This window comes from Oncorhynchus mykiss, chromosome 17 (assembly GCF_057628025.1).
Source record: "Oncorhynchus mykiss isolate SJ-2025 chromosome 17, ASM5762802v1, whole genome shotgun sequence".
Taxonomy (NCBI): domain Eukaryota; kingdom Metazoa; phylum Chordata; class Actinopteri; order Salmoniformes; family Salmonidae; genus Oncorhynchus; species Oncorhynchus mykiss.
Genome location: NC_143038.1, coordinates 48,197,621 through 48,341,799, shown reverse-complemented (window position 1 = coordinate 48,341,799; position 144,179 = coordinate 48,197,621). Strand labels below are relative to the sequence as shown.

The 144,179-nt window shown below is 42.6% G+C and overlaps 3 protein-coding genes and 1 pseudogene across 20 annotated transcripts; 2 read left to right on the top strand and 2 right to left on the bottom strand.

Moving 5' to 3' along the window:
- Positions 1 to 1,678, bottom strand: part of LOC149976066 (GTPase IMAP family member 8-like) — a 5,305-nt pseudogene extending 3,627 nt beyond the window's left edge.
- A 34,970-nt stretch (positions 1,679 to 36,648) lies between these two features.
- LOC110494387 (cyclin-dependent kinase 18) lies at positions 36,649 to 99,003 on the top strand. The gene is made up of 16 exons (XM_036950442.2): positions 36,649 to 37,004; positions 66,865 to 67,000; positions 78,519 to 78,667; positions 80,093 to 80,239; positions 81,975 to 82,031; positions 85,185 to 85,299; positions 85,985 to 86,079; positions 86,194 to 86,256; positions 88,850 to 88,973; positions 89,440 to 89,560; positions 95,421 to 95,518; positions 95,634 to 95,739; positions 95,827 to 95,869; positions 95,963 to 96,053; positions 96,181 to 96,258; positions 96,381 to 99,003. Exons 2-16 carry the CDS (start codon positions 66,892 to 66,894, stop codon positions 96,413 to 96,415), a joined length of 1,431 nt encoding a protein of 476 aa, XP_036806337.1. The 5' UTR covers positions 36,649 to 37,004; positions 66,865 to 66,891; the 3' UTR covers positions 96,416 to 99,003.
- LOC110494388 (solute carrier family 60 member 1) lies at positions 98,309 to 107,639 on the top strand. Of its 11 annotated transcripts, none has more exons than XM_090205758.1 (11): positions 98,309 to 98,571; positions 99,763 to 99,912; positions 103,989 to 104,187; positions 104,370 to 104,624; positions 104,860 to 104,989; positions 105,252 to 105,367; positions 105,472 to 105,645; positions 106,121 to 106,268; positions 106,340 to 106,410; positions 106,491 to 106,611; positions 106,697 to 107,117. In XM_090205758.1, exons 1-11 carry the CDS (start codon positions 98,480 to 98,482, stop codon positions 106,741 to 106,743), a joined length of 1,503 nt encoding a protein of 500 aa, XP_090061884.1. In that variant the 5' UTR covers positions 98,309 to 98,479; the 3' UTR covers positions 106,744 to 107,117. The 11 variants fall into 11 exon arrangements, with proteins under 11 accessions (XP_090061884.1, XP_090061888.1, XP_090061887.1 ...); XM_090205757.1 differs by having other exon boundaries at positions 98,431 to 98,571; positions 99,719 to 99,912; positions 105,454 to 105,645; positions 106,697 to 106,879; XM_021569397.3 differs by lacking the exon at positions 98,309 to 98,571 and adding an exon at positions 107,168 to 107,639 and having other exon boundaries at positions 99,298 to 99,912; positions 106,697 to 106,735.
- A 5,242-nt stretch (positions 107,640 to 112,881) lies between these two features.
- Positions 112,882 to 131,673, bottom strand: elk4 (ETS transcription factor ELK4). Of its 8 annotated transcripts, none has more exons than XR_016487993.1 (7): positions 131,089 to 131,673; positions 116,588 to 116,802; positions 114,795 to 115,529; positions 114,381 to 114,629; positions 113,933 to 114,041; positions 113,590 to 113,715; positions 112,882 to 113,375 (listed from the first exon to the last, which is right to left on the bottom strand). XR_016487993.1 is itself a non-coding variant. In XM_021569391.3 (6 exons), exons 2-6 carry the CDS (start codon positions 116,792 to 116,794, stop codon positions 113,277 to 113,279), a joined length of 1,416 nt encoding a protein of 471 aa, XP_021425066.3. In that variant the 5' UTR covers positions 116,795 to 116,802; positions 131,089 to 131,673; the 3' UTR covers positions 112,882 to 113,276. The 8 variants fall into 8 exon arrangements, 4 of the variants coding, with proteins under 4 accessions (XP_021425066.3, XP_090061891.1, XP_021425065.3 ...); XR_016487995.1 differs by having other exon boundaries at positions 114,381 to 114,623; XR_002469268.3 differs by having other exon boundaries at positions 116,588 to 116,805; positions 131,089 to 131,623.
- Between the last annotated feature and the right edge of the window lie 12,506 nt (positions 131,674 to 144,179).

Genomic DNA, 144,179 nt, shown 5'->3' with positions numbered 1-144,179 from the left:
GTTTAATGTTCACAAGAACTTAATAAAAAGATCTAACACAATATTAGGTGATAATATATGTATTATTATGGATTTATAATCAGCTATAAGGGGGCGCTCATTTTGGACCGGGAACACAGAATTAATTAACATGAAGCGAACACAACAGGAGGGTTAAGTACCTATCTAACTTTGCAAATTTTGCCCTTGGTGCCGTAATTGCAAAGTGTAAAGCCATGGGTGGCCTACATTTTCCCTGTTTTACTAAACTGTTTGATTCATTGGTGCTACGTATCATTACTTATGCTGCAGCAGTATGGGGGAACAGAATTGATTATTGTGTTAATTCTGTTTTTAACCGTGCCTGCAGATTTTATCATGGATTTGATACATTTATGCCAAAGCGATGTGGGCTGGAAAACTCTTTTGGCATAACCCATGGCTATGTATTTTATATAATTGACAGAGATTATGCGGCATGCCAAATGAACATTTATGTAAGCTCGTATTTTTATGGGCTAGTGATGTTGCAATTGCAACAATAACAAAAAATATACCATGTCAAGTCTTTTATTTTTGCTCCATTTATATTACTCACCTCACTGACAGTGTTTTCAAGAAATGACCGAAATGTTTTCGAATCAGCACTTTCAATGAGTGAAGAACTTAAATGGCAACTGATAAACAAACACGAAAGTAACAAACTACACACACACGGCCCCTCTTGTTATTGAGATTGGTCGATACACAAACACTCCCCTAGATAAACGTTTCTGTTATTTTTTATGCCTACCACAGTGCATTGATTTTAATTTGAGACTTTAACTCGAGACCTTTCAATGACCTGAGGATTTTTCTCTCTTCCTTCACCTTTTTCAGTCTCTGTTTTGCAGCCTGTTTTGCAGCCTTTTCCATTCTGTCTTCTTTACAACTGCTCTACCCATTTCAAAATGTTTACCATCTTTGTCTGCCACCATGTTGTCAATTTTCCACAGAAGCTCTGGGACCCGTTGAAAGTTGAAGACGTGATACCTGTTCCCACATTTCTCAACCAGTCACTGGAGGGCCTCCCCTTCACTCAGAAGTACTCCTCGATGCCTGCCTTTCCCAGACATTCTCCATTGATGAACAGCACTATAGTGTGACTCCAGACGTTATCACTGAGAAGCTCAATGTGATCCTCCACTGCTCTTCTACGTTCCTCTGTAAATGAGTGGAATGCCTTTATGACCAGGAGGATTGCATGGGGTCCTGGAGGACACAAAGATGCACTCGCTTTTATCTGCTTTTTAACCAGCACAGAAGTTTTTTCTTCAGGACAGGAATTCCACCAGCCTGGCGTATCAACCACAGTGACCTTCCACCCTTCTACTTTCCCTTGTTTCTTCACACACAGTATAGCTCTCTTTAGTAAGGAATAGCTCAATTTTAATCTGGCCAGGATGGTGTTCCCTACTGCATTCTTTCCACTAAACCTGCACCCCAGCAGCACAATCCTTATGTGACGGTGAAGAGGACGATCTAAAATGGAGAGGGAAGGAGAGTCAAAAAGAAAATGACATGGATTAGCTGTCTTGTGTCAGGCCTAGTAAATGGATTGATCGACTCCACATCAAAATCAACTTAGCTTTTATTAAAGTAGACTCTGGGATCTGGGTCATTTCAATTCTTGATATTTACCCATTAGGCACTTACCCATTGTCATGCTGGATCAGGCCAACACATGCTAGTGTCAGAGAAGTTTGTAAAGTCAAAAGATGCAATAAGCAATTCCATTACTTACCATAACGCCTGCAAGTGCGAGGAATATTCAGACAGAAGGCAATGGCATGTTCTTATAGAAGTAATGGCTATTTGAGTCCATTGTGATTCTGTGTGTCTGGCTGGACTAGCATGAGAGAGTTAAACAGATTATAAAGGCTGGCTGGACTAGCATGAGAGAGTTAAACAGATTCAGCTGCTGACAGTGTGTAAGTGTTGTGCTTTTTCTCCAAGTTGCAAAGCAAGCAGAGCAGCAACTGGCTATTCTTTAGTTGAGCAGCCTGGTCTCATGGACTAAACTTAACATATTAAACATAAATCCGGGAAACTCATTTGGTATGGTTTCATAAGACACATGGTCACTTCATGCAAAAACAAAATCTTTTTAGCAACTTTTCAACTATTTACAACTTCAATTTGTGCATTGCAAATTCTAAAATATTACATTCAAAATGACAGATTCTAATAGAAATGAAAAATTATGAAATGCAAATACAATTTCTGATGAAACCACCAGATGGTGACAGGTGTCCCAGCAGGGTTAGAAAGCCAGGGAAGACCAGTCTACAGAGCTCAGGTGATATTAACAATATCAGTGAATGATACAAAGTTCCATCTTGAGTTGATCTTAAAGCTGCATTCTGGGGTCTGGGAATAATGGTCCATTCAATTATTGAACCTTTGATTCTATTATTGGATAATATATTGTATAAATGTACACCAAGATAATTCTTTGTCATACCTCATCTTAGGAGGATCAGATGGGGACAGGGGTCTCAGCAGGTTCAGGCAGCCAGTCTGTGACAGAGCTGAGGTGAATTTTTGCAGATAAAACACTTTATTCTCTCTGTGCAGCAAACACTGGACAAGCCAGAGGCTTCACAGATTGAAACTATTTTAAGGCAGTCTGATAAACCTCCAAAGTTGATTTCCAAACTGTATCGAGGGTTGATGGAGGCTTTTCCAGATAGAAGCTATAGATGATGATGAATGGATACAGATATGTTTGAATGTCCAGTCATGTTCATATCATCTCAGACATCAATAGAAGGTTCTATATGCCAGTGAAACTGAATAACATGCACTCCGAAATGTAATTTCTCTGCTGGAGGTGTAAAACACAAAAAGGGACATCTTTTTATGTTATGGCCTTGTGAAGAAGGTTGGCTGAATTCTGGCAAAAAGTCTGTTGCTTTATATAAACATGTCTACAGATTCTCCCTTCTCACTGTTTTTGTTTGCTTGGAAATGTTGATACTGGAAAATGTGTAACCAAGCATTTATAGCGTCTAAGAAATGCATTGCCATTAATTAGAAGGTTGGTTATCCTCCCACAATGTCACAATGGACGGTAGAAATGTCAAGTTATGTATCACTAGATTTGATCTATTACAAGATTAAGGGTATACTGGGCAACTTTCATAAGGTCTGGATGATTTATATGAAATACAGTACGATTAGTCTGTACTGAAAACATGCCCATGTCAGAGGAGATATCTATTTAGACAATTGCTAGCGCCCTGGGTGTCTGCTGTCCTGTGGGTTGTCACTCTGGCCTTGGCCTAACACACCCGCAACCAATAATGAATGTTTCACTAAGATCCTAAAGCTGAGTGGGGTGTTTTGGGTTGGGGCGCTACATGGTGGTGGACCCCTAAGGACAGAACGGGGTGACCCAGCTATATTGTGTGAAGTAAAAAGAGCTCTACAGTACTATTAGGCCTATGAGATGAATTATGTGGACGATGTGCTGTTTCTGTGTGTTAAGTGCAAAACTTTAAAATTGCAACTTCAATGGAAATGTCTATTCTATTATCTATACTTTTATGATTGTACTAGGTTTCCTATGGAAGATACTGTATACACTCCAATAAGTGCTCACATCATCTATAAATGCTTTACCAACATGTATAACTGTTAAAGTGGCAGACATATGAACACTTATAAATACATTATCATCATTTAAAACTGCTAAAAAGGATACATTATTTTAAAGGAGCAGACCTATTAACATGTATTAATACGTTATCATCATTTAAAACTGCTAAAAAGGATACATTATTTTAAAGGAGCAGACCTATTAACATGTATTAATACGTTATCATCATTTAAAACTGCTAAAAAGGATACATTATTTTAAAGGAGCAGACCTATTAACATTTATTAATACGTTACCAATATTTATAACTGACAAAAAGTGCTTAAATTCAACTCTAAATACACAGACCATTATCAAATGAGTTAACATTTATAACTTCTGAAAAGACACCTTAAAATGCATTTACATTTTTACATTTTAGTTCGACGCTCTTATCCAGAGCGACTTACAGGAGCAATTACACTTAAGTGCCTTGCTCAAAGGCACACTGGCAGGTTTTTCACTAGTTGGCTCTGGGATTCAAACCTCAATTTGCAAAAATAAGTCCTCCATCCATATTGGAAATTTAAATGCATCTGTCCAGGGGTGCAAATTTGGTTTTGGAAGTGGGGGGGACATAACGGTGAATGTACACTAGATAGCGATAAATTGCCGCGTGCCACTTAGCCCGCCCATTGCGACTCACTTGTGGGCGTGCTGGCAGCATATAGCAGCATGTTCGATTGTGCATCAAGAATTCAGCATATCAAGTTTCAAGTGGTGTTTACAGTATGTATTAATTTGTGATGCTATCCTTGATATGATCCTGTTATTGTCACATCTGCACATGCACATATGTGTGCCCATGCATCTATCAATCCAATGTTACCTTGATTTGTTATCAGGGATATTATACTTTAGTAATCCACAATGACCTGGTGATGTAAAAGTCTAATAATTACATTGTTCTCCATATTCCTACAGATACCTTGTAACTGGAGATTCCTTCAAAACGATTGCCTACAGTTAACGTGTAGGGCACAGCAAGGTTGGGTGACCAGGGCCATCTGGGACTGCCTCCTGGAGGAATTCAGGTGTGTGAATAACTTCATGAGGATGGACACAAGAGGATCTGTAGCTCACCACCATGTGCCAGAGGAGAAGTCTGCTGTTCTGCAGGATGTTTCAAGGGTGGGGTCTAACCACGCAGCAAGAGAGGCAATCCGTGTGCGGGAGCTCTTCACCTCCTACTTCTTCGAAGAGGGTGCTGTTCCCTGGCAACACCATAGACTATACTATGCACAACCAAAGTATCTTTTTAGAGCCATTCACATTGCAATAAGAGTATTCTTCCATTTACTTATCTATGTCAACTGCAGTTATTCAATTCCCAGTTTCTCTCCCTTTGATTCCTACTTCTCAGGTGAGGATGCTGTTTAGGTAAGGGTGTGATGTCTGTATAAAAACAAAACAGGCTATTTTAACCTGTTGAGTGTAGGGGGCAGTATTTTGATGTTTGGATGAAAAACGTACCCAAATGAAACTGCCTATTTCTCAGGCCCAGAATCTAGAATATGCATATAATTGTCAGAATAGAAAACACTCTGAAGCTTCCAAAACTGTCAAAATATTGTCTGTGAGTATAACAGAACTGATATTCTGTTATACTTCCAACCCGGAAGTGCTGTTTTTCCTGAAAGCTCTCTGTTCCATTGCCTGCCTTCGCTCCATTTAAAGGGATATAAACCAGATTCCTTTTCCTATGGCTTCCACATGTTGTGAACAGTCTTTAGACATAGTTTCAGGCTTTTATTTTGAAAAATGAGCGAGAAAGATCACATCGCGTCATTGGATGGCTGGGTTCCAGCAGCGTTTTGCACGCGCAACAGCTTGGAGCAGACATTTTCTCTCTCCTATTGAAGAAGCTACAGTCAGGTTGAAATGTTATCGATTATATATTGTAAAAGCAACCTGAGGATTGATTATAAGAAACGTTTGACATGTTTCTACGAACTTTACGGATACGATTTGGAATTTTCGCCTGCCCGGTCGTGACCGCTCAAGCCTGTGGATTTCTGAACATAACATGCCAACCAAATGGAGGTATTTTGGAAATAACAATAATCTTTATGGAACAAAAGGAACATTTATTGTCTAACTGGGAGTCTCGTGAGTGCAAACATCCGAAGATCATCAAAGGTAAGCGATTCATTTTATTGCTTTTCTGACTTCCGTGACCAATCTACTTGGCAGCTAGCTGTTTGTAATGTTTTGTCTGCTGAGAGAGATGTCCTTACATAAACGCTTGGTATGCTTTCGCCGAAAAGCTTTTTTGAAATCTGACATGCCAGGTGGATTAACAACAAGCTAAGCTGTGTTTTCCTATATTGCACTTGTGATTTCATGAAAATTAAATATTTTTAGTAATTTAATTTGAATTTGGCACGCTGCAAATCAGCGGATGTTGACGAAAATGATCCCGCTAACGGGATGGGTGCATCAAAAAGTTAAATCACCCACATTGAAAAAATGTAGAACAATTAGACACCCAATAACCCACACCTACACACTCATATATCAATATGATTGATGGATTGTGTTGTGCAGGCTCAGGTGTATAACTGTGGCTCTTTCCACCTTCAAAGAATCGGCAAGAGGGCCAACCATGGAGAATAGTAAGACACTTCATTATTTCTATAACTACACTAAATTGTTTGTCTTTGTGTGTCCTTTCATGTTTTTCAGCATAAAGTACTCTGCAGCCACTTAGTGTGGTGTGGACACCAGATGAGGCCACACACACAGATTCCTGTTGAACAGTGTCTTTAACTACCTTATTTTCTCCATAACAGTCTCTCTCCTTCACTTCTACCCTCTCTCCTCTTCTCCCTAAATCCTCTAGGTTATTTCAGTTGTGTTGGGGAACCCCTCCCGCATCTGAACTGGCTACATAGAGGGCACAGCATGATCAGAGGTGAGAGGTCACTTGGTCAGATCAACAGGAAGTATTATTAAGGAGATGCTTTGCATTGAAATACAGATAAAAATGCAGTAGTCCCAGAGTTAATGATCCCAGGTCAGTTTTGCATGTCACCTCCTGATGATTCTGATGACCAACAATGTTAGAATAAAAAATCCATCTGTCTCTCGTCTGTAGATATGTTTTGATGAGTGGGAGGATGCCAACCCCCAGTCCCATTATCACAACCTCACCCGCTCTTAAGATAACCTTCGGGCCTACTAGAGACACTTGTGTAATTGTGATGAACTGAGAGAATATTTGGCTAGCACTGATTCATTAATCAATGAATTAATTCATTAATAATTAATTAATGCTGCCTTCCCTGCTCCTAAGTTCTTACCTCTTTCCGTTTGTCTTTCACACCTCTCGCTTCCTCTTTCTTCCTCTGTTTTTATAATCCACAACAGATGTGCATTGAAGTACAGTTTGAACTTGTATTTATAATATTACAAGTATATTTATAATGCATGTATTTATAATACTTGGATAATTAACTTATTTCAATAAAGCATTTCACATTATCTACTGGGTGAAATTAAGTCCCTCATTTAATGAAATACTACACCTATCCTGTGTTTATCAGATCAATGTAGATGAAGGGCATTAGATATTGAGATGAGCTGGTTTTAGAGTACTTACATGATGCATAGGAAGTGGAGTGTACTGTTTAAAAAAAAAATATTTCTGTATATATTAGTTACAAATCAGCCTTTAACTAGCGAAATCCTGTTTCTAGTCGATTAGTTATAATGTGTAACCATTGATGTCCCAGGACGAAGATAGGTAAACACTGTTTTAGTGTATAATTGTAAATGTACAGGCTACAATGTGGGGATCTCATGAATGGTAATGGTAATTACATGTACAGTGGGGCAAAAAAGTATTTAGTCAGCCACCAATTGTGCAAGTTCTCCCACTTAAAAAGATGAGAGAGGCCTATAATTTTCATCATAGGTACACTTCAACTATGACAGACAAAATGAGAGAAAAAAATCCAGAAAATCACATTGTAGGATTTTTAATGAATTTATTTGCAATTTATGGTAGAAAATAAGTATTTGGTCAATAACAAAAGTTTATCTCAATACTTTGTTATATACCCTTTGTTGGCAATGACAGAGGTCAAACGTTTTCTGTAAGTCTTCACAAGGTTTTCACACACTGTTGCTGGTATTTTGGCACATTCCTCCATGCAGATCTCCTCTAGAGCAGTGATGTTTTGGGGCTGTTGCTGGGGAACACGGACTTTCAGCTCCCTCCAAAGATTTTCTATTAGGTTGAGATCTGGAGACTGGCTAGGCCACTCCAGGACCTTGAAATCCAGTGTGCAAAAACAGTGCAATTACCACATTCGGACACTTTGGAGAGGTTGAAAGGGCACTTGAATGTACCCTGGATACCCCACTAAGCTGAAGCATTGGCATTTACCCAATGCAACTCTTCAGGTTTCAGGGAAGGTTAGGCCTACTCATTATGCATTACTGGTTACTGAACTCCCTCAGTTACAATTCCCCATCCTTTGACCTCCTCTTCCTCCTCCTCACAGAGACCAATCTGAGCCACGGCACAAATATGACTGACAGGATTTGAAAAAAGGGTATTTTTCATGTCAGAAGAGCACATTAGCCCGCTAAGCCAAAGCCTGTAGCCAATGCAACTCTTCAGGCAAGGAGACTGTATGTTGTGCTCTGTGGAACCAACGCGTAATAGATGTTGAATTGAGGTCTGTGCCCAGTGAGAATTTTCTATTTTAATTTTATCTTTGCAATTTCATTGTGGCATGATATGAAAATATAAATGGATTCATCATTTTACATTCTTATTTAACATTTAAGCATTTCATTTTCAAAGGGGCATGTAATCCACCTAATCCCTGACAAATAGGCAAGTTCAAACCAGCTACATCTGCCTGTCTCTTGTGGCACTGGGCAAAGTTTCATCAAATTTGAATTTTTGTGACACTGAATGCAGTAGTTGTTAGAGAAACAGCTTCTTAAAGACTAACTGAAATCAAAATCAGGAATGGGCAATGATTTAAATAGCTTCAGTAGGTTGTTGTTATAACTCATTGCTATTTAAGTTGTTGTTTCAAATTTAAAGGGGGGGGGGGGGGGGGCTGAACATCCTGATTTGCCCTAATTTTTCTGCCTGGTCATGACTGAAGCCAAACGAGAGTAGTCTTGGAGGGGGGTTAATGTGTGTGTCCCTTGTGTGTTTGCACATGGCAAGAGTTTGTACATTCACTCTGACAAAACAGTACACAGTTACAGTCACTCAACCTTCTACGTGACCTGAAACAGTCTAACCAGGTCTTGTGTCTTGAAGTCAATAAATTACACAATGTAAATGGGACAATATTTTCATGTTGCACATCTTTTAGTTGTCTCATTAAATGCTTTCAATATTGTATATGAATTTCTACAATTTATAATTGGTTAGAGGTTTTTAAGTCAATGTAATTTGGAGCTATTGACATTTAAAAATATTGTCCCATGTATATTGTGTAATTTACTGATGATTCCTAACTATCCCCATAGGGATATAAAATGTCAAACCAAATTGACCGTACATTTTTGACACAAGCATCTATATTCCTCACTCATATCGATGTCATATAGGCTGTTCTCAAAAAGATACGTTGCTTATTAGTGGTAGTTGCTCTTTAAAGTACAATTTGAGATATTACCATAAAAACATATGATGATAGACATGCACCCTCTGTTTTTGTGTTTGTTAATGCAATTTTCCAAATATTATTAATGAGCATAAGCAATAACACTCAATGTAGCTGCATGCCGCAATGCAGGTTCCTAGGCATAGACAGGCAGACATACAGGTAGCTAGTCAGACAAAGGTCATTAGTATTAAGATATTTTCACAGAACAACCTTTATAATCATGATTTTCTTGCTGCTGATAGACACATAGACAAAGACACACACAAATTACCAGTTTCAATTACCAGTTTAAAATTCATAGAGCAAGGTGAGGTGGGTCCAAGATAGGCATAAAGACTGACAGACAGACAATTTTAGCATGATGAGCAATGAGAAATACATTTGCAAAAGCCTCACCATGTAGTTTTATTTATTTTGATTTATTTTCACCTTTATTTAACCAGGTGGGCTAGTTGAGAACAAATTCTCATTTACAACTGCGACCTGGCCAAGATAAAGCAAAGCAGTGCGACACAAACAACAACACAGAGTTACACATGGAATAAACAAACATACAGTCAATAACACAATAGAGAACAAAGTCTATATACAGTGTGTGCAAATGAGGTAAGATAAGGGAGGTAAGGCAATAAATAGGCCATAGGGTGAAATAATTACAATTTAGCAATTAAACACTGGAGTGATAGATGTGCAGAAGATGAATGTGCAAGTAGAGACACACTGGGGTGCAAAGGAGCAAAAAAATAATAATAACAGTATGGGGATGAGGTAGTTGGATGGGCTATTTACAGATGGACTATGTACAGGTGCAGTGATCTGTGAGCTGCTCTGACAGCTGGAGTTTAAAGTTAGTGAGGGAGATATGGGTATCCAGCTTCAGTGATTTTTGCAATTCGATCCAGTCATCGGCAGCAGAGAACTGGAAGGAAAGGCGGCCAAAGGAGGAATTGGCTTTGGGGGTGACCAGTGAAATACACCTGCTGGAGCGCGTGCTAGTTGTGGGTGCTGCTGAGATAAGGCGGGGCTTTACCTAGCAGAGACTTATAGATGACTTGGAGCCAGTGGGTTTGGCGACAAATATGAAGCGTGGGCCAGCCAACGAGAGCATACAGGTCGCAGTGCTGGGTAATATATGGGGCTTTGGTGACAAAACAGATGGCACTGTGATAGACTGCATCCAATTTGCTGAGTAGAGTTTTGGAGGATATTTTGTAAATGACATCGCCAAAGTCAAGAATCAGGCAGGATAGTCAGTTTTATGAGGGTATGTTTTGCAGCATGAGTGAAGGATGCTTTGTTGCGAAACAGGGATTGATACTAAATTTGGAGATGCTTAATGTGAGTCTGGAAGGAGAGTTTACAGTCTAATCAGACACCCAGGTATTTGTTGTTGTCCACATATTCTAAGTCAGAACCGTCCAGAGTAGTGATGCTGGACGGGCGGGCAGGTGCGGGCAGCCATCGGTTGAAGAGCATGTATTTAGTTTTACTTGCATTTAAGAGCAGTTGCAGGCCACAGAAGGAGAGTTGTATGGCATTGAAGCTCGTCTGGAGGTTAGTTTACACAGTGTCCAAAGAAGGGCCAGAAGTATACAGAATGGTGTAGTTTGCGTGGGGGTGGATCAGAGAATCACCAGCAGCAAGAGGGACATCATTGATGTATACAGAGAAGAGAGTCGGCCCGAGAATTAAACCCTGTGGCACCCCCATAGAGACTTCGAAAAAGAGGCAAACGAAGCGGTCTTCTGGTCAGGCTCCGGAGACGGGCACATCGCGCGCCAATCCCTAGATACTACTCGCCAATGTCCAGTCTCTTGACAACAAGGCTGATGAAATCCGAGCAAGGGTAGCATTCCAGAGGGACATCAGGGACTGTAACGTTCTTTGCTTCATGGAAACATGGCTCACTCGAGAGACGCTATCGGAGTCGGTGCAGCCAGCTGGTTTCTCCACGCATCGCGCCGACAGAAACAAACATCTTTCTGGTAAGAAGAGGGGCGGTGGCGTATGTTTTATGGTTAACGAGACGTGGTGTGGTCACAACAACATACAGGAACTCAAGTCCTTCTGTTCACCTGATTTAGAATTCCTCACAATCAAATATCGACCGCATTATCTACCAAGGGAATTATCTTCGATTATAATCACAGCCGTATATATTCCACCCCAAGCAGACACATCGATGGCTCTGAACTAATTTTATTTGACTCTTTGCAAACTGGAATCCACATATCCTGAGGCTGCATTCATTGTAGCTGGGGTTTTTAACAAGGCTAATCTGAAAACAAGACTCCCTAACTTGAATCAGCATATCGATTGCGCAACCAGGGCTGGTAAAACCTTGGATCATTGCTATTCTAACTTCCGCGATGCATATAAGGCCATCCCCCGCCCTCCTTTCGGAAAAGCTGACCACGACTCCATTTTGTTGCTCCCTGCCTACAGACAGAAGCTAAAACAAGAAGCTCCCACGCTGAGGTCTGTTCAACGCTGGTCCGACCAATCTGATTCCACGCTCCAAGACTGCTTCCATCACGTGGACTGGGATATGTTTCGTATTGCGTCAAACAACAACATTAACGAATACGCTGATTCGGTGAGCGAGTTCATTAGAACGTGCGTTGAAGATGTCGTTCCCATAGCAACGATTAAAACATTCCCAAACCAGAAACCGTGGATTGATGGCAGCATTCGCGTGAAACTGAAAGCGCGAACCACTGCTTTTAATCAGGGCAAGGTGACCGGAAACATGACCGAATACAAAAAGTGTAGCTATTCCCTCCGCAAGGCAATCAAACAAGCTAAGCGTCAGTATAGAGCCAAAGTAGAATCGCAATTCAACGGCTCAGACACAAGAGGTATGTGGCAAGGTCTACAGTCAATCACGGATTACAAAAAGAAAACCAGCCCAGTCACGGACCAGGATGCCTTGCTCCCAGGCAGACTAAATAACTTTTTTGCCCGCTTTGAGGACAATACAGTGCCACTGACACGGCCCGCAACCAAAACATGCGGACTCGCCTTCACTGCAGCCGAGGTGCGTAAAACATTTAAACGTGTTAACCCTCGCAAGGCTGCAGGCCCAGACGGCATCCCCAGCCGCGCCCTCAGAGCATGCGCAGACCAGCTGGCTGGTGTGTTTACGGACATATTCAATCAATCCCTATCCCAGTCTGCTGTTCCCACATGCTTCAAGAGGGCCACCATTGTTCCTGTTCCCAAGAAAGCTAAGGTAACTGAGCTAAACGACTACCGCCCCGTAGCACTCACTTCCGTCATCATGAAGTGCTTTGAGAGACTAGTCAAGGACCATATCACCTCCACCCTACCCGACACCCTAGACCCACTCCAATTTGCTTACCGCCCAAATAGGTCCACAGACGATGCAATCGCAACCACACTGCACACTGCCCTAACCCATCTGGACAAGAGGAATACCTATGTGAGAATGCTGTTCATCGACTACAGCTCGGCATTCAACACCATAGTACCCTCCAAGCTCGTCATCAAGCTCGAGACCCTGGGTCTCGACGCCGCCGTGTGCAACTGGGTACTGGACTTCCTGACGGGCCGCCCCCAGGTGGTGAGGGTAGGCAACAACATCTCCACCCCGCTGATCCTCAACACTGGGGCCCCACAAGGGTGCGTTCTGAGCCCTCTCAGGTACTCCCTGTTCACCCACGACTGCATGGCCACGCACAACAGTGGTAGGCTTGATTACCAACAACGACGAGACGGCCTACAGGGAGGAGGTGAGGGCCCTCGGAGTGTGGTGTCAGGAAAATAACCTCACACTCAACGTCAACAAAACTAAGGAGATGATTGTGGACTTCAGGAAACAGCAGAGGGAACACCCCCCTATCCACATTGATGGAACAGTAGTGGAGAGGGTAGTAAGTTTTAAGTTCCTCGGCGTACACATCACAGACAAACTGAATTGGTCCACCCACACAGACAGCATCGTGAAGAAGGCACAGCAGCGCCTCTTCAACCTCAGGAGGCTGAAGAAATTCGGCTTGTCACCAAAAGCACTCACAAACTTCTACAGATGCACAATCGAGAGCATCCTGTCGGGCTGTATCACCGCCTGGTACGGCAACTGCTCCGCCCACAACCGTAAGGCTCTCCAGAGGGTAGTGAGGTCAGCACAACGCATCACCGGGGGCAAACTACCTGCCCTCCAGGACACCTACACCACCCGATGTCACAGGAAGGCCATAAAGATAATCAAGGACAACAACCACCCGAGCCACTGCCTGTTCACCCCGCTATCATCCAGAAGGCGAGGTCAGTACAGGTGCATCAAAGCTGGGACCGAGAGACTGAAAAACAGCTTATATCTCAAGGCCATCAGACTGTTAAACAGCCACCACTAACATTGAGTGGCTGCTGCCAACACACTGACTCAACTCCAGCCACTTTAATAATGGGAATTGATGGGAATTGATGTAAAATATATTACTAGCCACTTTAAACAATGCTACTTAATATAATGTTTACATACCCTACATTATTTATCTCATATGTATACGTATATACTGTACTCTATATCATCTACTGCATCTTTATGTAATACATGTATCACTAGCCACTTTAAACTATGCCACTTTGTTTACATACTCATCTCATATGTATATACTGTACTCGATACCATCTACTGCATCTTGCCTATGCCGCTCTGTACCATCACTCATTCATATATCTTTATGTACATATTCTTTATCCCTTTACACTTGTGTGTATAAGGTAGTCGTTTTGGAATTGTTAGCTAGATTACTCGTTGGTTATTACTGCATTGTCGGAACTAGAAGCACAAGCATTTCGCTACACTCGCATTAACATCTGCTAACCATGTGTATGTGACAAATAAGATTTGATTTGATTTGATTTTGATTTGGTAAACCAGGCGAGGCAGTCATTTGAGAAACCAAGGCTGTTGAGTCTGCCGATAAGAATGTGGTGATTGACAGAGTTGAAAGCCTTGGCCAGGTCGATGAATACAGCTGCACAGTGTTGAATGAACTGTTTCGCTGCCAGACAAGGCTCCGCTGATAGCCAGGTGTAGCAGTGGTAAGATGTTGGGACTGTTGTTGGGACGGCTTTATGTAGGCCCTAACAGTTTGTGGTGTGCATTCCACTTGTTTAAATTTTTTTGCTCCACCAAGATTTACATGCTAAAATCTCCACTGGGTGTTGTCTGTAGATTGATACGGTAAAACATTTATTTAACCCATTTTAGCATAAGGCTGTAACATAACCACACGTGGAAAAAAGGAAGGGGTCTGAATACTTTCCAAATGCACTGTATGTTAATGTGGGCAATTTGTAGAAGTTTTCTGGGAGACTTGATTGTTTTTATTGCTTTACTAGGAAGCTTATTAGAAGTAGACATGCCAATGTTATTTATGTTTGAGCTGATAGTGTAGGGTGAGCTGCACAGAGTGGACTTCCTACTAGGGCACAATGCCTCAGTGCTAACAGTATAACTGGTTCATAGGCACATGATAGTTGTAGGATCGACAGAGGCATTCAGGGGAGTTTAAGGGGCATAAATGAGGTTACTTACATTGTGACTGCCAACGCCCCTGGGATAATGTACATTTGTTGCAGCATTACGACAACTCAGCGACACAATGGTAGGGATTACCTGAGCTGGGCTTGGGTCATTGATAAGAAATTGTCTCAACGCAGCCTTGAAATGCGTGGACAGAGTCCAGGAGCCAAGATGATTTGGATGGACTCTGTCATTTCCAGAAAGTGTCAAAGTTAACTATAAAAGGTATTCCAACAAAGCTACAGTAATCTTTTAGCCAGATGTTTAATGCCAGTAGCATCTTTCAGCCAGGTGTGTAATGCCAGTAGCATCTTTTAGCCAGGTGTGTAATGCCAGTAGCATCTTTTAGCCAGGTGTGTAATGCCAGTAGCATCTTTTAGCCAGGTGTGTAATGCCAGTAGCATCTTTTAGCCAGGTGTGTAATGCCAGTAGCATTTAGCTACTGCCAGTAGCATCTTTTAGCCAGATGTGTAATGCCAATCTTTCATACCTGCGGCACAATGATGGTACCGGACATAAAATAATTGGCAGCTTTTTGGAATCTTTCAGAGATAGAATCAGGTCTTTAACTGGCTGCAATTTATAGAAAATGGAGATAACAATAAATGGTTAAGTTTTCTCTAAATGGTAAACTGTGACAAATCCAGAACCAGCCATAGCCTTATTTCCGAAATTGCTTGAAATTGGTTGGCACGTGACGGTAACATCTTCAGAGATATCTAAAACTCCAGGAAAAGTTCTAAAATCAGGGAGTGGAGCATTGGAATAAAGCAACAATATAGCATCAACCATTTATTTTACAGATTCAGTTACACCATGAACAATTATGTTTCCATCTTCAGCTCAAGGTACATGTTCCAGAGAAGCTCTGGTATACAGTCCCTATAACCAGACATACATTCAAATTATATAAATATACTGAACAAAAATATAAATGCAACATGCAACAATTTCAACGATTTTACTGAGTTACAGCTCATATAAGGAAAGTCAATTGAAATACACATATGCACAAAAGGCTTATTTCTCTCAAATGTAAAAATGTGTTTACATCCCTGTTAGTGAGCATTTCTCCTTTGCTAATATAATCCATCCACCTGACAGGTGTGGCATATCAAGAAGCTGATTAAACAGCATGATCATTACAGAGGTGCACCTCGTGCTGGAGACAATAGAAGGCCACTCTAAAATGTGCAATTTTGTCACAGATGTCTCAGATTTTGAGGGGGTGTGCAATTGGCATGCTGACTGCAGGAATGTCCACAAGAGCTGTTGCCAGAGGATGTAGTGTTACTTTCTCTACCACAAGCCGCCTCCAACGTTGTTTTAGATAATTTTGCAGTACGTCCAACCGGCCTCAAAACCGTAGAGCACGTGTATGGCTTTGTGTGGGGGCAAGCGGTTCACTGATGCCAACGTTGTGAACAGAGTGCCCCATGGTGGTGGTGGGGTCATGGTATGGGCAGGCATAAGCTACAGACAACAAACATAATTGCATTTTATCGATGGCAATTTGAAAGCACAGAGATACTGTGACGAGATCTTGTCGTGCCATTCATCCACCTCTATCACCTCATGCTTCAGCATGATAACGCACGGCCCCATGTCGCAAGAATCTGTACACAATTCCTGGAAGCGGAAAATGTCCCAGTTTTTCCATGGCCTGCATACTCTCCAGACATGTCACCCATTGAGCATGTTTGGGATGCACTGGTTCGATGTGTACGACAGTGTGTTCCAGTTCCCACCAATATCCAGAAACTTTTCATCGCCATTGAAGGGGAGTGGGACAACATTCCACATGCCACAATCAACGGCCTGATCAACTCTATGCGAAGGAGATGTGTCGCACTGCATGAGGCAAATGGTGACTGGTACTGACTGGTTTTTGGATCCATGCCTCTACCATTTTTTAAGTATCTGTGACCAACAGACCAACAGATCTGTGAAATCCATAGATTAGGGCCTAATGAATTTATTTCAATTGACTGAGTCCCTTATATGAACAGTAACGCAGTAAAATCTTTGAAATTGTTACATGTTGCATTGTACATTTTTGTTCAGTGTATATATATATTAATAATACTGTCCATTGACTTCTATAATCAATTTAAACAAATGAATCAACAACATGGGTTTTGGTACTGTTTAGATCTCTTTTGACTTTGCTGAAACACCCTTTCTTTTGGAGTTTCAGAATAGGAATAATGTTGTGTGGCAAAGGAGTTCCTATCCTGAGTTGTCTCTTCTGTACTTCTCTGACAGAGAAGATGCCTCTGATCTGACATCTAGGGTTACAAACACAGCAAAACCACTAACTGGAAAAAAAGAAAGTGTTATTCTATCTACCTCTCTCTTTGACTAAATACAAAGAAAAAAGATGTGACTGACAATTTTAGGATGTCTCTGAAATCTTAACTGGTCAATTGAGCTGTTCCTTCGTAAAAACAAGATTATTTAGCTCCAAACTGAAATAGGCTTTCCTTGGCTGTAGGATGTTAATGATGAACATTACCATCTTCTGGTACAGCATGTGAAGTCTCCCTGCTGAACTACTAACACCGAGACTCTGTGTTAGTACATTTGGCTAATTTCCTAAATAATTATGTAGTACAGTAAGCAGACCCCATCATTTATTTCAATGCTGATAAGCTTATTATTTTCTGAATTTTGTATTTTTTACACTTTTGAGCTATATTCTTATTAGTATATCTACTTGTTTTTAGGTGTATTGTGTGTTCAATTTGTGCTCACCTCTCACTCCTTCCCTCCCTTAATCTCTGTCCATCTCTCTCTGTAAAGTCAGTCTTATCTGCTGGGCTTGTGGCCAGCGGTGTTGTTCAGCAGGTTTTCATCAAGGATCTCTCTGTACTTTGCTCCGTTCATCTTTGCCTCGATCCTGACTAGTCTCCCAGTCCCTGCAGCTGAAAAACATCCCCACAGCATGATGCTGCCACCACCATGCTTCATCATAGGGATAGTGGCAGGTTTCCTCCAGACGTGACACTTGGCATTCAAGCCAAATAGTTCAATCTTGGTTTCATCAGACCAGAGAATCTTGTTTCTTGAGCTCTGTCAGAGTGACCATCAGGTTCTTGGTCATCTCCCGAACGTTCCAATCTTCTTCCATTTAAGAATGATGGAGGCCACTGTGTTCTTGGGGACCTTCAATGCTGCAGACATTTTTTTGTAACCTTCCCCAGATCTGTGCTTCGAAACAATCCTGTCTCGGAGCTCTACGGACAATTCCTTTGACCTCCTGGCTTGGTTTTTGCTCTGACATGCACTGTCAACTGTGGGACATTATATATACGGGTGTGTGCCTTTCCAAGTCATGTCCAATCAATTGAATTTACCACAGGTGGACTCCAATCATGTTGTAGAAACACCTCAAGGATGATCAATGGAAACAGGATGCACCTGAGCTCAATTTCGAGTCTCATAGCAAAGGGTCTGAATTTACTTATGTAAATAAGTTATTTATGTTTAAACATTTTTATACATTTGCTAAAATTAAATAAAACTGTTTTTGCTTTGTCATTATGGAGTATTGTGTGTAGATTGCTGAGGATTATTTATTTTTCAATCCATTTTAGAACAAGGCTGTAATGTAACAAAATGTGGACAAAGTCAAGGGGTCTGAATACTTTCCGAAGACACAGTAAACACAAACACAGTGCATCAACAAGTTCATTTGCTCCTCCTCATGAAATATAATCGCTTTCTTCCCAGTTTCTCCATGTCATAGCCTGGGTGAGGGGCTTGGGTGGGCAAGCCCATTGCACACACCAGCACATACAGTACACACACACACAATGTGGGCATAGAGGATTGTATCACCCCATGTCCCTGCTCGGTTTCCCCTTCCACTCTTACTCTGTTCACCCTTTATTTTTCTATCTTCTCTTCTAGTTTTCTAAACAGGTACCTTCTTCTTCATCTGGCTACATTCACCTAATTTCTCTATGTTCAAAAAGAAAGATATGCAGGCGTCTCCTGATAGGTGCACAACAGATCTCCTCCCATTTGTTTTTCCTACACCTGCATGGATTTGTCTCTATTGTTGTTCCATACAAACCAGACCTGACTACACCATTCATACATATATAAGGCAAGATACCTGCACCCACATTTCTCAACAAGCCCCTGGAGGGCCTCCCCTTCACTCTCAATGTACTGCTTAATAGTTTTGTCTCCCAGCCACTTAGAAAAAGTGAACAGCACTATGGTGTGACTCACAGTAAGACGGCACCGAAGAGGATGGCTCCTAACCAACTGTGCTATTTTGTTAGTTTTTTGTGTTGTTTGTAACTTTCCCAAAAACAGGCCCAGGCTGACTTCTGAGAATCCAGAGGCGAGCAAGTAATTTCCCACTGCCATCCGTAGTGCATTGACGACGTCGTCCTCAGAGTGACAATACGTACATATCCCAACCAGAAGCCATGGATAACAGGCAACATCCGCATCAAACTAAAGGCTAGAGCTGCCGCTTTTAAGGAGTGGGACACTAATCCGGACGCTTATAAGAAGCTGTGCCCTCAGATGAACCATCAAACAAGCAAAGTGTCAATACAGGATTAAGATTTAATTTTACTCCACCGGCTCTGATGCTGATCAGGTGTGACAGGGCATGAAAACTATTACGGACTACAAAGGGAAACTCAGACGCAAGCTGCCCAGTGACGCGAGCCTACCAGACGAGCTAAATGCCTTTTATGCTCACTTCGAGGCAACCAACACTGAAGCATGCACGAGAGCACCAGCTGTTCTGGATGACTGTGTGATAACCCTCTCGGTAGCCGATGTGAGCAAGACCTTTAAACAGGTCAAAATTCACAAAGCCATGGGGACAGACAGATTACCAGGGCATGCGAGGACGAACTGGCAAGTGTCTTCACTGACATTTTCAACCTCTCCCTGACCGAGTCTGTAATACCTACATGTTTCAAGCAGACCACCATATCCCATGTGCCCAAGGAAGTGAAGGTAACCTGCCTAAATAATTACCGCCCCGTAGCACTCACGTCAGTAGCCATGAAGTTCTTTGAAAGGCTGGTCATGGCTCACATCAACAGCATCCTTCTGGATACCAGAGCCCTTGTGTTGTCTTAAGGGTTAAAAATGACCCGCCACTATGTTAAACAGCAGAGAAAACCCCCTAAATGATATTTAATTCAACTTGAAATTTGTTGACTTTTCCTAGAGTGACCCCAACATTAGAAAAAGTGAAACATTGCCTTTGTTCATATTTCCATGAAAGCTGTATACCACCAGGGTACAAAGATTGTCTTAGGGTCATTTTTGACCTGGCAGTTATACAATCATTTACACACCACAAAAAACACAAAGACACACACACACACATACAATGAAAAATTGAGATTATGGGTGCTACTGATTGAACTCAGCCAGCAGCTCCTGAAGAGGAAGATCACCATAGTTGTCACAGTTAGAAACAACATGCCTGAGCTCCCTCCTGAACTCCTCGCAACAAGGGGGAGAGAGGCCTTCTCATCAAAGCCTTCACCCCCACCACCACTCTAGTTTCTTACCTCCCAAAGAAGAACAAGAATGTGGTCCTCCTGAGCACTGCACAAAGTGGCTGAGTTCAGTGATCGTGAGGTCAGGAAGCCAGCCATCATCCTCGACCACATCCTCAACAAAGGGGGCATAGACAACCTGTAGAAGGTGATTGGAACTTACAGCTGCAGGAGGATGATTGCCCGCTGGCCCCTGGCCCTGGTCATCTTCCATAACATCATTGATGTGTCCTCATACAATTCCTTTGTGATATGGAACAAGATCAACCCTACCTGGATGCCTGATAAGCAGAACAAGAGGAGGGTGTTCCTGGAGCAGCTGGGAAAGGCACTTGTAATCCCACACATTCAAAGAAGGGAGCGCCTCCCCCACACAGCAGCCTCTGCAGCGCTTGTGAAAGCTGTTCAGGGGGCTGAATCTTGTCCTGATTCACCAGAGGCTGCAGCTGGGGCAGGCAAGAGGAGGAGATGCCAATTCTGCCCCCCAAAGAAGAACTGTAAAACAAATACTATGTGCTGCACATATGAGAAATACATCTGCAAAGTTCATGCACATACACTTGCATACTGTCCTACATGTGCTAATTAGAGTTGATTGATTTATGTTCTTCATGTTTTTGTTTTGTATCTATTATCTTATTTTATTCTTATTTATTGTTGTTATTTATAAGACTAGTATTTTGTAGTTGAATTCCTCATTGTACAGTATTTAAGAATATATCACTATGTTGCCAAAAAAGTTCAAGACTGTTATTGTTTCCCTTCAACAAAATGTCTTCAAAACTACTTTCTGCACATTTCTGCTACTTACTAAGGCTATACAAGTGATAACTCTTACTAAAAAAAAATTGTTTACACCTATGCAGTACCTTTAGTAATAATAATAAACCTCTACTTTAGTAAAGCAAACAATTATGACAGGTGTATTGTAATAAAAAGAGTGGTGTCCACTGATTAAATGCAGTCTTTCTGCATGGTGAACAGGGAAAACCCAAATATTTACAAAGTTTGTGATGAATGACATGTTCTTTCTTCATGCAAAATAGATGTGGTGGTTAAAATCCATTTAAGCTGCTTTATTTTAGGGTTTTAGTGAAGGCGGGTTATTTTTTAACCTTAGGACAAGGGGAGTATACAAAATGTTAAGACTACACAAGGGCTAGACTCACTCCAATTCGCATACCGCCCCAACAGATCCACAGATGACGCAATCTCAATCGCACTCCACACTGCCCTTTCCCACCTGGGCAAAAGGAACACCTATGTGAGAATGCTATTCATTGACTACAGGTCAGCGTTCAACACCATAGTGCCTATGAAGCTCATCACTAAGCTAAGGACCCTGGGACTAAACACCTCCCTCTGCAACTGGATCCTGGACTTCCTGACGGGCCACCCCCAGGTGGTAAGGGTAGGCAACAACACATCTGTCATTTGAATCCTCAACACTGGGGCCCCTCAGAGGTGTGTGCTTAGTCCCCTCTTGTACTCCCTGTTCACCCACGACTGCATTGCCAAACACGACTCCAACACCATCATTAAGTTTGCTGACGACAACAATGAGACAGCCTATAGGGAGGAGGCCAGAGAACTCTCAGTGCCGTGCCAGGACAACAACCTCTCCCTCAATGCGAGCAAGACAAAAGAGCTGATCGTGGACTACAGGAAAAGGCGGGCCGAACATGCCCCCATTAAGATTGATGGGGCTGTAGTGGAGCAGGTTGAGAGTTTCAAGTTCCTTGGTGTCCACATCATCAATGAACTATCATGGTCCAAACACACCAGGACAGTCATGAAGAGGACACGACAAAACCTTTCCCCCCCCAGGAGACCGAAAAGATTTGGCATGGGTCCCCAGATCCTCAAAAAGTTCTACAGCTACACCATCGAGAGCATCCTGACCGGTTGCATCACCACCTGGTATGGCAACTGCTCAGCATCTGACCGTAAGGCACTAGGTGCTCCTCTACTGGTCTTCTGCTTACCTCTTTAAATTAAGTATCTGTATCTATGACAAAGAGGAGTGCATGGGGTCCCAGAGGACACAGTGACACACTGTGCACAATCTCCTTTTGAACCAGCTCGATGGTGTTTTCTATAGGGCTGTATCGCCACTAGCCTGGTGCATCAACCACAGTGACCTGCCCCCTAACACATTCTCTTGTCCCTTAACAAACTGGGCAGTTCTCTACAGTATTGAGTAGTGAAATTGAATGCTTCACGGGATGCTGTTTCCTACAGCACTCTTCCTACAATACCTGGAGCCTAGAACCACAATACTCTCTGAGAGATGAGGAATATCACCTAAACAAGGGAGGGAGTTGACCAAAATGAACATTAGTTTTAGATTGTTGGACTTCAAATCAACTTCAATCAATTTGTCATATGCGCCGAATGAAACAAGTGTAGACTTTAAACTTGAAATGCTTACCAAAATATTTACCAAGTAGACTAAAATAAAAAGTAATAATAAAAAGTAAGACAATAAGAATAACAAGGCTATATACAGGTGGCACCGGTACCGAGTCAAATTGTCCGGTGGCGATTTTCTTAATTGTTCAGCAGTCTTATGGCTTGGGAGTAGAAGCTGTTGAGGAGCCTTTTGGTCCTAGACTTGGTGCTCCGCTACTGCTTGTGCGGGAGCAGAGAAACCAGTCTATAACTTGCAAACCAGTATCAGTCAGATAAATATCTGATTCAATAAAATAAAACATATTTTCTCACCGTCTGATCTGATTTGCATCCTCTTCCACCACTCATTTGATCTTTTGTTTTCTTCCTACTTTTTCTCTTCAACTTCCTGTAAAATTGTTCTGTCGATTTCATAATGTTGGCCTCTGTTTCTTTCCACCATCTTCTTTATCTTCTTGAGCAGCTTTGTGACTTGAGTGCCATTACCGCTTTTCTGATTGTTGAAGACCTGACACCTTTTCCCATTTTTCTTTTAGAGCCACTAAAGAGCCTCCCCTTTACTGTCAACGTACTGCTCAATGGATGTCAGCTCGTCTCCTTTAGTGTACAGCCCTATTGTGTGACACCAGACTCGCTCACTGAGAAGCTCCAAGTGCTCCTCTGCTACTCTTCAGAATTTCTCATAGAAGTTCTCTAAATTCACATCAAATGAATAGAAGGAAAGTATGGAGTCCTGGAGTACACCGAGACACACTGCACGCAATGTCTATTTTCACAGTGACCTGCCTCCCTGCTACTCTTCCCTTTCTCTTCACACACATAAGCGTTGCCCCTGAGTTAAGGTTGCGCCTGTGTTAAAAGCCTCTCTGCCGAGAATGGTCTCTTCCCAACTTGCCTCGTCCCCAGCAGCAGCTCAATCTTCAGTTCTGAAGGAAGGAGAGACAGAAATTATATACATAAATCTCACAAAATAAACTATAAGAATAGTTTCATAAATCAAGTAATCTCATTTACAAATGTTAAGATACTTTAGGACAAATTTTCTCACTACCTCTACAGGCCAGAATGCTGAATAAAATTACAGTTGACCAGTTGTCTGTTTGGTTGGTCCTTTTTGCAGGTAGAAATGTGCGACAAAATATCCACAAATTAGTGTAATCAACTCGACCTTAAGTCTGCTGGTCTGTATAGCGTTTGCATTTCCGTTTTTTATTTTAAATACAGTTGCAAATCAAACGTGATAAACACTTGTGTAATATGGCTGAGCCTAACTGAACTGCAAACAATTCCAGCTGATTGCAAGGAAATGTGCTTCAGTCGACTACATTCGGTTACATGTCATTATTGTTTACACATTGTGCATCGCGTGCAATGCGGCAACAGATTGAAAATGCAAGTGACAGAATTTACTGACGCCACAAACAACGCTTTCCTGTGGATACCCTACCTCCACCTCCTACCGTCAAAAGGACCAACAGCATGATTCAACCGGCAAAGTAAGTATAAATATACTTTTATTCAACATTCTGCCTTGTAGAGACTATTTCATCTTTTTTTTACAGCGACTTCTTTCAGACTGATATTCATGGTGTAACCATGGTAACAGTCTGATGTTTAAGCAACTCCATACTCTTTCACTGTTCTACAAAAAACAGTTTTTGTCTCGATCATTACTGAGATTGGGGGAATTCCATCCTCTGTCAGCCAATGATCTATCTACAGTGACTTCAGAATGTACTCACACCACTTGACCTTTTCCACATTTTGTTATGTTACAGTCTGAATTTAAACTGGATTCAATTTAGATTTGTTTTTGTCACTGTTCTACACACAATACCACAATGTCAAAGAAATTATATATTTTTTTCAGAAATGTTTACAAATTAATTTAAAAGGAAAAGCTGAAATGTCTTGAGTCAATAAGTATTCTAGGACTTTGTTATGGCAAGCCTAAATAAGTTGCTTAACAAGTCACATATTAAGTTGCATGGACTCACTCTGTGTGCAATAATAGTGTTTAACATGATTTTTGAATGACTACTTCATCTCTGTACATCACACGTACAATTATCTGTAAGGTCCCTCAGTCAATTAGTTAATTTCAAACACAGATTCAACCACAAAGACCAGGGAGGTTTTCCAATGTTTCGCAAAGAAGGTCACATGTTTGTAAAAATAAAAAAGCAGACGTTGAATTTCCCTTTGAGCATGGTGAAGTTTTTAATTACACTTTGGATGGTGTATCAATACACCCAGTCACCACAAAGACACAGACTCAGGGATTTCACCATGAGGCCAATGGTGACTTTAAAACAGTTACATAGTTCAATGGCTGGGATAGGAGAAAACTGAAGATGGACCAATAACATTGTAGTTATTCCACAATACTAACCTAATTGACAGAGTGAAAAGAAGAAAGACTGTAGAGAATAAAAATATTCTGTTTGCAACCAGGCACTAAAGTAATATTGCAAAAAATGTGGCAAAGCAATTCACTTTTTGTCATGAATACTAAATGTTATGTTTGGGGCAAATACAATACAATACATTACTGAGTACCAGTCTCCATATTTTCAAGCATAGTGGTGGCTGCATCGTGTCATGGGTATGCTTGAAATCGTTAAGGACTGGGGAGTTGTTCAGGATAAAAACTAAACAGAATGGAACTAAGCACCGGAGAAAATCCTAGAGGAAAACCTGGTTCCGTTTAATTCACCTTACAGCAGGACAATAACACATGGCCAAATATAACTGAAATTGCTTACCAAGACAACATTGAATGTTCCTGAGTGGCCTGGTTACAGTTTTGACTTGAAAATCTATGACAAGACTTGAAAATGGTTGTCTATATAATCAACAACCGATTTGACAGAGCTTGAAGAATTTAGAAATTAATAAATGGGTAAATGTTGCACAATCCATTTGTGAAACGGTCTTAGAGACTTACCAAGAAAGACTCACTATAACTGCTGCCTAAGGTGCTTCTACAAAGTCTTGACTCAGGGGTGTGAACATATGTAAATGATATATTTCTGTATTTCATTTTCAATACATTTTCAATAAAATCACCTGTATATAAGTTACCCTTGTTTATTGAGGTGACAAGACATGTGTGCCCATTAACTAATTGGAACGTTATCTCAGGCTGAATGATGCTGGGGATACTTAAGTAGTGGAATGTTATCCCAGCCTGAATGATGCTGGGGATACTTAAGTAGTGGAATGGTTAGTTGTCTGGTTGTGAAGGAGAGTCTGTGAACGGGCTGTCACAAACAGACCTGCCCTTACATCTTTCCAACGCCTAATTGACCTGTGTTTGGAGTTTTTTATGTTGAACGTGGCAAAAATCATACAGGTTCCTTCATATTCCTTTAGAAGTCGGGTAGGATGATAACGTGTCCGATAGTAACTGTGGGTGGTTGGCTGGTATTACGGTCTAGGGCAAGCCTAGAAGGAGATAAGGAGAGTGACGGAACCGGTGAGGGTGTTCTCAAGATAACTAGAGCTAACTTGGAGTGTAGGTCATAGACTACGACTAAGAAGCGCTAAAGTTTTTGCCAACTCTGTAAAACATCAACTCCGTCAAAGTGCTAAAAGATCTGATAGAATGGTTGTTTTTATTAATAATTTTCCATATTTTACTAATGTTTGTATTGAACTTTTGTTTTTAGAGGCAAAAACAAGTCTGTTTTGAGTATTTGTCAACTCTGTCATTGGCTTGTCAACTCCATCACCAATGGCTAACCTCCATTGAATGGTAATCACCATTCAGCAACATATACTATTTGCTGTGCTAGACCTAAGGGAAAATGTTTGCTTTATAAATGTTGTTTTATGTTCTAAATCTAAAAAAACATGACAAAATGCTAACACATTTAGCCCTCGAGCCTTTAATAGTGCTAAAATAAAAGAAAAATAAGTTTGGAGCTTTTTATTACATATTTCAGTAATCTAATGTTATAATTAAACAATAAATGCCTTTAAACACTTTTTGGACAATAATTGTACAAATGAAATACCTTTTCTGGTGGCTGACAGAGTCGACATAAATAGCCCCAATGTTTCTTTTAATGGTTGTTCCTTAACATGGTGTGATAGCGGATACTTCGGTCTATCAAAATATATATCTCTAATTTTGTTAAGACAAATATTTGAGATTGTACCGTCTTTCAAGAATCCCTAAGCTCTAAAACAGCAATATTTTCTCTCAGTCTCATTGCAAAATAGCATGAGATTGGCTACAAAACTGCACATTTTCCCCTTTGCCCCATGGCAACAGAAAATATGTATACAAAAATGAATACAAATAATAATTTTTCTTTTTTTGTGTTGGGGGGGCTTGCTCGAACCTCGCGAAACTGCGCTAAAGCACTGATGTTCATAATACAATCTGTATGAGGAACTAATTGATACATTTTTTTTAAAGATGATAGCTCTGCATTATAAGAAAATAAGTAAAGCACAGGTTAATATTCATTTGACAGGTTTGCAAAAATGATCTTCCTTTGTGTTGCTTCAAGTTAAGGAAGGTTTGAAAGATACAGCGCACAGTTAATTTCTCCCTCATAACAAGATATAGGTTTAACCAGTCAAATGAGAGGAGTCTCTCATGAAAAGATACTGTACCTATGTCTATGACATATAACTTGAAATATGAACGCACACCTGATAGACATAGACTAGTCAATAGAAAAAACTGTGAAACAAATGTTGTTGTTTTTTATCACAATGACTTTGCTGGAGTTCCTATCCTGAGTGGACTCTTCTGTACTACTCTGAGAGAGACATGCCTTTAGTCTGACATCTAGTGATACAAACACGTCAAAACAACTAACTGGGGAAAAAAGTGTTATTCTGTCTTCCTCTCTTTTTATCGATAGCTAAACACAAAGATAAAATGACCAGATTGACAATTTTAGGAAGTCTCTGAAATCTTAAGAAATAAATCACCACTGGTCAGTAAAAGCTTGTAAAGTAGATTCTTGAGTTGAGCTTCAAACTGAAATAGACTTTTCTCAGGCTGTAAGAAGGTTACATGGGTAAACATTGTCACCTTCTGGTGTGTTGGGGAAGTACACAGTATGAGGTCCCTCTTCTAAGTCCCCCTTCTATAATTACATTTGGCTCATTTGGCAAAAACTAATTGTGAGGTGTGGTAAGAAGATCACACACTTTATTGCAATGCTGATCTACTGATTATTTTCTGAATTTGAGTCTTTTTCACACTTTTGAGCTATATTCTTGTAAGTGTGCACTGAACATTTGAGGCTTAATGTGTGTTCTATTTGCTCCCTCCCTCCCTCCCTCCCTCCCTCCCTCCCTCCCTCCCTCCCTCCCTCCCTCCCTCCCTCCCTCCCTCCCTCCCTCCCTCCCTCCCTCCCTCCCTCCCTCCCTCCCTCCCTCCCTCCCTCCCTCCCTCTCTGTAAAGTCAGTCTTACCTGCTGGGCTTGTGGCAAGCGGTCTTGTTGGTAGAGCAGAAAAAAGAGAAGAAGACAGGTGGGAGGAAGGAAGAGGCAGAGCAGAGAGGGGGAGGAAGGAAGAGGCAGAGCAGAGAGGGGGGGAAGGGAGAGGCAGAGCAGAGAGGGGGAGGAAGGAAGAGGCAGAGCAGAGAGGGGGGAAGGGAGAGGCAGAGCAGAGAGGGGGAGGAAGGGAGAGGCCTAAGCCCATTGAGGCTAGAAGGAGAGAGCTGTCTTGATAAAAGACAATGTGTCACTTACATATGCAACACGCCATGCTCATGAGTTGTTTAAAACAACAGGATTACAGGGTGTAGGCCTATGTTCTATACAGCCACGCTGAACAGAACACGCTATAGCACGCATAACGAATTACACGCTTGTTAGGGCTAAGACTGTTAGCCCTCAGAGGTGTGAAATGACTGGGGGATATTAACACTTTCAGCTTTAAGCTAGAAAGGAGGGGAAAGAACAAGCACAAAAGGTAATAATTTCAATCAAAGTATTTTCTTATATATTTTGGGGTATATAACATATAATAATGATGGATTACATAACATTTAAATAGTGCTTTTCACATGGTTTTCCAAGTACCTAACCTGAGTGATGCACGGCAGCCATTTTGTGCTAGAATGGGCCATGTATCTACCTGCTCCTCTCTGAATATTGTGGATGGGTGGATGATGGATGAGAGTAAGCAGCAAGCTCCACGAGCTCCTTGACCCTTACCTTTAACATTCGGAATTAATGCTTAAACTTAACCTTCAAAATCTCTCTGCCTCTCCCTCTCTGCCTCTCCCTCCCTCTCTCTCTCTACATTGCTCTTTAAACCCGCATCTCTCTGGTTGAGGAACGGTCCATTCTCTCTCCTCTTCCTCCCTGTCTTCTATAGCGCATCTGGATTGCATAATTCAAAAAGCTATTTTATCACTGAGAATTGAATTTGTATGAATGGAGCAGACTGAATGACACACACACACACACACACACACACACACACACACACACACACACACACACACACACACACACACATCAATAAAGTGTTTGGACACTCTGATATATCTGAAAGGGAATGGTATTCACCATAATATTAAACATAGACTAGCCAATGCACAAAACTGTGGAACAAATGTATTTTGGTAATGTCTAGATTCTTTTTTTTACAACAATGACTTTGCTAAGCTCCCATTTATTGTGTAGTTTCAGAATAGGAAGGAATAGGCTAAATAGTTCCTATCCTGAGTGGCCTCTTCTGTACTTGTCTGAGAGTGGCACAGACACAGCAAAACCACGGAGAAAAAATGTTTTATTATGTCTTGTGCTCTCTTTATGTATAGCTAAACACAAATATAAAATGACCAGATTGACCATTTTAGAATGTCTCTGAAATTTTAGGAGATTAACTTAACTGGTCAGTAAAAGCTTGTAAAGTAGATTCTTGAGCTGAGCTTCAAACCAAAATAGACTTTTCTCAGGCTGTAAGAAGGTTACATGGGTAAACATTGTCACCTTCTGGTGTGTTGGGGAAGTACACAGTATGAGGTCCCTCTTCTAAGTCCCCCTTTGTAATTTTATTTGGCTATTTCGTTAAAAATAATTGTGGAATGCGGTAAGAAGATTACATCATTTATTGCAATACTGATCAACTGATTATCCCTCCCAGCTCTCCACCTCTCTGTCGCAGCTGGCAGGGACAGCCCCGGTCCAAACATAACCAGAAACCCAGAGAGAACACGTCTTATACAGTCAGTTATGATAATTCATGGTAATAACCCGAGTCTCCAGCATATCAAATTGTCAGTTCTCCCAATTAATGTCACCTCTCTGGGAGTACATTTAGCAGGCAGAGGAAAGAACAGTCACCTGTTTTGGCAACCTGAGCCTCACCACAGCAGACAGAGAGACAGATGTTTACCTACACCTGAAAACCTACCAAACAATGATTTACATGATTTTAACTTAAACCTATCCTATGCATTATATAATATTTGTGTACGATGATACGTTATGTAATAAAGCTTGTCAATAAGGAACCATAGAACAGGTTAACATTTAATCCATTGTAGAGGCTCTTGTAGGTACACACGGAAGCCATGTTAAAGTGAGGGAGTCGAGAAGAGTTGCAGAGTTTGAGGGGTATCTATAGATCAGATCTTTACTGGCCACATGTCCAAATACCTCCATGCCTCTACTCAGTTACCCAACTCTACCTAACTGGACTCAGGGGTAGACGTAACAGAGTAAACGTAAATCCGAGACACTCCAGTTGGTATGATATGTTCCCAAACCTTAAACCTTTAACATAACCATTCGGAATGAATGCCTGAACTTAACCTTTGAAATCTGATGTTTATGGACAAGCCTCAGATTCTGCAGTGAGACTGTGAGAGCTTGTTGCTCTCTCTCTGTCTGAGGAAGGGTCCATTCTCTCACATCTCTGTCTTCTAAAGCCTCTCTCTCTGGATAGCATAATTAAAAGAGCCATTTTATCACTGAGAATTGAATTTGTATGAATGTTGCAGACTGAATGACACACACACACACACACACATACACACACGCACACACACGCACACGCACACACACACACACACAGTCTTGTATAACTAACACAATTCAGTCCCATTCAAAATTCTATTTTCCCTAACCCCTAAACCTAACCCTAACCTGAACCCTAACCCCAAAACTTAACCCTGACCCTGACCCTAAACCTAACCCTAGCTCCTAACCCTAACTCCTAACCCTTCCATAACCATAAACCTAATACTAACCGTAACCCTAAACCCCTAGAAATAACATTTGACCTTGTGGGGACTACCAAAATGTCCCCAGTTTTGTTTGTTTACCATTCTTGTGAGAACTTCTGGTCCCAAAAAATATAGTTAAATGCATCCACACACACACACACACACACGCACGCACGCACACACACACACACACACACACACACAGACGCACACACACACACACACACACACACACACACACACACACACACACACACACACACACACACACACACACACACACACACACACACACACACAGGAATAATTGCCTCTCTGCGATCTTCCCTCCAGTCTTTGGTGTCACCATCACCAAATGGACAATAAAATAATAGTCTACAGTGTGGTTCTCCAGTATGTGGCTGTCAGAGAGTTACACTATTGTGTAAATAGACAATATTTTAAACAGACAGTGAATACATTATTACCTGTCAATACAGCATAATCATATTGAGAAACCACTACAAAAATGTACATTAATTATAATTCACATTTCCTTTTGGTGTAGGATTATTTTCCTGCTGTAGCAAACTGGTTCAAATTAAGATCCTACATCTGTAATTAGTCTAGGCTGGAGGGTTCCTTCCTCTGCCTCTGCCTCTTCATGTGATGCTAATCATCTGCCCCTGCTTACCAAAAGTGTGTGTGTGTGTGTGTGTGTGTGTGTGTGTGTGTGTGTGTGTGTGTGTGTGTGTGTGTGTGTGTGTGTGTGTGTGTGTGTGTGAAGCAGGAGACAGTTAACTCTACTGTCTATGGTGAAATATAGTCAGTTGATGGTGAGACTCTCCTCCCACACTCAGAAGTCCTCTGAGTAATCCATGTGCAAACCACAATATTGCAGGCTAGTTTGCATTCATGTGTGCATGGTTGTGCATGGATGTGTGTGAGAACACACAGGAACGTGTGTGCAACAACCCATTCTGGTCTTGAAACTGTATCCATCCTACTGGACATCCTACTGGCTCTTTACAGGCTATCCAACTGGTCCAGTTGACTTGGTTGATTCAAAGTGTTGGATTCAGCTCCTGCATTGGGCACACACAGTATATTGATTATACAAATTTCTGTCGCCAAAATATGAGGACACAAACACGCACAGATTGTTCCCTCTCCTCTGCATATACCTGAGCAGAGAGAGAGAGAGAGAGAGAGAGAGAGACAGAGAGAGAGACAGAGAGACTCAGCTCCATGTCCTGTTCTCTGTTTGTTTATTTTTAAAAAATGTACCCCTTTTTCGTGGTATCCAATTGGTAGTAGTTACAGTCTTGTCTCATCGCTGAAACTCCCGTACGGACTCAGGAGAGGCAAAGAGCCATGCGTCTTCCGAAACACAACCCAACCTAGCCGCACTGCTTCAATGCACATCCAACCCGGAAGCCAGCCGCACCAATGTGTTGGAGCAAACACCGTACACCTGGCGACCTGGTCAGCGTGCACTGCGCCCGGCCCACCACAGGAGTTGCTAGTGTGTGATGAGACAAGGATATCCTTGCCGGCCAAACCCTCCCTGACCAGGACGACGCTGGGCCAATTGTGCGTCGCCCCATGGACCTCCCGGTCACGGCCGGCTGCGACAGAGCCTGGGCGCGAACCCAGAATCTCTGGTGGCGCAGCTAGCACAGCGATGCAGTGCCTTAGACCGCTGCGCCACCCAGGAGGCCCATCTCTGTTTGTTTATTTAATAGTAAACCCCCACTTTGATGCCAGCAGCTCCCTGGAATAGATTTACATTTACTGTTAAGTTCTTCTCCTAACCCAGCAGTGTGTTTCTGTATGTGTGTACACTCTGTAATGAAGGACACAGCCAATCTAATCAGTCTGAAGAATGTTCCAGGCTGAGCTCCTGGCAGTTGTTCCATGCTGGAATAGATTTACATTTTCTGTTATGTTCATCTCCTCATCCAGCACTGGATGTGTGTGTGTGTGTGTGTGTGTGTGTGTGTGTGTGTGTGTGTGAGAGAGAGACTACATTTCATTCATGTGTTTATTTGTGTTTCAATGGATTGTGCTGTTGTAAATACAGTATAAGACCACATTACTGATCCTAATTCTATTTTGTTATGTATATGAACTAACAATGGTGATTCTAAATAGAGAATATAATGGACTATTCTGGGATAGAGAGCTGCTTTAAGAGCTGACCTTCCGGCCCTAATAATTATGTCATGAGCATAACCTTCTTTCTGCACTAATGACGACCTTAGCATACAAGATGGATGATTTTCTATAAGGTACATTATTATTTGTGTCAGTTCCATCAATATCAGGAAACTGAGACCATGAGATGACTTGGGTTTCCTAGGCTGTGCACACATCATATTTAATGCAAGATCATACCTGTGCTTTTAATTTGGCTGTGTCTCAAGTCAAATGACACCTTATTCCTAGGGGGAAGTAATGCACTATATGAGGTATGGCAGATTTTCCCTTTGTGACCCACTACCTGTGGTGGAAAGTTGTTTAAAAGGACACCTCCCCCAGAGAGGGTCAGATAGTCCCTGAATGAACAGAGAAGGTGTTGTGAGCTAAGGTTGCTGTGGAGGGTAAAATGAAATTAGGTCGTTGAGGAAGGTGAGGTAGCTGTGGAGGGTGAGGTGGCTGTGGAGGGTAAAATGAGATTAGGTCGTTGAGGAAGGTGAGGTAGCTGTGGAGGGTGAGGTGGCTGTGGAGGGTAAAATGAGATTAGGTCGTTGAGGAAGGTGAGGTAGCTGTGGAGGGTGAGGTGGCTGTGGAGGGTAAAATGAGATTAGGTCGTTGAGGAAGGTGAGGTAGCTGTGGAGGGTGAGGTGGCTGTGGAGGGTAAAATGAGATTAGGTCGTTGAGGAAGGTGAGGTAGCTATGGAGGGTGAGGTAGCTGTGGAGGGTAAAATTAGATTAGATCGGTGAGGTAGCTATGGAGCGAGAGGTGGAAGGTGAGGTAGCTATGGAGCGAGAGGTGGAAGGTGAGGTAGCTATGGAGCGAGAGGTGGAAGGTGAGGTAGCTATGGAGCGAGAGGTGGAAGGTGAGGTAGCTATGGAGCGAGGGGTGGAAGGTGAGGTAGCTATGGAGCGAGAGGTGGAAGGTGAGGAAGTTATGGAGCGAGAGGTGGAAGGTGAGGTAGCTATGGAGCGAGAGGTGGAAGGTGAGGTAGCTATGGAGCGAGAGGTGGAAGGTGAGGAAGCCATGGAGCGAGAGGTGGAAGGTGAGGTAGCTATGGAGCAAGAGGTGGAAGGTGAGGTAATTGAGAGATGGTTGTGTTGATAATTCACCAGCAGAGGCGACGTAACAATGCACCAATGCAGATCAGTTATGTAGAACATGAAAACATAACAAAAATAGCCACTGACATACTTACTTACTGTAGGTAGACAGGAGAGGAGAGGAAGAAAACATCACTTCTGTCCCCCCCCTCTCTCTCTCCCTTCCTTCCAGACAGTCTTGCCTATGGGGACTGTTGCTAGTTACATTTTGAGGGATTTGTGTTAATTCCACTGCAAGCCAATAATACAATTAATCCTATAAGCATCCAATCATCAGCGGGCCTTTGTTACCCTACTTCCTGTTTTCTGGCCTCATTCCGGTCAGGAACTCTGATCCTGACATCTGAACCCTCAGCACCATTGCCATCAGTTACAAAACAATCTTATGCACCGCAAAGACCACTGTTCACACCGGTACACCTCCATTGAGAGGTTCAACACGTCCCCGAGTTATTCAATACTTTCATGTCTGAATGTCTATTAAATGTTGTTGGTTGGTTGTCCAATAGACAGTACCAGGCGAATATAGACAGAGGCAGGCACAGAAGAGTAGTCCTGTGTTGGCATCAAACATCTGTGGCCATATGGGCATAACCATGCCAATGGAATGCAGACAAGCCTGAATCAGATGCTGGGAGTTTGTGTCTGTCTGAGGAATGTCCACTTCTATGTTAAAGCAACATGAGCTCTACAGATAACATTCAGAATTGTATTTTTCCTAGCTCTCCGTTCAAGGTCAGGTTTGGTGACCAAACGTTCAAGGTCAGGTTTGGTTCGGTTCTACAGAATGATTGTATGTCTCCTTTCAGTGGCCTTAAAAGTCATGACCACAATACAGTCTTACTGTCCTACCTAACAGCTCTCATGTATGACCATTCACATTAGCCAGCTGAGCTGAAGCCTAGATGTTAGGTTTTAAGGGTTAACCTGAGTATTCAGGTGTCAGGGAAGGTTACTCATAAGGTGAGGATTGCTCAGGGAACTACCCCTGCTACATTCACACGTCACTGAGTTCCCCACTCAATACTCATAGATGCTGACTCACACACAGTCACACACACACTGCTGAAATGGGCTGTAGTGGAGCCGGTCGAGAGTTTCAACTTCCTTGGTGTCCTCATCACCAGCGAACTATCATGGTCCAAACACACCAAGACCGTTGTGAAGAAGGCAAGACAAAACCTTTTCCCCCTCAGGAGACTGGAAAGATTTGGCATGGGTCCCCAGATCCTCAAAAAGTTCTACAGCTGCACCATTGAGAGCTGGTTGCATCACTGCCTGGTATGGCAACTGCTCGGCATCTGACCATATGGCGCTATAGAGGGTAGTGCGTACGGCCCAGTACATCACTGGGGCCAAGCTTCCTGCCATCCAGGATCTATATAATAGGCGTTGTCAGAGGAAAGCCCATAGAATTGTCAGACTCCAGTCACCCAAGACATAGACTGTTCTCTCTGCTCCCGCATGCCAAGACTAGGATCAAAAGGCTCCTTAACAGCTTCTACCCCCAAGCCATAAGACTGCTGCTGTTTATCATCTATACATAGTCACTTCACCCCTACCTACATGAACATGTTCACCCCTACCTACATCTAACCTGAACCCCCGCACACTGACTCGGTACCGGTAGCGGTACCCCCTGTATATAACCTCGTTGTTGTTATGCTAATGTCTTACTTTTATAATTTTTTTATTACATGTTTTACTTTAGTTTATTTGGTAAATATTTTCTTAACTCTTCTTGAACTCCACTGTTGGTTAAGGGCTCGTAAGTAAGCATTTCATGGTAAGGTCTACACTTCTTCTTCTCTTCTAGATGCTATGTCATTACAACTATCCCCACTTCAAAAATGTGTATTTATTTTACCTTTATTTAAGGTAATTAAGAAGAAAGTCTTATTTTCAATGGCGGCCTAGGAACAGTGGGTTAACTGGCCTAGTAACTGTGGGTTAACTGGTCTAGGAACAGTGGGTTAACTGGCCTAGTAACTGTGGGTTAACTGGTCTAGGAACAGTGGGTTAAACAACAGATTTGTACCTTGGGGATTTGAACTTGCAACCTTTCGGTTACCAGTCCAACACTCTAACCACTAGGCTACCCTGTCGCCCCGCCAGTCAATTGTCACCATGTTCGAATAGTTCTCTCTCCTGTCACACACACACGCACGCACGCACGCACGCACGCACGCACGCACACACACACACACACACACACACACACACACACACACACACACACACTAGGAGGCATATTGAATTAGCTGATTAAAGTAAGAATCATGACAACACTGCAGGGCTGGCTGAGGAAGGCTTGTGCTATGCTGAGCTGTGATTGGCTGTTGCTATAACAATGAGGGAGGGGGAGAAAGAGGTAGGGGGGCGGAGAGAGAGGCTGATTATAAAACCCTCCATATAGCTCTCTCTTTTCCTCTGGGGATTTTCTCTTCAGGTTTTCTTTTTCTTTTTCCTTTTTTCAGGCAGCGGAGTGATTGCATGCAGGAGGACGGAGGGGTTGAGTCGTGCGCTGTCAGAGGGGAAGACTGGAGTTGTTGTCTCTCTCTACCATTCTCTCTCTGTTTCTCGCTCTGGTCTGCGTCTTCTGCCTGCTCCGTCAGAATAACATTAAGACACACAGACACACCTGGGAAGTCTTTGGACACCGTGAACAGAAGGAGAGCGGCTTCTGTTTCCTTTAGCAGACGACCTCTTCACTCCTGTAAGTACAACTGTTGCTGCTCTCTGTCTTTATCCCTCCCTCACTCTAGATCTTTCTCTGTATATCTCTCTCTATGTCTCTCTCTCTCGCTCTCTTTCTATCTATTTCTGTCTCCTTACTTTGTCTTTCTATTTATCCCCCCTCTCTCTCACCCCTTCCCCCCTCCTCTATGTCTCTGTGATTGTGCTGGTCTGGGACATGTCATCCTGACTATGATTGATCAGAACCAAAAAGGTGACATCAGGTTTAGACTGACCCTGGGACAGTTCTAAGGGCACCTTCTCTACTGTGCTATGGACCATGCTCTGTTTTTACATATCTGGAACTTTGTGTGTTTCAGTTAATCCTAGTCACTCTGTGTTTGACTCCCGCAGTATTTTATTGTCAGAAATATTATTGTGGGAAATGTGTGTGTGTGTGTGTGTGTGTGTGTATACAGTGAGTTCAAAAAGTTTTGGGACAGTGACACATTTTCTTTTTGGCTCTGTACTTGAGCACTTTGGAACGATACAATGACTATGAAGATAAAGTGCAGACTGTCAGCTTTAATTTGAGGGTATTTTCAGCAATATCGGGAGAACTGTTTAGAAATTATAGCACTTTTTGTACATAGTCCCTTCATTTTTGGGGACCAAAGGTATTGTGTTCACTTACACAGTAAAGTACCAGTCAGAGGTTTGGACACATCTACTGAAGGTTTTTTTTTTATTATTCTACATTGTAGAAGAATAATGGAGACATCAAAACTATGAAATAACACATATGGAATCATGTAGTAACCAAGTGTTAAACAAATCAAAATATATTTTAGATTTTAGATTCTTCAAGGTAGCCACCATTAGCCTTAATGACAGCTTTGCACACTCTTGCCATTCTCTCAACCAGCTTCATGAGGTAGTCACCTGGAATGCATTTCAACAGGTGTGCCTTGTTAAAAGTGAATTTGTGGAATTTCTTTCCTTCTTAATGTGAGACTTACTTGGAAAACGAGCAACGGACATTAGACCAGTGGAAAACTGTCCTTTGGTCTGATGATTCCAAATTTGAGATTTTTGGTTCCAACTGCCGTGTCTTTGTTAGACGCAGAGTTGTAGTTCCCACTGTGAAGCATGGAGGAGGAGGTGTGATGGTGTGGGGGTGCTTTGCTGCTGACACTGTAGGTGATTTATTTAGAATTAAAGACACACTTAACCATCATGGCTACCACAGCATTCTGCAGAGATACGCCATCCCATCTGGTTTGCACTTATGGGACTAACATTCGTTTTTCAACAGGACAATGACCCAAAACACTCCTCCAGGCTGTGTAAGGGCTATTTAACCAAGAAGGAGAGTGATGGAGTGCTGCATCACATGACCTGGCCTCCACAAATACCCGACCTCAACCCAATTGAGATGGTTTGGGATGAGTTGGACCGCAGAGTGAAGGAAAAGCAGCCAACAAGTGCTCAGCATATGTGGGAACTCCTTCAAGACTGTTGGAAAAGCATTCCTCATGAAGCTGGTTGAGAGAATGCCAAGAGTGTGCAAAGCTGTCATCTAAGCAAAGGGTGGCTACTTTGAAGACTCTCAAATATAAAATATATTTTGATTCGTTTAACTTTTTTGGTTACTACTTGATTCCATATGTTATTTCATAGTTGATGTTTTCACTATTATTCTACATGGTAGCAAATAGTAAAAATAATATATATTCATATAATATATATACTGAACAAAAATATAAACGAGACAATTTCAAAGATTTTACTGAGTTACAGTTCATGTAAGGAAATCAGTCAATTGAAATAAATTTAGTAGACCCTAATCTATGAATTTCACATGACTAAGCAGAGGCACAGCCATGGGTGTGCCTGGGAGGATATAGGCCTACCCACTGGGTGGGCCCCACAAAAGGGCTTTATTACAGACAGAAATACTCCTCAGTTTCATCAGCTGTCCGAGTGGCTGGTTTCAGACGATACCACAGGTGAAGAAGCCGGATGTGGAGGTCCTAGGCTGCATGGTTCCTGTGGTCTGCGGTTGTGAGGATGGATGGATGTACTGCCAAATTCTCTAAAACGACATTTGGTAGAGAAATTAACATTCATTCATATGGCAACAGCACTGGTGGACATTCCTGCAGTCAGCATTCCAATTGTACACTCCTTCAAAATGTGAGACATCTGTGGCATTGTGTTGTGTAACAAAACTGCACATTTTGGAGTGGCTTTTTATTGTCCCCAGCACACGGTGCACCTGTGTAATGATCATGCTGTTTAATCAGCTTCTTGATATGCCACACCTGTCAGGTGGATGGATTATCTTGGCAATGGAGAAATATTTACTAACAGGGATGTAAAACACATTTGTGACAGACCACCTCGATTAGGTCTTTTGTAGCAAAATTTGAAACTGTGTTTTTTACATTGGATAAAAGTAGAGACTACGCGCAAAAAAATGGTATATCTTACACTGCAGTTGAGGAACAATAGGAAAGTAATTCTGTTTTGAAAGTTCACGCGCCAAGTCATGGTCCAAGAAGCTTCTAAACAGCTTCTACCCCCAAGCCATAAGACTCCTGATCATCTAGTCAAATGGCTACCCAGACTATTCACATTGCGCCCCTTCCCCTCTCCACACCACTGCCATTCTCTGTTGTTATGTATACATAGTCACTTTAATTAACTCTACCTACATGTACATACTACATACTAACCGGTGCCCCCGCACATAGACTCTGTACCGGCACCCCCCTGTATATATTGACTCTGTACCCCCCTGTACATATTGTTATTTTTTTACTGCTCCTCTTTAATTACTTGTTACTTTTATCTCTTATTCTTATCCATATTCTTTTAAACTGCACTGTCGGCTAGGGGCTCGTAAGTAAGCATTTCACCTGTTGTATTCGGCGCATGTGACTAATAAAATATTTTTTGACGTGGTAAACACACACTATATCAAACAAAATCTATGTTTATTTGTCACATGCACAGGATACAGAAGGTGTAAACGGTGCACTGACATGGTTACTTGCATAGTAGCAATATCAAAACAGAAAGTGTCCAGATAAAACTATTTTATAATTATTAGATGACGGTTACCCGACACCCTTTCCTAAATTGATGGGTCATGTGATGGAAATGCGCTAACCACCCCCCAGCCACATCTAGCAGAGTGGATGGGTCACTATAGTCTAGACATGTACACATGTTCATGAAATACAATAGATGGACGTAATCACACCCAGACACACCTGGCTAATGTGATGGGTCATGTAATAATAGGGCCAAAGTGGAGTCTTTTGTTTAGATCAAAGAACCGGCATAATCAATGAACCAGCATAATCCAATCCCTGTAGTATGAATCTGCAGGTAGCTAAAGCTCCTGTTAAATTCAGGGCATCAATGTTGTTGAGAAAAGTAGCAAAACTTGTGTAGTTCTCGATGGCTAACGTTATATCTTTCAAAAACGGCACTGTAGAAAGTACTATCAACACGTACTGAACAGCTCATGTTACAGACAGAAGCGTGCTACAAGGCAGACCAACTCTCTAGGTTTATTCCTAGGTTCTGGCCTTTCTAGGGAGTTTTTCCTAGCCACTGTGCCTCTACACCTGCATTGCTTGCTGTTTGGGGTTTTAGGCTGGGTTTCTGTAAAGGACTTTGAGATATCAGTAGATGTAAGAAGGGCTTTAAAAATAAATTTGATTTGATTTGAATCCAAACTCATCTCCCGTCATGTCCAGCACATCCATTATCTCAGCCAATCATGGCTAGCAGGAAGGTTCCTGACATTTTCTGTGGCTAAACCAACTCATATTTTAGCAATTTATTTATATTTATGGATGGAATACAAGTTTGTTATTAAGGCTCGTGAAAGATCATCCAAAAGGCATTTCTGCCCCCCAAAAAGTAATTCTGCTTTGAAAGTTGACAAACTTGTAACCCCACTTTTGAGAAAATGGCCCTTGAATATTTTTGGTACACCTACTGGAGAGCTCTTCTTTGTCTACACACATTCAGCATTGTTCACACCCTCTTAAGCCAGCCCCACCTATCTCTTTAAAGGATTCACATGTGAGGTCAAATGCTAAACAGTGAGTAGTGTAGTAAAGATTACGACTAGTTGGTAAAAGTAGTAGCCAGCAATAAAGAAAAATTCAAGGTAAACAGAAAGTGTCCAGATAAAAATTTTTAAATATTAGATGACACACTTGTCTAAATTGACGGGTCAAGTGAAAGAAATGCTATAACCCCCAGCCACATCTTGCTAAGTGGATGGGTCTCTACAGGAGGTGTAAACGATACAGCCAAATGGTTACTTGCATAGTAGCAATATCAGAAACAGTGTCAATATAAAGAAAAAAAGAACAAGTGTCAATGCCAGCAGAGAAAGAACAACATAATATACAGTATGTACAAGAACAATATCAGTGATAGATGGGGTAGTTATATGCATACAATCAGAGGTAAAGTGGCTGAGCAGCAGGATAAAAAAATAAATAGTAGCAGCAACGTATGGCGTGTGTGTGTTAGGAGTGAGTCATGTGAATAGAGGCACTGCAGATAGTGCTGCTGACTGAGAACTCGCCCCCAGTGAACTGGTACGTCCGAACCACAAATGAACAAGGGAGTCTACATTTGGAGAGCCTGTTTCTGTCCTGCCCTTGACTTTGGTGCAGGGCATGTGATGTCCATAGCATCTTCATCGCAAAATTCCCTGATCTTCTCAAAAATATAAGTTTGTCTAGCTTTTGTCCTGTCCAGGTGGTGCTTGTACAGGCAGACCATCTATGGGAGGAAGGATGTCAGCGTTGCGCAGCAGCTGAAACCTGGTCCCTTCTAAGTCCTGACCCTCCTTGGAAACAATAACACCAGGCTCCAGAGCATCAAAGCTGTAAAACAGGAAATAACAAAGAAAATGTAAGACATTACAACCTTGCATAACATCAATTCCTCTCCAAAGTTTAGATACGAATAATAACCTCATACAATGCAATGAAAATTATATTCACCTGAAGTCCTGGTACTGCTTGATCTGTGTCAGCAGCCTGAAGTACGGAGTCAGGTGTTGTTGCCAGCCATAACTTTCCACCAGCACCGTACCATCCTCCAGTCCAACCAGCTGTGGGATGTTGACCCCTGTCACAGTGCTGTCCTTCCTCAATGATCATGAGGAAGGTGAGGGTTCAGCCCCGAACTACACGGCAGGACCTGGTCAATGACCTGAAGAGAGCTGGGACCACAGCCTCAAAGAAAACCATTAGTAACACACTACGCCGTCATGGATTAAAATCCTGCAGCGCACGCAAGGTCCCCTTGCTCAAACCAGCGCATGTCCAGGCCAGTCTGAAGTTGCCAATGACCATCTGGATGATCCAGAGGAGGAATGGGAGAAGGTCATGTGGTCTGATGAGACAAAAATAGAGCTTTTTGGTCTAAACTCCACTCGCCGTGTTTGGAGGAAGAAGAAGCATGAGTACAACCCCAAGAACACCATCCCAACCGTGAAGCATGGAGGTGGAAACAAAATCATACAATATTATTTTCTGGATATTTGTTTTAGATTCCGTCTCTCACAGTTGAAGTGTACCTATGATAAAAAAATACAGACCTCTACATGCTTTGTAAGTAGGAACCTGCAAAATTGGCAGTGTATCAAATAGTTGTTCTCCCCACTGTGTGTGTATATATATTGTGTGTGCATCTATCCATCTATGTCCTTAATCAGTATAAAGGAGGACATATTGCTTACTTGTTGAGCAAAATCAAAGCTGTAATACATCCTGATGTCTTTGCTTGTTGGTTCAGTAGGGACCCCCAGAGACAACTGCAGGTCTTGACAGGTGGTCTTGCAGTCAGCAACCATCTTCTGGTAGACAGACCGCTCACTCTGAACAAGTGCTTGCTTGGACCAGCTCTCTTTTTGATTGGAGGTGTTAGACCATTATCCTTGTATGACTGGTGGAGGAGAGTGAAGCATGTTCTACTGATGCTAAAAGACAAATTCCAGATACAAATATTTTAGCATTATTATACAATAGATAGCCGTAATCACCGTCAGACACACCTGGCTAACTTGATGGGCCATGACATCATCTGGCGAAGTGGAGTATTTTGTTTTAGACATGTAGCTAGCTAGCTAGCTAGCTAAACAATTAACCAAAATCCCAATCCATAGAGTACTAGCAATACAAACCGATTGTCATAGCTAGTTAAAGTTAACAAAATAGGTTCAATGGCAGCTAGTTAGCTAGCTAACATAAGGCTATAACTAGCAATGCAAATGGCTTTCTGAGATAATATTACTCCACAGATCATACACGTTATGTTAGCTAGCGAGCCAGCCACCTAACATCAGCTAGCTAGCTAACAGTAAGCTTTAACTTGCAATGAAACAACTTTCTGACAAAATTAGAAACGTGTAACATCTGAAACTGTAGCTAGACTCTTGCCCGTATACATGAATGAACTCTTCACGACAGACTGCAACCCCTTTCATTAAATAACACGTCCTGTGTCGTTTCCATTTTGTTTGTACAGCTTGCTTGGCTCATTGTGTCATGTCACTCTGGTTCACATTGTCTGATTCATTTTCAGAGTCAGAGAGAGCCTGCATGATTCGGTCGTCCTCCTGAAAGTAGTACATCACAACTTCTTCCCACTGATAGCGGGAAGCGCCTGATAAGCACCTAGACATATAGCGGCCTAGACATGTAGCGCTATCGACTAGCCTGATAGTTCAGGGCAGCAATGTTATTGAGAGCAGTAGCAACACATTTGCACTTCTCCATGGCTAACATTATATCTTTAGAAAAAACTGCAGTTGAAAGGATTATCTACTCATAACGAGCATCTCATTATATAGACAGAAGATGCTATACGGCAGACCAATCCGAAACTCATCTCCCGCCGTATCCAGCCCATTCATTATCTCAGCCAGTCATGGCTAGCGGAAAGGTTCTTGTCTTTTTCTGTGGCTAAACCAACTAGGCTTGTAATGTAACAACTTCACTCGTATTTACAGATGGCATACAGGTTTGGTATTAAGGCACATGAAAGTTCAAATGTTGAAGAAGGCATTTCTGCCAAAAAACACATTTTGATAAAAAAATAAATGTTTGAACGCCTCTCCTGTGAAGGTAGTGACTTGCGACATATGCCTAGTTTGCTGAAATGAGTCACATTTGTGCATAACATTTGAGAGACATTTTTTGGGGGTTTGTTTGAAAACTTTCTGGGATCTTTTACTTCATCTCATGAAACAGTATATATACATACAGTACATACTAAGTCGTGGAGGCCATGGGTGTTCAGTGGCATGTGTAGGATGTGCCACTCAAACCACCTCGCTGGCCGGATTGAATGGGCCTGCTGGCCGTATGTTTGACACCCCTGCTGTAGAGTGTGTGTGACGTGTGCATGCTGCCATGATTGGCTGCTCTGTGCCAGGAATGGAGTGTTCATTGGCTGTGTGTGTGTGCTTGTGTGTGTGTCATGTTGGGTTGTATGGGGCACATTACACTATTTACATAATTCACATCCTATTGTTGGCTCTGACTCATCGAACACCCCCAAACCCGTTTTTAATCATGTTAATATGAAGCAAGAGCCACAGCATAGAGAAACAATGGGCCTGGATTCATCAAAAAAATACCACGGATATAAATACACTCACTGGGAATACAATCAAGCCCAGATTTATACACACATGCTAAGCCACACACCAAGCTGGTATCATTGTGTGTGTGTTTCAGTCAAACTTCTCACCTCTCCCACTACAAGATGTCCAGGCTCGAAAGTGATTCTCTCTCTCTCTCTCTCACACACCAAGGGAGAGAGAGAGAGACTGATCTGTTTCCCAAAACCATCGTTATTAACACTCGTAATCTTTTATTTATTTATTTCACCTTTATTTAACCAGGTAGGCTAGTTGAGAACAAGTTCTCATTTGCAACTGCGACCTGGCCAAGATAAAGCGTAGCAATTCGACACATACAACAACACAGAGTTACATAATAAACAAAACATACAGTCAATAATAGAGTAGAATAATATAATTTATGCTATGAAATCCTAAGATTTTATTATGGCAATTCCCCCTCATATCAAATAGCTGGCAAAACAATCCAAGCAATGATGGCATGGCCTATGCCCCCATGGAGGCAGAGCTGCTGCTGCTAGCAGACACTAATGGGCAGAGACGTAAGTAACTGAACAGCTTGTTTTGAACTATATCTTTTTTCAACGGGAAAATGTACACATTTACCACACTTTTATGAGCATTTAAAACATAATGGTGGGGCGCCACCCTTAACACCCTAATTGGTGGGCTGCCGCTGATTTAAATACATACCATGTTTAATCAGTTGAGTTATATTTTGCTACTTGTAGGCTACTGTCTGTAATTTGTCTCAATATACTTCACGATGTGTAACAACATGTGCATAATAATGTGCCAAATCTTGATTTAGGGTAAGCATTAGAATAACCACCAATATTTGCAGCCATAGATGATATCTTTCCAGGAGATGATCCGTCATCAGTATTGTGGAATGATTCTAAAGTTAAGGTAAGCTTTCAATGGAGAAAGCTGACCCGAGCGCAGCTTGCCTTTCTTTTCATCCTATCAGCATCGACACATGCCTCAAAAACACATTTAGCGAACGTTCTCTCTCTGCGGTGTTTTGGGAAACGAATGTTACATTTTTGCCTGTTGTAGGAAAGATGCAGTGTTAAAACACTAGTAAGCCTAAGTTCAATCGCTATCGGGAAACCGGGCCCAGGTGTCTAAGCCAAGGTCAGTCTGACATTATCAACCAACTCAGTGGAACTGTGATCAAACACCATGCTAAATCCAGTGATCTCTCCCTCATTCTCCTGGGGGTGTGCTTGAGGTTAGAGGAGGAAGGGGAATACCTGCACACTGTTTAGATACAACAGAGACACTAATGCAGCTCAACAGGAACAGTCAGCACATATGAGCTTTCATGAAAGACACATAATAGCCTTAACCCTTACACCCCCTTAACCCCAGCTGCAGAACATCATGTGCTGCTCAGAGGCCCCGGCAGAGACAGCAGATCAGGTGTGCTGCTCATAACAACAGCCATGTAATTCACACAACCCTTGCAGTCTGCATGTGGTCAATTTTATTCCAGAACAATCAGTCATTTATACCTGAAAGCTACAGTGTTTTCACAGAAACCATCCGCCTGATGTCTTCTGCCTTGAGAAAAATATGTCTTAATCCGATAAGGTGTTTTTACATTTTCACATCCAGACACATAGTTGTTTATAGTAAGAGCTTCTAGTCTTCCAGCTTTATAGTCATGTTCAGTGACTTCTAATGAGATGCATACAGAAACTTATCTGAGGCAACAAATTATCCACAATGATCATTGCAGTGACTTCTTCATCTCTGGCACTCTTGCACAATCACACTTTTTGAAAATAATGTTTGTGCTAATTGTCTCTTTCTGTTTTTTTCCCCTCTGAGTGGTGAAGTGAACTGATGAGACCTCTGCCTGCTGGTCTGGTAGACTGTATTCTAATCTGGCTGGCTGTTCTGAGGCAGTCTGATGAGGTGATTTTAGATAATTGCCAGCTTGGTTCTCCAGAAGCTAACTCCAGCTGGGTAAGAGCTCATTAAAGACACTGGTTGTGTCCGAATACGCATACTACATACTTAAACCGCGTACTATTTACTCATCATCGCACACTATTTATCACGTACTGTTTAGTCAAAAGTATGCAGTATGCCATGGCGGTAACGAAGTATGGGCTCCTGATTGGCTGAATAGGTGGGATTTTTCCAAATTCAACAAACATTTAGGAATGGATCTATAGGCCTACTCAGGTTGGTTATAGGCAGACTATCACATTCAACATACAGTGCCTTCAGAAGATATTCATACCCCTTGACTTATGCCACATTCTGCTGTTATACTGCCTGAATTCAAAATGTATTAAATGGTTGTTTTTTCACCCATCTATAAACAGTACCCCATAATGACAAAGTGAAAACATGTTTATAGAAATGTTTGCATATTTATTGAAAATGAAATTCAGAAATATCTAATATATACTGAACAAAAATATAAATGCAATATGCAACAATTTCAAAGATTTTACTGAGTTACAGTTCATATATGGAAATCAGTAAATAAATTAATTAGGCCCTAATCTATGGATTTGACGTGACTGGGAATACAGATATGCATCTGTTGGTCACAGATAACTTTAAAAACAAAAGGTAGGGGTGTGGATCAGAAAACCAGTCAGTATTTGGTTTGACTGCCATTTGCTTCATGTAGCATGACACTCCTTCGCATAGAGTTGATCAGGCTGTTGATTGTGGCCTGTGGAATGTTGTCACTCCTCTTCAATGGCTGTGCAAAGTTGCTAGGTATTGGCTGGAACTGGAACATGCTGTCGTATATGAGTATTTACACCCCTGAGTCAATCAATACATGTTAGAATCACCTTTGGCAGCGATTACAGCTGTTTAGTCTTTCTGGGTAAGTCTCTAAGAGCTTTGCACACCTGGATTGTACTACATTTGCACATTATTATTTAAAAAATGCTTCAAGCTCTGTCAAGTTAGTTGTTGATTATTGCTAGACTGCCATTTTCAAGTCTTCCTATAGATTTTCCAGTTGATTTAAATCAAAACTGTAACCAGGCCACTCAGGAACATTCAATGCTGTCTTGGTAAGCAATTTCAGTTATATTTGGCCATGTGTTTTGGGTTAATGTCCTGCTGAAAGGTGAATTTGTCTCCTAATGTCTGTTGGAAAGCAGATTGAACCAGGTATACCTCTAGGATTTTGCCTGTGCTTAGCTCTATTCCATTTATTTTTATCCTAGAAAACTCTCTAGTACTTGCAAATGACAAGCTTACCCATAACATGATGCAGCCACCACCATGCTTAAAATTATGAGGTGGTACTCAGTCATGTGTTGTGTTTGCCCCTAAACATGCCTCAAACATAACACTTTTGTATTGCACCCTCCATATGGAGCCTCCGACGACATTTTCTAATCAAGCATAAACTGTCTTTTAGCCCTAGCGCTGAAACCTGTAGTGGCGGTCACTCCTCAACCATGATATGAGTAATGTTGATTTTTTTTGGTCTGAGGCACAGACGTATGGGCGAAAGGCCAGCAGTCAGCGCTAACCTTCTCCGGCCTCTATTTCACACACACACACACACACACACACACACACACACACACACACACACACACACACACACACACACACACACACACACACACAAACACAGTCTTGTATAACTAACACAATTCAGTCCCATTCAAAATTCTATTTTCCCTAAGTGTTAGGTTATTGATTGTGAGAGAGCTGGGGGACAGATCGTAATAGGCAATTTGAGAGTACTCTGACATAAGGGCCAGATAAAACCATCAACAGAGCCAATTCGTCACCACTCAGCTGTCCAGGATATGATTACTTCACTACAACTGATCACATTCAAATGGTCAGGCTGGTGACATCATCAATGACAATCAGTAGCGTTTAGATGGCCAGGCTGTGACATCATCAATGACAATCAGTACCGTTTAGATGGCCAGGCTGTGACATCATCAATGACAATCAGTAGCGTTTAGATGGCCAGGCTGTGACATCATCAATGACAATCAGTAGCGTTTAGATGGCCAGGCTGTGACATCATGAATACTTTATGAAAGAGAATTGTTCAGCTCACTTAAAGCATTCCCACTGCCAGCCATTGTTATATTTGGGTCATTCTTGATTTTTGTTTTTACCATTATGATAACATTATGCCACCAGTAGGAGTATTAACACAAATGATGGTAACACTAATGACACATTTTAGATAATTGAGGATTTTCTAAAATTGATGCCACATTCAGTATTCTCAAATCTAAGGCCATTTACCCTTTCAAAACCATTTCCTAAAGTGTTATGATTAATCCTTTTGCTCGTAATATACATTTAAATTGAGTAACACCAATGACACTTTATTTAGACACCAAATTATCAATGGAATCCTAAAATGTATGACATGCTAAAGTGTATAAAACTTTGGGACACAATATGTTATGTTACTTGTTATGTGTGACAAAACTGCACATTTTAGAGTGGCCTGTTATTGTCCCCAGCACTAGCTGCACCTGTATAATGATCCTGCTGTTTAATCAGCTTCTTGATATACCATACCGGAGGAGGGGGATGGATTAACTTGGCAAAGTAGAAATGCTCACTAATAGGGATGTGAACAAATGTGTGCACTTTAGAGAAATAAGCTTTTGGTGTGTATGGACATTTTCTGGGGATCTTTTATTTCAGCTCATGAAACATGGGACCAACACTTTACATGTTGTGATTGTATTTTTGTTCAGTGTAATAGTGATTTGTATTGTAAGGGGGGGCTTGCTGATGTGTAGTACCCAGTTTTGTGCTGTTTAGGAAAACTAAGAAAACTGATGCTGTACATGATGGAGACGGAATCAGACCTCGGAAGAAACTAACTTACAGTAATAACAGTGATCGCTGTAGGGGAGAGTGGGGAATGTTGAGCTATTTTATACATTCAGCATCACTACATCAAGGGAAATATTGTATTATTTCTAACAAAGATATCTACATATATTTTAAAATGTCTATCCCTGGAGGTAATCAGAATTCATGCTGTCCAAAAAAATTGTCCTCTTGGCACAACATACGCCGGATATGGGGTAAATTGAGCATAGGGACAGGACAAGTTGAGCCACCTTGGGGTAAGTGGGTGATGGTAGTTCAAAGTTGAATTCATAGAATGGGGGTGTGGTATATCTTAAATGTATGCCTACGTTCAGATATTTTATCTTTTGTCAATGTACCTATTCAGTGTCATTCAGTCCATTGTTTCATCCTTTGCTGCTGCTCCAATGGAGTTCTTCCCTTCTCTCACTTCCTTGGCTGCTCTCCCAAGAACCTCAAGGGGGCTAGACCTTTGCTTGTTTTACATTAAATGTACAGTTTAACACGGGGCATGATGATGGCTGCTCTGTAACAATACAATTGCACTTAACAAACAAAGTCTAACTTGAGTTCATGGCTCAACTTACCCCAAGGCAAACATTGACTATATTAGCCGACACAGCTACAATGATGCACTTTCATGCTAGGTTTAGGACCTCATATTGTAGCTTATAGAGACCAACTGATCTACTTTGATTGAGATACAAGCATCATGAAACCTATAATGCAATAAATTCCTTTGACATTGTGAAAATAATTTTTGAAACTAACTTGATTACCACTTTTTCTATGTGGTTTCTTCTTTCAGACTCCAAGAAATGATGACCTCTTCCTAAATCGTTGGTCACATTAATAATTGTGTGTATGATTTCCTAGAAACAAAGGGTGGCTCAAATAACCCTTTGGCTCAACTTATCCCACTCTCCCCTAGTTGGAATGCAAGCACACTGCTGAACATAACACGGACACAACATCATACCCAACTGTGTGTGTGTTGTGTGTGGGCTTCAGAGCCATACTACTCATGATGACATCCCTAACATGTTCTTATCTGCTCTCTCCTGTGTGTGGTGGGACAGACATATTGACAGATGTTGAATCTAAGGCCCTATTCCCACTATTGAATAATGCAAACAAACCATACTACACTCTTGAATAATGCAAGAATTCACAAGCATGTGCAGCCAATTAAAGGGGTTATCTCCTCGTCTGTAGGTTACACTCATTGCCTTTCAGCTTCAAGACAAAATTACAGTTGCTAATAGCCGTCTTCATCAAGTAACAATAGACTAGACTATTAACCCTCTCATACGAATATAAAAGTACAGTAAGCCTACCATACAACATTACAACAAACCCAAGCTTCCTTTTTATCAACATCATGCAAATCATTGTGGTAAAAGCAAAAATTGTGAGTATTAGTGAATTCATTGCCACAAGCTGTTTTATATGGAAGCTCATACCTGCCACACACAAAAAAATGTTTTACTCATGATTTGTCAACGTGCACAATTAGTCTGATCAACTGTAGCCTACTGTTAACCACAGCTGCAGGTAGTCTAGAGAAACCACCTGGACCTGGCCAGGGCAAACGTAACGTCACATTTTTATAGCCTAAGCTATGTATTTATAGCTTAAAATAAGCCCATTTATTTCTGTTCTGGAAAATGTGAACGTGATCAAATTTGGTTTATATTCAAACTTCGGCTGGCTAGGTTACATGGGCCTTTTAAATCCAAAATGATTGATTGACTGTATGAGTATATGTTTAAAGACAGATGCAAAGGCCTGAAACCCTGCAGACAGCGAGCTCAGCCCCGTTAGTTTTATTGTCCAATCGCAGTGGTTGTCTCTTTGTCTAAGTAAAGGGTTTGTTTTCGTCTTCACTAGGAGGAGCAGCAGGAGTTTTTCAAGACTCCTGAGCATAGTGAATGACACTCTGCAGTAATACCCTCTGCAGCCCACTGCGGTCAACACAGCCAAGGTTGACATCGGATGTTCCAGGTGCAATCACATCACATGCATCTGAACAGTACATGAACACACACACATACATACATATATACTTTTGCAGGCTCACAAACAGACATGCTCACACACATTTACAATATACACTTTTACAATATTTATACTTGCTAACATTGAGTGCACACAAAGCCCTTGTGATTACAAGCACAATATGACTATAAGCAAAAAGCAATTGACCAAACATGATAAGAAGTGTAACATAAATGACCTATAACATAAAGCTGTATGTTCAGGCCTGGAACACAATGTTGCACTCTGATGTTGACCCAGCAGTGAGATATTTGTTTTTCACTCAGGCACATGGTTTACAGTAGGCCTTCTATTCAGAAAGAGAGAGCAAGAGAGACAGATACACAACAGACCAGAGGGGGAGAGACAGCGAGGGAGGACAAGAGAGAGACCAAAGAAAGGAGCATTTGTTTTATTACGAAGCATCATAGCCGCTGGCGAGAAAAATACAAAAGGTCATCTTTATTATTGTCTCACCACGGTTTAGGAGAGAGGGATGGTTGGGGAGGAGGGAGAGAGCGGGGGAAAACTCCCACCATGCATGGTGCGTCTCTAGAGTGCATGAGACACGTGACACTGTGATGTTAGACACATGACAACAGTCCCCATGGAACATGACCAGAGGAGAAACAACACAGCTCTTCACCATTGTACTTGTTATCTACAGTCACACACAATTACCACAACAGCCCTTTAGAATTAGAACATTTCATTAAAAGCAAATCAGTGCTTCCAATTCTCTGTTTTCTTTGTGCATAATCATTGTTTTATGTTCTGAGAGTAGCCTGTCTTTTTTTCTCTTGCACCTGGAAATAACCAACTTTGTGCAGGACATCGCAGAGGCGGCATGTGTCTGTGTGAGCGCGTGTACATTGGTGCGTATGTGATCTGTACTCTGGTACATGGGGGACAGATGTTCAATGTTCCTGTGTGTGCCTTCTGTCTGCCGTCCATCTGCCGTCCTCTGGGGACATTCTCAGTTGGAGTGAGTTGTGCATGTTGCACATATGTGTAGAGACAGAGTGTCTTGTTTTCCTACCTTATCAGGACCCCAGTGTCCTAACAATTCAATTCAATTTTTGAAAAGTAAACTTTTATCATGTCCTGAATTTCCTGAATTTGTTCAAATGCTATTTTAAGCTTAACATTTTTAAGGTTAGGGTTAGAGTTAGGTTAAGGAAAATATGATTTATTAATTTTTTTTTACCCCTTTTTCTCCCCATTTTGTGGTATCCAATTGTTGTAGTAGCTACTATCTTGTCTCATCGGTACAACTCCCGTACGGGCCGGTTACGACAGAGCCTGGGCGCGAACCCAGGGACTCTGATGGCACAGCTGGCGCTGCAGTACAGCGCCCTTAACCACTGCACCACCCGGGAGGCCTGGAAAATATTATTTTTAATGGTCAAACATTTTTACTCTCCAAAAAGTCGTGAGATTTCATGAAAATAAAGGGAAATGTCTTCAGCATTTAACCCAATCCCTCTGAATCAGAGAGGTGCGGGGGGCTGTCTTAAATCAACATCCACGTCATCGTCGCCCGGGGAACAGTGAGTAAACTGCCTTGCTCAGGCATTAAACAACAGATTTTTAACTTGTCAGCTCGGGGATTCGATCCAGCAACCTTTTGGTTACTGGCACAACGCTCTAACCACTAGGCTCTCTGTGTGTGTGGCTATCGGCGGTTACACAGGCAGCACTTGAATGACCAGTCTTTCAGTGCGTGTGAACTGTTGGGGCGAGAGTTAATATGACCAAAGGCCCAGCGTGATCCTTACTACTGCGCAGCTAGGCACACACACACTGCAGAAGAACAGTCTGTCCGTAGTACAGTAGAAAGACACACACGCATTCATTATTCTTCCTGAATTTAATTTATAAAAATAAACACCAGTGCTCCATCTTTTCTCTTCTTCTCACACCCCCCTTGCATCACATGCCATTCCTGCTACATGTGCTTTCCATCTCTTTCTAAACTCCTCTCTCATTTTGCAGAATTCCTAGAATGGACAAAGTCCATCAAACCTTGTCAATGGAAACCCAATATGGCTGAGGTGGTATTTAGGATTGTGATGCATACTTGCCATGGGACATTGAACATCTATTTCAATTTTCTCATCCTCTCTTTTTCCAAGGAAATATCTGTCTGTGTGTGACTGTTGTCTCCTCTCTGGTGACCAGAGCTAATGTTATTATGTTGGAGTGGACAGAAGGTCTGCCAGGTTCATATGAAGTCATTTTAAAATCACACTCATCAGATTAGACTGCTGACACACTGGGTGGTAATGGCTTTTCCTACCACTCAGCCCAGAAACACATTTCAGCCTATTGCAGGCTAGTTCAGGTGTGTATGAGCCAGAGAAGGAAAGGCACAGAGAAAGGCACATAGAAAGGCACAGAGAAAGGGACAGAGAAAGGGACAGAGAAAGGGACAGAGAAAGGGACAGAGAAAGGGACAGAGAAAGGGACAGAGAAAGGGACAGAGATGAGAGAAAGCGATGAGAGATGAGTCAGAGAGATCAGGGTAGCACCATTAAGGCCGTCTGTGTCCAGGAATGATCAGAGGGAATGAACGGCTGGACTGAGCACCCCAATACGACCAGATGCTCTTTGATAGTGTGACACACACACACACACACAGGAGACTAATAGAGAGTAGGAGACCATAGAAACCAGCATTCACTGCTGCTCAGAAAAAGATGAGAGAATGATGAGGGAGCGAGAACGATTAGAGAGATGGCTAGAGAGAGATGTAATGAGTGTGAGGGGGGGGGGGGGGTATGGTTATATAAGGTATTGACACAGCAGTGTCTGGGTTGTGAACAAGAGGTGACTGTATTGATTAAATGCTATCCTGCTGTTTTTCTGCCTCATTATTCAATCCATCAGTGATCTGAGATTAGCATCAACAACAGCCAGGGAACACCACACACAGAGACTGCATCTTTGTCTCGCTGTTCCTGACCTCAACCAAAGACCACAAACCAATCACTGGCTGTTCTGTTTGGTGTGGAAGGGCATCCAGTGCACATTAGGTAAGGGTACATTGGCTCAGCAGAGGTCCACCTGTGCAATGCGCTGGCAGGATGATACCATCCCTCACTTATACAATTTATTAATTTAGCAGATGCTCTTATCCAGAGAGATTTACAGTTAGCGCATTCATCTTAACATAGCTAGATGGGCCAACCACATTTTTCCTTAATAAAGTAGCTTTCAGCAAAGTCAGAGCTAGTACGGGGGGAAAAAAAGTCAAGTGCAAGAGTTGGTTCACAAAAGGCATTTGGGGGGGATTATTTAAGATGCTCTTGGGAAGAGGTAGGGTTACAGATGGTTCAACCATTGGGGTGCCAGGACAGAAAAGAGCTTGGACTGGGCTGAGGGGGAGCTGTCCTCCCGTAGGGGTGGGAGGGCCAAGAGACCAGAGGTGGCAGAACTGAGTGCTCGGGTTAGTGTGTAGGGTTTTGAGCATAGCCTGAAGGTAGGGAGGGGCAGGTCCTCTTGCTGCTCCGTAGGCAAGTGCCATGGTCTTGTAGTGGATGTGAGCTTCAACTGGAAACCAGTGGAGTGTGTGGAGGAGTGGGGTGACATGGCAGAACTTGGGAAGGTTGAACACCAAGTGGGCTGCAGCATTCTGCATAAGTTGTAGGGGTTTGATGGCACAAGCAGGGAGCCCAGCCATCAGCGCGTTTAAGTAGTCTAGACGGGAGTTGACAAGAGCCTGGATTAGGACCTGTGCGAGGTAGGGTAGTACTCCATGGATATTGTAGAGCATTAACCTGCAGGAGTGAGTCACAACTTTGATGTTTTCAGAGAACAACAGGGTGTTGTGCAGGGTCACGCTAAGGTTCTTTGCACTCTGGGAGGGGGACACCGCAGAGTTGTCAGAGGTGATATAAATGTCTTGGCAGGTCATCCCTGGGAGGAAGAGCAGCTCTGTCTTGTCGAGGTTGAGCTTGAGTCATAGGATGAGGAAAGGGAGAAGAGTAGGGTCGAGGAGGCAGAATCAGGAGACAGAAGCATTTAACTGAAGGGAGAGATGATAGGATAGAAGAGGAAAGAGGGGGATTGAGAGAGAGAGAGAGATTGAGACAGTGCATTAACATCTGGGTAGGAGCTGAGTGGATGGGGTTGGAGAGGGAGACAAAAAGAAACAAAGTAGTGATCAAAGACCTGGAGGGCAAGTCAGTTAAGTACAAATTCTTATTTACAATGACGGCATAGGAACAGTGGGTTAACTGCCTTGTTCAGGGGCAGAACGACAGACCTTGTCAGCTCTGGATTCGATCTAGCAACTTTTCGGCTACTAGCCCAACACTCTGACCAATAGGCTACCTGCCGCCCCTAATATTAGTAGGCGAACAGCCTCTGGTAAAGATGAGGTCAAGCATATTGCCTGCCTTGTGAGTGGGAGGGGACTGTGAAAGGGAGAGATCAAAAGAGGCAAGGAAGGGAAAGAGAGTTGGAAATAAATGAATCGAAGGCAGACATCAGGAGGTTGAAGTAGCCAAGTACGGCGAGTGGTAAGCCATCGCCAAGAAATTAGCTTATCAAGGGGTCAAGCTCATTGAGGAAATCTCTAAGGGCACCTGGTGGACGATATATGATGTCAAGCTTGAGGGGACAAGTGACAGCACGGAATTCAAATGAGGAGATGGACAGGTGAGTGAGAAAGAAAACATGATTGAAAATGTAGTGAGATTAAGAGAGAGCAGCTGGAGTAGCAGTGTTATCTGGGGTGATCCCTGTCTCCGTCAGGGCCAAAAAGTCAAGGAACTGAAGGGCTGCATAGACTGAGATGAACTCTGCCTTCTTGACCTCAGATTGTCAGTTCCAAACACTGACAGAGACCAGGAATTCCACACAGGTTGTGCGCGCAGGGTACACTAAATTAGAAGGGTTGCAGCCAAGGGGTGTAGAGCAAATAACAAGAAAAGCGAGAGGGTGGTATGGAGCCTTCCTCAATTTTCCTTCCTCTAATAACTCCGCACAACAACGAGACCGCCGCTGACACAACCACCGGTACACAGCTCCTGCTGAGAAAACAAAAGAGACTGAAGTACATTTATACGAATTGCCTTGCAGAGGTGAAGCGCGCACATCCCGGTACTAATGACAAGTCATTTTTCCAACAACTGTTTACAAATCGATTATTTCACTTATAATTCACTTTATCACAATTCCGGTGGGTCAGAAGTTTACATATACTAAGTTGACTGTGCCTTGAAACAGCTTGGAAAATTCCAGAAAATTGTGACATGCCTTTAGAAGGTTCTGATAGGCTAATTTACATAATTTGAGTCAATTGGAGGTGTACCTGTGGATGAATTTCATGGCCTACCTACATCTTTGCTCGACATCATGGGAAAATCTAAAGAAATCAGCCAAGACCTCAGAAAAAAAATTGTTTCCAAACGTACGCAAGAATAAATACCATGGGACCACGCAGCCATCATACCGCTCAGGAATCAGACGCGTTCTGTCTCCAAGAGATTAACATTCTTTGGTGCTAAAAGTGCAAATCAATCCCAGAACAGTGTTCTCCTGCTTGCAAGCCTCCCCCTTTTTCCTCCAAACATAACGATGGTCATTATGGCCAAACAGTTCTATTTTTGTTTCATCAGACCAGAGTACATTCCTCCAAAAAGTACTATCTTTGTCCCCATGTGCAGTTCCAAACCGTAGTCTGGCTTTTTTATGACGGTTTTGGAGCAGTGGCTTCTTCCTTGCTGAGCGGCCTTTCAGGTTATGTCGATGTAGGACTTGTTTTGCTGTAGATATAGATAGTTTTCCCAACCGTGAAGCACAGGGTGGCAGCATCCTGTTGTGGGGGTGCTTTGCTGCAGGAAGGACTGGTGCACTTCACAAAATAGATGGCATTGTGAGGAAGGAAAAATATTTGGATATATTGAAGCAACATCAAGACCTCAGTCAGGAAGTTAAAGCTTGGTTGCAAATGGGTCTTCCAAATGGACAATGACCCCAAGCATACTTCCAAAGTTGTGGCAAAATGGCTTAAGGACAACAAAGTCAAGGTATTGGGTGGCCATCACAAAGCCCTGACCTCAATCCTATAGAAAATTTGTGGGCAGAACTGAAAAAGCATGTGTGAGCAAGGAGGCCTACAAACCTGACTCAGTTACACCAGCTCTGTAAGGAGGAATGGGCTAAAATTCACCCAACTTATTATGGGAAGCTTGTGGAAGGCTACCCGAAACGTTTGACCTAAGTTAAACAATTTAAAAGCAATGCTACCAAATACTAATCGAGTGTATGTAGACTTCTGACCCACTGGGAATGTGATGAAAGAAAGAAAAGCTGAAATAAATGATTCTCTCTACTATTATTCTGGCATTTCATATTCTTAAAATAAGTGGTGATCCTAACTGACCGAAGACTGGGAATTTTTACTTGGATTAAATGTCAGAAATTGTGAAAAACTGAGTTTAAATGTATTTGGCTAAGGTGTATTTAAACTTCCACCTGCAAATGTATGTCCACTTAAGGCTAGGCATCCCACTAGCGGGAGACCTGTCGGCATCCAGTGAAATTGGAGAGCACGCAATTCAAATAAATATATTTTTTTTAAAGCGTCGTCGGGTTAGGGAGGGCTTGGCCGGTAGGGATATCTTTGACTCATCGCGCACCAGCGACTCCTGTGGCGGGCCGGGCGCAGTGCACGCTAACCAAGGTTGCCAGGTGCACGGTGTTTCCTCCGACACATTGGTGCGGCTGGCTTCCGGGTTGGATGCGCGCTGTGTTAAAACAAGTCACACAGACTGATTTCCAATTGTGACTCCCAGTACCAAAACTCAAAAGAAGAAACAAGCCTGAAACCTTGAACAGAGACTGTTGACATCTAGTGGAAGCCATGGGAATTGCAATCTGGGAGCTTGAATTGCATAGGACCCATAGCTTTTCATTGTAAGAGCATGGGATCTCCCCAAAAAAATCTGGTTGGTTTTTCTTTGGATTTTCTCCTACCATATCAATTGTGTTATAGTCTCATACATTATTTTAACATTTCTACAAACGTCAACATCTTTTCTATCCAATGGTACCAATTATATGCATGTCCTTGCTTCTGAGTAACAGGCAGGAGGAAATTCTGAAAAAAGGAACTTAACATGAATAACTTCTTAGGGCTAACATATCATGTGTTATACAAATTTGGAGTAATAAGCGTTTCTGCATCTCAACGGGAGAAACGGGCCAGCTACATTTCCTTGTTGTAAGCAAATCACAATACCCACAATTCAGTGATTTCAGGTTGTGGAGGACTGCCCCGTGGAGGTTCAAAGAGGAAGGCATCCGATCAGCCAACATCAGCGCAGCAGAAAAGAGCTAGCTAGCTTTCAGAATATACTGACAAGACATTCCAAAGCATAGACATTTAATGAGCCAGCTTATATTTTGGCAATGTGATTTGTAACTTTGCAGGCTGACATTAGCTTCATTAGGTTACGTTAGCTAACCTTTAGCTAGCTAGCTAACCAACGACCACAGAGGTAAACCAAATGTTCTCTATTTAGAGTCCGATCCCATCTGCATCAACATCAAGCTCATCACCAGGAACAAGTGTAAGTCACATTCTAAAATCGACTAAATCTTTCCCTGACTCCTCCATGATGAGCAAATAAATCTAATGGAGCAAGGCATAAACATGGTCCGTGTATTGTTGTCATAGTTGGTGTGTTTACAAGTTGGCTACAATTTATACAGTAGTTTTCTGTATTATGGAGGCTTAGTCGATTGTTCATGCAGGGCTTAAAGTGTAAATTGAAGAAAGGTAGGTACTAGTAAGGAGGAGATGGTGTGGGTGGGTGACTGACTGATGTCTGTTGGGGGTGGGTATTGTGTGTGAAGGTTAGTATGCATGATTTATTGACATGAAAAAAAAATGCCTTTCACTTTTGTTGGCAGTGCTTGTCTACTTAACAGCACAACTACAAGCCAACACTTTTTACATGTTGCATTTATATATTTTTTTCAGTATATAAACACATGTCAAGTGTTGGTCCCATGTTTCATGAGCTGACATAAAAGATTCCAGAAATGTTCCATATAAAGCTTCGCTCAAAGTTTGTGCACAAATTTGTTTACATCCCTGTTAGTGAGCATTTCTCCATTGCCAAGATAATCCATCCACCTGACAGGTGTGGCATATCAAGAAGCTGATTAAACTGCATGATCATTGCACAGATGCACCTTGTGCTGGTGATAAAAGGCCACTCTAAAATGTGCAGTTGTGTCACACAAAAATGCCACATCTCAAGTTTTGGAGTGTGCAATTGACATGCTGACTGCAGGAATGTCCATCAGAGCTGTTGCCAGAGAATTTAATGTTAATTTCTCTACCAAAAGCCACCTCTGCTTTATCAAATTTGGCAGTTTGCCCAACAGGCCTGACAACCGCAGACCACGTGTATCCACGCCAGCTCAGGACCTCCACATCCATCTTCACCTGCTAGATCGTCTAAGACTGTTAGAAACTGTCTCGGGGAAGTTCATCTGTGTGCTCGATGAGCTTCCCCAACTTCAGAGGGCAGATGCTCACCTTCCATGGCCACTGGCACGGTGCAGAAGTGTGCTCCTCACAGATGAATCCCAGTTTCAACTATACTGGGCAGATGTCAGACAGTGTGTATGGTGTCACGTGGGCAAGCGGTTTGCTGAGATCAATGTTGTGTACAGAGTGCCCCATGATGGCGGTGGGGTTACGGTATGGGCAGGCATAAGCTAGGACAATGAACACAATTGCATTTTATTGATGCCAATTTAAATGCACAGAGATATCGTGACGAGATCCTGAGGCCCATTGTCGTGCCATTCATCAGCCGCCATCACCTCATTTTACAGCACAGCCCCATGTCGCAAGGATCTGTACACAATTTCTGGAACCTGAAAATGTCCCAGTTCTGCAATGGCCTTTATACTCACCAGACATGTCACCCTTAGAGTATGTTTGGGATGCTCTGGATCGACGTGTACGACAGCCTGTTCCAGTATCCCCGATTATATCCAGCAACTTCACACAACCATTGAAGAGGAGTGGGACAACATTTCACAGGCCACAATCAACAGCCTGATCAAACTCTATGGGAAAGAGATGTCACACTGCATGAGGGAAATGGTGGTCACTGACTGGTTTCTGATCCACACCTACCTTTAAGGTATCTGTGACTAACAGATGCATATCTGTATTCTCAATCATGTGAAATCCATAAATTAGTTCCTAATGACTTTATTTCAAGTGACTGATTTCATTATATGAACTATAACTAAAATAACTGAAATTGTTGCAGGCTGCGTTTATATTTTTGATCAGCGTAATAACCATCATATCGAAGTAAACTTAATCACGTGAAGATATGCTGTGGTCCTTCCACTACGACTCGGGAAATCATGCAATTTATTGGACTTTCCATATGAAATAAGTTATGATGAACTTCACAGGGTGGTGAAAGTGCAAGGTCATTAGCTTGATGCTCCTTTCCAATAAATATTGAGGGTCCTATTCTGGTGACGTGATGATCGATGCTTGGCTGCCATTTGTCAATAATAATCTCATCATGTAGGCTATACCTGCACTGTATCCGCAAGCTGTTTTTTTAGAGCGCACATGCCAATACAGGATAGTGCACATTCACTATACAAAACCATCAGTAGGGTTGCAAATGTGATGGAAACGCATTTACTTAATGGGAATTTAAATCGCAAACTTTTTTATGTGCACTACATCATCATGCACAGACTTTTATCTGCAACAAGTCAATTTGATGGAAACATCTCTGCTGGGAAAATGTTCATATTTTATTTATGCCGATTTTAGATGAATCGCATGAAAGTCTGTCGCAAATTAGATGGAAACCTGATTACTACAGCATAAGTAGACATGGCTTGTATTCAAGAAAGCATGTATTTGCTCTGGAGACCGAGGTGAGTTTACACATCAGTATGAAGGAACAGTTATGGCAATGTATGACATATACAAAAGACAAATATACTACTAACGCTTTAATAAATACTAGAGTTCTATAAAGGGAATACTTGAAAATGGTGTATTTGGGTGGTGCAGTGAGGTGTTCTGAGTCACTTTGATACAAGGGGAGATCGTTGTTATGGGACCTTTCACATCTTCTCGAGTCCTCAACCTCTTTGTATCCAAGCGGTATTGTCTGTGAGAAAGACAAACGCTATTACACATTCATGAGTAATCATTGTGTACTGTCTGTATTCCTACTGTAGCAACATGGTGTAGCATGAGACATCTCACAGACATGTTAGCTAGCTAGCTACTACACACAGGTTTAGTTACTCCAAGAATAATATTATTCCTCAAGCCAAAGTCATTATTTTACCCTCTGCCATTATCATCAAAACATTTCTACAGTTTTGCTCCTAATGAGAGAACCACTGAGGCTAGCTAGGCTAGTTAGCTAGCTAGCGATAACATTAGACTACAGTACATTTTAGGTATAGTAAACACAGCTAGCTAGCTAAATTTGGCCAGCTATGGTACTAGCAAGCCCTGTTATGGCCGAATTGATCACCAAATTGTATTGAACAACACGGCCTTGTGTAAAAAAAAGCTTATATTGCTAGCTAGCTACCAACAGCAAAACAACTTACTCGTTTGTCATTTACCATTCTGAGTCCTGGTCCAGCTGGTCTCGCAATTATTCTCACTGTCTCAACTCCTCTTCAGTGTATTCTGGCTCAACTAAATAATATGTTCCTATGTAAAAGAAAAAAAAATGTTTGGTTGTCCAGCTCTTCTTGGAAAGAGGAATCATCAGAAGCAGCCATTGTAGCTAATTATTTAGCATTCTTGGATAGACAGTGCACGGTAACATAGCTCCGTGAAACTCTAAACTAGTACTGCTCTCGTTTTGAAAAGCCTGCCTTCGAGAGTGGGAACAAGAAAGTATGGCTCCCGTCAGGCTTTAGTCTTTACAAAGCCAGGACAAATGAGTCAACCTAGACATCCTGCAAAGTCCTGGCAGATAGGAACCAATGGCTGTATTGAACAAGGAAAACCTTACCTACTCGCTGCTAGCGTGATCGTGCAATTGTTGAAACACAAAGGCCACAATAATTGCTACAAAACATGACACCATTCATTTTTAGATAAGACAGCAGGCTCAATCAACCAGTGACATCATTGGTTGAACTCTCCCGGCACAAAAATACAGCTATAGTGCATAATAGAGGTCGACCGATTAATTAGGGCGCATTCCAAGTTTTCATAACAATCAGAAATCGGTAAATTTGGACGCCGATTTTGCCAATTAATTTACACCTTTATTTAATCTTTATTTAACCTTTCTGATCTCCCCATCCCGGATCCGGGATCGTGAATACAGACTCAAGCTCATTACCATAACGCAACGTTAACTATTCATGAAAATCGCAAATGAAATGAAATAAATATGCTAGCTCTCAAGCTTAGCCTTTTGTTAACAACACTGTCATCTCAGATTTTCAAAATATGCTTCTCAACCAATGCAAAACAAGCATTTGTGTAACAGTATTGATGGCTAACGTAGCATTTAGCGTAGCATTTAGCATTAGCATTTAGCGTTAGCATTAGCATTAGCATCCAGCACGCAACATTTCAACAAAAACATAAAAGCCTTCAAATAAAATCATTTACCTTTGAAGAACTTCAGATGTTTTCAATGAGGAGACTCTCAGTTAGATAGCAGATGCTCAGTTTTTCCAAAAATATTATTTGTGTATTAGAAATAGCTCCGTTTTGTACATCACATTTGGCTACCAAAAAAAAACGAAAATTCAGTCCTCAAAACGCGAACTTTTTTCCAAATTAACTCCATAATATCGACTGAAAACATGGCAAACGTTGTTTAGAATCAATCCTCAAGGTGTTTTTCACATATCTCTTCGATGATATATCGTTCATGGAAGTGTGCTTTCTCTCCTGAATCCCAGGAGAAAATGCCCGCACCTGAAGATTACGCACAAATTTAGACAAAGGACACCGGGCGGACCCCTGGAAAATGTAGTCTCTTATGGCCAATCTTCCAATGATATGCCTACAAATACGTCACAATGCTGCCGACATCTTGGGGAAACGGCAGAAGGTCTAAGCTTATTCCTGTCGCATTCACAGCCATATAAGGAGACATTAGAAAACAGAGCTTCAGAAATTCTGCTAATTTCCTGTTTGACGTATCATCTTGGTTTCGCCTGTAGAATGAGTTCTGGGGCACAATATGCATAGTCGGGCATCTTTTCGTGACAAAATATCGCGCTTAAAGCGGGAACGTTTTTTATCCAAAAATGAAATAGCGCCCCTAGAGATGCAACTGGTTAACTAGGCAAGTCAGTTAAGAACACGTTCTTATTTTCAATGACGGCCTAGGAATGGTGGGTTAACTGCCTTGTTCAGGGGCAGAACGACAGATGTTTACCTTGTCAGCTCAGGGATTCAATCTTGCAACCTTACGGTTAACTAGTCCAACCAACGCTCTAACCACCTGCCTCACGAGGAGCCCGCCTGTTACGCAAATGCAGTAAAAAGGCAAGGTAAGTTGCTAGCTAGCATTAAACTTAATCAATTATAATCACTAGTTATAACTACACATGGTTGAAGATATTACTAGTTTATCTAGCGTGTCCTGCGTTGCATAAAATTGATGCAGTGCGCATTTGCGAAAAAGGACTGTCGTTGCTCCAACGATCCTAACCATAAACACCAAAGCCTTTCTTAAAATCAATACACAGAAGTATGTATATACACTGCTCAAAAAAATAAAGGGAACACTAATAACACATCCTAGATCTGAATGAATGAAATATTCTTATTAAATACTTTTTTCTTTACATAGTTGAATGTGCTGACATGCTCCAGACTGTCACATGTGCTCAGTGTGAACCTGCTTTCATCTGTGAAGCGCACAGGGCACCAGTGGCGAATTTGCCAATCTTGGTGTTCTCTGGCAAATGCCAAATGTCCTGCATGGTGTTGGGCTGTAAGCACAACCCCCACCTATGGACGTCGGGCCCTCATACCACCCTCATGGAGTCTGTTTCTGACCGTTTGAGCAGACACATGCACATTTGTGGCCTGCTAGAGGTCATTTTGCAGGGCTCTGGCAGTGCTCCTCATGCTCCTCCTTGCACAAAGGCGGAGGTAGCGGTCCTGCTGCTGGGTTGTTGCCCTCCTACGGCCTCCTCTACATCTCCTGATGTACTGGCCTGTCTCCTGGTAGCGCCTCCATGCTCTGGACACTACTCTGATAGACACAGCAAACCTTCTTGCCACAGCTCGCATTGATGTGCCATCCTGGATGAGCTGCACTACCTGAGCCACTTGTGTGGGTTGTAGACTCCGTCTCATGCTGCCACTAGAGTGAAAGCACCGCCAGCATTCAAAAGTGACCAAAACATCAGCCAGGAAGCATAGGAACTGAGAAGTGGTCTGTGGTCACCACCTGCAGAACCACTCCTTTATTGGGGGTGTCTTGCTAATTGCCTATAATTTCCACCTGTTGTCTATTCCATTTGCACAACAGCATGTGAAATGTATTGTCAATCAGTGTTGCTTCCTAAGTGGACAGTTTGATTTCACAGAAGTGTGATTGACTTGGAGTTACATTGTGTTGTTTAAGTGTTCCCTTTATTTTTTTGAGGAGTGTATTTTTAAATCTGCATATTTAGCTAAAAGAAATCCAGGTTAGCAGGCAATATTAAACTAGGGAAATTGTGTCACTTCTCTTGCGTTCATTGCACGCAGGGTCAGGGTATATGCAACAGTTTGGGCCGCCTGGCTCATTGCGAACTAATTTGCCAGAATTTTACATAATTATGATATAACATTGAAGGTTGTGCAATGTAACAGGAATATTTAGACTGATGGATGCCACCCATTAGATAAAATACGGAACGGTTCTGTATTTCACTGAAAGAATAAACGTCTTGTTTTCGACATGATAGTTTCCGGATTCGGCCATATTACCTAAGGCTCACATTTCTGTGTGTTATTATGTTATAATTAAGTCTATGATTTGATAAAGCAGTCGGACTGAGCGATGGTAGGCACCAGCAGGCTCATAAGCATTCATTCAAACAGCACTTTCGTGCGTTTTGCCAGCAGCTCTGCTATTTATGACTTCAAGCCTATCAACTCCCGAGATTAGGCTGGTGTAACGAAGTGATGTGAAAGGGCTAGCTAGTTAGTGGGGTGCGCACTAATAGCGTTTCAAACGTCACTCGCTCTGAGACTTGGAGTGGTTGTTCTCCTTGCTCTGCATGGGTAACGCTGCTTCGAGGGTGGCTGTTGTCGCTGTGTTCCTGGTTCGAGCCCAGGTAGGAGAGAGGAGAGGTACGGAAGCTATACTGTTACACTGGCAATACTAAAGTGCCTATAAGAACATCCAATAGTCAAAGGTATATGAAATACAAATGGTATAGAGAGAAATAGTCCTATAATTCCTACAACCTAAAACTTCTTACCTGGGAATATTGAAGACTCATGTTAAAAGGATTCACCAGCTTTCATATGTTCTCATGTTCTGATCAAGGAACTGAAACGTTAGCTTTCTTACATGGCACATATTGCACTTTTACTTTCTTCTCCAACACTTTGTTTTTGCATTATTAAAACCAAATTGAACGTGTTTCATTATTTATTTGTGGCTAAATTGATTTTATTGATGTATTATATTAAGTTAAAATAAGTGTTCATTCAGTATTGTTGTAATTGTCATTATTACAAATACATAAAAAAAAATGGTCCGATTAATCGGTATCTGCTTTTTTTGGCCTCCAATAATCGCTATCGGTGTTGAAAAATCATAATCGGTAGACCTCTAGTGCATATTTATGTCAAACACCCTCATTATGTAAGAAGACTGGAAAAAAAACACCCCAAATAGTGTCTAGTGGTGAAGTTCCCCTTTAATGTAGATGGCCCTAGCTAGCAAAAAGACAGTACTAGACAACAGATGAAGACAACAATTATACTTACCACTCCTGGAGATATCAGGAGTGATAACAAAGAAGTTACAAATTCACTTTCCTCTGTTCAGACAGTCTAATCGTTATTCTTTTTCACCCAAGGGGTTATGGTTAGTCGTGGTTGAAATTATATAAATGTGGTTGTAGAGTTGGACGCTTTTACTGTAAGAGAGTAAAGGACATGGTGTTGTTTGAGTAACTTTGCTTTGTTGTAGCTCCCTGGGCTAATGCTTTGGCTTTACCTCAGTGGGCTAACATGGCTTGGAGTAATACAGAAAAACAGGGTTCAATACCCAGTCATTTCCCTACACGTATGCCTTGTCTGACTGTCCCGCGCTCTCTTCATCAGGTACTGCTCCTCTGCAACATTAACAAGATGAAGAACTTTAAGCGACGTTTCTCTCTGTCCGTCCCTCGCACCGAAACCATAGAGGAGAACGAGTTCACCGAGCAAATCAACCAGCTCAACATCCAACACACTCAGGGTAAGACCTTTAACTCTACCCAACAATGCCCAATGACACAACAATCCTCTCCTCTGTCCTTGTCTCCAGTGGGTCTTGCTGCTATGAGCGTTGCTAAGGAATGACCAGTCCCTTTCACAGCGTATTGGGACTATATTTAGACACAGGAAGCTCAAAGTCCTGATCCCAGATCTTACATTACTCCCTCCATTCATGGATCAGGCCATTCTTGGATCCGTTTATAATCAAACCACCAGCCCAGTCATCTCTGTACCAGCCCCACTTAGTCTCCACGGCCTGATTAGTAGCACTGATTTCCGGCTGGGCTGAGGGAAGGCTGGGGGTTAGAAGAGGTTAAGACACATTTATACAAGCTCTTAGTGGAGATATGGAAGAGATGTGAAGGGGAAAGAGAGGTGTGAGAGTGTAATAGGGGATGCCAGGAGCTGAGGCTGATTAGCAGGGTTCAAGACACATTTATACAAGCAAATCTCCCTCGGTGTGGTCTATTGGGTCACACCCATCCCTGCAGCAGTGATATAAAACAATATTCACAATATTGATTATTATTATTTTAATTATATCAATATTGTAAATCTCCAAAGGGAGCTTTGGCAAAATGTACATTTTTACGTCATGCCAATAGAGCAAATTGAGAAGAAATTCAAAACCTTTTAAACAGTGTGTTCTTGGTGTTCATGCTGTTCACCATTTCTCATGCACACTTGACACAGCAACACTTGACCTCATAGTTACTTCTCTCACTATTGAGGCAGCTAACCTTGTACATAAGTTGAGTTTATTAGGATCCCCATTAGCTGGTACATATGCAGCAGCTACTACTCCTGGGTTCCACATAAAATACATGTACATGAAAGATTACAGAACAGTTATAGACAAGAACAACATGGAGCACACTGGGATTCAGAATAGAGGTCTGGATGGAAGGGAATGTAGCGTTGTGTGATGCCAGCCGTCATCAGCTGTCTGGGGGAAGCAGCTGTGTCTGATCTAACCCCAGAGAGTCCTGTATCCCCTGATGCAGAGAGAACTCAATGTCTGAGTGAGTGAGTGAGTGAGTGAGTGATAGAAGTGTTAATAGGCTCTCTGTCAATCCAGACATTCTGGCCTTCACAACCCCTTCTTCCATCACAGCCTATTTCAGACAATAACTGAACAAAAATGTCAAAGTAATCCTTGATTTGAATCAGGGCAAAGCTGTCCAACTGTCTGTCCATGTTTGGAGACGGACTTGGCTCACATTTTTCCCAGGATTAACCACATTCTCTGGATGTTCCTTCAACTCCTAATGAGGTTGGGAAACATCAGCAACAGACCTTCAAATAATGTTTTTTTTTTTCATGTTAAAATATAGTTCAATTAAATTCCCTGACACTTAAATACCATAACACACAATAAGTTGGTCACATCAGAGGAGCTGTCTTTACAGTGGTCACATTTATTGCAAAAAAAGAGAATAACACAATCAGCTCGCAGATCAGAATTACCATCTAGGTTCGTTAGGGAAGTTTTATCAACATAATATCCCCTTCAGTAGCCCTTCTCAGCTGGTAAGCAGCTACATCAAACTTAAAATGACAAAGAAAAGTCAGTCACACCTGAATTAGGCTGATTAATTCAGTATCATATCCCACAGGCTAACAATCTCAGACATGCACACACACCGCACATCTACAGTGTTACAGCTAACCTAATGAGACATCCCAAATCAGTTTGGATTAACACACAAGCCTAACACAATTACCACTCCACTACTGCAGGGCTAGCTGTGTGTGTGTGTATGTGTGTGTATGTTTGTGTACCAGGGAGGCCACCCGCCTGCCACTGCCAGCCTAATCTTTAAGTCAATCTAATACCTAGTTAATATCCAGTGCAGCTTCTCAATTAAATCATCATTTTTGATATTCTAACAAGTGTACTGATGGAAAGATAAATCAAATCAGTTCAGATGATTACATCAATCACTGTCATACTAACTTTTAACAGAGCCAGCCAGAGAAGAATGGATGTAGAAACATATTAGTAGCCTACAACGCTGTAGAAACATATTAGTAGCCTACAACGCTGTAGAAACATATTAGTAGCCTACAACTCTGTAGAAACATATTAGTAGCCTACAACTCTGTAGAAACATATTAGTAGCCTACAACGCTGTAGAAACATATTAGTAGCCTACAACGCTGTAGAAACATATTAGTAGCCTACAACTCTGTAGAAACATATTAGTAGCCTACAACTCTGTAGAAACATATTAGTAGCCTACAACTCTGTAGAAACATATTAGTAGCCTACAACGCTGTAGAAACATATTAGTAGCCTACAACCATAAGTTTCATTAGAAATCACATGTAGTGAGGAACCTAAAGTCAGCAGACAGTTCAGGCTCCATTTTAACAAACCTAATGCAGTAGTAAATCTAAGGGCTCCATTTTAACAAACCTAATGCAGTAGTAAATCTAAGGGCTCCATTTTAACAAACCTAATGCAGTAGTAAATCTAAGGGCTCCATTTTAACAAACCTAATGCAGTGGTAAATCTAAGGGCTCCATTTTAACAAACCTAATGCAGTAGTAAATCTAAGGGCTCCATTTTAACAAACCTAATGCAGTAGTAAATCTAAGGGCTCCATTTTAACAAACCTAATGCAGTGGTAAATCTAAGGGCTCCATTTTAACAAACCTAATGCAGTAGTAAATCTAAGGGCTCCATTTTAACAAACCTAATGCAGTAGTAAATCTAAGGGCTCCATTTTAACAAACCTAATGCAGTAGTAAATCTAAGGGCTCCATTTTAACAAACCTAATGCAGTGGTAAATCTAAGGGCTCCATTTTAACAAACCTAATGCAGTAGTAAATCTAAGGGCTCCATTTTAACAAACCTAATGCAGTAGTAAATCTAAGGGCTCCATTTTAACAAACCTAATGCAGTGGTAAATCTAAGGGCTCCATTTTAACAAACCTAATGCAGTAGTAAATCTAAGGGCTCCATTTTAACAAACCTAATGCAGTAGTAAATCTAAGGGCTCCATTTTAACAAACCTAATGCAGTAGTAAATCTAAGGGCTCCATTTTAACAAACCTAATGCAGTGGTAAATCTAAAGGCTCCATTTTAACAAACCTAATGCAGTAGTAAATCTAAGGGCTCCATTTGAACAAACCTAATGCAGTGGTAAATCTAAGGGCACCATTTTAACAAACCTAATGCAGTAGTAAATCTAAGGGCTCCATTTTAACAAACCTAATGCAGTAGTAAATCTAAGGGCTCCATTTTAACAAACCTAATGCAGTAGTAAATCTAAGCACAGGCGGTAGCACTATAGGTCCAGGGGTGAGTCAGAAATATTTGTAGCTATTTTCACTATTACATTTTTCAGTGCACTTGCTGGCGTTGGAGCATAATTCTATAATATTAATAATAAAACACAGCAGACTATGGAGGTTTTTACACACATCCACATTTTTCACAGTAGCTGGAAAAAGATCCAATATGCAGCACCAGTCAATAGTTTGGACACACCGACTCATTCCAGGGTTTTTATTTATTTTTACTATTTTCTATATTGTAGAATAATAGTGAAGACATAAAAACTATGAAATAACACATATGGAATCATGTAGTAACCAAAAAAAGTGTTAAATCAAAATATATTTGAGATTCTTCAAAGTAGCCACCCTTTGCCTTGATGACAGCTTTGCACACTCTTGGCATTCTTTCAACCAGCTTCCAGTTTTATTTTTTAATATATATTTTTTATTTATTTCACCTTTATTTAACCAGGTAGGCAAGTTGAGAACAAGTTCTCATTTACAATTCCGACCTGGCCAAGATAGAGCAAAGCAGTTCGACACATACAACGACACAGAGTTACACATGGAGTAAAACAAACATACAGTCAATAATACAGTATAAACAAGTCTATATACGATGTGAGCAAATGAGGTGAGATAAGGGAGGTAAAGGCAAAAAAGCCCATGGTGGCAAAGTAAATACAATATAGCAAGTAAAACACTGGAATGGTAGATTTGCAGTGGAAGAATGTGCAAAGTAGAAATAAAAATAATGGGGTGCAAAGGAGCAAAATAAAATAAATACAGTAGGGAAAGAGGTAGTTGTTTGGGCTAAATTATAGGTGGGCTATGTACAGGTGCAGTAATCTGTGAGCTGCTCTGACAGTTGGTGCTTAAAGCTAGTGAGGGAGATGTGTTTCCAGTTTCAGAGATTTTTGTAGTTTGTTCCAGTCATTGGCAGCAGAGAACTGTAAGGAGAGGTGGCCAAAGAAATAATTGGTTTGACCAGAGAGATATACCTGCTGGAGCGCGTGCTACAGGTGGGTGATGCTATGGTGATGCTATGGTGACCAGCGAGCTGAGATAAGTGGGGACTTTACCTAGCAGGGTCTTGTAGATGACATGGAGCCAGTGGGTTTGGCGACGAGTATGAAGCGAGGGCCAGCCAACGAGAGCGTACAGGTCACAATGGTGGGTAGTATATGGAGCTTTGGTGACAAAACGGATTGCACTGTGATAGACTGCATCCAATTTGTTGAGTAGGGTATTGGAGGCTATTTTGTAAATGACATCGCCGAAGTCGAGGATTGGTAGGATGGTCAGTTTTACAAGGATATGTTTGGCAGCATGAGTGAAGGATGCTTTGTTGCGAAATAGGAAGCCAATTCTAGATTTAACTTTGGATTGGAGATGTTTGATGTCGGTCTGGAAGGAGAGTTTACATTCTAACCAGACACCTAGGTATTTGTAGTTGTCCACGTATTCTAAGTCAGAGCCGTCCAGAGTAGTGATGTTGGACAGGCGGGCAGGTGCAGGCAGCGATTGGTCGAAGAGCATGCATTTAGTTTTACTTGTATTTAAGAGCAATAGGAGGCCACGGAAGGAGCGTTGTATGGCATTGAAGCGTGCCTGGAGGGTTGTTAACAGTGTCCAAAGAAGGGCCAGAAGTATACAGAATGGTGTCATCTGCGTAGAGGTGGATCAGAGACTCACCAGCAGCAAGAGCGACATCATTGATGTATACAGAGAAGAGAGTCGGTCCAAGAATTGAACCCTGTGGCACCACCATAGAGACTGCCAGAGGTCCGGACAGCAGACCCTCCGATTTGACACACTGAACTCTATCAGAGAAGTAGTTGGTGAACCAGGCGAGGCAATCATTTGAGAAACCAAGGCTGTCGAGTCTGCCGATGAGGATGTGGTGATTGACAGAGTCGAAAGCCTTGGCCAGATCAATGAATACGGCTGCACAGTAATGTTTCTTATCGATGGCGGTTAAGATATCGTTTAGGACCTTGAGCGTGGCTGAGGTGCACCCATGACCAGTTCTGAAACCAGATTGCATAGCAGAGAAGGTATGGTGAGATTCGAAATGGTCGGTAATCTGTTTGTTGACTTGGCTTTCGAAGACCTTAGAAAGGCAGGGTAGGATAGATATAGGTCTGTAGCAGTTTGGGTCAAGAGTGTCCCCCCCTTCAAAGAGGGGGATGACCGCAGCTGCTTTCCAATCTTTGGGAATCTCAGATGACACGAAAGAGAGGTTGATTTAGGCAGATAATTGTAGAAAGAAGGGGTCCAGATTGTCTAGCCCGGCTGATTTGTAGGGATCCAGATTTTGCAGCTCTTTCAGAACATCAGCTGACTGGATTTGGGAGAAGGAGAAATGGGGAAGGCTTGGGTGAGTTGCTGTGGGGGGGGGGGGGGGGGGGGGTGCAGTGCTGTTGACCGGGGTATGAGTAGCCAGGTGGAAAGCATGGCCAGCCGTAGAAAAATGCTTATTGCAATTCTCAATTTTAGTGGATTTATCAGTGGTGACAGTATTTCCTATCTTCAGTCCAGTGGGCAGCTGGGAGGAGGTGTTCTTATTCTCCATGGACTTTACAATGTCCCAGAACATTTTTTAGTTAGTTTTGCAGGAAGCAAATTTCTGCTTGAAAAAGCTAGCCTTGGCTTTTCTAACTGCATGTGTATAATGGTTTCTAGCTTCCATGAACAGCTGCATATCACGGGGGCTGTTCGATGCTAATGCAGAACGCCATAGGATGTTTTTGTGTTGGTTAAGGGCAGTCAGGTCTGGGGAGAACCAAGGGCTATATCTGTTCCTGGTTCTACATTTCTTGAAGATGTTTAAGATGGTTAGGAAGGCATTTAAAAAAAAATAACCAGGCCTCCTCTAGTGACGGGATGAGATCAATATCCTTCCAGGATACCCCGGCCATGTCGATTAGAAAGGCCTGCTCGCTGAAGTGTTTCAGGGAGCGTTTGACAGTGATGAGTGGAGGTCGTTTGACCGCTGACCCATTACGGATGCAGGCAATGAGGCAGTGATCGCTGATATCTTGGTTGAAGTCAGCAGAGGTGTATTTAGAGGGCAAGTTGGTTAGGATGATATCTATGAGGGTGCCCATGTTTAAGGCTTTGGGGAGATACCTGGTAGGTTCATTGATAATTTGTGTGAGATTGAGGGCATCAAGCTTAGATTGTAGGATGGCTGGGGTGTTAAGCATGTTCCAGTTTAGGTTGCCTAGCAGCACGAGCTCTGAAGATAGATGGGGAGCAATCAGTTCACATATGGTGTCCAGAGCACAGCTGGGGGCAGAGGGTGGTCTATAGCAGGCGGCAACGGTGAGAGACTTGTTTTTAGAGAGGTGGAATTTTAAAACGCCCAATTTTTCAGTTTTTGATTTGTTAAAAAAGTTTGAAATATCCAATAAATGTCGTTCCACTTCATGATTGTGTCCCACTTGTTGTTGATTCTTCACAAAAAAATACAGTTTTATATCTTTATGTTTGAAGCCTGAAATGTGGCAAAAGGTCGCAAAGTTCAAGGGGGCCGAATACTTTCGCAAGGCACTGTATATATTTAACTAGGCAAGTCAGTTAAGAACAAATTCTTATTTTCAATGACAGCCTAGGAACAGTGGGTTAACTGCCTTGTCCAGGGGCAGAATGACAGATGTTTACCTTGTCAGCTCAGGGATTCAATCTAGCAACCTTTCAGTTACTAGTCCAATGCTCTAACCACTAGGATACCTGCCGCCCCAATAAGATAGGTTGTAATAAAATTAAACTGAAAAACAAGCAAATACATGTAAAATGTAATGATTTAATCGACAGGATAAAAAGACACGCATTGCTGTTTGAAAAACAAGCCATTTTTTACAGGTTACAGTTTTCAGATAACTTCTAAATACGAGGTTCCCCGGTATTCAGAGGTCTCTCGTTTCATGATGGGCATGGACACGTAGCCTACATCATGGAGGGGGGTTTAATCACGTCCAAAACGGGACCTACATGGCTAAAATAATGTGGGCCTCCCATCTGAGCGCAAGCGAGCTGATATAAGACAGGTGAATTGCCGAACATGGCATTATGGCTGGAAAATGATATAAAACAGGTGAATTGCCGAACATTATGGATGGGAAATGATATAAGACAGGTGAATTGCCGAACATGGCATTATGGCTGGAAAATGATATAAGACAGGTGAATTGCCGAACATTATGGCTGGAAAATGATATAAGACAGGTGAATTGCCAAACCTTATGGCTGGAAAATGCCAGTGCACCCGTTTTTACATGACGAAATTGCAAACTAACATACGTTTGACACGAAAGCCGCCTTAACGCCAGCAAGAAATAGAGCCCTTCATGTCTGTCCACTCCTCCAATGATTGTGTTTCCTAACTTGCCATGTGAGAGCCTGCAGTCTGCCCTTTACTACATCATTCACTTCAATAGATATACATCTCCCATCTCAGACAGGACTAGAACATTGTGTGTGTGCATGTCTCACCTGACCTGGCTCCAATTAAGAGCAGACAGGATCGGACTAGAACAGTGTGTGTGTGCATGTCTCACCTGACCTGGCTCCAATTAAGAGCAGACAGGATCGGACTAGAACAGTGTGTGTGTGCGTGTCTCACCTGACCTGGCTCCAATTAAGAGCAGACAGGATCGGACTAGAACAGTGTGTGTGTGCATGTCTCACCTGACCTGGCTCCAATTAAGAGCAGACAGGATCGGACTAGAACATTGTGTGTGTGCATGTCTCACCTGACCTGGCTCTAATTAAGAGCAGACAGGATCGGACTAGAACATTGTGTGTGTGCATGTCTCACCTGACCTGGCTCCAATTAAGAGCAGACAGGATCGGACTAGAACATTGTGTGTGTGCATGTCTCACCTGACCTGGCTCCAATTAAGAGCAGACAGGATCGGACTAGAACATTGTGTGTGTGCGTGTCTCACCTGACCTGGCTCCAATTAAGAGCAGACAGGATCGGACTAGAACAGTGTGTGTGTGCATGTCTCACCTGACCTGGCTCCAATTAAGAGCAGACAGGATTGGACTAGAACATTGTGTGTGTGCATGTCTCACCTGACCTGGCTCCAATTAAGAGCAGACAGGATCGGACTAGAACAGTGTGTGTGTGCATGTCTCACCTGACCTGGCTCCAATTAAGAGCAGACAGGATCGGACTAGAACATTGTGTGTGTGCATGTCTCACCTGACCTGGCTCCAATTAAGAGCAGACAGGATCGGACTAGAACATTGTGTGTGTGCATGTCTCACCTGACCTGGCTCCAATTAAGAGCAGACAGGATCGGACTAGAACATTGTGTGTGTGCATGTCTCACCTGACCTGGCTCCAATTAAGAGCAGACAGGATCGGACTAGAACAGTGTGTGTGTGCGTGTCTCACCTGACCTGGCTCCAATTAAGAGCAGACAGGATCGGACTAGAACAGTGTGTGTGTGCATGTCTCACCTGACCTGGCTCCAATTAAGAGCAGACAGGATCGGACTAGAACATTGTGTGTGTGCATGTCTCACCTGACCTGGCTCCAATTAAGAGCAGACAGGATCGGACTAGAACAGTGTGTGTGTGCATGTCTCACCTGACCTGGCTCCAATTAAGAGCAGACAGGATCGGACTAGAACATTGTGTGTGTGCATGTCTCACCTGACCTGGCTCCAATTAAGAGCAGACAGGATCGGACTAGAACAGTGTGTGTGTGCGTGTCTCACCTGACCTGGCTCCAATTAAGAGCAGACAGGATCGGACTAGAACAGTGTGTGTGTGCATGTCTCACCTGACCTGGCTCCAATTAAGAGCAGACAGGATTGGACTAGAACATTGTGTGTGTGCATGTCTCACCTGACCTGGCTCCAATTAAGAGCAGACAGGATTGGACTAGAACATTGTGTGTGTGCATGTCTCACCTGACCTGGCTCCAATTAAGAGCAGACAGGATCGGACTAGAACAGTGTGTGTGTGCATGTCTCACCTGACCTGGCTCCAATTAAGAGCAGACAGGATCGGACTAGAACATTGTGTGTGTGCATGTCTCACCTGACCTGGCTCCAATTAAGAGCAGACAGGATCGGACTAGAACATTGTGTGTGTGCATGTCTCACCTGACCTGGCTCCAATTAAGAGCAGACAGGATCGGACTAGAACATTGTGTGTGTGCATGTCTCACCTGACCTGGCTCCAATTAAGAGCAGACAGGATTGGACTAGAACATTGTGTGTGTGCATGTCTCACCTGACCTGGCTCCAATTAAGAGCAGACAGGATCGGACTAGAACATTGTGTGTGTGCATGTCTCACCTGACCTGGCTCCAATTAAGAGCAGACAGGATCGGACTAGAACATTGTGTGTGTGCATGTCTCACCTGACCTGGCTCCAATTAAGAGCAGACAGGATCGGACTAGAACATTGTGTGTGTGCATGTCTCACCTGACCTGGCTCCAATTAAGAGCAGACAGGATCGGACTAGAACATTGTGTGTGTGCATGTCTCACCTGACCTGGCTCCAATTAAGAGCAGACAGGATCGGACTAGAACATTGTGTGTGTGCATGTCTCACCTGACCTGGCTCCAATTAAGAGCAGACAGGATCGGACTAGAACAGTGTGTGTGTGCATGTCTCACCTGACCTGGCTCCAATTAAGAGCAGACAGGATCGGACTAGAACATTGTGTGTGTGCATGTCTCACCTGACCTGGCTCCAATTAAGAGCAGACAGGATCGGACTAGAACAGTGTGTGTGTGCATGTCTCACCTGACCTGGCTCCAATTAAGAGCAGACAGGATCGGACTAGAACATTGTGTGTGTGCATGTCTCACCTGACCTGGCTCCAATTAAGAGCAGACAGGATCGGACTAGAACATTGTGTGTGTGCATGTCTCACCTGACCTGGCTCCAATTAAGAGCAGTCAGATCAAAGGGTTGCTGTAACTGTGATATTTAAATTATGAGCCAAACAGGCTCCCTTTCTCTCTCTCTGTCTGTGCCCACTCACAGCAGGAATATTAATCAAACTTAGAACCATTCATCTATTGCCACTTCATTCCATTTCATTTCATTCCCCCTCTCTCTCCTTCATTGATCTCTATCGCTCTTTTGTCACATCTGTTTTTGTCACCTTATTTTTCTAAACACAGAGCTACTTGCCTCCTAACTTTTAGCTCAACTCAAATCTAACATCTAAATCTCCATCACCACCTGCATGGATGTACACCCAAAAATGGTCTCTGTGTGAGTCTCTGTGTATGTAGGAGTAGCCAGGGCTTTTTAATTTCCACTAATAACAGGCTGTGATACTGTATTTGTCAGAGAGAATAAGTAGACAGAGAGCGAGAGCTCACTGGGCACACACTGGTTGAAACCATCCTCGACTAACCTGTGCCCTCGCACACTGACTCTGTACCAGTACCCCCTGTATATAGCCTGGCTACTGTTATTTTACTGCTGCTCTTTGATTGTTATTTTTAACTTCTTTTTTTACACTTTTTCTTAACTGCATTGTTGGTTAAGGGCTTGTAAGTAAGCATTTCACTGTAAGGTCTACACCTGTTGTATTCAGCGCATGTGACACATTGATTTGATGTTATCACTTCATTTCAATGAAATTACGTTGAATAGTCATTGAGTTGATGTCTTTGCCTTCTGAGAGAGAGAGGATATCTCCCTCCGTTTAGCCACATGCTCACACGCTTTTGTTAACAATCAGTGTCCCCATGGAAACACGGAGTTGAAGAGCTCACCGCAGTCTACATCAAACACCCCGAGAGGCAGCAGGCTGAACACACATACGCATGTGCACACACGCACACACATACACAGAGGTGTCAGTCGATGCGATGGAACAGACATATCCACTCCAAACACATCCAACAGCAGCTAGACCAACAACCCATTCACACACAGGATCAAACCAAGGCTGAAACACAAGCTGTTCAGAGGACTGTAAACACATGCACATATTTCCACACTGTAGCTGATGCAGCCTTGTGTAGTATCTGAATGAGTGCTGTGTCTTTTTTATTTGTAAAGTGTAATTGTCCACTCAATCTGCTGTGTACAACACTGAAGAGAGGATGTTCAAGCAAGCCTGTCCGTGTGTGTTTAAGGCTACAATATGGAGTATTTCTCAGCATCTGTGTGTTAGTTTTCCATAACTCTAAAGTGTGCGTTCTCACTCTCCGTCTGACCTGCAGCACTGACTCCAGACAGCCTGACCCTGCCGTCGCTGCACCCTGAGGCCAGTCCCAGTCCAGTGAGCCCTGAGCCAGCCACGCCCGGAGCACAGTCCCCCTCCCAGCTCCAGTACCGCAGCAAAGCACCCCACCGACACTTCTCTATGGTGGTGAGACAGGGAGGGAGAGTTGGGGAGAAGGAGAAATAGGAACGTTTAGAAATGATAAAGTTCACATTGACATGCCAATTAGTATAGTCTAGCTCACAACACCAATGTGGTTTCAATCCGAGAGGAACTGCTATACTGAGAGGGACACTAAAGCAAATGTAGCCTCCTGTACAAATGTAGGTCAAACCTTACTTGAAGGGGGTATACATAAGACATTCATAACACCTTTTACAAAACCAGTTATTACACCTTTATAATATAAGAGCTACTGACTGGGTTCCTCTCCTCCCTCTCAAAACGGAGTGGTTATAACTTCCTCTCAGCCTCAGAGCAGCAGCAGCTGCTACACAGCCCACAGGGAATTACAAGCCATCGTCTGAATGTTCTTTCTTTTCCACATAACCCGCCGGGCCAGACACCTTTAGTTCGAAATTCAGCCATCTTGCTTTTCAACAAAAATAACTGCAAAGAGCGACAGTCACAAACACGTGTTTGTGCATGCACACGCACACACACACACACACACCCTGGGGAAATTCACATACACACAAACACCTTATTTCAGACAGTTCCAGAAGTGTGGTGCAGAGGGGGAAGTGTGCGATAGATAGTCACTCACAGGAGAAACTGTGTCATAGGGTGGAAGAACAGATTAACAGAAGAGGATTGATTCGTCTTGTCCTACATTAAGACAGGTCTGCATTCAGAACCACAGACAGAATAGAAACACAAACAGAAGATTACTTTCTCAAACTAATGATCGTCTAATCATCCCTAGCTTTAAGTAGACACAATCACTCCTTACCTCTACACTATAAAAAACCGACCACAACATTAACCTAAAACTAACCCTACAAATAGCACTGTTGGCCATTTGGAAAGTCAGTCAATCATTTAGCATTACACAATAATACTGTTAGCAATACTCTTTGGATACTATGAGATTAGAAAGGTTCAGAGTTCAGAAGCACAGTTGAAAAATATATGGCACATGGAAATTGAGAAAGGATGGGCTACGGAGATAGGCGGGGTGGGTTACGGAGATAGGCAGGGTGGGCTACGGAGATAGGCGGGGTTGGATTAACAGCACATGATCTGTAATAGTTAGGACCGAAAATACCATATACCATTTAATGTGTAAATCAAACTATATTTTGTGTCATGTAATACTGTGTATAGAAGTACCATGTATGTGAAAGTTATGAATAATGTGTATGTAAAAGAAATGGCATTTATTTTAGTAAAACAAAGTCCTCCAAAGAGGGTGGTGGATGGAGGAATAAATAATAACAATAACAACAACAATAATAAACCTGTTCTGTTCCAATGTGTCATGTGAGAATATTGCCCATTTATGATTTGTGTATTTGCACAAATAATGATTGTGTGAGTGTTGCATATCGATGACTGATTGATTCTCTGCAGGATGTGAGTAAGCGTATGTCTCTGCCCATGGACATCCGCCTGCCTCCAGAGATCCTCAAAAAGCTGCAGATGCAGAGAGAAATGGAGAATGAGAACAACTCTCCTCCCTGCAAACCCCTCAGCCGCATGTCACGACGGGCTTCACTGGTTAGTACCCCTATACCCTAATACAGTTGTTCCCAATCTTTTTCGGTTACTGTACTACCAAGTGAATTTTGCTCTGCCTGGAGTACCCCTGAAGAACCCTCTCATTTGAATTTTACCAGTAGGCCTATGGTCCCATGAGTCTTCAAGTACCCCTTGTGGATAGACCAAGTACCCCAACTGGTCCTAGTACCCCTTGTTGGGAACAACTGCTCTAATATCACAATACCCTAACCCAAACCCCTCAGCTGCATGTCACTACAGGCTTCACTGGTTAGTATCACATACCTCAAACCCCTATATACCCATACCGCAATACACCCATACCCCTATACCCTAAACACCCTAAATCAATCCACTCAGACACGTCGTGACAGTCATCACTGTTCAGTACCCTGTACCCCTTTACACTCATACTGCAGTACCCTAATACACGCATACCCTAATACCCTAAATCAAACCCCTCAGCCGCATGTCCCTGCGGGCTTTACTGGTCAGTAGACTACCCCCTGTACCCAACACCATGATCCCTAAACCATATGGTCATAACCTTACATACAGTGCCATGAAAAAGTATTTTTCCCTATTTACATTTCTCAGATTGTACATGTTTTTTCTATACTGAATGTTCTAGCTTCAACCCAAACCTAATATTAGATTAAAGGAACCTGAGTGAGTGAACAAATAACAACAATTACAGACTTATTTCATTTAATTGATAAACAAAGTTATGCAACACCCAATTCCCCTTTGTGAAAAGGTAATTGCCCCCTTACACTCAATAACTGGTTGTGCCACCTTTAGCTGCAATAACTGCAACCAAACGCTTCCTGTAGTTGTTGATCAGTCTCTCACGACGCTGTGGAAGGATTTTGTCCCACTCTCCCATGCAGAACTGCTTTAACTAGTGACATGTGGGGTTTTAATCATGAACTGCTCATTTCAAGTCCTCCCACAACATCTCAATTGGGATTCGGCCTGGATTTTGACAAGGCCATTCCAAAACTTAAAATGTGTTGCTTTTTAGCCATTTGATTGTATCTTTTGGATCGTCTTGGTCCTGAGGCAGCAAAGCATCCCCAAACTATCATATGACCAACATGCTTGACTGTTGGTATGAGGTTCTTACTGTGGAATGCAGTGTTTGGTTTTCACCAGGCATAATGGGACCCATGGCATCCAAAAAGTTATACGTTTGAATAATCTGTCCATAAAACAGAGTCCTAAAAACATTGTCAGAGTCTTGATCATCCAGATGCTTCCAGGTGCTTTTTAGCAAACTTGAGTCAACTTTTTGGACGACATGGGTCCCATTATGCCTGGCGAGAACCAAACACTGAATTCTACAGTAAAACCCTCATACCAGCATTCAAGCGTAGTGGTGTTAGTGTGATGGTTTGGGGATGCTTTGCTGCCTCAGGACCTGGACGACTTTCCTTAATAGAAGGAACCATGAATTCTGCTCTGTATCAGAGAATTCTACAGGAGAATATCAGGCCATCTGTCAAAGTCCAGACCTAATCCCAATTGAGATATTGAGATGTTGTGGCAGGACTTAAAATGAGCAGCTTATGCTTGAAAACTCACAAATGTTGCTGATCTACAGCAGTTCTGCAAGCAAGAGTGGGCAAAAATTGGGCACAAACAGCTATTGAGCGTAAGGGGGCAATTATTTTCTCACATAGGGGGAATTGGGTGTTGCATAACTTTATGCTACCTTGTGTATTTTTCCATACAGTCTGACATTGGCTTTGGAAAGCTGGAGACGTACGTGAAACTGGGAAAACTGGGAGAGGTAAGAATGTCGCTATGGTTACGCGTTTTCAGCTGCAGTTTAAGGCACACGTCCAGCTGTTTTAATAGGTGCAGGACACAGAGAAATTAGAATGGTTGAAACTAAAGGTGTGTGGGTATTCCCAGTGTAGTTATTCAGTGTGTGGATTTTCACCATCTATTTAACCCCTGAGATGAGAGGAATTTGTGTATTTCATAAGAGAAAGTAAAATAAAGTTCTTTATAAATCTTTAGAACTATGAAATTATGTTTATTAAAAAGCAGAAAGACTCCATCCCAAACCTATTTCTAAGTTGCTAGGTCAAGCCATGTGGTAATTAGCATTGGGGGGGGGATTGTCACATGGAACTTGGTTGGTTGGCCCTATCAACTCCATTATAACCATATATTAATTGGGGACATTGCCACTGCCAGTATACAATAAATCCCAAGCTCTTTTGTGCTGTTGCTATAAAGACCTCCCTTACCAGTAAACACAAACCCTTTTGGCCGACATATCAAAATGTGTTGGGAATATGTAGTGTGGAGAGCGTTTACACAGAGGAAAGACGTCGCCGACAGCAGAAAATAATGTTGATGCCTGGCCGACGTGTAAACGATGTAGAATTTAGAATGTAGATATTCTAAATACATCTGAGACGTCTTGCCAATTTGCAAACGATGTCTAAACGGCATCTCCCCGATGCATCATGTATACATCCGTTGGGCAGAGGAATCTGCGCCATCTGGGTTTGTTGCCGCACACATTGTTTCTGACACACACCCACACAAACCTACTCAAAATGTCATATGTTGTTCTCAAGTCAAAAAATCCAGAATTTTGTTTGAAATATTGTTTGATCAAAGAAAGGCTTGGCTAGTTCTAAGACTATGTATGCTATAGTGCTTCTTTTCCTGTTCCAAAAGGTTTCTTTCTATAATGTTGAAAAGAGTCTTGTAAGATATACTGGTGCTGAGAACTACACGAGAGTAAAACGTGTGACAACCAACCCCGGTCTCCCCTACTGCATACCTAGTTCTACATAGCAATATTAGATTGATTTATAGAACTGGTGTGTGTAGTCTCACACACAGAGGCTACTTATCTGTTGTCTCAGACTGTACTCATGAACCCTGAGTTACTGTTAGTGCAGAGGAGCAGTCAGACTAAATAGGCTACATATGTCCTAGTCATGCTCAGTCATTAGGGTCAACAACTGGGCTACATCTGTCCTAGTCATGCTCAGTCATTAGGGTCAACAACTGGGCTACATCTGTCCTAGTCATGCTCAGTCATTAGGGTCAACAACTAGGCTACATCTGTCCTAGTCATGCTCAGTCATTAGGGTCAACAACTGGGCTACATCTCATAACAGAAAGTTGTCCCCTTCCACCTCTCCTCAGTCACTCCGTTTCACAATAGCTGGATAGGTGTAAGCAATCCCTGTATTTAGTTTCCTTCATATTGCTTCATATTGAAACCTATGCAGTCCTGCCAGATCTGTGGAGGAGTGAACATGGAAGACAGCAGGGTGGGAGCAGTGTTCTGGAATGGCATGCAGTCTAGGTCGAGGGGGCGGGGGTTAGTTTACTGTAAACACATGTCCTAACAGAACTAGTGTCTGGTCAACTATGACTGCTCATCTACATAACAAGGTGGTCATGTTTAAAATACCTTACATCCTGCCATGAGACAAGCCAATGTTTCAAAAAAAGAGACAGCAATGACAAAGATACCTGGTAGCCAAACAAACCTTCTTTATAAGTTAGGGATAAGGTTATGGGGTAGGGTTAGTATTAGGGATAAGGTTATGGGGTAGGGTTCGTGTTAGGGATAAGGTTATGGGGTAGGGTTTGTGTTAGGGATAAGGTTATGGGGTAGGGTTAGTGTTAGGGATAAGGTTATGGGGTAGGGTTTGTGTTAGGGATAAGGTTATGGGGTAGGGTTTGTGTTAGGGATAAGGTTATGGGGTAGGTTTCGTGTTAGGGATTAGGTTATGGGGTATGGTTCGTGTTAGGGATAAGGTTATGGGGTAGGTTTCATGTTAGGGATGAGGTTATGGGGTAGGGTTAGTGTTAGGGATAAGGTTATGGGGTAGGGTTAGTATTAGGGATAAGGTTATGGGGTAGGGTTCGTATAAGGTTATGGGGTAGGGTTCGTGTTAGGGATAAGGTTATGGGGTAGGGTTCGTGTTAGGGATAAGGTTATGGGGTAGGATTAGTGTTAGGGATAAGGTTATGGGGTAGGTTTCGTGTTAGGGATTAGGTTATGGGGTATGGTTCGTGTTAGGGATAAGGTTATGGGGTAGGTTTCATGTTAGGGATGAGGTTATGGGGTAGGGTTAGTGTTAGGGATAAGGTTATGGGGTAGGGTTAGTATTAGGGATAAGGTTATGGGGTAGGGTTAGTATTAGGGATAAGGTTATGGGGTAGGGTTAGTATTAGGGATAAGGTTATGGGGTATGGTTAGTATTAGGGATAAGGTTATGGGGTATGGTTAGTATTAGGGATAAGGTTATGGGGTATGGTTAGTATTAGGGATAAGGTTATGGGGTAGGTTTCGTGTTAGGGATAAGGTTATGGGGTAGGTTTCGTGTTAGGGCTAAGGTTATGGGGTAGGTTTCGTGTTAGGGATAAGGTTATGGGGTAGGGTTAGTGTTAGGGGTAGGGTTCGTGTTAGGGATAAGGTTATGGGGTAGGGTTCATGTTAGCGATAAGGTTATGGGGTAGGGTTAAGGTTATGGGGTAGGGTAGGGTTAATGTTATAGGGTAGGGTTAATGTTATGGGGTAGGGTTAATGTTATGGGGTAGGGTTAGTGTTAGGGATAAGGTTATGGGGTAGGGTTAGTGTTAGGGATAAGGTTATGGGGTAGGGTTAAGGTTATGGGGTAGGGTAGGGTTAATGCTATGGGGTAGGGTTAGTGTTAGGGATAAGGTTATGGGGTAGGGTAGGGTTAATGTTATGGGATAGGGTTAGTGTTAGGGATAAGGTTATGGGGTAGGGTTAAGGTTATGGGGTAGGGTAGGGTTAGTGTTAGGGATAAGGTTATGGGTTAGGCCCAGTAGTCAGGGTTTGACATTTGGCATGGCCATAAAGTGATGACCATTGTATATGTAAAAAACTGATGTGATTAACTAATTATTCCTGCTTCAATTACTTCCTGTTCCTGTGTAGGGGACATATGCCACGGTGTTTAAGGGGCGGAGCAAACTGACGGAAAACCTGGTGGCGCTGAAAGAGATTAGGTTAGAGCACGAGGAGGGAGCGCCCTGTACAGCTATCAGGGAAGGTAAAAACACACAGCACCCTATACAACCATAGTCTCGGAAATGCCTAGAGCTACAGTGCTAGGTCTGGGAATGATGTTGGATTTGGAGGACGCTCTTCACACAGACAACTCTCCCAACAAATCACGAGTGGGTGCTTAAAAATAATCCCCTCAGAAACATGACAGAGGTGGACACACAATATGGACGAAGATAGCTAGGTTAGTTTTATCCACAGCCAGTCAGTGGTTGTAAGCTTGTAACACTAACGTCATAGCGCATGCAAACGACTCGCTTGCAGAATACACTCATGGAAAATATCCTCGGCAAGCTCCATCTAGCTAGCTGCTGGAAACATTTACGGCAGGGCTCTGGGCTGATTTTCTGGCGTCCAACTCCACCCTTTCCTCTCTTCCAAACTGACGGCGGTCTAAGTACAGACGTGTATGCTGGAACATTGGTACATTGTGGGAGGCATCACGTCCATCTAGAGAGACTAATACAACCATCAAACCTCTCCTAACCTCTTCTCACCCCTCCTCACAAAACACATACTGTACCAACAGGGTTTTTGCCTCAGATTTACTACAGTAGCTTTTCAGAAGAACTCAGGAGTAGAACACTACCACCCAGTGGCGCTAAAATGTCATTAGAGTGTCCTCACTCCTCCATGCAGCATCCAACCATTTTCTCTGTGCGTCTCTGCAGTGTCTCTACTGAAGAACCTAAAACATGCCAACATTGTCACGCTGCATGACATCATACACACAGAACGCTCCCTCACTCTAGTCTTTGAGTACCTGGTGAGTAGTACACACCTTTCAAATACTTCATGATCAGTATAATAACCTGTGTTATATCTGCTTGTTTTACTTACAAGTTAATGTTCTGAAAATGTGTGCCTGTGTGTCTCCCAGGACAGTGATCTGAAACAGTACCTGGACAACTGTGGAAACCTCATGTGCATGAACAATGTCAAGGTTAGTCCAGCCTACTGAACACCGTTAATCATCATCAGACAGAGACGTTATGGCTTCCCTCGCTCCTTCTCCCTCTCCTTCTCTCTCTCTGCCCCCTCTCCTTCTCTCTCTCTGCCCCCTCTCCTTCTCCCTCTCTGCCCCCTCTCCTTCTCCCTCTCTGCCCCCTCTCCTTCGCCCTCTCTGCCCCCTCTCCTTCGCCCTCTCTGCCCCTTCTCCCTCTCTGCCCCCTCTCCTTCTCCCTCTCTGCCCCCTCTCCTTCGCCCTCTCTGCCCCCTCTCCTTCGCCCTCTCTGCCCCCTCTCCTTCGCCCTCTCTGCCCCCTCTCCTTCGCCCTCTCTGCCCCCTCTCCCTCTCTGCCCCTTCTCCCTCTCTGCCCCCTCTCCCTCCTCTCCCTCTCTGCCCCCTCTCCTTCTCCCTCTCTGCCCCCTCTCCCTCTCTGCCCCCTCTCCTTCTCCCTCTCTGCCCCCTCTCCTTCTCCCTCTCTGCCCCCTCTCCTTCGCCCTCTCTGCCCCCTCTCCTTCGCCCTCTCTGCCCCCTCTCCTTCGCCCTCTCTGCCCCCTCTCCTTCGCCCTCTCTGCCCCCTCTCCTTCGCCCTCTCTGCCCCTTCTCTCTCTCTGCCCCCTCTCCTTCGCCCTCTCTGCCCCCTCTCCTTCGCCCTCTCTGCCCCCTCTCCCCCCTCTCCTTCTCCCTCTCTGCCCCCTCTCCTTCGCCCTCTCTGCCCCCTCTCCTTCGCCCTCTCTGCCCCCTCTCCTTCGCCCTCTCTGCCCCCTCTCCTTCGCCCTCTCTGCCCCCTCGCCCTCTCTGCCCCTTCTCCCTCCTCGCCCTCTCTGCCCCCTCTCCCTCTCTGCCCCCTCTCTGCCCCCTCTCTGCCCCCTCTCCCTCTCTGCCCCCTCTCCTTCTCTGCCCCCTCTCCTTCTCTGCCCCCTCTCCCTCTCTGCCCCCTCTGCCTCTCTGCCCCCTCTCTGCCCCCTCTCCCTCTCTGCCCCCTCTCCGCCCCCTCTCCTTCTCCCTCTGCCCCCTCTCTGCCCCCTCTCCTTCGCCCTCTCTGCCCCTTCTCCCTCTCTGCCCCCTCTCCTTCGCCCTCTCCCTCTCTGCCCCCTCTCTGCCCCCTCTCCTTCTCCCTCTCTGCCCCCTCTCCCTCTCTGCCCCCTCTCCTTCTCCCTCTCTGCCCCCTCTCCTTCGCCCTCTCTGCCCCCTCTCCTTCGCCCTCTCTGCCCCCTCTCCTTCTCCCTCTCTGCCCCCTCTCCTTCTCCCTCTCTGCCCCCTCTCCTTCGCCCTCTCTGCCCCCTCTCCTTCGCCCTCTCTGCCCCCTCTCCTTCGCACTCTCTGCCCCCTCTCCTTCTCTCTCTCTGCCCCCTCTCCTTCGCCCTCTCTGCCCCCTCTCCTTCGCCCTCTCTGCCCCTTCTCTCTCTCTGCCCCCTCTCCTTCGCCCTCTCCTTCGCCCTCTCTGCCCCCTCTCCCCCCTCTCCTTCTCCCTCTCTGCCCCCTCTCCTTCGCCCTCTCTGCCCCCTCTCCTTCGCCCTCTCTGCCCCCTCTCCTTCGCCTTCTCTGCCCCCTCTCCTTCGCCCTCTCTGCCCCCTCTCCTTCGCCCTCTCTGCCCCCTCTCCCTCTCTGCCCCTTCTCCCTCCTCTCCCTCTCTGCCCCCTCTCCTTCGCCCTCTCTCCCTCTCTGCCCCCTCTCCCTCTCTGCCCCCTCTCTGCCCCCTCTCCTTCTCTGCCCCCTCTGCCTCTCTGCCCCCTCTCTGCCCCCTCTGCCCCCTCTCTGCCCCCTCTCCCTCCTCTCCTTCGCCCTCTCTGCCCCCTCTCTGCCCCCTCTCCCCCCTCTCCCTCTCTGCCCCCTCTCCCTCTCTGCCCCCTCTCCTTCTCCCTCTGCCCCCTCTCCTTCGCCCTCTCCCTCTCTGCCCCCTCTGCCTCTCTGCCCCCTCTGCCCCCTCTCCCTCTCTGCCCCCTCTCCCTCTCTGCCCCCTCTCTGCCCCCTCTCCGCCCCCTCTCCTTCGCCCTCTCCTTCGCCCTCTCTGCCCCCTCTCCTTCGCCCTCTATTCCCCCTCTCCTTCTCTCTCTCTGCCCCTTCTCCCTCTCTGCCCCCTCTCCCCCCTCTCCTTCTCCCTCTGCCCCCTCTCCTTCGCCCTCTCTGCCCCCTCTCCTTCGCCCTCTCTGCCCCCTCTCCCTCTCCTTCCCCCTCTCCTTCCCCCTCTCCGCCCCTTCTCCCTCTCCGCCCCCTCTCCGCCCCTTCTCCGCCCCTTCTCCCTCTCCGCCCCCTCTCCGCCCCCTCTCCTTCGCCCTCTCCTTCGCCCTCTCCTTCCCCCTCTCTTCCCCCTCTCTTCCCCCTCTCTTCCCCCTCTCCGCCCCCTCTCCGCCCCCTCTCCTTCGCCCTCTCTTCCCCCTCTCCGCCCCCTCTCCTTCGCCCTCTCTTCCCCCTCTCCGCCCCCTCTCCTTCTCCCTCTCCGCCCCCTCTCCCTCTCCCTCTCCGCCCCCTCTCCTTCTCCCTCTCCCTCTCCCTCTCCCTCTCCTTCTCCCTCTCCCTCTCCCTCTCCTTCTCCCTCTCCTTCTCCCTCTCCCTCTCCGCCCCCTCTCCTTCTCTCGCTGTCTCTGTAGATCTTTATGTTCCAGTTGTTACGTGGTCTGTCCTACTGCCATAAGAGGAAGATCCTTCACAGAGACCTCAAACCTCAGAACTTGCTCATCAACGACAAGGGAGAGCTCAAACTAGCAGACTTCGGTATGACACACACACACAGAGATAGTCTCACCATACAGATACACTGACATTGGTAACCTAGTAACAGATCTCCCTCTATATTATCTAGGGCTGGGACGATACCATCGCGTTACTCTTTAGTATCGTGTCAAGGAAAGAAAACACGATTTAACTTCTTTAGGAAAACTGCCCTAATGTTAGAAACAAACAGCAGTATGTTGACATCCAGAGTAATTTATTTATTTTCCAAGCTATAGCACACATTAATTTACCTACAGATTGTTTTTAAAAGGACCAAAGAGTTTGGTCTGCTTCCTGTTTTTATTCTAGGCATACAAACAAAAATTGCAAAATTGGTATTGTCCCAGCCCTAATATTATACCAAACCTTTTCAACACGTATCCTGCATGTAGATAGAAGACCAGATCAATAGATAAAATGCTCCCTCTTTGAGATCCAGCTCATGACTGTTTGTTTGATTGGTCAGGTCTGGCCCGGGCCAAGTCTGTGCCAACTAAGACCTACTCCAACGAGGTGGTGACTCTATGGTACCGCCCCCCTGAAGTACTGCTGGGTACCACAGAGTACTCTACACCCATCGACATGTGGTGAGTACATTCCACACATATACACACGCATATGCGAGCGTGCGCGCACACACACACACACACACACACACACCTCCATTCTGACTCACAGAGACAGAGGCATTTCAACAAACCTACTCAGTGTCACATTGTTTAAAACCCCTTAAGGATCGGCCCCTCTTTTTTTTTTTTCAATTTTCGACTAAAATGACATACCCAAATGTAATTGCCTGTAGCTCAGGCCCTGAAGCAAGGATATACATTTGCTTGGTACCATTTAAAAGGAAACACTTTGCAGTTTGTGGAAATGTGAAAGGAATGTAGGAGAATATAACACAATACAAAGGGGAAAAAAGAAAAAAAAATTCTACCATCTTTGAAATGCAAGAGAAAGGCCATCATGTATTATTCCAGCACAGGTGCAATTTAGATTTTGGCCACTATATGGCAGCAGTGTGTTTGCAAAGTTTTAGACCGATCCAATGAACCATTGCATCCATGTTCAAAATGTTGTATCAAGACTGCCCAAATGTGCCTAATTTGTTTATTAATAACTGTTCATGTTCAAAACTGTACAGTCTCATCAAGCAATAGCATGGTATTCTTTCACTGTAATAGGTACTGTAAATTGGACAGTGCAGTTAGATTAACAAGAATTTAAGTTTACTGCCAATATCAGAAATGTCTACGTCCTGGGAAATGTTCTTATTACTTACAACCTCATGCTAATTGCATTAGTTTACGTAAGCTCAATCATCCAGCAGGGGACCCACCGATCCTGAAGAGGTTTTAACCTTCATTAACACTACCAGAGTGAAAACCTAAATGAGGGAGAACATGTTTTGATTAGATATGTTTACCACACTATGAATCATCACAGCAACATAGCTAAGCTGTTCCTTTACTTAACTCGCATGTAAGCCACCACTCTTGATGTGAGCAATCACCATGGTGATCATTTCTGCATCACATTCATTAACCTTGAATCTCCAAAGGCTATTATCCAGCAACACAACAATACAGAACCTTTCATAAACTCATTTGCAAAACATTCCTTTCATCAGTGGATGGGTCTCCATCGGCGCAGACACCCTCAGTGATAAACAAAGGGAAGCAGTGTACTCTGACACCCTGCCTCTTACACAGGCCTGCTCGTGATCCCCACACAGTCTTTGATGTGTGTCTGTGTCTCTGTTCTACCGACGAACCTCTTGCTGTGTGTGTGTGTGTCTGTGTGCAGGGGTGGGACAGATTAGTGTGTGTGGACATTTTTAACTATACTTACAGTGCCTTGCGAAAGTATTCGGCCCCCTTGAACTTTGCGACCTTTTGCCACATTTCAGGCTTCAAACATAAAGATATAAAACTGTATTTTTTGTGAAGAATCAACAACAAGTGGGACACAATCATGAAGTGGAACAACATTTATTGGATATTTCAAACTTTTTTAACAAATCAAAAACTGAAAAATTGGGCGTGCAAAATTATTCAGCCCCCTTAAGTTAATACTTTGTAGCGCCACCTTTTGCTGCGATTACAGCTGTAAGTCGCTTGGGGTATGTCTCTATCAGTTTTGCACATTGAGAGACTGACATTTTTTCCCATTCCACCTTGCAAAGCAGCTCGAGCTCAGTGAGGTTGGATGGAGAGCATTTGTGAACAGCAGTTTTCAGTTCTTTCCACAGATTCTCGATTGGATTCAGGTCTGGACTTTGACTTGGCCATTCTAACACCTGGATATGTTTATTTTTGAACCATTCCATTGTAGATTTTGCTTTATGTTTTGGATCATTGTCTTGTTGGAAGACAAATCCCCGTCCCAGTCTCAGGTCTTTTGCAGACTCCATCAGGTTTTCTTCCAGAATGGTCCTGTATTTGGCTCCATCCATCTTCCCATCAATTTTAACCATCTTCCCTGTCCCTGCTGAAGAAAAGCAGGCCCAAACCATGATGCTGCCACCACCATGTTTGACAGTGGGGATGGTGTGTTCAGCTGTGTTGCTTTTACGCCAAACATAACGTTTTGCATTGTTGCCAAAAAGTTCCATTTTGGTTTCATCTGACCAGAGCACCTTCTTCCACATGTTTGGTGTGTCTCCCAGGTGGCTTGTGGCAAACTTTAAACAACACTTTTTATGGATATCTTTAAGAAATGGCTTTCTTCTTGCCACTCTTCCATAAAGGCCAGATTTGTGCAATATACGACTGATTGTTGTCCTATGGACAGAGTCTCCCACCTCAGCTGTAGATCTCTGCAGTTCATCCAGAGTGATCATGGGCCTCTTGGCTGCATCTCTGATCAGTCTTCTCCTTGTATGAGCTGAAAGTTTAGAGGGACGGCCAGGTCTTGGTAGATTTACAGTGGTCTGATTCTCCTTCCATTTCAATATTATTGCTTGCACAGTGCTCCTTGGGATGTTTAAAGCTTGGGAAATGTTTTTGTATCCAAATCCGGCTTTAAACTTCTTCACAACAGTATCTCGGACCTGCCTGGTGTGTTCCTTGTTCTTCATGATGCTCTCTGCGCTTTTAACGGACCTCTGAGACTATCACAGTGCAGGTGCCTTTATACGGAGACTTGATTACACACAGGTGGATTGTATTTATCATCATTAGTCATTTAGGTCAACAATGGATCATTCAGAGATCCTCACTGAACTTCTGGAGAGAGTTTGCTGCACTGAAAGTAAAGGGGCTGAATAATTTTGCACGCCCAATTTTTCAGTTTTTGATTTGTTAAAAAAGTTTGAAATATCCAATAAATGTCGTTCCACTTCATGATTGTGTCCCACTTGTTGTTGATTCTTCACAAAAAAATACAGTTTTATATCTTTATGTTTGAAGCCTGAAATGTGGCAAAAGGTCGCAAAGTTCAAGGGGGCCGAATACTTTCGCAAGGCACTGTATGTGGACCAGAAGTCCCCATAAGAATAGTAAACAAACCCCCAAAAAAGGAAAAAGGCTATTTCTAAGGGGTTTAGGTTTAGAATTAGTGTTAGGGGTTAAAGGTTATATTTAGGAGTTCGGTTGAGGGTTAAGGTTGGGGAAAATAGGATTTTGAGCAGGAGTTAATTGTGTGTCCCCACAAGTTTAGCAAAACAAGACTGTGTGTGTGCATGCTGGCTCCCATGTGATGTAATGTTATGATTCCATCAGTGTGTGTGTGTCTCTCCAGTGGTTTGTTATTTCCATGGAGACACTACCAGAGGGGACAGTTTACACGGTCCCAGAACCCACGGGACTGAGTGTCCTCAATTTATCAAGCAAGATATTGAGCCCTGCACATGTCTCCTTGCTTTATGAAGGGTTCTCCTTTGTGCCTACAACTCAGTGCAACAATTTCGATGTTAAGGTAGACATGTTCAAGTTAAGAAACATCCGTTTTAAGGGAATACTTTAGCTACCCTAATCATGATGTTTCTACTGAACAAGTAGGTTGCTCACCTGCAGGTACTCCGACTCCGAAGTAAGAGTTATTTTGTACCTCCATCCAATCACAATCACTCTATTGAGACATATTGCAGACTCGTTGAAAAAGATGTTGTTCATCTCCTTAAGAACAAAACAGGAGTACATATCTTTCCAGAATTTATCTAAGGATTAAAAACAAGCTTTGCTTGATTTACAATCCGTTATGTCAGTCCTTACCTCCCTGCTGATAAGGGTGGGTTGGTTGTACTCATGGATAGGACTGTTTATGTATAGGAGTGTCAGACAACTTCTTGACAACACCTTTTTACAAGAAACTCAGAAATTACCCTACTTCCCAATTTCAGAACACGATCTTTACCGTCTTAGATGGGTATTTAAGTTCTGGTCAGATAACCAAAAAAGAACACAACTTTTTGGCTTTTCAACACTTAAAATTGCTACTTTTTATACTTTGCCGAAATTACACAAAAATGTTACAAAACCTCCAGGGCGCCCTATTGTAGCGGGCATTGATGCAGAAACGGCACCTTTATCATTTTTTGTTGACTTTTTGATTAGACCACTCGCAGAACAGCTCCCCTCCTTGGTAAAGGACACCAGCAGTATGATCTCTATCATTGAATCTCTTGATCCTCTTCCTGAGAATACTTTGTTAGTTACTTTTGATGTTGAGTTATTATACATTAATATTCCACACGAGGGCGGTATTGAAGCTATGTAACATTTTCTTCTGCAATGTGATACCTTCCAGTGCATGCTTTATAACATTGGCTGAAATAGTATACACACACACACACACACCTATTTCATGTTTCATTATTTCTTTATTCAGACGAAGGGTACTGCTATGGGATCCCCCATGACTCCTAACCATGCTAATTTGTATGTGGGTTACATCAATTTTCAATTCTCTCAAAAATACTTTCTTGCCGAACATCATTATTTGGCAACGGCATATTGATGGAGGGGTGATGCCAAAGAGCTCCAGGCATTCCATGCTTTTCTTAAATCTTGTTCTGATCATCTGAGATTTACTATGCAATCTGACACGCGTCAAATCAGTTTCCTTGATCTTCTGCGAGGATAATGTTCTATACACTGATCTTTACAGGAAACCTACTGATCGTAACCGTTTGTTGAGGGCTGATAGTTGTCACCCGATTCCCTTGAAAAACAGTTTGCTCTACAGCCAATTCTGTCGAATCAAAAGAATTTGCAAAAAACGAATCACATTTCAACAAAAAGAGACGCAAAGAAAATTAAAGTAGAGGGGGTACAAAAATGGTCAGATTAATAATGCCATTGAGAAAATTCAAAACAAACCGAGACATTATCTTTTTCAAGGTCAGTCTCGCAAAAAGAAGCATTCTTGTGTTCTAACTACCCGCTATTCAAAGTGCTCTGAACAAATTAAGGAAATCGTTCACAAATATTGGCACATTCTAAGATCCGGTGACAGTATCGGTAATGCGTTTTCGACCCTTTGATCATATTCTTGCGGGGCAGAAATCTCAGAGATTAACTGGTAAATGTAGATCCTTCAAACACCCCCAAACAGGGATACAGATCCCAATCAAAGGTGTTATCACATGCTCCACTAAGGCAGTTAGTTATCTTATAACTTGTCCTTGTGGTAAAAATTACGTGGGTAAAACAAAGCGCGAATCTCAGAGCATCGTAGCACCATCAGGTGCAAAAACTCGACTTACCCAGTTGCAGCCCACTTTTTGGAAGCAAACCACTCGATTTTGTCCCTACGTTATATCGGCATCGAACATGTCACCCTCCCTAGGAGAGGGGGTGACCTCGACAATTTGTTAAAACAAGAGGCTGCCTGGGTCTTTCATTTAAAGACCCTTGCTCCCTTTGGACTCAATGTAGACATTGATCTGAAGACTTTCTTGTGATTTGCTATTGTAAATGTTTGTAGTCCCATGTGGCTGAATTGTATCTATGATTGTATGCTATCCATTTATGTTTTTGGAATGTTATTTTTATATCTGAAGATTAACCAATGATATCAGGCCACACCCGGCCATGATTACAGACACCTGTGTGTGTCCTTTGACACTATATAAAACTAGTGACCCACAGTGTTTGTCATTATACCCTGATGAAGACAGCACTTCTGTCAAAACTTTGGTTATTGCATCTGAGCTCCTAGAGTGTGCGGCTCTCCTTTAATTTTTCAAGACACTACCACCATTACCACCTCCCTTCAGGCATTAGTCTCCAAAGATCAATTTGGCTGTGTTTGTGAGCAGCACATCCATGATGCATCATGGGTAAATGGTGACTGACTGACCTACAAATAATACTGAGTATTTATTTATGACGCAAGGTGATTTGTAGATCAGTCTTGACTCAACTTTAAAGTCGGCTGCAATGTCGAACGTTCCCCTTCACTTTCCATTTAAATCATGTGTCTGTGCTTTGTGTGTGTTAAAAGGGGCGTGGGATGTATTCTATTTGAGATGGCGACGGGTCGTCCCATGTTCCCCGGCTCCACAGTGAAGGAGGAGCTGCACTTAGTCTTCAGACTCATTGGTAATTCTATTCTTTCATTTACACCACAGGGAGCCATCTTGCTGGGGTAAGTAGTGAGGATTCAAATAAATACAGACATAGAATATGAAGAATGACCCTCTCCCGTCTCTCTCAGGTACACCAACCGAGGACAGCTGGCCAGGTATCTCCAATAATGATGAGTTCAGATCCTACATGTTCTCCCAGTACAGACCTCAACCACTCATCAACCACGTGCCCAGGTTACACAACCACAATAAGACCACTTACCAACCACTTGCTCATGTAACATAAATCACAACTAAACAAGTACTGTGTTTCTTCTCCAGGCTGGATAGTGAGGGGATTGACATGCTTACTGCTCTACTCCTGGTAAGAGGCCACTCCTACACCAACCTGTAACCACTAGTGTTGTATACCAAACCGCTATTCTGGTTTTAAGTGTGTATCTCTGTTTTATTTCAGTATGACACTAGGACCAGAGTCTCGGCTGAAGCATCTCTTAGACACCCCTACTTCCTTAGCCTGGGAGAGAACATCCACAGCCTTGTAGACAGTAAGACACACACACAGATGTATTTGACATCAGTCATGTGCTGAGGATGATGTATTAAGTGGCAATTTGTTTTGTGCATTATGTGCAGAAAACAGCATTGACCAATATTTCTCACCTCCCACCTTAGCCTCCTCAGTGTTTTCCCTCAGAGAGATTCAACTGCAGAAAGACCCAGGCCACCGCAGCTCAGTGTTCCAGCCTCCAGGTACATTCTCAACACAGTGCAACACATATTACGTCCATAAACCATCACAACAATACGAAACGACTACTGGAAATAAACCATGTTCAGTCATGTCATGCCCGTGTTCTCTTTACCAAACCCAGGTCGAGGAAAGAACAGAAGACAGAGCATATTCTAAAGGATGACCAGCCAGAGGGGTGCAGACCGGGAGAGTCTATTCTAAGAAAGCTTGAAGGAGGAATCGGATTTGAAGACAAACACACACCAATCCCCCCATACAAACACAAATACAAACATGGAGGTCATATCCAGAGCCCTATACTACGAATGTAGTTTGAGGAGTTAGCGAGGTCTCCTCTGAGTTCAACTTGGTTCAACTTTAGCCAGGTACATTATGTCAACTAACCCTTCAGATCCAACCCGCTCTGGGCCAGTCTAAATAAAATACATTTAAGTGTCTGAGCCACGAGTTAAGGACCAATGAAATCAGATTGCATCATCCACGTCATTTGAGGAAGACAACTGATTAAATATTTTATTAGGCAAATGTTTGCGTGTAAAAAAATCCTAATGTTAAAATACCTATCACATTTTATTAATGACAAATGCATTTGAAACATCACACACAGTAGAAATGTTGTATGACTTTATAAAAGTATTTTATTGATGGAGTGGGGAGAAAATGTGCTCATGCATTGATAACCACACCAAAGAAATACATCAAAATGTCACTTCTGAAAGTCCATTTCAAATAATATCCTGCTGAATTTTGATTTTGGCACAAATGAAAATGTGGCACTGACTTGCCCATGAATTGATGTTTCAACATTGTCTCAATGAAGAGTTCGGGGTTCGACTACTCACATGCACGCACAGTTACAACCCTGCTAGGGTTAGCGGCAGGCGGACGAGCAATATCCACCGTTGTAGAACGGTTGAAGCCCGAGCTGGAATTGGAAGCTAACTGAAGCTGGCTAGCTTCAGAAAACACTGAGTAGATAGATCTAGTTTGCATCGTAGTATACCCCTCTGGTCAACCTCAAAGGTCTTTCCTGGTTAAATAAAAGTTAGATGAACAAACATATCTGATCCCCTCACGCTCCCGAGAACAGAGAATGGATACAGACAGGGTTTCTGAGAATGAGCTTGCACTGCACCTCAAAAGGTTTGGAGATTAGGTCCCTCACTCCATACAGATCCTATTAAATTGCTAAAAGGAGCTATGTCATAAACCCTCAAAGTTCCAGAATGGGATGATAATGGCAGCTATTTTGGTCAGGGAGAAATCCAAAACAGTCTAATTGGAATGAATGGCAGTAGAGGCATAATCTTGATTTTACTTATGCAAGAAAATAAAAGTAAGACGTGGTATAGCAGAAATTGTGTAAAACATTGTCATATAATTATACCGTTTATGGGGATTTTTTTTAAACCAATTCTCTATAAATAGCCTATAGAATGAATATATATTATATAAACAGACAATAAATGTCTAAATTATTGATTCCTTCAAAAGCTATGAGTGTTATATGATACAAAATCAGTACTTGTTGCATTTGCAACTTGTCAGGGTATGGCTATTGATTGACAGCATTGCTTGTATGGAATGTTGGCATATTGCCAGTTAATTTGACAAAATATTGGAATCATTCCACTTAAAATGGTTGGCTAGTTAGATAAACATACCGTGCAGATAATCTTCAAATTCATTGTTTTACACAATATCTTATCACAGAACTGGCTTATCAACTCCCTTGCCAAAATGGCTGACCTTTTATACCGTCATAAGAAGGTTAATGTCCATTCTCTGATGCGCAGTCGGGCATCAACCATAAAATTAATGTTCAAAACAATAGTGACGAAATGTGCAACCCATGAATATTAGCATTCTACTGTCATGTTAGTAATACACTGGATTCCCACTGCTGATTCTGGGGACTGACCAGGAACTCTCTCCCATTCTCCTACTCAGTAACCTCCCCTCAGCCCCATGCAGACATCCAAGCCAACCAATCACTCTGCATGTTTCACTGACCTCTTCTCTTTTCGCCAAATCTACTTCTCCCTTTCCATTCCTTCTGTCCATGCCTACCGTGAATCTGCTAAAAGCTGTCTGCCCAGCACTTTCACATCTGATTAAGTAAAGGAGACAAGGAAAAGAAGCCACTTTAGACTAATGAGGTGCAGTTAGCTTTACCACACACGGGAGAAGAAGCCAATACTCTTATAGAGCTACCTTTCCATGTGTCCTTTGCTTTCTCACCCCCAAACTGAAAGAATTGAAGAGGTGAAAGCAATATGGTGGACACTGTCAGTGGTCATGAAGGAAAGAAGGTGAGAGTCAAGCCATTTAAAATCGTTGGGATCCACTGGGAGAGATGGTGATATGTGTGTTACACTTTAAAACTTCCACTCTCTATTTTAGCAACCCATGAGGCAGAAGTATTATTGTATGTGTTTTGTTGTGGTAAATTAAGATATTTTAAGTACTGTAATGAAAGGAAATATGTATTTTAACAGATGTTTTCATGTTCTTTCTCAGTGAATTTTATGCCAGATGAAACAAGAGAGGACTCTATTAAATGACTGTAGATGTCTAAATGTTTTATAAAAGACAAGTATATTTAGATTTTGTATGAAATGTGATATTCTTGTGTGATTTGTTTACTGCGCTATCATTAAAACCAGAAACTGAATGTATTGTGATCGCCAAGAAGCCAAACGTGATCAAATAAGAAATAACAAATAAATGAATACATTATATCACTCTGTAGTACATTGACTAGCTCTCATTCAGTACTAATACAGTATACAATACAGTCTGAGTGTCTTCCATTATGATTGAAAAGAAAGAGAACATTTGAAGTGTTCAACAGGCCTTGCCACAATTCCCAATCTGTCTTTAATACCACGTTGGCTATCTAATCATCCTTATTTTGTTACTCATGATCCTTTGTATGATATTGACTAATCTACATATTGAGACCATGAGGACCGACAGGTGGCGCTAGCTCCACAACAGAGGCCAAATAGACAGGTCTACAGATATATTTCATAAACAGATCCAGAAAATGTAGTCATCCATACAAATGCATTACACGGAAAATAACGCGTAATCATGACACTTCACATCGCCGTGGAAGATGCCCTAGTCTCCTACACTGCGGCACAGTTAACTGATGGACATCGGTTTCCAGGGGAGGGCACTGCTAGTTCGACAGGTTTATCAGCGTGACGTGACTGGAAGGCAAATAAAAGTTTATCAACTCTCCGTAACAACCATATATGCTAGCCATATGCAGGCATCCCAACTTTGCCAGTCCACTTAAACAAACGTCAAGGGTTGTGTTGTCGGCGCGCTTAAAGATTCCTTAAAACCTTCCTCCCAATGAAACCATAACCTGCTCCAGCGTTCATCACGCAACCCACAAGCAACAACGAGATGATGTTAGTAGATGATCGTGTCTGGGCTCTGTTCAAGGGACACTGGCAGCACACACTGACTTACTGGAGCGTGTTCTTCAGTTTCGGGCTGTGTATCGCGTTCCTGGGGCCGACCATCCTGGACCTGAGGTGTCAGACTCAGTCCACTCTGCAGGAGATCACTTGGGTCTTCTTCGCCCAACAGCTCTTCCTCATGCTGGGGAGCGCCCTGGGAGGACTCTTCAAGAAGACGTGAGTGAAAGCTGTCTGGTTTTGACTAGATGGTATACAGTTAATGTCAGAATTTACTTCTCGTAGCAGGTAAGGATAATTTCCATAGGTTCGAGGAATTCGTTTAAGGTTAGGCTAGCCCAGGGTTTCCCAAACTCGGTCCTGGTCCCCCCTCCCTGGGTGCACGTTTGGATTTTTGACACAGCTGATTCAAATAACCAACTCCTCATCCAGCTTTGATTACTTGAATCAGCCTTGTAGTTAGTGCTAGGGAAAAAAACAAATTGCACCCAGTTTCTGATGAACTCCACCAATGGAGTTGAGCAGAGACCAGGCTTTGTAGAATTCAGCTTGGACTACATTCACCCCAAGTCAATACTTACAATAATTGTACTATGAAACGCTTACCTTGTACCTATGTTTGTCCTCTGTAGTGTTATGATTAGTTTACTGAAATCCATACTTTTTAATAAAACCTTAATCAAATACAACCAGACTATATCCTTGTTGCCATCTTAGAGCAGCAGCAATGAGCAAACAGTCATTGGTTGATTTGATTAAATGTTTTTTTTTTAAGTATATATTTCAGCAAACAAAAGGCACGCACGCAAATACAGAGGACAAACATAGGTACAAGGTAAGCATTTCATTATTTACATTTTTGGAAGTATTGACCTTGGGCAAATCGATGTAGTCGGAGCTGAATTCGACAAAGCCTGGTCTCTGCTCAACTCCGTTGGAGTTCATCAGAAACCTTATTCATCATGGAGTTGAGTTGTCAGCTAGGTTTATGCAGGTACAGACTGGGACCAGAAACTGCCCAGCATCTATTACACACCCGCCCTTTTATGTTGAGGCCCCCATTTATTAGCCAAATAATAATTTATGCAGGGCCATTAGGCTAAAGATGGCCCAGCGGATCTGACATTTACCACCAGAACTGCTCTATGACAAAGATGGCCTCAAACTCAGCTCTGGACCTCGAAGCCAGTTCCACTGCTTTTTCTTCTTCTCATTGTTCCTCTCTAATCATGAACTGATTTAGATTTGGGACACCAGGTGGGTGCAATTAATTATCAGGTAGAACAGGAAACCAGCAGGCTCTAGACCTCATAGGGTAAGAGTTGAATTCCCCTGGTCTTATAATATTGATAAGACACTGACCACTCTAACAATGGAAATGCGTCCTCAAAGATGGGAGGAGGCGAGATCAGGTGGGACCATTCTAGCCAATGAGGGCAGATATGCTTGTAACAGGCCATAGAGATAGATAGAAGGGTGATCTTTATCTGTGCCATTTTAGCTTCTGTGACAGCATGGGCAGCGCTATAATGGACCCTTTGTGTCCGGAAGTAATTTAGCCATTTATTGTAGAGTTGCTATTTTCTTGAGTTTTCACGTATCAATTAACTTGTGATATTACTGGAATGCTCATTATACAATGATCAAAAATATAAACACAACATGTAAAGTGTTGTTTTCATTAACAGAAATAAAGGATCCCAAAAAATTTCCATACGCACAAAAAGCTTATTTCTCTCATTTTGTGGACAGATTTGTTTACATCCCTGTTAGTAAGCACCTTGCTAAATTGTCTGATACCAGCCACCCAAACAGCTGATGAAACTGTGGCTTTGCACAACTGAAGAATGTCTGCACAAACGGTCAGAAACCGTCTCAGAAGCTCATCTGCATGCTCGCCATCCTCACCAGGGTCTTAACCTGACTGCAGTTCGGCGTCACAATCTACTTCAGTGGGCAAATGCTCACTTTCAATGGCCACTGGCTCGCTGGAGAAGTGTGCTCTTCACGGATGAATCCCGGTTTCAACTGTTCCGGCCAGATGGCAGACAGCATGTGTGGCATTGTGTGGACGAGTGGTTTGCTGATGTCAACCTTGTGAACAGAGTGCCCCATGGTGGTGGTGGGGTTATGGTATGGGCAGGAAGGCATAAGCTATGGACAAGGAACACTGGCATTTTACTGATGGCAATTTGAATGCACAGAGATACAGTGATGAAAGTCTGAGGCCCATTGTCATTCCATTAATCCGCCATCACCTCATGTTTCAGCATGATAATGCCCTGCCCCATGTCGAAAGGATCTGTACCCAATTCCTGGAAGCTGAAAAAGCTGAAAAAGATCAGACTGTTTCCGAACTCATTCATTCAGGCCCTCTACAAAAAACTTGTTCCAGGCCACGGTCAGCGCAGCAACCAAGATGACAAACTCCTGAAAGTCCACTTCGCCGTCTTTGTTTTCATCCAGATCACTCGATCTTCTCTACTACCATAGGGTCCTTACTTGCCGCCAGGAAATCACTCCAGACATTGAGCATGTTTAGGATGCTCTGGATCGACATGTATGACAGCGTGTTCCAGTTCCTGCCAATATCTTGCAGCTTCGCACAGTCATTGAAGAGGAATTGGACAACATTCCACAGGCCACAATCAACAGCCTGATCAACTCTATGCGAAGGAGGATGTGTCGCGCTGCATTACTGTTTTTTTGATTCACCCCCCTTCCTTTTTATTACGGTATCTGTGACCAACACATGCATATCTGTTACCCTAGTCATGTGAAATCCATAGATTAGGGTCTAATTTATTTCAATTGACTGACTCCCTTATATGAACTGTAACTCAGTAAATCTTTGAATTGAATGAAATTGTTTCATGTTGCATTTAATATTTTTGTTAAGTATTAATAGTCTGATTTAATCCACAAATATGATAGTCCGTTTAAAAGGTTAAGGCAGCGGTTCCCAAACTAGGGGTCGCGACCCCATGTGTCTTTGCCTGATATAAATCCAGAAAAAATACAACAAAAGATATATTATAATATCGTCTTTGTATCTCAATCATTGTACTGTGGTTAACCTTAACGTTCAATTCAACCAGAGAGCACCCTTAGATCATGGGTAAAAGCTGCACTTGACCATTAGACTTGAATCATTCCCACAGTGAATGGCTAGGCTTGCTACGCCATGAAACCACACACTATCGCAGAACACTTTTATATTACCGGCCGGCGGCCGCAATTGATATGGTGAATAAAATGTGTGGGGAGACACAGAAACTCACATCAATACCTTTGTCAGATAACTGTTAAACCAAGCATTTATGCTACTGCTAGCAAGCAAGAGGAAACTCTGACTGAACGACTCAAACTCCCCAGGTTACGCCCTCCAAATGGACGTTAGCTGTCGAGATGCCCATGCAATGACTTATGTTCGGTATACGTGTCGATGCCAACAAGGCCTTGAGCCTGACTGAGTGTGAATCTCAGTGATGCTCATGAATTGAAAAGTTGAGTATTTTGCTCTCTCACCACCCCAGAATATAACAAATGATTTCCCTCTGACAACTGGAAATATTGTTCCTATACTAATTACGTTTGTTTGAACCAAATGTATCTGTCTGTCCTTGTGACCTTCACATATCTCCAGTTCAATAGTTCTGCTCCGATATGTTTCCTGAGCTACTGCCACATGACTGGTGTTTAAATACACATACACCTGTATCAGAGCTGAAGAGATAGAGAGGAGAGAGAGAAAATGGTGAGAAGAGCGCGAGAGACGTGGGGGAGGGAGAGACCTAGAAAAAAAGAGATTTACATTCTGTTTTTAATTGCAGCTTGTTGAACAGAACATTACTACTGAGGCCACTACACAGTTAGTGGAAAGTTGGCAAGGCAGCAGTGTAGATAAGGCGTCTGCTGCTGTACACAAGGTGCCTCAGGGGGTCTGATAAACCAGGTAAATAAATGGCTCTTACCTAGGTATTGGGTCAAGGTGACATTCCAGCTACAATACTGCCCACGTTAGCAGAGCTGGAAAAACAGCCCCTCATCTACCCCTCCATGGAGTTGCCTCTAGCACCGGGCTAAGGCCAGAGAGGGAGCAAAAGAGGGCTGGGTCCCTTCACTTCCTGGATGGCAGACCAGATGAGACTGGAAGTGGAGAGAGGGTCAGTAAGGGTGCTCAATTCAATCAAACAGAGGGAGCTATAAATTGTAGTTAAATGAAAACACTTCTTTCCCAAAAGCCACTATTACCCAAAAGAGTGCTCTAATATCCTCTCCCCACCCCTTTCCAGGCTCCGCTGCTCCCTCTCAGCTCTCTTCGTCTCCAGTCTTGTCATCTCCGTGGTGTTTGCCATCATCCCACTTTGCCACCATGTGCTGATGCTGGCTGTTGCCATGGCGATATCTGGCACGGCAATGGGGGTGATTGACACCATCGCCAACCTGCAGCTGGTGAAGCTCTACCAGAAAGACTCAGCCATTTTCCTACAGGTCAGGGAGAGGCAGGAGGAAGGGATGGGGGGGAGGAGAAAGTAATGGGGGTCAGGGGTATTTTGATCACAAATTATGCAAAGATGATTCAAAGAACAGGTGGTCATTTTCTCTCCTTCTCCCACCATACCCCCCTCCATTTTCCTTTCTTTCTCTCCCATTCCTCCCTGTCTTCTACCCAGGTCCTGCATTTCTTCATAGGGCTGGGAGCGTTGGTCAGTCCCCTGGTAGCAGACCCATTCCTGTCGGAGGGGAGTTGTGTTCTGGGGGGGAACATGACAGCCAACTCCTCCACTGACCTCCATCACCTCCGCAGCTACCTGGCAGGTAAGGGGACAACCCCTCTGCACAACGTATCCCACCACTACCACCTCCACACAGAGGGCATCATCACCACCAATGTGTCCTACGCATTCTGGATCATGGCTCTTATCAATGTAAGTGTATGAACACTTTGTTAGCAGTTGGATTGTGGTGATGTGGCTGTAGGTTGGTGTTGTAGGTTGATACTGTAGCTGCAGGTTAGCATTTGAATAGCAAAACAAAAGGGAGATTGTTCTGCAAGGCAGGCTTCCTCGATCACTGAAATGGCTCTTTTGCATAGACCGTAACGAGGGAGTCACAGAGAGAGACATGTTTTATTTTTTACAACTGCGTGCGTGTTCTGTCTAGCTGCCTGTACCAGTAGCAGTGTATGTCTTGATGTATCGTGAGAGGCTGTTCCCCTGCTCGAACCACAGCCCACGTCTACTGGACAAGGAGAAAAACTCACAGAAGAACCAACAGGACCACAATATCCAGGGTAAGACCACCCCTTACCCAACTCAGGGTAAGCCTCACAATGCTCCCCTCACACCTCCACAGATCCAGTGTTAAACCCCCCCCCCCCCCTCAAATATATACAATGGCTGCCAGGGTAGAATCCCATACAGCCCCATCTCCAAATGTCTCACCAACTAAAACATGGCTAGTGCTGGGCTGGAATAAAAGCCTGCACAACCTGTAGCGCTACAGGTGTGGGGTTGAAGACCCCTAAACGAAACCTTCCTGTGCTGTCCATCCAGGTCACGGGGGTTTGTTTGGCTGCTGTAACTATGCTGATGTGAAGGATCGCCCTGCCTCCTATTTCCTCCTCTACATTCTGGGTGGAGCCGTGCTCTTCATCACTGACGGCATAATAGTGAGACTGAACCTTGCCCCCCCCCCCCCCCCCCCCCAAACACACACAACTGTTAGTGCTATCACCATCAGCCTTCTAACCTACAGATTTGTTCTCTTACACAGGGTTCTTACACAGGATTCATTTACACCTACGCAGTGTCTCCTCCCCTCGCTCTGCCTCACAAGACGGCAGGCTGTCTGACCAGTGTGTTCTGGGCATCCGTCACCGCGGGCAGACTGGCGTCTATATATCTGTCATACAGATACACACAACAACGACTCATCTCGGTCAGCCTGGTACGGACACACACTTGTGTTTTTGCATACTGTATGAGTAGTGAAGTGAAACCGCTTTTAAAACAGATGTTATTTGAGAGATGATGAAATATTTGATGGGTGTTTTTAAAACAGTCCAGTGGATGGCTTTCTTGCACACGCACAGTATACACACACACAATGCATCCATGCACACGTGAAGAGCAAGAAACGCAATTTGAATTCAAATAGTCATACATATCTGCATCAATGTTATTTTGTGTTTGTTTGCGTTTCTTGCTCTTCACGTGTGCATTGTGTGTGTGTATACTGTGCGTTTCATGCGAAATGCATAGCAAGCATATAGATGCTTAACAAGTGTATAGATTACAGGTGGTAGATATGCTGATGTCCTTACAACATTTGGGGAAAAAGGCATGGACATATGACATGACCATGTGAAAATAAATAATTTACCTCCACTGTCCTGCGCTCCCTCCCTCTCTCTGTGTTTCAGGCAGGGATGATGGCGGTGCAGTGTCTGCTGTTGATCCTGTACTCCAGCCCTGTGTTCCTCTTCATGGGGACGTGTGTATTAGGCCTCTTCATCAGCAGTGTGTTCCCCTGCATGGTGGCCCTCACAGAAGACATGGTCAACTATAAAGGTATGTGCGCACACACAGTAAGAAAGCTGTATTTAAATGTTAAGGGGTAAAGTGTCCTCTCCCCATCTTAGGGTGTGCCACTACTGTCCTGGTGACCAGTGCTGGTACAGGAGAGATGGTGCTGCAGCTTCTCACAGGACAGGTAAGGAACTCAGGGGGGTTACTGCTCTGTGAATAGGCTAGCCTGTGTTCTCTAGGTGTAATGCGTCTTTCTCTCTTCAGTTGATCCACAGTAAAGGCAGTTATAGTTTCATGTTGGTTGGTATGATATCATCCTGCATCGGATTCACAGTATTCCTGGGCCTAATCTACATCCAGCATCTACACAGGAGCTCCCAAGCAGGTACACACTCACACATACATCAACAGGTTGTGAGGAAACTATTTTAGTCAACTAAATCTCAAATCGTATTTATTTCCCTCCACAGCCACTAGTAAGGAAATGGCCATGACAGAGAAGCCTTCAAGTGAGTAATAGAGGCCGTGAGGATGAATCAATGGAAAGAGAGGACTGTTTAAACAAATGGCGGAAAAACAGAAATGATCCAAATGTTTAAAATGACTGGAGGAAAGACAGTCCAATGTTACCCGACTTCAGTCCCTCTGCTCCTTTCATCCAGCTCTCAACACCCAGACAATCAAGTTAAACGCAAAGACTATTCCCCCCCCCCAGATCAAACAAACTGATTGATTCAGCTGGCCTTATATACCAAAATACATCTTCCAATTTATCATTCTAAGCAGTATTTGAGTGGAGACAGTATTGTATGTTTTTGAACTGGGAAATGTTTTATGCACTACTTGTCTGACCATGACTGTTGCATTCATAAACCAGGAGTTGGGAGAGTAGATGTTAACTTGTTCATTTCTTTTTAAATGCTCTCTGACCCATGACACAGTGTAAAGCCATGAACAGGTGGAGACCAAAGCTTCCTCCATTGGCATGCTGTTTATTCAAACTCAACGGCAGCTGGTGTCCTGCTGGATCCTTACTGCTCCATGTCTTATAGAGCGTTCATGTAGACAGTGACCCGTGTGACTCCAGTGGAGTGGTCACATGAGGACAGATGGTGTTGCTATGTGAGCAAGGTGTGGTGATTAGTTACCTCGTAAAACTCACTGGATTAGGAAAACATACTTCCAAATCTAGTCTTCAGAGGCTAAGGAACAGACAAACAGGGTGACTAGAGCAAGGTTTTTTTAATAGTCTTCTGTTAAACGTTTCCTATTTCACCTCAAACACAAACAGCTTGTAAACATTTGAAAAGCATTGAACAAATAATTTACAGAAGTGAACAAAACAAGAACGATAGAAGCAAATGTACTGGTTTTATAATTGAATTGTGATTCAAATAAAAACAATTGTTAAAATGTATTTTTTTTTTACAGAAATATCCACTAGGTGTAATGCTGGGTTGAATAGGGTCGAATGAATGAAACCTGAATCAGAATGATCACACCTACAATATGGCTGCCTATTCAGAGGTTGTCTTTATCAAAACTGGTCATATTATAGAACTCTGACTACTGTATCAAGTTAACAAATCTAACTCTTTAGAAAATACACATTTGCAATAGGGCTTAACTAAAGGGACTCTGCCACTTTAAGAGGCATTAGGATTTTAAATGAAGCAATCAGCAGTTGAAATGATAAAGCGGTGACTCACCCTTGTTTCGGTAAAAAGCTGAGGATGGGGCTGGAGAAATGTAAGCACTCAAATTCAGATGGATGCGAGGACTATATCAAAACTATAGTTTTAAACATGTTTTGAGGCTATATAGTGTTTGTTTACATTTACTTTTTTTCCAAACACGAGTAAAACAAGCTTATTCTGGGTTCTGTTGGCCAGGAGATTTGAACTAAGCTCATGAACCATTAAGTTATATTCTTCAAGAATCAATAGGTACATATTCATAAGTCAAATGGATGTAGCAACTGCTGATTGCCCCTTTAAAGACGCACTTCCTCAGAATAAACATTTTAAATGTAATCTTTAGATTTGCAATATTAAAGTATTTTGTGCATAGTTTTACTGTTGATTTGGGAAAATAAATGTACAGAATTCGTGTACAACTATAATTAGGGTTAATATAGATTTTTCAAACACAGGAAAAAAAGTTATTTAAAACAAAGGACAAATCCAATACGACAGGTACCCTATTGTTCTAAGTGCCAATGTTGACACACACACACACACAATATTAAAGTCCAATGCATCAGTTTCTCAACATCAAATATTTTATGGGCAACGATTACCTTACTGATTGTTTAATAAAATTTGTCAAAAAGCAACAAAAATAGCAATATCTCAATCAATAATTTTGCTAGGACTGTCAGGGAGTGGTCTGAGTGGGGAGGGGGAAACCGAAAAGGAGTTAGGTTTGGAATTGTTTCTTATTGGTCTATTAACTAATTTACCGCATGGTGTCGCCATAGAAGGCCAAAACTCCATCCCACCAAAACGGGCTTAAATTTCAGGCAGTCTTTTCAAACAGCTCTTAAACAGAAAGGGCATTATCATTTTCACAATATCATTTTCACAATTTCATTATTCTTCCAACCTCTGGATGGATGGATAAAAACACATGAAATCAAGTCTGACTGCACTGGGCCTTTAACAATATCAAAATACTTAACAAAGACGGATTTAAGTTTCCCTCTGTAAGGCTTTGATTTGCAAATAGTCAAATGTCATCATCACTTCCCAACACTGAGTAAAGAAAACCCACGGAAAAAACTAAATCAAATAAGACATCAGCGTTAAAAACAGACTGCAGAACAGCATTGAGCCTAGCATCTGGCCATGTTACAAAAACACATTACAATTCAGTCGGGGGGGTAAATGGAATTCAGCTGAAGTAAATACACACTTGTGTTATTTGATTGTCTTATTTACTTGTCAGATACAGAGGGAAAGGGAGCTTTGATTGTGTATGGAAAATGTCTTAGTTGTGCAAAATCGAGCTTAGCAGAATCACTCTAAACAGGATTCTGGTACATTAAAACCTCATTCATTTTCCTGATTCACAGGACTTGCAAATGTGGGTGACGATATTCCATACTGCTGGAATCCTTAATTGTGAAACAGCCACGTCCGTTTGCGATATTAGAACAAAGAAGTTACTGCAAACAGTTTTTTCCCCCCTCGGACATCATTGTACGCACGATAGAAGACCTATGTCCTGCATTTTTTTTCTCAACTCGGCCAGAATAACAACAACAATGGTGGTGTGGCCAGGGGCACGGATTCCATCTTTAAGGCAACTGTCATTAAAATCAAAATAACTATACAAACCTGTTCTAAAACATGAATCATACAAAGAAAATGTGTTAAGTCACAAACCATATTGCTTTGTGTCATACTTTGTGAACACCCTGTGTGGGTTTTCTCCCAGTAGCCTGGGTACCAGACTGGTTATGCCTTCAACCATGCCACATCAGTGCCCTTCCCAAAGTCTTGGCACGGTGACATGTTGGCAAAGCAGAAACAGACTGACACCAACCAGGCTATTCACTGGCCATGTCATGGGAATGGCTGTTTCACCCCCACCTGTTAGTTCAATGGGAGAGGAAACATACTGTACATAGGAGAGCAGACATTAGACAAGTAAAGGACTGGTAGAAATCTAGAATACTTACACTCTGTATTCTAGTACTTCACCAAATACTGTTGTAGTGCTCTGTTGAAGTTTGCGCCCAGGGAGACCAGGGCAGTGGGGAGGAGGGTAGAGAGTGGACAGGGGAGGGGATGGCTGTTCCCACACTCCTCAGGTTTGGCTTTAGAGGTTTAAGGCACCACGTTAACATGGCTGATTCTTATGGAGCAACCTTACAGGTTAGTGACAAACTCCTCTGCCATCCAACAATTCAATTCTATCAGAGTCCAGATGTGATTTCCCTTCACACATTTCATGTTTTCCTTATAGCTTCACAACAGAAATGCACAGCCTTAGGGTTAGTTTATGGCGAGGATCCTTATTTGCTCAATCTCCACAAGGTTAGTAGTTATTTGGCAAAGGAGGTGATATTAATCTGTCCAACTATCTGAGGCGGCAGGGTTGTTTATAAGTTAGGAATGTGGTTAAGGCTAGGTTTTAGGTTGGGGTTACAGTAAGGGTTATGGCTTCTCATAAACTGACCTATAGCCATTAGGGCCTTTTTGCATACATAAATTCAATATCTTCCAAGCATCACACATGCATAAGTCCCATAAATATGCATGTTTTTCTCTGGTAGAGACTGAGGTGGTTTGGTTCTGTTCTGATTTGGCTGCCTGTATACTGGTCTAAGTGAGAGAATTACAGTAAGGACATTTTGTTATGGCAAAAGACCATTACACACCGCAGAGAGCAGAGTCACGACCTCACACTGCTTCACTTATAGTGGCAGGCCTCGCACTGCTTCACTTATAGTGGCAGGCCTCGCACTGCTTCATATATACTGGCAGGCCTCGCACTGCTTCATATATACTGGCAGGCCTCGCACTGCTTTATATATACTGGCAGGCCTCGCACTGCTTCATATATACTGGCAGGCCTCGCACTGCTTCATATATACTGGCAGGCCTCGCACTGCTTCATATATACTGGCAGGCCTCGCACTGCTTCATATATACTGGCAGGCCTCGCACTGCTTCATATATACTGGCAGGCCTCGCACTGCTTCATATATACTGGCAGGCCTCGCACTGCTTCATATATACTGGCAGGCCTCGCACTGCTTCATATATACTGGCAGGCCTCGCACTGCTTCATATATACTGGCAGGCCTCGCACTGCTTCATATATACTGGCAGGCCTCGCACTGCTTCATATATACTGGCAGGCCTCGCACTGCTTCATATATACTGGCAGGCCTCGCACTGCTTCATATATACTGGCAGGCCTCGCACTGCTTCATATATACTGGCAGGCCTCGCACTGCTTCATATATACTGGCAGGCCTCGCACTGCTTCATATATACTGGCAGGCCTCGCACTGCTTCATATATACTGGCAGGCCTCGCACTGCTTCATATATACTGGCAGGCCTCGCACTGCTTTATATATACTGGCAGGCCTCGCACTGCTTTATATATACTGGCAGGCCTCGCACTGCTTTATATATACTGGCAGGCCTCGCACTGCTTTATATATACTGGCAGGCCTCGCACTGCTTTATATATACTGGCAGGCCTCGCACTGCTTTATATATACTGGCAGGCCTCGCACTGCTTTATATATACAGGTAGGCCTCGCACTGCTTCATGCAGTTGAAGTCGGAAGTTTACATACAGGTTGGAGTCATTAACTCGTTTTTCAACAAACTATAGTTTTGGCAAGTCGGTTAGGACAAGTCATTTTTTCCAGCAATTGTTTACAGACAGTGACTTATAAGTGAAATAATCTATCACAATTCCAGTGGGTCAGAGAATTACATACACTAAGTTGACTGTGCCTCGAAACAGCTTGGAAAATTCCAGAAAATGATGTCATGGCTTTAGAAGCTTCTGATAGGCTAATTGACATAATTTGAGTCAATTGGATGTATTTCAAGGCCTACCTTCAAACTCAGTGACTCTTTGCTTGACATCTTGGGAAAATCTAAAGAAATCAGCAAATAGAACTGTTTGGCCATAATAACCATCATTATGTTTGGAGGAAAAAGGGAGAGGCTTGCTAGCCGAAGAACACCATCCCAACCGTGAAGCACGGGGGTGGCAGCATCATGTTGTGGGGGTGCTTTACTGCAGGAGGGACTGGTGCACTTCACAAAATAGATGGCATCATGAGGTACGAAAATTATGTGGATAAATTGAAGCAACATCTCAGGAAGTTAAAGCTTGGTCGCAAATGGGTCTTCCAAATGAACAAAGACCCCAAGCATACTTCCAAAGTTGTGGCAAAATGGCTTAAGGACAAAGTCGAGGTATTGGAGTGGCCATCAAAACCCTGACCTCAATCCCGCAGAAATATTGTGGGCAGAACTGAAAAAGCGTGTACGAGCAAGGAGGCCTACAAACCAGACTCAGTTACACCAGCTCTGTCAGGAGGAATGGGCCAAAATTCCCCCAACTTATTGTGGGAAGCTTGTGGAAGTCTACCCGAAACGTTTGACCCAAGTTAAACAATTTAAAGGCAATGCTACCAAATACTAATTGAGTGTATGTAAACTTCTGACCCACTGGGAATATGATGAAAGAAATAAAAAGCAGAAATAAATCTCTTATTCTGACATTTCACATTCTTACAATAAAGTGGTGATCCTAACTGACCTAAGACAGAGAATTTTTGCTAGGATTAAATGCCAGGAATTGTGAAACTTAGTTCAAATGTATTTGGCTAAGGTATGTAAACTTCTGACTTCAACTGTATATACTGGCATGTAGATGAGGGGATTGACAGTTAAGGGAAAAGTAGAGTTGGTGTTGGCAAGCATTTTCCATCTAAGAGAGCCGGTGAGGAGAAACATTAAGGTTAGCTGGTTAAAACACGTTAAAAACATAACTAATAACTGGGAAATGATCCATTAAAAAGCATCTAAAAACTGAGTTGGGAATTGACAACACACCATCAAACAGTTTGTTGTGAAAGTGTGAAGTTCCACAAAAAGAATAGAAGGAAACTATGGAGGTTGAAATAGAAAGAAAAAGGTCTAATCCCTTTGGTCTCAGAGCGGAGACACAATTGGCTGTTCAGGTAAAGTGATGCACATTTCTGACTGGTCAGCATCAAATCACTAGTCTTTGCAGCACTGGTTACCATGGCAATTCCTAAAAATACTTCTTTAGGAGAGGTGTCAATGGAGACCTGAAGATGGCAAGTTAAAAGAACAGGAAGTGTTCAAGGAATCAAGATGTGTGCGTGTTGGAAACCTCTAACCGTCTCAGTCCCTCCTGGCAGTGGATGGTCCTCATTTATCCAAATCATCAACCCCCATGTCTCCTGTGTCTGTTTGGGAGTGTGCGGGTAGAGCAGAAGTAGGGCCTCTGCGTCTGGGGGCTCCACAGGTTCCAAGGGTAAGGTCCCTTATGTCTTATGGGAGTCTGGAGTGAGGGGTCCGGGGGTGTTGGTCCCATCCAGACTGTGTGTGGGGATATGGAAATGAGGGGTGAGCACTGAGGGGAACTGGAAGAGAACACAAGAGAACACAGAATAACTTCAATGGGTCATATAGAGCAGAATTTGGGTCAAAAATAGATACAGTATAGAGCAGAGACACAGAGACAGAACAGGCTCGAGCAGGAACCAATGAGGACAGAAAGCGTGATGAGAGAAAGACACTGAAGTGCAGAAAGGGATGAGAGAGGATTGCGACGAGAGAGAGGGGGTGTGTTCTGACCTGGAACAGGGTGTGTGCTCCCTGCTGGCGGCGGGTGGCAGGGCTGAGGGGAGCCACCGGACTGAGCGTGCTCCAGAAGTGGATGTTAGACAGCAGGGGACTGGGGGTCAGCAACAGAGTGGGCGTCTGTAAACACACACACACTAGTAGTTAGGAAAAAGACAGAAACAATGTCAAGAAAAAAACTTAAAACATACTCAAATTGACATTTGGGAATATCTCAAAATTATCACCAATTGGTACAAAAATATTCTCAATGCTGAAATTAGAGCTGTAAGTGATAGTATTTTAATTGAAAACAACTTTCTCTTTTGTATCCATAATGGAGGTTTTGATTGTTTACCAGCAGCCCAAGGCAAAGCCAACCCAGATGAGAAGCTGGCCAGGGGCTGGCTCCAACGGAGCCATCTCATGACCGCAGTAGCATAGATGTTAACCCACAGAGGGAAAATCTGAGAGAATAATGAGACCATTGTCAGGTCCTGCTGATATAATCTAATATTATGATCACAACAGGAACATGTGGTCAAACGGCCAACATCCCATTGACAGGCCAAAGGAATGACAACAGTTGTTGTCTTGACATATCAGTTCAGTCAGAGAGGAAATGTGTTCAATAAAACTACAGCACTGCTGCCATCTGCTGGGGAAAAACTATCAATGACGTTTGTTTACATGTCACATTTACGATTAGGGATGAGGTATCTTCTCCTAATCAAGAATACATCTTAAACAATACTGTGAGTGTGGAGTGTAAAGATTGTGGAAAAATGTGTGTGTGTGTGTCTCACCTGTAGCAGTGCTGGCGTGAGAGAGGCGGTGGGTAGTGAGGGGCTGTAGAGGTTCATAGGTGAAAGGTCAGAGGCAGTGACCACCAGTGTAGGAGTGGAAAGCTCCAGGACTTTAGGAGGCTTGCGGGCCTTGCCCCCTGTGATATGGCCACTCGCACACACCGGAGACAAACTCATCTCCCTATTCCCTCCCTTGTCCCCGTTTCCTCCACATACCTCACCACTTGACACATGGCCAGAACTCTGCACCTGACAGAGAAAGGGAGAGAGAATGAGAAGCACACAGTCAGTTGAATCACAGAAAGCAAAAACATGAATGCTAAATCCATCTTCGTGTTGAGTAATCTACATCTCAGTGGATTGGACAAAGATGGACTCCATGTCGCAGAAGGTGCGTGTGCACATTATTCTTACCGCCTGTATCTGAATCTCTGTCGGTTGTGAGGAGATGGACTCGATGTCACTGTCAATCACCAGCTCCTGGGTGGAGTCCGGCACCATGCTGGGGGAGGGACTCCGAGAGGGCAACTCTGATAAGCTGAAACTATGCAGGATTCGAAGATTCGAGGATTCCAAGGTCTTGGTTTGCTCAAACGCATACACAGCCTGAGGCAGGAGGGTGGAATGTGTCCTCACTACATCATCTATGGGAGGTGGGACTTGGAGAGGGTACAATGGCGGACTGGATGTTTCTATAGTAACCTGAGGTGGTGGAGGGCTTCTCTTGGGAGGGGTGGTCCCAAACTTGATGACTGACGGCGATGGCATTGGCTGAGAGGGTGGGTCTTGGGCCCGGGTATTGGACTTCCTGTCGGCCATCTTCTCTCCGGGGTTCTCCATCTTGATGGACTTGAACAGCTGCCGTCCATTTTGCAGCGAGGTGAGGGTGAACGAGGTGTACAGACCAGAGTGGATGTAGTCATTACGGTTGGACGGTTTAGTACTGGACCCCCGTGTTGCTGTCACACCTTCACTCCTGTCCCCACCCTCATCATCTCTGGATGTGTTGTCCCCCCTCTCTGAGAGGGGCAGGCCACCCCCTGCACCCCCCTCCCCATCGGGCCGAACAGAGGCATCCCCTTTCAGAATGTCTGGGTATGAGACAAAGCGGTACACAAACTTCTGCCCGTTCACCTTCTTAATGATGTTCTACAGGAGAAAACAAGGAGAGGGATGTTACATTGTGGAGAAAAAGTAGACAGCTGAACGAAAGACAGACGCTCTCCTCCCTTTGACTGTCCTTTCTCCCTCTCTTACAAAAACAGCCCACAGAGTAACTTCTGCGTGGGAATGTTCCATCCTTCCTGTCTGTGCCAAACAAACAGCCAATCAGGCCTGTCGTGCTCGGTCTTCAGCTAAACACAACTCACCACCCCACCCACTGACAGATGCAGGCTGTCTTTAGGCCAAACCACAGAGAGAGTGGGCAAGATACACAGCAACCGAGCAGTACTCTGAAGGACTGGTGCTGGGTGGTGACATGTCACAGGAGTGCTTAACCACAAAGAATTCCTTCCCCACAGCTCTACCCAGCCTAGCACTAAACTAAACCTAGGGCCCTATAAAATTCGGATTGCTGAGAACGCGGACGGAATCCAGACACTAAAATAGAATTCAACAGTATTCAAAAAATGTACTGAACTTACAAGGAAATCAACTAAATGTGTTGAACTTATAACTTCCTGAAGAGGCAACGCGGGAATGCCCGTCTGTGTGCGTGTTTGTCTACCACTGTGTAGCTGTTAGCGATGATGCTAATGATAACAGTCTACTGATAGGTGGAAAGGCATTCCCAAAAACATTCTATTAAATGTTAACTACAAAGTAACCTATGCCTACATAGCAGAATTATTATTTGCATCAATCCAGTTGCGATTTATTTAGCAAACATATATGCGCTACAGAAACACTGCCAACCAAACAAGTCTCTTGCTGGTGTGTACTTGAATTAAAGGGTATCTACACCCAAACATGAAAATGTCTTAGTGGTCTCCTGATGTGGTTTAAGCATTGTTGTAGACTTAGAAAAACAACAAAGTTGGGTGTTCTATTTAAAAAGTGTAAATGAGAAGTCAGAAACCTGGACAAATCTGAAACTAAACGGAAAAATAAAACCGATTTTATAGGGCTCTATGAACCCCGGCCTCATTTTCTCAACTTGCCTCATCGATGGGCCCCTTGTCTATGCTAATGTGAGGTGTGTGTACCTTGTCATAGTAGTATCTCAGGGCTCTGCTAAGCTTGTCGTAGTTCATGTTGGGTTTGTTCTTCCTGGCGCCCCACAGCTTGGCCACCTCCTCCGCCTGCAGCAGCTTGAACTCGCCCTCCTCATTGGTCCAGCAGATCAGCTGATCATTGGTGGGGTCCAATAGGAGCTGGAGCAAGAACTGCCACAGGGTCACAGAGCTGTCCATGCTCCCCGCTACTGAGAAAAAGAGATCAGACATGCAGTGTCACCAACAGACAGTTATCAAACTGTTGAACTGCGACTACTCATAGCCTGATAGAGACCCCGATTCAGAATCTGCAGCCTCAGTCAACAAGCCTCACATACCTGCCTTTTTCTGCACTCAACGTGAAAGCAAAAAATTATAATTGGCACCAATGCTATCAGACATCAATATAAGTGCCAGCATTTTCTAATCATCTAATAAAAAGTTTCTGTTTGGAATTCAAGGTGATTTGAAGATCAGTGTTTCAGCACAGCCTAGTGCCTTGGTCAGGCCTTTCATCTCAAACGTTCTTAAAACAGTGTTTTTTTTTAATTCAGTCAGTCGTAACGACGACAAGCTGTTTTCTAAAAAAACGTTTGGAGAAATGGTGTACACATTCCTTAATTTGCTCCAAGACCTCTCCATCACGGTTGACAACTCCACGATGTCCAAAGTGCAAATAACCTTGGCGTGACCCTGGACAATAGCCTGTAGTTCTCTACAAACATCAATGCAGTGACTCACTCCTGCAGGTTCATGAGTTCGACTCAAACTCACACGAGGAGCAGAGCAGGTCCATTTCCAGGCTCTTTTCATCTCCCTACTAGACTACTGCAACTCGCTGTTGGCTGGGCTCCCTGCTTGTGCCATTCAACTTATCCAGAACACTGCAGCCCGCCTGGTGTTCCACCTTCTCAAGTTCTCCCATGTCAACCTGCTCCTCCACTGGCATTCAGTCGAAGCTCGCATCCACTACAAGACCTTGAACACTTGACGTGCCCCAGCCCACCGAAACATTTTTGACTTGTAGAGGTGCAGATGACACTTGGAGGACAACAAAGGAGCAGGGAGCTTTGTGCTGTAGTCCTCAGCTGTGAACTTGACAGTGAGCGAACACACAGGCTTTGAGAGGAGAGCTCTACTGTATAAATGTCATATATAGGAAGTAAGGGGGATGCTACTCCAGTCCAGGCCCATTAAATGGCAAGGTGGAGCCCACACCTATCCTGTCCCTTAAGATACCACAGGGATAGGGACAGGATTAGGTTTGTTTTCAAACTCAGGAACAGCATTAGATTTTCAAATGAAAAGTAATTGACAAGGAAAGCTCAAAACTGATTTCAATTGATTGATTGGGCCTATAAATGCTAAACAGGAAAATTATACATTAATCATGAATAGCTTAAAGAGTAACTACATTAAAAAAAACAAATCCATTTGTAACTGGCCTATCTGGCATCGATATGAGTCAGAAACAGTTATTCTTCTTTCATATTTGACAAAAAAAAAAGTCAGTCTTGCCTAAAACGGATCTTGGAACATCCGTGCGTCACAACGGGTAATTTTATTTATTTATTTAACCAGTTAAGAACAAATTCTTATTTTCAATGACGGCCTAGGAACAGTGAGTTAACTGCCTGTTCAGGGGCAGAACGACAGATTTGTACCTTGTCAGTTCGGGGGTCTGAACTTGCAACCTTCTGGTTACTAGTCCAACGCTCTACAAGGCTACCCTGCCGCCCCAAATGAAGGTTGGGTTTTGATTTGACGATGTACACTTGCACTTTAACATGGGGTGAGCAGTTGAGGTGATGGTGCTCGATCCAATAGCATAGACAGAGACAGGTCTACCCAGCAGAACGACTTTGTTTACATAAGACAACACACGTTGCATTGTTCTACTTCAGAAATACTGCACAAAACACCTTTAGATATAAAATTGCGCAACCAAAACATACTCTGCAAAAACGTTAAAATTACAAACTTCTTGAGTTAACATTCTGGGAATTTTGAGGAAGTGAAATGTGCTTCTGCAGAATCGGTCAGGAAACACACCTCCAAGACTGAAATCTTGTTTTTCTAATGAGCAACAGAAATGCCCATGCCAATCAGTGGGTTGATTGGTTTTATAACATCAAAGTAACCTAAAGTGCATTCGGAAGGTATTCAGACCCCTTAACTTTTCCCAGATTTTGTTACATTACAGCCTTATTCTAAAATTGATTTAAAAAAAAAATATATATATATAGTGCCTTGCGAAAGTATTCGGCCCCCTTGAACTTTGCGACCTTTTGCCACATTTCAGGCTTCAAACATAAAGATATAAAACTGTATTTTTTGTGAAGAATCAACAACAAGTGGGACACAATCATGAAGTGGAACGACATTTATTGGATATTTCAAACTTTTTTAACATATCAAAAACTGAAAAATTGGGCGTGCAAAATTATTCAGCCCCCTTAAGTTAATACTTTGTAGCGCCACCTTTTGCTACGATTAGAGCTGTAAGTCGCTTGGGGTATGTCTCTATCAGTTTTGCACATCGAGAGACTGAATTTTTTTCCCATTCCTCCTTGCAAAGCAGCTCGAGCTCAGTGAGGTTGGATGGAGAGCATTTGTGAACAGCAGTTTTCACTTTTTTCCACAGATTCTCGATTGGATTCAGGTCTGGACTTTGACTTGGCCATTCTAACACCTGGATATGTTTATTTTTTAACCATTCCATTGTAGATTTTGCTTTATGTTTTGGATCATTGTCTTGTTGGAAGACACATCTCCGTCCCAGTCTCAGGTCTTTTGCAGACTCCATCAGGTTTTCTTCCAGAATGGTCCTGTATTTGGCTCCATCCATCTTCCCATCAATTTTAACCATCTTCCCTGTCCCTGCTGAAGAAAAGCAGGCCCAAACCATGATGCTGCCACCACCATGTTTGACAGTGGGGATGGTGTGTTCAGGGTGATGAGCTGTGTTGCTTTTAAGCCAAACATAACGTCTTGCATTGTTGCCAAAAAGTTCCATTTTGGTTTCATCTGACCAGAGCACCTTCTTCCACATGTTTGGTGTGTCTCCCAGGTGGCTTGTGGCAAACTTTAAACGACACTTTTTATGGATATCTTTAAGAAATGGCTTTCTTCTTGCCACTCTTCCATAAAGGCCAGATTTGTGCAATATACGACTGATTGTTGTCCTATGGACAGAGTCTCCCACCTCAGCTGTAGATCTCTGCAGTTCATCCAGAGTGATCATGGGCCTCTTGGCTGCATCTCTGATCAGTCTTCTCCTTGTATGAGCTGAAAGTTTAGAGGGACGGCCAGGTCTTGGTAGATTTGCAGTGGTCTGATACTCCTTCCATTTCAATATTATCGCTTGCACAGTGCTCCTTGGGATGTTTAAAGCTTGGGAAATCTTTTTGTATCCAAATCCGGCTTTAAACTTCTTCACAACAGTATCTAGGACCTGCCTGGTGTGTTCCTTGTTCTTCATGATGCTCTCTGCGCTTTTAACGGACCTCTGAGACTATCACAGTGCAGGTGCATTTATACGGAGACTTGATTACACACAGGTGGATTGTATTTATCATCATTAGTCATTTAGGTCAACATTGGATCATTCAGAGATCCTCACTGAACTTCTGGAGAGAGTTTGCTGCACTGAAAGTAAAGGGGCTGAATAATTTTGCACGCCCAATTTTTCAGTTTTTGATTTGTTAAAAAAGTTTGAAATATCCAATAAATGTCGTTCCACTTCATGATTATGTCCCACTTGTTGTTGATTCTTCACAAAAGAATACAGTTTTATATCTTAATGTTTGAAGCCTGAAATGTGGCAAAAGGTTGCAAAGTTCAAGGGGGCCGAATACTTTCGCAAGGCACTGTATATATATATTTTTAAACTCAATCTACACACAATAATGAAAGTGAAGTTTTTTTTGTTGCAAATGTATAAAATAAAAAACTGATACCTTAATTAAATAAGTATTCAGACCCTATGAGACTCGAAATTGAACTTAGGTGCATCCGTTCACCTTTGATGTTTCTAAAACTTGATTGGAGTCCACCTGTGTTAAATTCAATTGATTGGACATGACTTGGAAAGGTCCCACGGTTGATAGTAGAGGTCGACCGATTATGATTTTTCGATACCGATTATTGGAGGACCCAAAAAAGCCTATACCGATTAAATCAGCAAATTTCATATATATATATATATATATATATAGACAATTACAACAGTACTGAATGAACACTTATTTTAACTTAATACATCAATAAAATCCATTTAGTCTAAAATAATGAAACATGTTCAATTTGGATTAAATAATGCAAAAACAAAGTGTTGGAGAATAAAGTAAAAGTGCAATATGTGCCATGTAAAAAAGCTAACGTTTAAGTTCCTTGCTCAGAACATGAGAACATATGAAATGAAAGCTGGTGATTCCTTTTAACATGAGTCTTCAATATTCCCAGGTAAGAAGTTTTAGGTTGTAGTTATTATAGGACTATTTCTCTCTTTATCATTTGTATTTCATATACCTTTGACTATTGGATGTTCTAATAGGTACTTTAGTATTGCCAGCCTAATCTCGGGAGTTGAAAAGCTTGAAGTCATAAACAGCGCAATGCTTGAAGCAGAGCGAAGAGCTGCTGGCAAACGCAATAAAGTGCTGTTTGAATTAATGCTTACGAGCCTGCTGCTGCCTACCACCGCTCAGTCAGACTGCTCTATCAAATCATAGACTTAATTATAATATAGTAAGTAACACACAGAAATACGAGCCTTAGGTCACTAATATGGTCAAATCCGGAAACTATCATTGTGGCATCCATAAGTCTAAATATTGCTGTTACATTGCACAACCTTCAATGTTATGTCATAATTACTTAAGATTCTGGCAAATTAGTTCGCAACGAGCCATGCGGCCCACAATGTTGCATATACCCTGACACTGCGTGCAATGAACGCAAGAGAAGTGACAATTTCCCTAATTTAATATTGCCTACTAACATGAATTTATCTTAACTAAATATGCAGGTTTAAAACAATATACTTCTGTGTATTCATTTTAAGAAAGGCATTGATGTTTATGGTTAGGTACATTCGTGCCACGATTGCGCTTTTTCACAAATGCGCTTTTGTTAAATCATCCCCCGCTTGGCGAAGTTGGCTGTCTTTGTTTGGAAGAAATGGTCTCCACACAGTTCACAACGAGCTAGGCTGCCCAAACTGCTGCATATACCCTGACTCTGTTGCACAGAACGCAAGAGAAGTGACAATTTCCCTAGTTAACTTCTTTAGGGGGTGTGGGACGGTAGCGTCCCACCTGGCCAAATTCTAGTGAAATTGCAGAGCGCCAAATTCAAAAACAGAAATACTCATTATAAAAATTCATAAAACATACAAGTGTTGTACATTGGTTTAAAGATTAACTTATTGTTAATCCAACCACGGTGTCAGATTTGAAAAAGGCTTTAACAGTAAAACGCATACCATGCGATTAGCTGAGAGTTACCAGCAAAGTAGAGGAGTTACAAGTCAGAAATAGCGATAGAATTAATCACTTACCTTTGATGATCTTCATATGGTTGCACTCACAAGACTCCCATTTACTCAATAAATGTTTGTTTTGTTCGATAAAGTCCCTCTTTTTATCAAAAAACCTCCGCTTTGTTTGCGCATTTTGTTCATTAATCCACGGGCTCAAAGGCAGTCACAACAGGTAGACAAAAAAATCCGAAAAGTATCAGTAAAGTTCGTAGAAACATGTCAAACAATGTTTATAATCAATCCTCAGGTTGTTTTTAGTCATAATAATGAATAATATTTCAACCAGACAAAAGCTTCATCAATATAAAAGGAAAACAAGGCACGCTCTCGGTCGTGCACATGAAAAACCTCTGGGACACTGCATTGTCCACTCATTCAGAGTGGTCTGACTCCCTAATTTTTCAGAATACAAGCCTGAAACAATTTCTAAAGACTGTTGACATCTAGTGGAAGCCATAGGAAGTGCAAATCGAGTCCTACGTGAATGGAATCTGTATAGGCAGTAAATGAAAAACTAAAAACATTCTTCAAATCCCACTTCCTGGATGGATTTTTCTCAAGTTTTCGCCTGCCACTTCAGTTCTGTTGTACTCACATACATTATTTTAACAGTTTTAGAAACTTTGGAGTGTTTTCTATTCAAATCTACTAATTATATGCATATCCTAGCTTCTGGGCCTGAGTAGCAGGCAGTTTACTTTGGGCACGCTTTTCACCCGGAGGTGAAAATAGTGCCCCCTACCCTATTGAGGTTTAAATAAATTCATGTTAGCAGGCAATATTAAACAAAATATGCAGGTTTAAAAATATATACTTATGTATTGATTTTAAGAAAGGCGTTGGATGTTTATGGTTAGGTACACATTGGTGCAACGACAGTACTTTTTTCACAAATGCGCTTGTTAAATCACCCGTTTGGCGAAGTAGGCTGTGATTCAATGACAAATTAACAGGCACCGCATCGATTATATGCAACGCAGGACAAGCTAGATAAACTACTAATATCATCAACCATGTGTAGTTAACTAGTGATTATGTTAAGATTGATTGTTTTTTATAAGATACGTTTAATGCTAGCTAGCACACCTTACCTTGGCTCTTTGCTGCACTCGCATAACAGATAGTCAGCCTGCCACGCAGTCTCCTCATGGAGTGCAATGTAATCGGCCATGATCGGTGTCCAAAAATGCAGATTACCAATTGTTATGAAAACTTGAAATCGGCCCTAATTAATCGGCCATTTAGATTAATAGGTCGACCTCTAGTTGATAGTACATGTCAGAGCAAAAACCAAGCCATGAGGTTGAAGGAAGTGTCCGTAGAGCTCCGAGACAGGATTGTGTCGAGGCACAGATCTGGGGAAGGGTACTAAAAAAATGTCTGCAGCATTGAAGGTCCCCAAGAACACAGAGGCCTCCATCATTCTTAAAGGGAGCAGTTTGGAACCACCAAGACTCTTCCTAAAGCTGGCCGCCCGTCCAAACTGTGCAATTCGGGTAAAAAGGGCCTTGGTCAGGGAGATGACCGAGAACCTGATGGTCACGCTGACACAGCTCCAGAGTTCCTCTGTGGGAGAACACCACTCCTCCAATCAGGCTTTTATGGTAGAGTGGCCAGACAGATGCCACTCCTCAGTAAAAGGCATGACAGCCCACATGGAGTTTGCCAAAAGGCACCCAAAAGACTCTCAGACCATGAGTAACAGAATCCTCAGTTCTGATGAAACCAAGACTGAACTATTTGGCCTGAATGCCAAGTGTCACATCTGGAGGAAACCAGGCACCATCCCTACAGTGAAGCATGGTGGTGGCAGCATCATGCTGTGGCAATGTTTTTCAGCGGCAGGGACTGGGAGACGAGCCAGGATCGATGGAAAGATGAACAAAGCAAAGTACAAAGAGATCATTGATGAAAACCTGCTCCAGAGCGCTCAGGACCTCAGACTGGGGCGAAGATTCACCTTCCAACAGGCCAACAACCCTAAGCACACAGGCAAGACAATGCAGGAGTGGCTTCGGGACAAGTCTCTGAATGTCCTTGAGATGTCCAGCCAGAGCCCGGACTTGAATCTGATCTAACATCTCTGGAGAGACCTGAAAATAGCTGTGCAGCGATGCTCCTCATCCAACCTGAGAGCTTTAGAGGATCTGCAGAGAAGAATGGGAGAAACTCCACAAATATAGGTATAGCAAACTTGTAGCGCCATACCCAAGAAGACTAGAGGCTGTTGCCAATGGGGCTTTAAAAAGTACTGAGTAATCAGAAATGCTATCAGATCCCCAAATGAGTACATTTATAGTAGCAGTCTAAAGTTTGGGCACACCTACTCATTCAAGGGTTTTTCTTTATTTTATATTTTTTTTACAATTTTCTACACTGTAGAATAATAGTGAAGACCTCAAAACTATGGAATACTGTAGTAAAAAAAAAAAGTTAAATCAAAAGATATTTTACATTTGAGATTATGTATGTACGTACATTTGAAGTCAGAAGTTTATGTACACCTTAGCCAAATACATTTAAACTCAGTTTTAAACAATTCCTGACATTTAATCCAAGTAAAAATTCCCTGTCTTAGGTCAGTTAGGATCACCGCTTTATTTTAATTATGTGAAATGTCAGAATAATAGAGAGAATGATTTATTTCACATGCACAGTGGGTCAGAAGTTTACATACTATTTTAATGTATTTGGTAGCATTGCCTTTAAATTGTTTAACTTGGGTCAAACGTTTCAGGTAGCCTTCCACAAGCTTCCCACAATAAGTTGGGTGAATTTTGGCCCATTCCTCCTGACAGAGCTGGTGTAACTGAGTCAGGTTTGTTGGCCTCCTTGCTCGCACAGGCTTTTTCAGTTCTGACTACAAAATGTTCTGTAGGATTGAGGTCAGGGCTTCTAGTTCAGTTGTCTTTAAGACATTTTGCCACAACTTTGGAAGTATGCTTGGTGTCATTGTCCATTTGGAAGACCAATTTGTGACCAAGCTTTATCTTCCTGACTGATGTTTTCAGACGTGGCGTCAATAAATCCACATAATTTTCCTACCTCATGATGCCATCTATTTTGTGATGTGCACCAGTCCCTCCTGCAGCAAAGCACCCCCACATCATGATGCTGCCACCCCCGTGCTTCACGGTTGGGATGGTGTTCTTCAGCTTGCTATCCTCCCCTTTTTTTCTCCAAACATAATGATGGACATTATGGCCAAACAATTATATTTTTGTTTCATCAGACCAGAGGACATTTCTCCTAAAAGTATGATCTTTGTCCCCATGTGCAGTTGCAAACCGTAGTCTGGCTTTTTTATGCCGGTTTTGGAGCAGTGGCTTTGTTCTTGCTGAGCGGCCTCGGTACATCCCAACATCACACCTGCAGGACAGATACAGGATGGCAACAACAACTGCCTGAGTTACACCAGGAATGCACAATCCATCCATCAGTGCTCAGACTGTCCGCAATAGGCCGAGAGAGGCTGGACTGAGGGAATGTAGGCCTGTTGTAAGGCAGATCCTCACCAGACATCACCGGCAACAACGTCACCTATGGGCACAAACCCACCATCGCTGGACCAGACAGGGCTGGCAAAAAGTGCTCTTCACTGACGAGTCACGGTTTTATCTCACCAGGGGTAATGGTCGGATTCGCATTTATTGTCGAAGGAATGAGCGCTACACCGAGGCCTGTACTCTAGAGCGGGATCGATTTGGAGGTGGAGGGTCCGTCATGGTCTGGGGGCGGTGTGTCACAGCATCATCAGACTGCCTGCAATGACAACAAGCTCAATCTCAACACTGTGCGTTACAGGAAAGACATCCGCCTTCCTCATGTGGTACTCTTCCTGCAGGCTCATCCTTACATGGCCCTCCAGCATGACAATGTCACCAGCCATACTGCTCGTTCTGTGCGTGATTTCCTGCAAGACAGGAATGTCAGTGTTCTGCCATGGCCAGCGAAGAGCCTAGATCTCAATCCCATTGAGCACGTCTGGGACCTGTTGGATCGGAGGGTGAGGGCTAGGGCCATTCCCCCCAGAAATATCTGGGAACTTGCAGGTGCCTTGGTGGAAGAGTGGGGTAACATCTCACAGCAAGAACTGGCAAATCTGGTGCAGTCCATGAGGAGATGCACTGCCGTACTTAATGCGGCACACCAGATACTGGTGACCACACCAGATACTGACTGTTACTTTTGATTTTGACCACCCCTTGTTCAGGGACACAATTTCTGTTAGTCACGTCTGTGGAACTTGTTCAGTTTATGTCTCAGTTTTTGAATCTTATGTTCATACAAATATTTACACGTTAAGTTTGCGGAAAATAAACGCAGTTGACAGTGGGAGGACGTTTAGCATTAGTTCCTTTCACCTCTATAGTGGCATCCAGCTTAAGCAAGGCCCAGCTCCACTGTTTAACAAGAAACACCTCATTTTCACCCCCCCACCCCACCCAAACTTTTCTGATCGGATCTACACGAATCATGAAGGTCACCTATTTTGGATTCAAAATGGCGAATTTTGTCGAAGGATGACAAGTTTGTAACCCAGCAAAATACTATGCCATTAAAGCTCAAACTACGCTGAACAGCACTATCACAATAACTGTGTATTCTTGGCGGCATAAGAGTGGACATTATGGGCATAGTTTTAGTTTGACTGTTTATTGGCCTAACATGCTGACCACACCACTCGCGTTGCAAAATAAAATGTACACATACATGTTATTCAATCATTGCCCCCAAACTCCTCGTGAGCGTCTGCATGCCCAGGCCCTGAAACAGAAATTGCTTATATTTGTGACGCTCAACGTGCTGCATATCGGGCCTCTCCCATCTCCTCATTGGTTTTTAGGAGCATATACCCACGTGGGTGATTGAAAGATGAACTTAGGTCCACACTCCGGTAGGTTGTAGTAATGCTGTAAAGTTGGTTGCCAACCGCCTTATAAAGTCCAAAGAAGAAAGGCGCCTTAAGGAAGGAGAGATGACGAGAAACACATTTGGTTTACTGTTTTATCTGTGGATTAATTGTCTGAGTTAAGGACCTTGTGCATTTCAGGTAAAATAACAACACAATGTTTACTTGGGCTCCAGAGTGGCGCAGCGGTCTAATGCACTGCATCTCAGTGCAAGAGGCATCACTACAGTCCCTGGTTCGAATCGAGGCTGAATCACATCTGGCCGTGATTGGGAGTCCCATAGGGCAGCGCACAATTGGCCCAGCATCGTCCGGGTTTGGCCGTCATTGTAAATAAGAATTTGTTCTTAACTGACTTGGCTAGTTAAATAAAGGTTAAATAAAAAAATAAAAAATTATATACCAGGACAAATTAGCTAGCAACAGCAAGCTAGCTAAATTGCCATACATGTGTAATGCTTTTTGACCTGTCCCCAAATTAATACATTTGGTTCTGAGTTTGTTTTGATATTTCTACCTGTGTCATGATTGCTTCTGGTGTGGGTGAACATTCACGCGCGTCCAGTTCGGTCAGCATGTGGAACGAACTGCAAAAATCACTGAAGCTGGAGACTCATATCTCCCTCACTAGCTTTAAGCACCAGCTGTCAGAGCAGCTCACAGATCACTGCACCTGTACATAGCCCATTTGTAAACAGCCCATCCCATCAACTCCAAAAAGTTCTGGGACACTGTGAAGTCCATGGAGAACAAGAGCACCTCCTCCCAGCTGCCCACTGCACTGAGACTAGGTAACATGGTCACCACCGATAAATCCATGATTATCGAAAACTTCAACAAGCATTTCTCAACGGCTGGCCATGCCTTCCGCCTGGCTACTCCAACCTCGGACAACAGCTCCCCCCCCCCCCGCAGCTACTCGCCCAAGCCTCTCCAGGTTCTCCTTTACCCAAATCCAGATAGCAGATGTCCTGAAAGAGCTGCAAAACCTGGACCCGTACAAATCAGCTGGGCTGGACAATCTGGACCCTCTATTCCTGAAACTATCCGCCGCCATTGTCGCAACCCCTATTACCAGCCTGTTCAACCTCTCTTTCATATCGTCTGAGATCCCCAAGGATTGGAAAGCTGCCGCAGTCATCCCCCTCTTCAAAGGGGGCGACACCCTGGACCCAAACTGTTACAGACCTATATCCATCCTGCCCTGCCTATCTAAGGTCTTCGAAAGCCAAGTCAACAAACAGGTCACTGACCATCTTGAATCCCACCGTACCTTCTCCGCTGTGCAATCTGGTTTCCGAGCCGGTCACGGGTGTACCTCAGCCACGCTCAAGGTACTAAACGATATCATAACCGCCATCGATAAAAGACAGTACTGTGCAGCCGTCTTCATAGACCTTGCCAAGGCTTTCGACTCTGTCAATCACCGTATTCTTATCGGCAGACTCAGTAGCCTCGGTTTTTCGGATGACTGCCTTGCCTGGTTCACCAATTACTTTGCAGACAGAGTTCAGTGTGTCAAATCGGAGGGCATGCTGTCCGGTCCTCTGGCAGTCTCTATGGGGGTGCCACAGGGTTCAATTCTCGGGCCGACTCTTTTCTCTGTATATATCAATGATGTTTCTCATGCTGCGGGCGATTCCCTGATCCACCTCTACGCAGACGACACCATTCTATATACTTCCGGCCCGTCCTTGGACACTGTGCTATCTAACCTCCAAACGAGCTTCAATGCCATACAGCACTCCTTCCGTGGCCTCCAACTGCTCTTAAACGCTAGTAAAACCAAATGCATGCTTTTCAACCGTTCGCTGCCTGCACCCGCACGCCTGACCAGCATCACCACCCTGGATGGTTCCGACCTTGAATATGTGGACATCTATAAGTACCTAGGTGTCTGGCTAGACTCTAAACTCTCCTTCCAGACCCATATCAAACATCTCCAATCGAAAATCAAATCAAGAGTCGGCTTTCTATTCCGCAACAAAGCCACCTTCACTCACGCCGCCAAACTTACCCTAGTAAAACTGACTATCCTACCGATCCTCGACTTCGGCGACGTCATCTACAAAATTGCTTCCAACACTCTACTCAACAAACTGGATGCAGTTTATCACAGTGCCATCCGTTTTGTCACTAAAGCACCTTATACCACCCACCACTGCGACTTGTATGCTCTAGTCGGCTGGCCCTCGCTACATATTCGTCGCCAGACCCACTGGCTCCAGGTCATCTACAAGTCCATGCTAGGTAAAGCTCCGCCTTATCTCAGTTCACTGGTTACGATGGCAACACCCATCCGTAGCACGCGCTCCAGCAGGTGTATCTCACTGATCATCCCTAAAGCCAACACCTCATTTGGCCGCCTTTCGTTCCAGTTCTCTGCTGCCTGTGACTGGAACGAATTGCAAAAATCGCTGAAGTTGGAGACTTTTATCTCCCTCACCAACTTCAAACATCTGCTATCTGAGCAGCTAACCGATCGCTGCAGCTGTACATAGTCTATTGGTAAATAGCCCACCCATTTTCACCTACCTCATCCCCATACTGTTTTTATTTATTTATTTTTATTTTTATTTTTCTGCTCTTTTGCACACCAATATCTCTACCTGTACATAACCATCTGATCATTTATCACTCCAGTGTTAATCTGCATAATTGTAATTATTTGCCTACCTTCTCATGCCTTTTGCACACAATGTATATATAGACTCCCCTTTTTTCTACTGTGTTATTGACTTGTTAATTGTTTACTCCATGTGTAACTCTGTGTTGTCTGTTCACACTGCTATGCCTTATCTTGGCCAGGTCGCAGTTGCAAATGAGAACTTGTTCTCAACTAGCCTACCTGGTTAAATAAAGGTGAAATAAATAAAAATAAAATAAAAATCTATCTACCTCATCCCCATACAGTATTTATTTATTTATCTTGCTCCTTTGCACCCCAGTATCTCTACTTGCACATTCATCTTCTGCACATCTACTATTCCAGTGTTTAATTGCTATATTGTAATTACTTCACCACCATGGCCTATTTATTTCCTTATCTCCCTTATCTTACCTCATTTGCACTCACTGTATATAGACTTTTGTTTTATTTTTTTATACTGTATTATTGACTGTAGGTTTTGTTTATTCCATGTGTAACTCTGTTGTTGTGTGTCGAATTGCTGTGCTTTATCTTGGTCAGGTCGCAGTTGCAAATGAGAACTTGTTCTCAACTAGCCTACCTGGTTAAATATGTTTCTTTTCATTTTAAATGTGTCATAAATACCAAAAAGCCTCTTACATCAGAACTGATAAGGAGTATACATTTGTTGCACTCTGCATATATATATTTTTATTCAAGCAAGCAGGCCAGATCAGGTTGTGTAATGAACACTACCTACAGTGTGTGTGTGTGTGTGTGTGTGTGTGTGTGTGTGTGTGTGTGTGTGTGTGTGTGTGTGTAAGAGGCTTAGATGAAAAGTAAATCTGCCCTGACTCATCTATCCCTGACACACCCCCACTCATTCTCACGGTGTAAAACGGTACAGACTGGCTCACAGTGAGGCCACCAAGGGACACAAGATTATAGATATGATTAGAGCGTTTCTGATTATGTAACGAGGACGAAACAGCACTCAGCTAGGACCCACAGAGCAAAGAGCACAGACAGTGATGTCACTTGTAATATATGTTGCAGTTAAGTTGTCGTTTGGCCACCCAAACAATATTATATAACAAAAATCACTAAGATATGGTGTAAAAATGTGATGCATAGTTAGCAGTTAGAAAAAAGTAATGTCAACAACTAACAGTTGGCTAGCTTTAAATCACAGACTCTGTGAAATGGCCATGTTGTAACGTTAGCTAACAGTTAACGCTAGCTGCACGAAATCAACCACTTGTTAGCTTGCCAAATGCTGATATTTTGGCTAGCTATGCATTTACCTAGATTGCAGCTAGTGCAAGTACTTATATCATTAATTTCCCTACGTTGTCACATATCTTACAGTTTAGAGTAACTAGCTATCTAGGTTAACTGCAGTAGCTTACCTTACTAGTCGAGCTCGTTGAAAATTTGAGCCACCCAGAAGTGTCGATACAACTCCCAAAACATGACAGAAAATGAGCTTGCTAGCTGAGTAGCAAATGGCTATCGAGTACGTGAAAACTATAAAATTGCCATATACATTTTTGGAAGGGAAAAATGTGTGCTAATCTTTAAGAACAGGAAATTAAACGCATGCTGAGATCACTTCCCCTTGTTTGCGTTCCATATGCGGGTTGTTTTCTGTCCCCGCTGTGGTTTTGAAGTGTCGTCGCGCCAACCACTTTTACTTTCAGCTACATTTGTCTCGACAAAAATGTTTACAACGATGCTTCACTTTTGCTGTTGATCGAAAAACACGTTACATGTTACATTATAATCTAATATCACAAGTTACATTGTAACAGGCAAGTTTGCAAAGACTTGACTGTTGTTGTCATGCCTCTGCTATGCTCGTCGCGAGAAGCATTCGCGCGTGGGAGGCATGGTGAGAAATATTGCGGCAACAGCTTCTTCTTCTTCTTCGTTGTATGAATTTCCGGGAGACTATATGCTGTGTTGCTTATTGTTGCATTCGCAGGTCGGAGTGCGGATTGCACGTTTAGGTCCCCCCCAAAAAAGGGAATGGGAAAATCTTAAATTGCACCTCCATCTAACCCTTACAAGCATTTCCTACATCCTCACCAAACTACAGATGTCACAAACAACAGGAAAAGTATTTTTCATTTGATCTACCTCTACACTCAACACTAGCCCACTGATCACCCTGTTGAACAGCGCCCTGTTCCAGTGAGAAAGCACGCCACAGTTTGATCCCCGAGCTCTAACAAGACAGACAGGGTATGCTCAGTCTCTCAATTGCCACTGGGTCTACATCTCACCAAACTGCAGGTGTCACAAACACAAGACATAGTTTCTTCATTTGATCTACCTCTACACTCAACACTACTGATTACCCCGTTGAACGGCAGGCACCCTGTTCCAGTGAGCAAAGCATGCCACAAAATGAGCCCCAAGCCAAGTGATGTGAAGCGCTCGCTTCCTCTGGGCGAGGATGCACAAAATAATCTAAACAATTCCACTTCTTAAAACTTTCACAGATTTAACCATTCCCAGTTTGTCCTTTACCCAGCTTGACACAATATATGGGTTGGGCAAAATGCAGGAATCCACTCTTTACAAAAATCTCACTTCCACTGGTCCAACATCTTCTCCGGTAGGATTCACAGGGAAAATATTGGAAGTCTCTACCACACCTGTCGCCACAGGTAGGCCCACTTCATCCTCGTCTGGCTCAACCTCAGAGCTCTCACCACTGCCGACCGACTCCATTTCGAGATCCTCAAGGTTCTCAAGAGAGCATGAATAACTAAAGGTAAGTTTAAATGGTTTCTATTCAGGAGACAAAAGTACATACTCAGGAGTCGAAGGTGTGTACTCAGCAGACCAAGGTCTGAACTTAGCTTCATTCTTACGCTTTTGTGTCATCGCACCTCTTCCAGAAAAACCTTTACATTTTCTAGCTAGCTAGTTATGGTTCCATGAATTTGATTTCCTCAGATTTTACCCATATCTAGCTAACTATCTGGTTGTCTTCAGAGAAAGCTATGAACGAGACTACAGACACAAACTCACTTCCCTTGCAGCAACTGGGTGTGCCCAAATAAGCGCTGAAGGCTATTAGTTTTTTTATGTTTTTTTCTTCTTCTTCTTTTTTTACAAGTTGTAAATTTGTGTTATGTCATTTATTTAATAATTGTGCATTCACAACAACATTTGTAATTTCGTAAATACCAGCATACGACTGGGTAAATACAAATTGTTGATACAAAATATATTCCTTTTGATTTAGAAAGTGAAAGCAGCTCTGGATATTATTTTATGCACAAAACAAATGCATAACAATCACAAGCCTTATAGTGACCTCCGTTTAATGGTATTTCCCAGTTCAAAACGTGAATGCACCCAACTCGTATTTACAACTTAACAACTGGTAATTACCACTTTCCCACTTGGTTATGAACAAAGCATAAAAAAAAGCTTATTTATTTCAGTCTTTCAGGTGTCCCCGTTATCCAGAAACACGAATCCAGGTAGGAGCCACATGTTCTGTTATAAAATAATAGGTTATAATAGGCTCTTTTCTGTTTGATAAGTGAATCCGACATGTAAAATGTGTTTATGCTTACATATGCTTTTGACAGTACAATGTTCAGAGCAGTGCTAAAAGGTCAGAGATCAAACTAAATTCAGGACAACCTGCTCAACAAATACCCCACCTGACCATAGTGTGGCAGCCTGGCACCAAATATTGATTTTATTGATCATCAGGTTTTCAAATGGGGAAAGAATGTACTCAGTGTCTACTGTCCAGAGATGGATTGTATGCTGCCCCAGGAAAAGAAAAGGCTTTTTCTGTACCGTGGAGGTATCTGGGGTGTGGTATTGGAGTGTCTAACTCATACCTCTATTGATCAGATGCTTCAGTGACTGTGGTGAAATTAAATTCAGCTACTATGTTTCATTATCACGAACTAGCCCCAAACAAAGTATACGGTCATAACAAGCATAATGTATGTAAAGGGAACTTGTATGAGACACAGTAATATAGGCTAGTAGGTATATTATACCAAAACGGTGAAATTAATGTAATACTTTAGTAATGTTATGTTAGTTTAGCTTAGTCTGCGAGAGTGTGTTACCTGTGCAGTTCACAGTATTGAGGGCACTAGATGAAGAATTATTAATAGAATAGTCATGCCAGATTGGAATTGCTGCATGACTGTAGCCACTGATATTTACCAGATCAACAAAAAAATACTAGTTTACTATAGAATACTACAGTACCTACTGTAGAATTCTTTAGTAAACTGTAGAATCCTATACTCTACACTGTAGTATCCCTCGATCGTGTAGTGCTTACTGTAGGCTTTTGTAGTATACTGTAGAAAACTTTACTACACACTATACTATCCCTTGATCAAGTGTAATACTTACTTGAGAATTTTCTAGTATACTGTGGTAGAAAGAATATACCTATGGTGCCTTTATTATGTCATGAGACATTTTTACATCATGTGTGTTTCCGATCAAATAGCCTAAATGGCGCCATAGCTAATACAAATTGCTTCGATGTAAATATGAAATAAAATGTTAACAAACACACCATATCTCATAGTTCTATTACATTACATATTAGAGTCATTAGACGAAGGAGTCTTCTGTATGGGGGAGTTTTGTTAAGCACTCTGAAGCTCGGTCTGAACATTAACATGCATTGCTTCAGCCACGGTTTGGAAGCAGAAGCACCTTATCTTTCATATCAGTGAGAAACAATAATAAATACACTTTCAATTGATACTCACCTTTAAAATATTGGTGTTAGTGTTCCCACACACCCATTTCTCCATGTTACAGCACGTGTTTAGGGAAGGCAGAGTGACCCCCTGTGCTAATTAGTTATCTAACACTAATGAACGCAACAAATAAAATAAAAAACAGAAATATACAAACAAGAGTACATAAACTTAACAGACAGGGGTATTACATATCAAGATTCATTTTCCATTTGTTAAATACTTTTATGGTGCGTATTGATTTTTTGTTTTTACATTCACTGATCATTTCAAAATAATATTTACATTCTATCTTAAATAATGTGAAGAGGGGTTTGTTCTCTGCCCACTTCATTTTATGGACAAATAATCTTCCATGAAAGATAAACACATTAACAATGAAAGTTAAATCAGGGTCCATATCATTTGGTTCAAAATAAAACATAATATCAGAGTCTTTCAAATTAACATTAATAGTCTCTTTTAAAATAAAATCTTCTAACTCACACCAAAATCTTCTGCCATAAGAGCAGTCCCAAAATAAATGGTCAAGAGTCTCTGGGTCACAAGTACACGTCCAGATGAAGAAAGATCTCTTAATAACCAGGAGTTAAATCTCTTTCCAATTTTCTCTACAATAAGATAGAAATTTAAGTTGGCTCTTTCTCTCTGATCTTTGCTAACTGTAATACCAAGATATGTGACCACATCTTTTACAGAGATATTACATACTGAGTTTAAGTCACATCTTTTACAGGGATATTACATAAGTCACATCTTTTCTCTACGGTAATAATTGACATTTCCTAATATTCAGAGATAAACCTGATACATGTGTGAAGGCATTAATACACTCAATAGCTTTCTTGACTTCATTATGATCTTTCAAAAAAATGGTGGCGTCGTCAGCCAATTGTGAACATTTGATCTCTTTGTCTTGTATCTGAATACTCCTAAAAACTATCCTTATTTATATAAAGTGCCATAACTTGTGTGACCAATAAAAATAAGAAAGGAGAAATTGGGCATCCTTGTTTAATTCCACGTCTAATGTCGAATCTTTGTGAAGTTCCATGGGATAATTTAACAGGGCTGTTACTATTATTGTAAAGTGTCTTAATTACACTTTGAAAATATTGACCAAAGCCAAAATATCGAAGAGTCTCTAAAAAAAAATAATGTTCAACTGTAATGCCTTGTAAAAGTCTACAAATAAAATTAAGCTATCTTCCATAATGTGCTCATTGTAGTCTATCAAGTCCAATACTAGTCAAATATTATTACATACAGTGCCTTGCGAAAGTATTCGGCCCCTTTGAACTTTGCGACCTTTTGCCACATTTCAGGCTTCAAACATAAAGATATAAAACTGTATTTTTTTGTGAAGAATCAACAACAAGTGGGACACAATCATGAAGTGGAACGACATTTATTGGATATTTCAAACTTTTTTAACAAATCAAAAACTGAAAAATTGGGCGTGCAAAATTATTCAGCCCCCTTAAGTTAATACTTTGTAGCGCCACCTTTTGCTGCGATTACAGCTGTAAGTCGCTTGGGGTATGTCTCTATCAGTTTTGCACATCGAGAGACTGAAATTTTTTCCCATTCCTCCTTGCAAAACAGCTCGAGCTCAGTGAGGTTGGATGAGGAGCATTTGTGAACAGCAGTTTTCAGTTCTTTCCACAGATTCTCGATTGGATTCAGGTCTGGACTTTGACTTGGCCATTCTAACACCTGGATATGTTCATTTTTGAACCATTCCATTGTAGATTTTGCTTTATGTTTTGGATCATTGTCTTGTTGGAAGACAAATCTCCGTCCCAGTCTCAGGTCTTTTGCAGACTCCATCAGGTTTTCTTCCAGAATGGTCCTGTATTTGGCTCCACCCATCTTCCCATCAATTTTAACCATCTTCCCTGTCCCTGCTGAAGAAAAGCAGGCCCAAACCATGATGCTGCCACCACCATGTTTGACAGTGGGGATGGTGTGTTCAGCTGTGTTGCTTTTATGCCAAACATAGCGTTTTGCATTGTTGCCAAAAAGTTCAATTTTGGTTTCATCTGACCAGAGCACCTTCTTCCACATGTTTGGTGTGTCTCCCAGGTGGCTTGTGACAAACGACACTTTTTATGGATATCTTTAAGAAATGGCTTTCTTCTTGCCACTCTTCCATAAAGGCCAGATTTGTGCAATATACGACTGATTGTTGTCCTATGGACAGAGTCTCCCACCTCAGCTGTAGATCTCTGAAGTTCATCCAGAGTGATCATGGGCCTCTTGGCTGCATCTCTGATCAGTCTTCTCCTTGTATGAGCTGAAAGTTTAGAGGGACAGCCAGGTCTTGGTAGATTTGCAGTGGTCTGATACTCCTTCCATTTCAATATTATCGCTTGCACAGTGCTCCTTGGGATGTTTAAAGCTTGGGAAATCTTTTTGTATCCAAATCCGGCTTTAAACTTCTTCACAACAGTATCTAGGACCTGCCTGGTGTGTTCCTTGTTCTTCACGATGCTCTCTGCGCTTTTAACGGACCTCTGAGGCTATCACAGTGCAGGTGCATTTATACGGAGACTTGATTACACACAGGTGGATTGTATTTATCATCATTAGTCATTTAGGTCAACATTGGATCATTCAGAGATCCTCACTGAACTTCTGGAGAGAGTTTGCTGCACTGAAAGTAAAGGGGCTGAATAATTTTGCACGCCCAATTTTTCAGTTTTTGATTTGTTAAAAAAGTTTGAAATATCCAATAAATGTCGTTCCACTTCATGATTGTGTCTCACTTGTTGTTGATTCTTCACAAAAAAAGACAGTTTTATATATTTATGTTTGAAGCCTGAAATGTGGCAAAAGGTCGCAAAGTTCAAGGGGGCCGAATACTTTCGCAAGGCACTGTATATGTCTGCCCTTCATAAAACCAGACTGGGTATCGTCAATGATTTGGTCAAGACCTTTTTTCAGTCTTTCTGCAAAGATGGATGCAAGTATCTTTCCATCATTGTTCATTAATGTGATTGGTCTCCAATTTTCTAAAATCAGAGAATCTTTGTTTGGTTTGGGTATTACAGAAATGAGGTCCTGTGTCATAGAAACAGGCAGGACCCCCAAATCAACTGCCTCCTTAAAAACATTAAACATAAATTCAATAATATCCTCCTGAAAATATTTATAGAATTCACTGATAATGCCATCATTCCCTGGAGATTTGTTCTCTTTTAACTTGCTGATACATTTTTTAATTTAATTAATAGAAATAATTTATTTAATTAATAGAAATAATTTAATCACAAGACTTTTGGAAGTCTTCATCTATGAATTTAGCACAGTCTTTGACAGAGTCTAGAAAGGCAGATATGTCACTAGTAGGACAGGCATTACTGGTATAAAGGTTACCATAGAATTCTGAAACATATTTTGAAATATCTTTGGGGTTTTCATTTTCTTTGCCATCTATATTGAGCTTATGAATAGATGTAAATTCAGAATTCTTTCTAAATTGTAAAAGTATTTTGTATTTTTTTTACCTTCCTCCAACCATCTCCTTCTTGATCTTACAAATGCCCCTTTTGCTCTCTCTTGATACATTCGGTCCATTTCTAGTATCTAACACTCTCTTGTAACCAGTGTGAAATTGCTAGCTAGTTAGCGGGGTGCGTGCTAATAGCGTTACAATCGGTGACGTCACTCGCTCTGAGACTTGAAGTAGTTGCTTTTGTGGAGAGACAGGTAAGGATGCTTCGTGGATGGCAGTAGTTGATATGTGCGGAGGGTCCCTGGTTCGAGCCCAGGTAGGGGCGAGGAGTTGAATGGAAGCAACACTGTTACACTCTGAACACCTGTGTGTAACGGAAGAAGGCCACCAGAAACGTGTTGTCACTGACAGATAGTGTCAGCTGCAACTGTGATAAAGCTTGTTAAAACAGTGTATCATTTGCATTTTTGAAATTATTTTGATGTAATATGAAAGTAAAGGGCTTTATGTTTGTAGAACTATACGCCATTGAGAATCAATTCCCATTTAGATTAAGAATTTGGCTGTTTTCGCTGCCAGAGCCAGTCTCCCTCTGAAAATAACATACACTACATAACCAAAAGTATGTGGACACCTGCTTGTATCATTCCAAAATCATGGACACATATTTGGAGTTGGTCTGCCCATTGCTGCTATAACTGCCTCCAGTCAAGTTCTTCCACACCAATCTCGACAAACCATCGCTGTATGGACCTCGCTTTGTGCACAGGGTCATTGTCATGCTGAAACAGGAAAGGGCCTTCCCCAAACTGTTGCCACAAAGTTGGAAGGATAGAATCATCTAGAATGTAATTGTATGCTGTAGTGTTAAGATTTCTCTTCACTGGAACTAAGGGGCCTGAATCATGAAAAACAGCCCCAGACCATTATTCCTCCTCCACCAAACTTTACAGTTGGCACTATGCATTTGGACAGGTAGCATTCTCCTGGCATCCGCCAAACCCAGATTCGTCCGTCGGACTGCCAGAGGGAAAAGTGAGATTCCTCACTCCAGGGAACTCGTTTCCACTGAGTCCAATGGCAACGAGCTTTACACCACTCCAGCCAAACGCTTGGCATTGCGCATGGTGATCTTAGGCTTGTGTGCGGCTGCTAGGTCATGGAAACCCATTTCATGAAGCTCCCAACAAACAGTTCTTGTGCTGTCCCTTTCTGTGAGCTTGTGTGGCCTATCACTTTGCGACTGGGATGTTGTTGCTCCTAGATGTTTCCACTTCACCGAAACATGACCCGCCAAACCGCACTTCTAAACGCCCGCCTGCACCAATCTGTCAGAGGAAACACCATTCAACTGACGACAGGCTGACCTTGGCCTGCCACAAATACTTTTTTTATTTAACGTTATTTTACCAGGTAAATTGACTGAAAACACATTCTCATTTACAGCAACAACCTGGGGAATAGTTACAGGGTAAAGGAGTGGGATGAAAGAGCAAATTGTAAGCTAATCACAAGAAGCCCGATGAGTCAAGTAAATGAGCCAAGACTCCCCGGTGGCCAAACCCTCCACTAACCGGGACGAAATTCAATATTTGACTGAGAGACCTGACACAGAGGAAGTGTTAGTCATAAAAAAAAAAAACTATGCAACAAAAGTCCATGCAACATACAGTGCCTTGCGAAAGTATTCGGCCCCCTTGATGTGCAAAACTGATAGAGACATACCCCAAGCGACTTACAGCTGTAATCGCAGCAAAAGGTGGCGCTACAAAGTATTAACTTAAGGGGGCTGAATAATTTTGCACGCCTAATTTTTCAGTTTTTGATTTGTTAAAAAAAGTTTGAAATATCCAATAAATGTCATTCCACTTCATGATTGTGTCCCACTTGTTGTTGATTCTTCACAAAAAAAATACCGTTTTATCTTTATGTTTGAAGCCTGAAATGTGGCAAAAGGTCGCAAAGTTCAAGGGGGCCGAATACTTTCGCAAGGCACTGTATTCTGTGAATTGTTAAGCCAAATTTTACTCCTGAACTAATTTAAGCTTGCCTAAACAGAGGCTAAATACTTATGCAATGACTGTATTTTAGTTGTCACATTTTTTTTCTTCCTACAGAGTATTTAATACCACTTAACACAATAAAATGTGAAGAAATCCAAGGGGTATGAATAATTTTGCAAGGCACTGTATACATAGTGTACTTGATCGCTCACAAGCAGTTTCATAAAAAAAAGTAATCAATGCTTCAATTAAAAACAACTCTATGCGTTTCAAATGGAAGCACAATGAGTGTGTTTAAGTTCAATGATAGTGAATATGTAGTATACTTAAAGGCCAAAAAACTATTCATTTAAAGTACACTTTTAATAAGTGTTTTGATGACAGTATATTTATAGTATACTAAAAGATTGAGGTTCTGGTACTTTGCTCCATTCATCTTTCCCTTGATCCTGACTAGTCTCCCAGTCCCTGCCACTGAAAAACATCCCCACAGCATGATGCTGCCACCACTGTGCTTCACCGTAGGGATGGTGTCAGGTTTCCTCCAGACGTGACGCTTGGCATACTGAAAGACAAACTATTAATATAAAATACACTTTTAATTCGTGTTTTGAAGGTTGATGATAGTATATTTCTGGTATACTAAAATACTGAAAAAAACTACTAATTTTAAGTACACTTTTAATAAGTGTATGGAAATGTAATGATAGCATATGTATAGTATACTTAAACACTGAAAAAATAATGTGCATTCGGAAGTATTCAGATCCATTAACATTTTCCGAATTTTATTAAATTACAGCCTTGTTCTAAAATGTATTCAATTGTTATTTTACATCAATCTACACACAATACCCCATAATGACAAATATGTATAATAAATAAAAAACAAAAATATCACATTTATATAAGTATTCAGACCCTTTACTCAGTACTTTGTTGAAGCACCTTTGGCAGCGATTACAGCCTTGAGTCTTCTTGGATTTGACGCTAAAAGCTTAGCACACCTGTATTTGGGGAGTTTCTCCCATTCTCCTCTGCAGATCCTCTCAGGCTCTGTCAGGTTGGATGGGGAGAGTCGCTGCACAGCTATTTTCAGGTATCTCCAGAGATGTTCATTTGGGTTTAAGTCCAGGCTCTGGCTGGGCCACTCAAGGACATTCAAAGACTTGTCCCGAAGCCAGTCCTGCATTGCAATGGTGGAAAAAGTACCCCAATTGTCATACCTGAGTAAAAGTAAAGATACCTTAATAGAAAATGACTCAAGTGAAAGTAACCCAGCTGTAACGGTCTTCTTTGGGTGAAGTAAAGGCGGACCAAAATGCGGTTATTCATGTTTTTAGTAAAGGAAAACTATACATGAATAAACTACAAAACAATGAAATGTGAAAACCCAAAACAGCCCTATCTGGTGCAAAACACAGAGACAGGAACAATCACCCACAAACACACAGTGAAACCCAGGCTACCTAAATATGGTTCCCAATCAGAGACAATGACTAACACCTGCCTCTGATTGAGAACCATATCAGGCCAGACATAGAAATAGACAAACAAGACATCCAACATAGAATGCCCACTCAGATCACACCCTGACCAACCAAAACATAGAAACATACAAAGCAAACTATGGTCAAGGTGTGACACCAGCAAAATGTTACTTGAGTAAAAGTCTAAAAGTATTTGGTTTTAAATATGCTTAAGTAACAAAAGTAAATTAAATTGCTAAAATATACTACATTATCAATAGTAAAACTATAAATCATTTCAAAGACCTTATAATAAGCAATCCAGGTGGCACCATTTACATTTTTATTTATTTACTGATAGCCAGGAGCACGCTCCAACACTTAGACATAATTTACAAACTAAGCATGTGTTTAGTGAGTACGCTAGATCAGAGGCAGTAGGGATGACCAGGGATGTTCTCATGATAAGTGTGTAAATTAAACCATTTTCCTGTCCTGCTAAGCATTCAAAATGTAAAGAGTACTTTTTTGTATCAGGGAAAATGTATGGAGTAAAAGTACATCATTTTGTTAGGAATGTAGTGAAGTAAAAGTAAAAGTTGTCAAAAATATAAAAAGTAAAGTACAGATACCCCCAAAAACTAAGTAAGTAGTACTTTCAAGTATTTTTACTCAAGTACTTTATACCACTGCTACATTGTCTTCCAGGTTTTCATCAAGGATCTCTCTGTACTTTGGTCTGTTCATATTTCTCTCGACTTGACTAGTCTCCCAGTCCCTGCCGCTGAAAAACATCCCCACAGCATGATGCTGCCACCCCAATGCTTCACCGTAGGGATGGTATTGGCCAGGTGATGAGCAGTGACTGGTTTCTTCCAGATGTGACGCTTGGCATTCAGGCCAAAGAGTTCAATCTTGGTTTCATCAGACAAGAGAATCTTGTTTCTCATGGTCTGAGAGTCCATTAGGTGCCTTTTGGAAAACTCCAAGTGGACTGTCATGTGCCTTTTACGGAGATGTGGCTTCCGTCTGGCTACTCTACCACAAAGGCCTGATTGGTGGAGTGCTGCAGAGATGGTTCTCCTTCTGGAATGTTCTCCCATCTCCACAGAGGAACTCTGGAGCTCAGTCAGTGGCCATCGGGTTCTTGGTCACCTCCCTGACCAAGGCACCCCCCCCCCCCAAACTTCTTCCATTTAAGAATCATGGAGGCCACTGTGTTCGGAGCTCTACAGACAATTTCTTCAACCTTATGGCTTGGTTTTTGCTCTGACATGCAATGTCAACTGTGGGACCTTATATAGACAGGACCTTTCTAAATCATGTCCAGCTGGCTAGCATTTACTGCTAGTTAAGTTGTTAGCGAGCAAGTTAGCATAAACTAGCCCTAATTAGTCTAGTCATTGTCTAAATGACTGGTAGAAACACATTCATAACCATAAAGTGGTAATTAGCCCCCAGGGGCCAGTTACCCCCTAGTAAGGTGGGGGGTGAGTTGCCCCCAACACTCTCATCCAACATATTACTTACTACTTTACAAAAAAGGATCTACATTTTTGTGTCTAAACTGGTGGATTATTTATCTTAAGGCTTTCCTTCTTGTATGTAAAAAAATAAATAATTGGAATATATCTACAACTTTTTCAACATTTCAAAAAATTAGATGAATTACCACAAAATCGTTTTGTTGAAATATCTCCAAAAGTTGTGATGACACAGAGGACATTTTTTTGTTGAGCAAGAGCAGCTAAGGAAAATCATTTGGAGACAGCATGTGGTCTTTGTCTTGTTTTGCACACGTTGTACAAAATAATAAAATGCAGTACTACAGGATATTTCTTAACGTAGCTCTTTATTAGCTAGCTATAACTGGCATGTTCACCTATCGCCAACCAGGATCAAACTGACCATGAACTAACCATTTGGGTGGTCTTAACCAATCATAGCACAGTATGATATGGTGGTAAAATGCATCCAATTACAATTCAGTATGTTTACACATATGAATGTTATAGTCTTAATATTAATTACAAGGGCAGAGTTAGCCCCCAGAGGGCTAATGACACATGTTCATAATTGTTACTCTTTTATTTTGCAGATGCTCTTATCCAGAGCATCTTACAATAGTGAGTGCATACATTTTCATATTGGTCCCCCATGGGAATCAAACCCACAGCCCTGGCGCTGCTAATGTCATGCTCTACCAACTGAGCCACATGGGACCACATACTGCCTTTGTCATGATAACTAGGCCTTCTTTATGGCTATGCTTGCTACTTTTGTTAGCTTTATATTGTTTGTTTGCCACGTTATGTAGCCATTGATAAATTAGCTTGCTATAGCTTTGGCTTACCATGCTATATTTATGCATAACTTTGCTAATTTACACTGAGTGGACAAAACATTAAGAACACCTGCTCTTTCCATGACATAGACTGACCAGTTGAAAGCTATGATCCCTTATTGATGTCACTTGTTAAATCCACTTCAAATAAGTGTAGATGAAGGGGAGGAAACAGGTTAAAGAAGGATTTTTGAGCGTTGAGACAATTGAGACATGGATTGTGTATGTGCGCCATTCAGAGGGTGAATGAGCAGGACAGAAAATGTAAGTGCCTTTGAACGGGGTATGGTAGTAGGTGCCAGGCGCACCGGTTTGTATCAAGAACTGCAACACTGCTGGGTTTTTCATGCTCAACAGTTTCCTGTGTGTATCAAGAATGGTCCAGCACCCAAAGGACATCCAGCCAACTTAACAACTGTGGGAAGCATTAGAGTCAACATGGGCCAGCATCCCTGTGAAACGCTTGA

Excerpts from the sequence above, each read along its gene's own strand:
- LOC110494388 (XM_021569395.3), top strand. The coding sequence starts at position 99,680 with ATGATGTTAGTAGATGATCGTGTCTGGGCTCTGTTCAAGGGACACTGG. Across the intron at positions 104,188-104,369 it reads ACTCAGCCATTTTCCTACAG|GTCCTGCATTTCTTCATAGG; the intron begins GTCAGGGAGAGG and ends TCTTCTACCCAG. Across the intron at positions 104,990-105,251 it reads ACAGGACCACAATATCCAGG|GTCACGGGGGTTTGTTTGGC; the intron begins GTAAGACCACCC and ends CTGTCCATCCAG.
- elk4 (XM_021569391.3), bottom strand. The coding sequence starts at position 116,794 with ATGGACAGCTCTGTGACCCTGTGGCAGTTCTTGCTCCAGCTCCTATTG. Across the intron at positions 114,630-114,794 it reads CAGAGATTCAGATACAGGCG|GTGCAGAGTTCTGGCCATGT; the intron begins GTAAGAATAATG and ends TTTCTCTGTCAG. Across the intron at positions 113,716-114,380 it reads TCACGCCAGCACTGCTACAG|ACGCCCACTCTGTTGCTGAC; the intron begins GTGAGACACACA and ends GTGTGTTTACAG.
- LOC110494387 (XM_036950442.2), top strand. The coding sequence starts at position 66,892 with ATGAAGAACTTTAAGCGACGTTTCTCTCTGTCCGTCCCTCGCACCGAA. Across the intron at positions 78,668-80,092 it reads ACCGACACTTCTCTATGGTG|GATGTGAGTAAGCGTATGTC; the intron begins GTGAGACAGGGA and ends GATTCTCTGCAG. Across the intron at positions 85,300-85,984 it reads CTGTACAGCTATCAGGGAAG|TGTCTCTACTGAAGAACCTA; the intron begins GTAAAAACACAC and ends GCGTCTCTGCAG.